At 38.8% G+C, this 144,179-nt stretch overlaps 1 protein-coding gene across 2 annotated transcripts; it reads left to right on the forward strand.

The window, feature by feature from the left end:
- The first annotated feature begins 23,625 nt into the window (after positions 1-23,625).
- On the forward strand, positions 23,626-120,787 carry MDFIC (MyoD family inhibitor domain containing). 2 transcript variants are annotated; one of them, XM_028104920.2, is made up of 5 exons: positions 23,626-23,634; positions 23,911-24,097; positions 42,234-42,356; positions 76,326-76,601; positions 108,392-111,102. In XM_028104920.2, the coding sequence occupies exons 2-5, from the start codon at positions 24,013-24,015 to the stop codon at positions 108,637-108,639; spliced, it is 732 nt and encodes a 243-aa protein (XP_027960721.1). In that variant the 5' UTR covers positions 23,626-23,634; positions 23,911-24,012; the 3' UTR covers positions 108,640-111,102. The 2 variants fall into 2 exon arrangements, with proteins under 2 accessions (XP_027960721.1, XP_087874466.1); XM_088018340.1 differs by lacking the exons at positions 23,626-23,634; positions 108,392-111,102 and adding an exon at positions 120,348-120,787 and having other exon boundaries at positions 23,867-24,097.
- Positions 120,788-144,179: the final 23,392 nt, after the last annotated feature.

Genomic DNA, 144,179 nt, shown 5'->3' on the forward strand with positions numbered 1-144,179 from the left:
ACCGAGCTCCATGCCAGGCTCCCTGCTCAGCGGGAAGCCTGCTTCTCCCTCTTCCTCCGCCTGCCTCTCCCCTTGCTTGTGCTCTCTCTCTTTGTCAAATAAATAAAATCTTTAAAAACAAGCAAACAAAAAAAACCTCTTCATATCCTTTGCCCATTTTTTAAACTTGTTGTTGTTTGTTGGTGTTTTTTTGTTTGTTGTTTTTCTATTGAGTTATTCTTTATGTATTTTGGATATTAATCCCTTACCAGATAGATGATTTGCAAATATTTTCTCCCATTTGGTATGTTAACCTTTAATTTTGTTGATGATTTTCTTTGCTGTGCAGAAGCTTTTCAGGCTGGTATAATCTCACTTATCTTTCCTCTTGTTGACTTTGCTTCTGGTGTCAAACCCAAAAAATCGTCACCAAGACTGATATCAAGGAGCTTACCCTGTATGTTTTTTTCTGTGAGTTTTATGGTTTCAGGCCTTACCTTGAAGTCTTTAATCCATTTTGTGTTAATGTTATGTATGGCATAAAACAATAGTCTGGTTTTATTCTTCTGCATGTGATTGTCTGGTTTTTCCAACACCATTTATTAGAGTCTTTCTTTTCTCTGTTGTATATTCTTGGCTCCTTTTGGCTCCTTTGCCATAGGTTAATTGATCAAATGTGCCGTTTATTTCTGGGTTCTCTATTCTTTTTCCATTGATCAATGAATCTGTTTTTATGCCAATACCATCCTGTTTTGATCACTATAACTTTTTTTTTAAAGATTTTATTTATTTGACAGAGAGAGAGACAGCGAGAGAGGGAACACAAGCAGGGGGAGTGGGAGAGGGAGAAGCAGGCTTCCTGCCGAGCAGGGAGCCCGATGCGGGGCTCGATCCCAGGACCCTGAGATCATGACCTGAGCTGAAGGCAGTCGCTTAACCAACTGAGCCATATAACTTTGTAATATAACTTGAGATCACAGAGCATGACACTTCTAGCTTTGTTCTTCAAGTTTTCTCTGGCTATTTGAGGTCTCTTATGGTTCCATATAAACTTTGGGATTGGTTGTTCTTTTTCTATGAAATATGCTGTTGGCTTTTTGAGATGGATTTTATTGAATGTGTAGATGACTTTTGGTAATAGGGACATTTTAACAGTATCTTTCTTCCAATTTAAGAGCATGGAATATTTCTGTTTATTTGAATCCTCTTCATTTTCTTTCATCAATATGTTATAGTTATCACTGTATGGGTCTTTCATCTCCTTGGTGAAATCTATTCTTAGGTTTGTTTTTTGTTTTTTTTTTTGATGCAATTATAAATGGTATTGTTACCTTAATTTTTCTTTCTGCTACTTCACTATTAGTGTATAGAAACACAACTGATTTTTTATATATGGATTTTGTATCCTGCAACTTTACTGAATTCATTGATGAGTTCTAATACTTTTTTTGTTTTGTTTTGCTGGAGTCTTTAGAGTTTTCTATATATAAAATTATGTTATCTGCAAATAGTGACAGTTTTACTTCTTCCTTTCCAATTTGGATGCCCTTTATTTCTTTTTCTCATCTAATTGCTGTGGCTAGGACTTCTAATACTATGTTGAATAAAAGTGGAGAGAGTAGGCATCCTTGTTTGTTCTTGTCCCTCTTTAAAATACTCATTCCCACAGATATTTTTTATACTTTTAATAATTTTAATAGCAATCTGGTCATGTTTAAGAAAAAGTTACTTCCCTCTGAATGGAAAATTTTGCATTTAAGGGAGTGCTTTCTTTCAAATGATATGACAGTTTTATTTTACAGTTAATACGGTATTAAATTTACTTACGAAATGAAACACATGCTACTAGGCATTTTGTATTAATCACGTGAGTACCTATTACTGAACACAATGACTACTGACTAAAGCAACATTATCTAGATTATGAAGTAACTTTGGTACACTGTACACAATTGGAGTCTCCTGGCTAGATGTCTTCGATTTCATGCTCATGTTAACACACTTCCTGAATGCGGAGGACTGTTTCTTTTGTTTTGTGCTATTGTGAAATTTGATTTCATTGTGCTAATGCAGCATAAAACACTCTACATTTCTAGAGAGCTCTTGGCATTTCTCAGCTACATAAAGTCATTCAGTTTATGGCCTTGTAACACTACCCAAGGTATTGAAAATCACACAACTCACAGATCTTACTGCCTTTTATTTGGTGACCAGCTGACCTTCAAAGATTCATCAGGAAAGGAAAGGACATGTGGCGTTCACATTATGAGTTTAGGTCAAGTTCTGGTTTCTTTCTTTTTTTTTAAAAGATTTCATTTATGGGCACCTGGGTGGCTCAGTTGGTTAAGTGACTGCCTTCGGCTCAGGTCATGATCCTGGAGTCCCGGAATCGAGTCCCACATCGGGCTTCCTGCTCAGCGGGGAGTCTGCTTCTCCCTCTGACCCTCTTCCCTCTCACGCTTTCTATCTCTCATTCTCTCTCTGAAATAAATAAATAAAATCTTTAAAAAAAAAGATTTCATTTATTTATTTGAGAGAGACAGACAGTGACAGAGATAGCGAGAAAGAGCACAAGCAGAGAGGAGCGGGAGAAGCAGGCTTCCCACCAAGCAGGGAGCCTGACACGGGGCTCTATCCCAGGACCCTGGGATCATGACCTGAGCCAAAGGCAGACGCTTAACCGACTGAGCCACCCAGGTGCCCCAAGTTCTGGTTTCTTGTAGTTGATGAAAAACTAGCCAGCTGTGATACTGTATGATTTATTAAATGGCCATAGGTGTAATTTAATTTACATTTTGCAGATTTGGGGGGCTTGAGAAGTTTATCCAAACTTCTACGTCTGTTACAGAAACTTTAAAAATGACAACTAGGGGCGCCTGTGTGGTGCAGTCAAACATCCGACTCAGGGTTTTGGCTCAGGTTATGATCTCATGGGAGGTGAGATCCAGCCCCATGTTGGGCTCTTCACTCAGCACAGAGTCTACTTGAGAGTCCCTCTCCCTCTGCCCCTCCTCCTTCTCTCTCTCTCTGTCTCTCTAAATAAATAAATCTTAAAAAAAAAAAACAGCTATGCAATGAGCACAATGAAAATATGTTCACTACAGCTAAAGTTGCTAATTCTTTTACCTATATTGACTGTATTCTGTATGAGCAGGAAGGATCTAGTTTTTAAAAAATTTACTTTTTTATTTGATCATATAACCTCCTGAAAACCTGGGTTTTCTATTAATTTCTACTACAAAATTTAGAAGTAGCATTTCATGAATGTAGAAAAGTAGTGTGTTTAAGTAAATAGCTTTTGAATATATAACTATATTTTTATAAAGATTTCGCTATGCATTCAATATGATGAACTCCTATTATGCAAATGTATTCTACTGTTAATATGCATTCACAGCATACCTGGATAATGGTTCCAAAGGAACTGTTATAAGATACACTCTGAATATATATGAAGAATAATAGACACATGTTATGGGTTCAATGTATACTAAGGGTCCAAAAGGCAAAATACATGGTTTTATTAATACTTATTCACTGAAATACTGATGAAACAAAGAGACATATTATGGTATAAGTCTGAATACATATTAAATATATACCACAAATTTAGGAAGCCTTTATGAGGCCTTTGATACTACACAGTAATGTGATGAGTGGTATTTTGTTACAGAACATTAGCTGATCTATAAACATAGAGAATGATTTAGACTGGATAAAATCGCTTACACTTGAATAAAATGAACCACTTAGAAATTTGCACCTATGATCTATTGATCAAAGTATAGATTTGGTGGGTCTGCTTCCCATAAGGAGGAATAAGCTTCTAACTGACTGGTCCTCATATTACAATGATCAATTTTGGAGAAAAGACTACAACAAACAAACAAAAAACCCTACCTGAAGATTATGGATAAAGATAATGGACAAAGGTTGAGGTATTTTGGAAGGAAGTTAATACTTCAATGAGTGAAAGAAATGGGATGGTTTGATTTCCTGGTTTATGCAAGCTTTGGACTAAAGGCAAAAAGTTGAAGTTCCAATAGAAAAACCATGATTTTTCTGGTCTAAGGAATCAGAAGACAGCTCAAGATGGCCATTGTCATACAAAAATGACAAAGTAACCCTGATAATTAAAGAGCTAGGGAAGAGGAAGCCCAGGTTCTGTGTATAAACTCTGCCCAAGTGTCTGAATTATGCTTAAGAACTGAAAAATTGAACTGAGATTTGAGATACCATAGTTGAGGCAGAGTTTTCAATTTGAAAATCAAATCAAGTTAATTACCTTCCAAGACAAAACAAAACAAACAAACAAACAAAAAAAACCCAACACTCTTCAAAGGAATGTAAAGGAATCCAGAGTCTCTGCAATATAACACTCAATATTTAGGATATAATCTGCAATTACTTGACATACAAAGAACCAGGAAAATGTGACATATTTTCAAGAAAAAGAATCCATAGAGGTTGTAATCATTTTCATTGTTGCATAGCAAATTATCACAAATTTAGCAGCATAAAAATATGTACACTTATTATTTCACAGTTCCCATGGGTCAGGAGTCCAAGCTCAGCTTAGTTGAATCCTGTGCTCAGAGTTACAAGGTGTCTGCTGGGCTGAGCTCTCATCTAGAAGTTCTACTGGAAGAATCTGCTTCCCAGCTCATTCAGGCTGTTGGCAGAATTCATTTCTTTGTATGGCTGAGGATCCCAACTTTTTTGCTGATGGTTGATAGGAGACCACTTTTAGATAATAGAGACTCCTGATAGTTCCTGGAGGCAATCTGTAGTTACTTGAGTTGTGGGATTTTCCTTAATGGCTTTTTAATTAAGAATTGATCAAATTAAAAGGAGGAAGAATATTAGATCTGGGATTTGAATTCTATCAATAATCTCATGAGTGAGCTGGGAAGCAAATCCTTCCTAATGGAGCCATGAGATGCCTGCATCCTTTTAAGAGACCTGGAGCCAGAGGAGCCAATTAAACTGTGCCCAATTTTCAAACTTACAGAAACTATTAAATAGTAAATGTTACTGTTTTTAATCCACTAAATTTGGAGGTAATTTGCAGCAATGGAGAAATAATACACATAAATATATACCGACTGTTTACTAGAAATGGGAGGATAAAAGTAGAAAGGGACATAGATTTTTCAATTCTGGATATTCATGAGCAGAAGGGATAGACTTGGGAAATCTGAGAGCTAGTGGTCTTAAAAATCACCTGCTGAACCCACTTTGTTTTTTACTCCTGTGCATAGTAAAGTTATGTAACTTGTCCAAAGACATAATATCATGGTTTAATTTGGAATTCACTACCAAAGTATTTTTATTGCCTAGTGATTTTCTCATGGCTCCTTCTACATATGTGTGTTTCTTAGCCATTTCTCACTGACAAAGTCTCCTAACTGACCCTAGCAATGTTGAATGCCTATAAGGAAAAGAATGAAGATGAACAGTGAATAAAGATAATAGCAAACAGATGCTATTCATCTACTGTACTAAGCAATGATCAATGTCCTCCACTGCAGGTCAGGTGAATAAACAATAAACAAAAACAATGAAAAGTGATGCTCAGTCAGATTTTAACAAAGTGGGGTGGACAGTTGAGAAATACACTCATGAATTAAGTTTACATAGCCAGTCAGGATTACTTCCATGAGCTGATGCTGATAAAGTGCTAAGCACAGTACCTGCTCTAGGTAAAAGCTCCTTAAATATTTGATATCATTATTTTAGAAATAACTAGTTTGTCTTTGTATTTTTATTAACATATATACAACACACAGATATAAATTTATGTATAGGTGACAAAAAATTATACATCTTGGCAGTGTATGTGTACACATTTTTTTTTTCCTTTCATCTCCTCTCAGTAAGATGACTTTCTGTATCCTCCCCATGCCCAGAATAACCCATGTTACCAACCTAAAGTTCATGCTTCTATATTTTTATGTATATACTATCATATTTAAATTTATATTATACCTACATCTACATTTGTATCTGCTTCATATCCCTATGCATATTATATCCCTATTGGTATCTATGTCAACCAAATACAGAAAAATACATGGTGAAAAATATTACACAGCTTCACGTACATGAATGGTAACCCTGGAGTTGTTTAACAACAGAAGCTAGGTTATATGTTACATTTGCATGTAAATGTATATTCATGTCTTTACTTGAGGGATTTTTTTTTTTTTTGGTTTGTGTTTTATATAATAGTATATCAAACATATTTGTTTGCATTTTGTTTTTGTAGTTCAACATTCTGGGAAATGTTTCATCTGAGCTTTAATTCTTTCTCTGTAATGGTCTTATACTAGTCTGCGACATGTATCATGGCATAATATATTCAATGACTCTTTTAATGATGATATTCACATTATTTCCAGTTCTTTTCCCTGAGCACAGCATTGCCATAAAGTAACATTGTACATGTATCCTTACCTACTGGAAATTATATTTCTATGGGATAGGTTCCTAGGAGTTGCCATGGTAGAGTGGTATAAGTAATTTTTCATTTTAAAGTTGTAGATTACTTTTTAGGGGAGGGGGGCGGGGGGATGGGTTAGCCTTGTGATGGGTATTAAAGAGGGCACGTTCTGCGTGGAGCACTGGGTGTTATGCACAAACAATGAATCATGGAACACTACATCAAAAACTAATGATGTATGGTGATTAACATAACAATAAAAAACTAAAAATAAATAAAGTTGCAGATTACTTCTTAAAGCAATTTTTTCTCCTGTTACCACAAGCATTCTAATTTGTAGTGTTGCCTAAAACAATGGATGTTGTTTCCCATCACCATATCCTATATATATATTCTAGTTATTCTGTCTTGGTATGAAGTTTCCTCTGTAGATATAGTTTCACCTATGTATTATATATGTAACTGCTTAGTTTCCTGCTAAGATTTATATTACTTTATTTTTTACATTTAAGTCCATCTGAAGTTCTTTGCCTTTGGTTTAAAATAAAATTATAACTTAATTTTCCAGAACGATAAATTGTTACATCAGCATCATTTGTTAAATTTCATTAAACTAAAAAATAGTAACACTGTTTGTCACATATACAAGTTATTTCTGTATCTGTTCCACTAATATCTTGGTTTATTTCCTTCAATACCATCTTGATTTGATTACTGTCACCATGTAGAAATTTCTGATAACTGGTAAGGCAAGTCCTCCCTCTGTGTTCTTATTTATCATATATTAGGAGAGGCATATAGTTATTCTCATGTATTTTTCCATATTAATTCTAAGATTACCCCAAAATAAAAAAACAAAAAAAAATGCAACTGAAATGAATTCTAATTGGAATAACATTAAATGTATAAATTACATTTAAGAGGAATGTCATTTTATAATATTAAAACTTCTCATCTAAGAACCACTCTTCTTGTTTGTTCAGATTTTCTTAAGCCTGTTGGTAGGATTTTACACTTTTCTTCATATAGGTCATAAGTCTTTCTTAAATTTATTTTAGTTGTTTCATGATTTTTATCACTATTGGGCAAGATAACAATCTCATTTCCATTTCTATTTTCTCATTGCCTAAGGAAAAGTTACTGGACTTGAAAAAATATACTTACTTCAGGGGCACCTGGGTGGCTCAATCTGTTAAATATGCAACTCTTGATTTCAGCTCAGGTCATGATCTGAGGGTCGTGAGATCCAGCCCTATATGGGGCTCAGTGCTTGGTGCAGAGTCTGCTTGAGATCCTCTCCCTCTCCATCCGCCCCTTCTCCTGCTCATGTGTTCTCTAAAATAAATAAATAAAATCTTTATTTTATATCCATCCATCCATTTTGATAGTTCCTATTTTTACTGATCTCATTCTAGGTATACAATTCAACTTTAGGAAAAAGAAAATTTTACCACCACTCCCCATCATGTTTATACTGATTGTTTAATTTTCTTTTGTGTTAAATTTGGTAGACTCTGAGGACAATATTAAATAATAACAGTATTTAATACCTTTTATTAAACTGGGTTTAGTGTTAGCTATCTAGTAATATTTGCTCTTGATTTTATTAAAGAGACTATTTAGTTTTCTCAATTCTTTCTACTTGATGTTTTTACAGGTAATGACTGAATTTTATCAATTTTTTGGCATTCTCTTTAAATTATTTGACATAGTAAGTTGACAGATTTCTCAATACAGAGTCATCCTTGCATTATTGGAATAAATATTGTTTTATCATGCATTATTCTTTTGCAATATGGTAGATTCTATTTGGTATGCCTTCATTTTAAATTTTAATGTATTTTAAGTAAGATTTATCTGTACAATTATTTGTTATTTACAAGGCTTGGGAGTTAATGTTATTTTAGCCTTACACAAGAGATAAAAAACTTTTGTACCTTCTTCAGTTTATAATCGTGTATTTGGCATTTAATTTGTCTATTCTTTGAAGGTTAAATGAAAGTCAGTGATGAACCTATGTAATTCTGGTGCTTTTTTCGATAGTACCTCTTTAGTCACTTTTCCAGTTTCTTCAGTGGTAACTGGTTTAATCCATTTTTTCACTTGTGTTAATTTTGGTAGTTCATATTTTTCTACAAAATCATCGTTTCTTAACTTAAAGGAATTGCATGCATGAAATCGTATATCCCGGTGTCTTTTAATTCTCATTTGGTGGGGGAGCTAACAGTGGTCTTTTTTTATTTTTTTAAATTTAAGCTTTGTTGAGATATAATTGACTTTTAAATTTTAAGATATTTGAAGTGTACACCGTGGTGATTTGATATGTGTATATGTCTTTACCTCCCCATCTAGTTAATTAACACCTTTCACCTTGAGAGAGAGTGTGTGTGTGTGTGTGCTTGTGTGTGTGTGTGTGTGTGTGTGTGTGTGTATTTGGTAGGAACAGTTAAGTTTGACTCTTCTAGCAAATTTCAATTATACAGTACAGTATTACCTGTAGTTCTCATATTTTACATTGGATCCTCACACTTTATACCTCAATGTTTATGTCCTTTCACCAACCTCTACCTATTGCCCCCACTCCCCAGCCCCTTGCAACCACTTTTCTACTGTTTCCATGAGTTCAACCTTTTTTTTTTTAATATTCCATTTATAAGTGATGCCATGCAGTATTTGTCTTTCTCTGGTTTATTTCACTTAACATAATGTCCTCACCGTCCATCCAAGTTGTCACAAATGGCAGGATTTTCTCCTTTTTTATGACCAAATAATATTCCATTTTATGTGATATATACATATATGTGTATATATCTATATCACCTTTTCTTCATTCATCCATTAATGGACAGAGGTTGCATTCGTGTTTTGGGTGATGGTTATATAGATATATGTAATTGTCAAAACTCTTATTTTATGACATATTACATCTTACATCTCAATTTTTTAAAAAAAAATCAGAATACCTGATGCTTTAGGGAGATAAAGGAATGCATGCACTTATCTATAAGTGTGATGGAAAAAATTCAGACACTAAGAGTAAGCACACATTTACCCTTTGGCTGAAGGATAACTCTGGTGTTTATTTGGATTGAGAAGCAAAGGAACAATGATTCTTTTTTCCTGGAACATCAGCCTAAGTGCTGGGCATTAAGTCAACTGCCAAGGTTTAAGCTCTAATTCCGAACAGTCTTCTGTTGTGCTTTTTGGATTGAGAAAGAATAATTTAGCAAGTTTTTTTTCTACCAGTTATTTATAGATGCATTACAAATGACCCCGAAACTTCATGGCTTATTACAACACCCATTATTAACTTATGGGTTCTGTGGGTAATGTATCTAGGAAGGCTTAGCTGGCTTCTCTGCTTCGGGGATCTGACAGGCTGAAATCAAGGTGTCTTCTAGGGATATGGTTTCACCTGAAGGCACCATGGGGGAGGAACTTCTTGTAAGGTCCTCATGGATTTTGTTAAGGTGCAATTTCCTGAGGGCCGTTGACTGAAGGCCACCCTCAGTTCCTTATCATAGGGCAGTGAGAAAGAGTGAGTGCCAGCAAGAGACAGAGAAAGTGCTCCCCAGTATGGAATTCTCAAGCTCTTGTAACTTAATTGTGGAAGATATATACCATCACTTTCCTCTTATTCAGCTCATTGCAAGCAAGTCACTAGGTCAGCCCACGTACAAGGAAAGGGATCACACAGGAAGTGAGGATCATTGAAGGTCAATTTAGAATGCTGCCTGCCTAGATCCTTAATAATGTGGTTAGCGTAGGAAATACTGAGTGTATGTTTTCTGGCCTTCAGTGTGCATGAATTATTTAATATTATTGAAGAATTTACATGATGCTAAAGAGAAAATATAATAGTCCTTAAATATACCTTCATAGTGTATAGTTATAAGTGCATAATATAAACATTGACAGGGGAATGAAGTAATTTTTCCATGTTATAGATTAAATTTGCATTAGAATTCATAAAGTTAAATACTAAAGGAAACATGACTTAAGTAACTATTTTAATTCAGTTTTCTTACTCAACCGGATCATTTTCATAAATATAAATTTGTGCATAGTACATTATAATAGTTTTTATAGTATAGTAGTTATAATTGATTGTATGGACAATTGATTACTTACTGGCTTGATATTTCAGTAACAGAACTCATCCTAAACAATGAAAATAATTATTTACCTTTAAAATTGGCTTCGTAAGAGAAAAGACCCAAATAGATAAAATCACGAATGATAGAGGAGAGATTACAACCAACACCACAGAAATACAATTATAAGAGAATACTATGAAAACCTATGTGCCAACAAACTGGACAACCTGGAAGAAATGGACAAATTCTGTAAAATTTACAAACTACCAAAACAGGAAGAAGTAGAAAATTTGAATCAGCAATAACCAGCAAAGAAATTGAATCCATAATCAAGAATCTCTGAACAAACAAAAGCCCTGGGCTGGATGGGTTCCTAGGGGAATTCTACCGGATATTTAAAGAAGAGCTAATACCTATTGTCTCAAACTGTTCTGAAAAATAAAAATAAAGGAAAACTTCCAAACTCATTCTATGAAGCCATCATTACCTTCATTCCAAAAACAAAGACCCCACTAAAAAGGAGAATTACAGGCCAATATCCCTGATGAACATGAATGCAAAAATTCTCAATAAAATACTAGCAAATTGAATTCAACAGTGTATTAAAAGAATTATTCACCACAGTTAAGTGGGATTTATTCTTGGGCTACAAGTTTGGTTCAATATTCACAAATCAAGCAATGTGATAAACCACACTAATAAAGGATTAGAACCATATAATTCTGTCAATAGATGCAGAAAAAGCATTTGACAAAACACAGCATCCTTTCCTGATAAAAACCCTCCACAAAGTAGAGATAGATGGAACATGCCTCAACATTATAAAGACCATATATGGAAGAACCACAGTTAATATCATCCTCAATGGGGAAAAGCTGAGAGCCTTTCCCCTGTGATCAGGAACAAGACAAGGATGTCCACTCTCACCATTACTATTTAACGTAGTAGTGGAAGTCCTAGCCTCAGCAATTAGACAACAAAAATCAATGTATCTGAATTGGCAAGGGAGAAGTCAAACTTTGACTATTTGCAGATGACACAATACTCTACACAGAAAACCTGAAAGGCTCCACCAAAACATTGCTAGAACTCATACATGAATTCAGGAAAGTCACAGGATATAAAATCAGTGTGCAGAAATCTGTTGCATTTCTATACACCAATAATGAAGCAGCAGAAAAAGAAATCAAGGGATCAATCTCATTTGCACCAAAAACAATAAGATACCTAGGAATAAACATAACTAGAGAAGTAAAAGATCTATATCTGAAAACTATAGAACACTTATGAGAGAAATTGAAGAGGACACAAAAGAAATGGAAAGCATTCCATGCTCATGGATTGGAAGAATAACATTGTTAAAATGTCTATACTACTCAAAGCCATCTATACATTTAATGCAAGCCCCATCAAAATACCACCAGCATTTTTCACAGAGCTGGAACAAACAATCCTAAAATTTGTGTGGAACCACAAAAGACCCCAAAAGCCAAGCAGTTCTGAAAAAGAAAAAAAAAATCATGATTCCAGATTTCAAGCTATATGATAAAGCTGTAATTGTCAAGACAGTACGGTACTGGCACAAAAACAGACACATAGATCACTGGAACAGAATAGAGAACCCAGAAATGGACCCAGAACTATACAGTCAACTAATCTTCGACAATACAGGAAAATATCCAATGGAAAAAAGACAGTCCCTTCAACAAATGGTGATGGGAAAAGTGGACGGCATGCAGAACAAAACTGGACCACTTTCTTACACCATACACAAAAATAAATTCAAAATGGATGAAAGACCTAAATGTGAGACAGGAAACCCAGCAAAATCCTAGAGGAGAGTATAGGTGGAAACCTCTTTGACCTCAGCCATAGCAACTTCTTATTTGACACATCACTACAAGCAAGGGAAACAAAAGCAAAAATGCAGTATTGGGACTTCATCAAGACAAAAAGCTTCTGCACAGCAAAGGAAACAATCAACAAAACTAAAAGGCAGCCTACAGAATGGGAGAAGATATTTGCAAATGACGTATCTGCTGATAAAGAGTATCGAAAATCTATAAAGAACTTAATCAAACTCAATACCCAAAAAAACAAATAATTCAGTTAAGAAATGGATAGAACACATGAATAGACACTTTCTCAAAAAAGATATCCAGGTGGCTAGCAGACACATGAAAAGATGCTCAACATCACTCATCAGGGAAATATAAACCAAAACCATGATGAGATACCATCACACATTTGACAAGATAGCTAAAATTAACAAAAGAAACAGGTGTTGGTGGGGATGTGGAGAAAGGGCAACCCTCTTGCACTGTTGGTGGGAATGCAAACTGGTGCAGGCACTCTGGAGAACAATATGGAGTTTCCTCAAAATGTTAAAAATAGAGCTACCCTACAATCCAGCAATTGCCCTGCTAGGTATTTACCCAAAGTATACAAAAATACAGATTTGAAGGGGTACATGCACCCCGATGTTTATAGCAGCATTATCAACAATAGCCAAACTTTGGAGAGAACCCAAATGTCCATCGACTGATGAAGAAGATGTGGGGTGTGTGTGTGTATAATGGAGTATTAGTCATCATTTGCAACAACGTATATGGAGCTAGAGTGTATTATGCTAAGTGAAATAAGTCAGTCATAGAAAGACAAATACCATATAATCTCATTTACATGTGATATTAAAGAAAGAAAACAGGTGAACATATAGGAAGAGGGAAAAGAAAAAGAGAGGGAAGTGAGCTATAAGTGACTCTTAACGATAAAGAATCAACAGGGTTGATGGAGGGAGGTGGGTGGGGGATGGGCTAGATGGGTGATGGGTATTAAGGAGGGCACTTGTTATGATGAGCACTGCGTGTTGTATTTAAGTGATGAATCACTGAATTCTGCTCCAGAAACCAATATTGCACTGTATGTTAACTACCTAAAATTTAAATAAAAAAATAATAAACCAGTACATTAAAAACATCATTCACTCTGAAAAAAAGTTGGCTTTCTAAAGTATTGATATTTTAAAATTTATCAAGTACAGTACTGTTATTATTATACACTTAAAATAGCTAGGGAAACAACATGGTTTGAAAATACTTCTGATGTAAAAAGAAACTATCTTGGGCGCCTGGGTGGCTCAGATGGTTACGTGTCTGCCTTCACCTCAGGTCATGATCCAAGGGTCCTGGGATCGAGTCCCGCGTCAGACTCACTGTCCCTTGGGGAGCCTGCTTCTCCCTCTGCCTCCCTCTCTCTCTGTCTGTCTCTCATGAATAAATAAATTTAAAAAAATCTTAAAAAATATATATATACTTTAATAATAAAAAAAGAAACTATCTTTTATTGAGTATTTTGAAATTACCATTGAGCTTCTACTGAATACACTAAACTACATGCACATAGACAGGTAAAAATTTTTATTAATTATAGTTAGCATCATCCATAATCCTAGAAGCAAGATTCTTACAAGTAGAGATTATTACTTCTTGGAGGAATTTTAACAAACAAAAAGAATGATGTTAAGCTTTTTAGAGAATAAAAAAAATGGTTTTCTTTCATTTCATCTCACTTAAAATGTACAATTTTTAATGTATCTGTTGCCCTGGGTCAAAGGCCACTAGGGAAATACTTCAAACTGTTGATTGTTTTATGACAGTTTTCATCTTTCTCTTGGATTAAGGTTTCAAATTCTCGGAAGTCTTCTTTCCCCCTTGGCCCATTGTCTACTCTGATTGGCTTGAGAGGCTAGGGGACAGATGTGGCCCCTCAAGAGCCATTGAGTGTTGGAAAGTATGACTTTAGCAGAGCCAGAGAAAGGAGTGATTTGTGTTTGTTATGCTAAACTAAAAATTGGAATCATAATTTAAGAATCTTAAGTAGCCTTGCTTTTAAAGTAGTTATGGTTACTTTGTGAGTTACATTCAGTTTTAGAAATGATTTTTTAAAAAGAATGCTAAGAAAATTCTAGACCTCCAAAAATTGATATTTTAGAAAAAAATAATCTAGGTGGTCCGAAGAAGTTACTTCCTTCTGGTTTTGAAGGTATTCACATCCTATATGAAACAGGTGTAGTGTCTGTAATGCTGAATGATCACAATGTCTGTCAGCTAGTATCTGAAAAGAGAGTGCCCTGGGTCTCAGTATAGACCAAATAGAATATTCCGAAGGTATTCTAGAAATTTTAAATGTCATGGTTTCATTTTGTAATGGTTGGTTTCAACTTTATCTTTCTTATCATCTTTGGAATTAATGATGGTTTTATGTGATTTAGAGATTTCCTTTTATTTTGAAGTAACTTTGTAATCATACCTTTATAAGCACCACTCCTTCTCTCTTGTTTAAAACATAACCTTTACTTGTTAGTAGACTTTTCCAAATACCCACTTCATTACAGAGAGACCCAGGAGAGATTCTCTGTTCTTTAGAGTTTAAAAAGCAAAGACTGGACGATAAAGAGAGAAATGACCCCAAGGAACTCTAACCAATGTCCTACTCTGGCAACGTCATGGGGCAACACCATTCTCTGGGTGGCATTGGTGGTGCCGTTTATGGTATAAATACAAATAAGACTTCCAAGCCATTTTTTTCCCCCTACCGCTATCAGATAGATTTTTGCCAGCACCACATAGCCAATAGCATTTTGGTCATACTTCAGATGGATTGATGTCTGATCACCTGGGGAAAGTTGAACGTTCTCATTATTAGAGAGTTAAAAAAAACTTAGTCTAAAACTAACCTAAAACTGTTAACTATACTGGAATTAAAATTTAAAAACTTAATAAAATTAAAAAAACTTAGCTTAGAAATCCCTCCAATAGAATTCTGAGACAAATTAAAAGTTTCTGGAATGTATGAATGAGGTGCTGATTTGGATTAGGCATACACTTCATAAGAAAAAGAAAACAGGTGTAGGGTTTGGAGTTCTCTGAATGCTCTCCCTTTACCTTCCTCCCCCTATTCCAATGGTTGAATCCTTCTCATCCAGGCTTTTCTCCAAACCCCTATCATTCTGGAAATTCTTCTCTCCACACAGGGTTTGGTGCCATCTCTTGTGCCCTATCACAGGACCCAGTTCCTACTTCTTAATATGATATAATCCAGGATGATATCTTCATTTCAAATACTTATTTATGTCTGCAAAGACCCTTTAACCAAATGATGTAACATCCACAGGTTCTGGGGATTCAGATGTAGAGCTATTTTTTAGAGGCCACCACTCGGCTGACCACAGTCTCTGTGAGAATGAGAAAAGAAAACATGCCTCGTATAGGTTGGCCGTTGTAACCAAGGTATTCTGGTGTTGCTGACCTTTAACACAGACAAGTTAGGGAATCATATCTGTAGGGATTTTAGATACCCTTCCCCCAATATATATGCCACAGCATCTTCATTTCTTCTGGTCTTTTTTTTTTTTTTAAGATTATTTATTTATTTGAGAGAGAGAGACAGAGATAGAGAGCACAAGCAGGGAGGAGAGGTAGGAGCAGACTCCCCGCTGAGCAGGGAGCCCGACATGGGCTGGATCCCAGGGCCCTGGGATCAGGACCTGAGCTGAAGGCAGACGCTTACCCGACTGAGCCACCCAGGTGTCCCTCCTCTGGTCGTTTTATTGCACGGCCTGATAATCTACCAAATACAAATTCAGGTGAGTCTATTACTGTTATTACTATTACTATTATTATTATTATTATTATTATTGGCAGGGGTAGTTGTCACTGTTTTGAACCTCTGAAAGACGTGAGTTAATGGGTACCTTGGTACAGGGCACAATATCATCACTTGTGCAAGTCCCCTTTCTTGTACATATGCTTGTTTGCATCTGTATGCTCTCTTTGATTCCTGTACACTCTTCCTTCGCTCCATAGATTACCACTGTAAGGTGTTTATGTAAGTCCTTTGCTTGTGCGTATTCTTATACGTTGTGTTGTTTTTTGTTCACATATTTTTAATCACTAATCGGTGCTGTGCTGAAATTACACCGTTTCTTGCTCTTTTCACTAAATACAGTGTTTTAGAGATCCTTTTTATTTTTACTTTTTTTTACTATCATGCACTTATAATCTTTTTCCTAATAGTTACACAATACCCTCTGCTCTGCATCTACCCCTTAACTTCCTGCCCTCCCAGGGATGGCTATGCAGGTTGATTCCAACTCCCTGCCACCAAAACAATGTGGCAATAAATAATCTATATCCCCTTATGGGCCTGGATACATTTTTGGGGTACTATGATCATAGGAACAGGACTGCTGCTCCTAGAATGAGGAAGACTATGAGTTACTTATATCTTTGTGTTTAATATATTAAATCTAATTCATTCCTTTAAACTTCGGTGCATTATTTGCTCAGAGACTAACGTTGGGAGCCCGGGGTAGCAGGAGAATAGTGTGGGACTCCAAGTGCCTGGGTGGGCAAGGACTGCTTAAGAAGGAGAGAGGAAAATGGGCACCTGGGTGGCTCAGTTGGTTAAGCGGCTGCCTTCGGCTCAGGTCATGATCCTGGAGTCCCGGGATCGAGTCCTGCGTCGGGCTCCCTGCTCGGCGGGGAGTCTGCTTCTCTCTCTGACCCTCTTCCCTCTTGTGCGCTCTATCTCTCATTCTCTCTCTCTCTCAGATAAATAAATAAAATATTAAAAAAAAAAGGAGAGAGGAAAATAATGGAAGGTGGGAGGAGAGTTAAGAAAATCTTGCGTTCTTCCCCACAGTTGATTAGAGGTCTCTGGATCGAGTAGTTTTTAAATGTCTTCGTCATGATCATCATGCAGTTGCAGGTTTAGCAGATCAGTGATCGTGTTCAGGGGCCTCTTGTATTCATTACTTTCCACAATGCCTTGTAGATGCGGGTTTGCTTTCTGTCTACAGAGAAAATGTCTCCTTACTGTCTATTGCATACGATATGCCCATTTTCATTTCGATCTTCACTCACGCTGTCCTTACCCGACATGTGCTACTGTGTGACTGAATGTCTCCCTCCTGTCCTTCAGAACACAAGCAGAAAAGCACAGTGACAGCGAGAAAATACCCCAAGGGCCAGAGCCCCAGGCCAGAGCAAGCAGCCAACTGAAAGGACAGTCACAGAGGACTTGGCGGCAAGGAAGGACAAGTCAAAATAATCCGGCAACAGGAGATCCTGTGCCCAGTTCTCGGGCCGTGTATTTACAACAGTAAATCTCAGGAATTTCTAACTAATTAGATCAGGTATGGCCTTTCTTCGCCATCACTTAGAAAGGATGAACTCATTGACGTGACTCAGCTGGATAACTGGAACAGGAAGCCTGGATGTCCAGAAACTTAGGCTCTGGGGCCAGCTCTGTAGTGAACCCACTCAACGACCTTTGCCAAGTCATTTAACTTCTGTGGGGCTTTCCCACTCCTGTGCCTTTGCATGCGTTACCCCTTCTATCTGGGATTCCCTGAGCTCCTTGACAGGCAAACTTTTACTCATCAGCGATACTCAGCTTGGTATCATCTTCTCTCTGAAACGTCCCCTGACTGTCCCCACCTACGCCTGAGAGGTGAGGTGCTGCTTTCTTCTTGCTCCTGTCCTACGGTTGTTGTGTCTGTGAGTGTCCCTTTGCCACCCTGCTGCCTGCCCCTACTCCTAGCATTCTACACTAGGAGCTCCTGGTGGAGGAGTTTGCCTCAGTTTTTGCATAGACGAAGTATGCAACGTATGGTTTGACATACAGTAAATACTCAGTATATGTTTGTTGAGCTCAATGAACTTTGTCTTTATATCCCTTTGCGTGTTAAATGAAGGAGTTGGGCAAGATGGTAGTTTTCAAATGTTTAAAACGTAGACAGACGGGTTTTCTCACTTAAGAAATTTTAAGGGAAGGACTGATACGTTAAGGAGAAAAAGAGGAAAACGCTCCATTTGAAGTAAGAATGGGATTCCAGAAACGTGTCCACTTGACCTCTCCTCTTCAAGAAAGCACTAGGAGGTGGAGAAATACAGTTAAAACAAATTGGCCTAGAATCACGGTTGCTCATTTCCCTTGCAGCTATAAAAATGTAATTCTGTGAAAGATAGTCTTCCACGCAGCAACAGTTTTTTATGTGAACGTTTTTTGGTGAAATTTTTCCTGAAATGTAAAAATACTGACCTGCTTCCCCAAGAAACAGAATGCAGCACTAATGTAACGGAATCTTCCTTAATGACTAGACCCTTGTTAAGAACATTCACCGTTTCACTGGGCTGAATTCACAAAGGCACTGTTATGACATGTTTATTTTCCTCTGTCTTCCCTATCTGTCATCTGCCATTTCTTCTGCTGTCATTTTTGCTGACCTAATAGCTCCCTTAGCTAATGTCTTTTTCTCAAAGCCCCTGCGCCCTAAATTTTTTGTGAGCTAAGACAATAGAAAATAAAGTTTGTTTAGAGGTGTGTGTTCACACACACACACAAAGAATTTGAGAAAGTCGATGGCCATTGTGTTGGCACGATGTGAAGGTCATGAAGATTATTTTTGGTATTTAGAGTCTTAGGGTTATTTCCTAGTTTCTATGTCCCTGGGTTTTGGGTTTGCTAAAGTCACACTTCCACGTAAATGAGGTAGGTATATATGTTTTCGAGAAAAACTAACCTTGGTACAATTTGGGATTGACTGAATGAGTGAACCTTAAATGATGTGAAGCATTTAAACCATTATTTTTTTTACAAAGCAAATGATAGAATATTTTTTAATATGAACCCCTAATGTATATTTATAAATGATATACAAGTGCTTTTGTACTAATGTGTTATGTACATTATAAAACATACTCAAAGATAGAAATTACAAGTAATAAAATAAAAACAAATACAAGTGCTCATATTAAAAAATTTTCTCATTGTTCTTTCACATTGCAGAGAATTCGCGTGTGCACCCCCGGGGAAGCATGCACAATGACACACCCGGCTTGTAGAACTCTGGTTAAGATTACTATGTGAGGATCGTTACTTTGACTTGAGCTATGCTAATCAGCCTCTTCCCAAGTGAAAATTAACTTAGCTGCTTTTGAAGACCTCAAATCAAAATTTTTAGCTCCTGAGTCTTAAATGTGGCCTAGCATTTAGTAGGTGCCCAATAAATGTTTGATGAATGTTGAATGAGGGGTGAAGATTAAGTAGTCCATAGGGATGCTTTATAAACTCATTTAATTAGTTCATTTTATCTGCTTAGCTCATGTCAGACTTCTTTGACATGTTCACATATTCTATCATCACTCATATGTATATCACTAGGCAGAAATGGCTGCAATACACATCGGGATTTCAGTGGTAGAGGGCTTTGAACCAGGGCTAGAGCATTTAATTGTAATGGAATGCTGGTCCCAGGGACAGTTTCCACCCATCCAGATCATTATTATAGTATGAGACGTGGCAAAACCTGGTTGAACGAAGACCATCATGTGATACCCATGGGCATCTGGGAGGGTGGGTGGGCACTGGCAGTCTTAGTAACTAAATAATGGTTCTCAAGCCAGGGAGAAAACAGTATTATGACCTTGGGAAGGCTGTGGTGAAAGGGAGAGGGGCCAGTGAGGACACACTTGTATTGAGTTTCAGGGCATAGCTGTGTCTTTGGCCTTCTGCCCTTATACTACATGTTCATCTTGGGCGCTCATAACTTCTAGCCAGTGAAGTACCATCTATGGGCTTATGTTCCCAACACCTATCCAACAACCTTCTGGATGCTTGCAATTAGCTGTCTGGCGGGTACCTCAGACACTACATGATCTACATGATTAATTCAGCAGCTTTTCCCGAACCTGCTTCTCCTAAATCTTTCCATCTCCACGGGTAGTATTACCACCCTCCACCTAGATGCAGAAAGCTGAAAGTCACCTTTCATTCCTCTAGCTCCCCACCTTTTGTCTCTATTTGGTTTCATTTCCACTGCCAGCATCATCCCTTGCCTCCTTATTGGACTCCCGAGCTCTAGTCTCGGTGCCTCCAAGCTGTTTTATGTATTATGCTGTTTTAAGGGAAACTTGGGTAATAAATTCTCCTCGTTCAAGGTTAGTAAGACCCCTGTTTTTCTCCTCAGCTCCATCCCCATCACTGTCCCCCCTTGCATTGGTTATCCTCTGACATTGAACGTCTTCAGTTCTTCAGAGATGCTTAGCTGCCTTCCACCGTCTGGGCTGCCACCCACATGGCTCCTTCTACCTGGAGCAGTCTGTTTCTCCTCTTTTCACTTTCTCCCTCTGGTCTTAACAGAGACATATTTGTTTCCAGGAACTTTCCCTTGGTTCCTAGACTAGACTGCATCTCCCAGCTAGGTTACGATCCTAGCATCCCAGAACTTCCCTTGTCATGTCCCTCAGCAACTCTGTTGTTAAGTGGTTGTGTAATCATAACTTCCTTCTAGACTGTGAACTCCATGGGCAGTGGTCCCATTTATCATCTTCATTGCTATGTCCCCAGAACCCACAGTGCCTTCTACCTCCATACATACTTGCTGAATCGAAGAATGAGAGAACGAGGGCATGGAGTGCTTCTCATGAGGAACCAAGCTAAGCAATTAGTCAGAATGAACAAATACAGCAAGGGACGGAGTAAATGGACAGCTTGGGGAACACTTAGGAGCCTGCACTTAATTTCTGGTCTATCAGATGCCACCTTTATACCTTCCAGAGGGAAAACCTGAGTTTATCTAAACAAGTGAAATAGTCTGCCCTATAGTCAGATAGGTCTGAGTTCTAAATTCTAGCAATGCAATCCTGGGAAATTAGTGGTGGAGCTGATGTAAAAATTCATCGAGAAAGTTTGTGTAAAGTACATGCATGGTTACCTGCATGGTATGTTGATGTGGCCCTTGTGATCTCGTCATTATGCCATGCTCAGTATAACCCCTCGAAATGCTTCTGCTGTCTAATAACAGTTAACAGTTTTGAGCACCTGTCCTCATATCTGACATTCTTCCAAATGCTATAGGAGAATTATCTTTTTATATTTTTAATTTCTATTTTAATTATTTTATAATTATTTTTATAATTATCTTACTAGCCCTTCTGAGACTCTGTGAAGAGTTTCTCTTATCATCCTTACTTACGAGGCAACCAAGGCAGAGTTTGACTAAGTTGGCCAAAGTCACATAGCTGAACAACATACAGCGTTTGGCCGTCATGGTGATTTTACAACACAGCCTCACATTTACTCCTATTTTTATTTGAATTTTACTTCTTCCCCATAAAAAAGTAAGATGTTTAAAATCAAGGAGTATTGATTGAATCACCTACTATGTGTGCAACATTAAGTACTCTGTGAAATTACCAAACACTTATCACTGACTATAACTTTCTAGAACAGTGGTATAACTTCTTGATATTCATGGACTTTACCATCTTTGTGAGGGGATCAAAAAAAAAAAAAAGAGTCAAGGAAATAGTAAGAAAGGGATAAAAGAGAATCTTTCAGAATAATTACTTCCTATGCTGTTCCTTTGATTGCAGATAGCACTGCAGTATGCAGTGATGCTTTGTAAATGTTCTTTCTTTAATGGTAATGCAGTGATGCTCAGAGCTGATCTGCTTCCATCAAGTAGATTCCAGAGTCCAGGCCCCTGTACAAGTTTTCAGGAAAATTAAGGCACTTTTATACACACCTTATCTGAAACCTCTACACTAACAATAAACAGAAGGAAAAAAATGTGTTAGTCATAGGTCATTAGGGAAAATGTCATTTGGTTTTTGGGGAGTATGGTCTGAATAACTCCCATCAGAAATTTGAAAGGCTGTGTTTTTCAGGTTTAATTGAAAGTAAGTTTGATTGCACTGACTCTAAAGTTAAGAAACAGGTCTTGTCAATCAATTCCAATTGGTTTTTTGAAGAAATGAGATTCTGGGGATATTATTGATAATACACCTAGAAAGATATATCCAGTGCACATTTTCTTCAATTTTGTAACATGGTTGTGATTCCTCTCTTGTTCTAGAGATTCAAAGAATGAGTTTGTTCTACCTTTTTACAAATGAATTCTGCATTTCACTTACAATGAATGAAAAAAAAGCACAAGTTATTTGAATGTATTATTAAAGTACTTTCTATCTGCAAATTACTTTGTACTTGTTATTCTAGGCTCATCAGATTAAGCTACAATCAGAACGTCTGAGAGTCCCTCGGCCTTTTACTTCCGACCACAAGTTTATCTCGCCACAGAAGCCATTCAGTGTGTATGTAGCAGGCCTGGCTTGGGGCCCTGGACCTCCTCAACCACGTCAGCCTGGATGCCTCCAGTTGATCCAAGCAAGTGCAACTGGTTTTACGGATCTAGGATCCTGTTTGACCAGAATAAAGGCTTGAAAAAGAGAATAAAGGTAACTTAAGAGGCACAGAGTAAGAATTTAAACACTCTGCTAAGTAAGGTTCACAGTTTCAAAACCACACTTTTGCTATTCCACCAGTAAAGTTCGAGAAATATTTGTACTTTTTATGGTTTTGCGTTGTCCACCCTAAAGGTTTCTCCTTCACTCATATAGTTCCCAGAGCTTCCAGTAGGTCTGGGACAGGATTGGGAAGAAAGGCTGGAAGAGAGGGGTTGGGGTGAGTCTAGGCAGGAAGATGCCCAGGCAGCCAGGGGACCAGCCAGCTCCCTCCTTTCGCCCAGCCCCTAGAAGAACCCCTTGCTCAGAGCCAGCCCATTCGGGCTTTGGCCTCCTGACCCAGACAGCTTGGGCCCAGAGGCAGCCCACGTTGCGCCGCCCCCAGGCTCGGGCCCCCCGCCAAGAGTTCAAGCCCGCCCGATCCGGATATGATGAAAAAGAGCAACAGAGGGAGAAGTGTTTCAGGAGTGAAGGGGTGGAGGACGGTGGGGGGCGGGGGGCGGGGGGGGAGAGGCAGAGGGGGCACAGTCCCCCTCGGAGGGGAACAGGCCGGACTGAGCTGGCTGGAAAGAGGGGGCGGAGAGCGCGGAGTGAGAGGAGCGGCCCCTGGCGCAGTTGCCGCCACTGCAGTGTCTGGGCTGAGCCCGAGGGAGGCGGGGAGGGACGCGCAGGGGCGGCCGCCACTGCTGGCGGGCCACTGGGGCGAGATGCGGCTGCTGCCGGAGCTTCGCTAACTTTCCAGGCGGAAGAGGAGGAGGAGGAGGAAGAAGGGGCTTTGAGAGAGTTGGGGGGGGGGGATGCCGAGGTAGGTGGTGGTCTGCCGGGTCAGGAGGAGGAGGGGTTTGGTCGCCTTCCCCAAGCTTCCAAATCTAGTCTCCCTTCCCCGTCCCCCTTCACTGCCTCCCGCCCACAACCGCCCCCCCCGCCCCCCACTGTCAACGTGCAGGGTAGCAGTTTTCCTCCCGGGTTTCAAATCAAAACTTCTCCGGGGTGGGGTTTGGGGAAGGGAAACGGAGGGGGAGGGAATGTCCCGCAGGGGTGGTGTGCTGGTCTCTAAAAACACTTTTTTTTTGTCTGCCAGAAGCAGTTCGTTCTCTGCACCCAACACCTAAGAGCCCTTCGTGGTTCTCCCCGGGGGCGGAGAGCTAGGCGGCAGCGCGGCGCTGGCTCCGTGGAGCGGCCCATGTCCGGCGCGGGTGAAGCCCTCTCTCCCGGGCCCCAGCGCGGGGCGGAGGCGGGCGGCGGCCGGCTGGGCGCCCCAGCCCAGGGTGAGTGCCTGCTTGCAAGTTGCGAGCCGCTTTGTCATTGTTGCATTTTTAAAAATTGTTCACACATTTACTGATTGGGGGAGGGGGGTGGAGGGTGGTGCGGTGAGGATGGATTCTCACCTTGTACTTGGGAACTTTTGCACAGTTAGTGTTACTCAAACAAGTTCTCCAGGACTCCAGCCCTAGATCAACAACCGGATAAGAGGGCGGTATCCGCTGGTCCTTCCACTCCCCCTTCCTTTGGCTGCGGGGAAACTGGATGGCAGGATTGCTTTTTTTCTTAAGCATATGCATTTTGGGGCCTAAGACTCAAATGTGTGGGATCCCTCCCTCCCCTGCTTCACTTCAGTTCTAGTGTCTTCATCAGATCCCGGTCTTCTGAACAAGCATGCACTGTCCGTTCATCTTTCTGATTCTTGGGGGCCACTCTGCGACTCAGTTGATGATCCAGGTTTCTGTGACCAATTGCTTTGGAATGGCTCACGCATATGTTTCAATAACTGTTTTGCTTTGAAATAAACATGCTTTTAAAGAAACACTTTCCAAGAATGAATTAGCTCCTTTGTGTTCTTCCAAAGTGTAAACACAGGGAACCTGTAAAGAAACTAATCTTGTTTGTGGGAAACATCCCTAACAAGCTTATAAACAAGTCAGGCAGTATCTTTTTTTCTCTTGAAGGTAACATACTTCAGGTTTTCAATGGCGACAGTGAACAATGGCCTTACTCTTCAGATGCATTTTCCTCTAAGGGTGGCTCCGATTCAAAAAGTTCTGGGACTGATACAAGCTAAATAATTTTTCAGGTCTCAGAAACCTACCTTATACTCTTGATTTTAAAAATATCTGATAGCTTTTCTTTTTCTTTGGCAATAATGTAGTGAGCTTTTTGGGGTTGTTTTTTGTTTGTTTGTTTTGTTTTTGTTGTAAGGCAGCAGAAATGGAAAAGAAGTTAATGTTGAATTCAGAAAAGGTGAAAGCAGAAAACATCCATGGCTAAATTAGAATGTTCTGGCATTCAGGGCTGTTAAATTGAATTATGTTTATCATTGCTTTTTGCTTCTAAACAGTGAGTCATTTTTTTTTTCTAAAGAGAAAATAGAGCGAATCAGAGAGCTTGAATGATCAACATATTTTCCCAGAAGCAGCCCACGTTCTGCACATGGTATTGCCAACATAGTCATTTTCCTGTTAGGCACGCCCTTCATAGTCTTAAGGACTCATTGATGTTTATATTCACATTTGAGCTGTTAATCACTATTGTTAAACAATGCTTATGTCAAAATGCACATCAAATATACTACAAAAGCAATTGATTTGATATAGTGATACCTACAGTGTCTAACTTTAATGCATCTTTAGAGTCAGAACTTGCAGTGGTACTGAATATACATGTGCAGATGCAATGCTGTAGAATACCACATGATCTGACACTAAGAAGTGGGCATCTAGAATGGTCTGAGCTGCAGTAGACTGCATACAACACATTATCAGTGTGGAGACTCTTGGGTTATATTGTACCTGAAAATTGACTTACCATCAGCAACATAGTTACATAGTGCTTTTTTATTAGTTGATCTTTGACTCACAACATCCTTTAAATAGGCGTTAAGTGTAATATAAAGTTAATTTTTAAAAAAGAAAGTCCGCAGGATCTTGTTATAATATCATGTCTCAAACAAGCAGACTTCATAAGGTGTATTGAAAGAAAAAAAAAATTGGAGCCAGTAGGTAGAATAAAAGCTTCAAGATGCCGCCTTCCATGCTTAAGTTGGTTTTATTGGTAAAGACATTAGTGAAGAGAGCAGCTTTGCTCCCGGAGCACCCTACTCTCAAGCTCTTGCTTGAGTTCTTTTATCGTCTTCCTTCTGTCCTTGGATTCTTTTACCATCCTTTCAGAAGAACAGTTTAATCATTCTCTGGTAAGTTGTGGCCGCTTAGTTAATGGAAACTTAATTTAAAATTTTTGTATATGAAAATCAGAAAAATGGAGTGTTCCATGAAAATTAGCAGAAAATACCTTTTCATGAGGGAAACGTATAAGGTCAAGTCTTCCTTTGTAAGCAAAGATACACAGATGACAAGAGAAAACCTATATGTATATTATTGGATTATGATGAGCTATCCATACTGCTAACTAAGGACCTACAATGTTAGAGTTAAAAGACATTTTAGGGGGTCTCTAGTGAACTCACCATCAACCCTAGAATACCTTTCTCCATTCTTTCAGATGGTTAGTTACACCCCAAGGTGTAGCTCGTTTTACTCAGCAGCATTCAGAGTTAGGAAGGTTTTTCTTATTAAAAGTATAGTTTTCTCTCCTCAAAATTTCTGCTCTTTTCCTGTGATTCTGCAAGGAAAATTATATTGCTTTGACAGCACTAAAAATATTTTCTGTGTATTTTGAAAATTGTTACAGAGTAAGGACATAAGCTCATATGCTCCACGCTCTAAGGGGGAGCCAGGAGCCAGGACAGGTGTCCGAAGGTAGGGAGCAGCAGGGGTTGCGGGCGGTGGAACGGCGCATGCGTCAGGAGGCAGTACGGCTCCACTCCAGCTCACGGTTGCCGCTGGGGCTCGTATCTTCCATATTTCAAGAGATACTGGAAATACAGATTTTTATGTATCATCTGTCCCTTTTGAAAAGTTGGCAATTGATTAAGTACAATGTTTGTACAGGCCAACAAAGCAACTACACTTTCAGGCTGGAAATGGCTTCTAGGCAGCTGATCTGTTATCTCGGTTACAGAAAATAAAACGTAAACATGCACTTATAACTCTTTCCCTATTTATGCAGAGTGCTTGCATAAATGTCTTCGTAGGTGAAGGATGATTTGGTCCAAACTTAATTTTGTCTTAAGAGAGCGTGGATCCTAATACATTGTATGTTAATTAATTGAATTTAAATTTAAAAAGAGTGGATCCTGTGTCTGTGGTTCATCAGATTGTCATTTATTTTTCTTTTTTGGATGAGACATCTTAAAATTCATTGTGTTATCAACATGGAATATGTAGGTACTTACCTTTTGGTGCAGTAGTTACTAGACTCCATGCAGTGGAAAGAGCTTTTTAATTAAGTGCTTCATTCATACATTTGTGACTTGTAACTAGAAGGATTTTTAGAAATAAAAAGCCTCACTTTTTAGAAAGGATGCCCAAAGAATTTAAGTGACTTGGCCAGGGTCTCACGCAGTCAGTAGAAATCAGGGTAGAATCACAAATTGCAGAATATATGTCATTGTGATAAATGTGGTTGAAGTAGAGAATCAATATAACTTTCCTACAGATGGATGAATTGAAGATAATAGGCTTTGGATACTGTGAATCACTTGAGCCTGTTCCAGTGGCTGCATCACCCCCCCACCCCCCCCCACGCACCCCATTGCATTTGCCAAGACTGAGACTGTTGGACTGTGAGTGCTGGAATATACTTTAATGTGATAATGTGTGATTTAATGCACTCTTCTCTCTTGGGAGAGTCCTCTGAGACTATTAGGCAGACTTTTCATAGCAGGATGCAAAATGCCAGTGAAGTTAATTAAAAATAATTTAAAATAGAAGCTAGGGAGAAAATCTTCAAGTTGAAATTACATAAGAAGAGCTTTGACTTAGAAGCTTAGCTGAGTTGTCAGGAGTTTATAGTGGCTAATCAGATTTCCTTTATGGGAAGCCTGTTTATTTCATTTTATACAATGTATGCTTGTAATACCCATATTCTTCTTGTATCATATTGTTTTATCCTTCTGATTAAGGGTGGCATTTCTCAAAGTGTGTCATCTTTGGATAGCTTCTATCTCTGGTTCCAGTCGGGAGTGATTGTGCTTCCAAGAGACATTTGGCAACATCTGGAGACATGTTTAGTAGATAGATGGGGAGTGGAGTGGGTCCTCCCAGGATCTAGTGGGTAGAAGCCAGGGATAATGCTAAATATCTTACAATGCACAGGACAGAACAGCCCCTTACAACAAAGAATTACCTGGCCTTAGAATGTCAGTAGTGTTGAGATGCTATCCTGATCTCTCAAGGCAATTGGCATTTTGGGCCTCACTCGACTTAAAGAATCCATCTCTGGGTGGGAGGCTCAAGAATCTGCATTTTTAACAGACTCCAGGTGCTCTTTATCTCTGGTTGAGAATCATTGTTTTAGAGTCTTTTATCTGTAGAAAGACAAGTTATCATAGATTTCTAAGAAGTCTCTTTTTTAGTAGAAAGGCTTCAGAAATCTTTAAAAAAGTCTCTTTTTTCAAGTTCCAAATTTTCCGTCCTATCACTCTATATTACTGCTCTTCAGCATTTTTATTACATACCCCAATTAATAAAAATAATGCTGAGTACTCGTCTTCAAAGAATTTTCTAAAATTTTGTGTACTATCATACAAACGTATTGTGAACATTAGAAAAATACATAAATAAGAGTTGTAAGCGGATGAGATAAAGATAAGTGAAATAGATAAATAATAAGGAAAAGAGTGCATAATTTGCACATTAGCTGTGTTTCTTTGTAAGTTGGAGTTTTGGAATCTCAATGATCCTTTCTCATAGAAACAGTGATCAATTGAACCTTGTTATGTGACAAGTACAGCGAGAAACAGAGGGAATGAAATTAGGGTCTCATAGAATGCTGGGGAATCCCATACATTCACCCATAACTATAATACAAGGTAGACTGATAGGTACTATAACAGATGTACAAAGAAAGTATGATGGCAGAACATGGGAGAGAGAAAGTCTCTCTAGCTGGGGCACTTGGAAAAACGTCAAGGAAAACTTGTGATTTGCGCTGGATGAAGAAGCGTGATGGTGGGACTCAGCTCTGTGGAGGTGGAAAGCGGAGCTTGGAGGGGATTACTACAGAATGCTAAGTCCTTCACTAAGCCCACTGTATGGTTTGTATGAAGAAACAAAGAGTGAGATAAGGTTGAGAAGATAAAGTGATTTTGAGGATGGGCCTAATTCTCCCCAGGGTGTTTGTATATCCCCTTTCTGGAGGCAGTGGTGAACCATTGAAAGTTCTTGAGAAGGTGAAAGACAGGACAAAATTGGTGTTTTTAGAAAAATAAATCTGGTGGCAGTGCAAAGGATGATGTTGGGGGGGTGGAGCAAGAGTGAAGGTAGTGATTTTACAGGAGGCTACGACAGTCATCTGACAAAAGCGGCCATAGGGCAGCACCAGTAGGAATGGAATTGAGAAAATGAGTTTAAGAACAATAGCAAAAGTAGGCTAGAGTTCTACCTAGCTGTGAGAGGTCCTTGAGGGCTTTGATTTTTACTTCTCATCTGTGAATCTTCTAAAGCACAGTGTCCAAATTTTATTGAATTCAACTGATACAGTTGGGCAACATATTTAATATGGGAGATGCTGGAAAGGTAAAAATTTAAGGTAGTACACGGGTTTGCCTTTTTAGCTTCAGTGGCAACAGAGGAGGAGCTGTTGAGTCCTCTTTTGATCATGTTGGTTCCTGGAACTTACCCCTTGCCATGATAGCCAGTAAGCCACCGAAAAGTAGGACTTATACCTGGAAGAGTGGCGAGTGGTAAGAGTTCACCACCAGGTAGTTGATGGATGGGCACAAGAGTGAGAGAGAGGACTGAGGAGCAGATTTGGAGGCATGGCCACACTTAGGGAGGAGAAGGAAAAGAATGCAGGAAGAGAGTCCATAAGGATTTGTCACAGAAGCATTAGAGGTTTAGTGGTTGTGGAAGATGAAAGAAGTGGTTTGGTAAGAGAGAAGCAAGGTGTATAGAGAGCTTCTGCTGGATGGGTAGACTCTTAGCATGCTTAGCACATGCTAATGGAAAGAAATCTAGGGGCTAGAGAGACTGAAGATGTAAGGGTATGGAGTACAGTGGTGGTGTGGGTGTGTGTAATTGCAAGAGTAAAATTCTGGGACCGAATGGGACAGAGACCAGTCTTAGGAAAGTAGAGAATGTTCCCTTTTCAGATGGGCATGGGAGAAAATGATGAGTGATAATTTAGAGAAAGTTTGATACGAAAAAGAGATCATGGGAGGCCTCCATCTTCTCAGCAAAGTAGATGGTAACATTTGCTGAGAGCAAGGCTGGGGGGCGGTTAGGATGAGTCGAGAAATTTGAGATGAGTGGAAAAGATTTCAAAGCATGAAGTATTCAAGAGGGATTCAATCCGGGGCAAACAAAAGGGCTGCTCAGTAACACTGAGGGCTTAACTAAGAATGCATGGCATGAATTTTTAGTGGACAAGGTCAGCATGGTTGATTGCCTTTCTCAGCAAGGAGCAGGAGGGAGCTTGGGAATAGAAGCTGATAGAATGAATTTTTGGAATTAGCATAGGGTTGGAGGTTGGCAGGGTAGAAGCAGTGGGGGACAGGGAGGAGGATTACACATGTGTGGGCAGAATATGTTTGTTCTAACTAAGCTTGTGTTCTAGGGTATGTGGGGCGCCAGAGAGATCAGAAGTGCAATTGGAGGGAGAAGGTTTCTGGCCAGCAAGAACCATGCCCGTTGGCCTTGTTTGGTCAGTTAACATATAAGGATTTTTTATTAAAACAAACAAACAAACATACGCACACACGCATGCGCGTGTGTGTATATATGTATGTATATATGTTTATATGTATGTATGTATAAATTGAATGATCTTCATAGGGCTAGTGGGGAAATTGGAATTTTTCGGTGTGTAAGAGCCTTTCCTGTTTTTTGAACCTTATTTCCTGGATCTTGTTGAGGTGATTTCATGGAAAGTTCTAATAGCTGTGTGCAATTATTTTACTAGCACTATATATATATATATATATTTATTTAATATATTTATTTATTTGACAGAGACAGTGAGAGAGGGAACGCAAGTAGGGGGAGTGGGGGAGGGAGAAGCAGACTCCCTGCTGAGCAGGGAGTCCGATGCGGGGCTCGATCCCAGGACCCTGGAATCATGACCTGAGCTGAAGGCAGCTGCTTAACGACTGAGCCACCCAGGCGCCCCTACTGGCATTATATTTTTTATAATAATAAAAGATTTGGGGAAATAAGCATAAATCAACATAATCTAAAGTTAAGCCATTTGCAAATGGAAAATTAGAACGATGCAATAAATAACAACAGAGGAGAACAATTCAACCAAATTGTCTTTCTGAGATAATGTAATTATTCTACTATATGTAAAGGCAAGGGATGTGATTTTTATGTTTCTATTTCCAAAGGCCTATCATCAATTTTTATTAAGGGAAGACAGATTCTGCCCTGGCTAGATTGTAGATGTTTGGATAGTTGAATGTTGGTGAGTCATTGGAGCAGATGAAGGACGCTTCAGTCCTTCCTGCTGACTTAACCTTACATGTGTTTGTGCACCAGTGTTTTTGGATGCTTCTCTCTTTTATCTTTGTGCCTGTCGCTTTTTCCCTTTCTGAAGTTTCTTAAACTTTTCATTTCTTTTCACATCAGCACACATATTCTGAAGAAGGAAAGCTTTTAACTTTGTTTTTGAAATCGAGTTGTATTCTAAAGACTCTAATCAGTTAGGGTTCACTAAGTAGGAGCTATGAACAGAGTTATTTTAACATTAATTTCGTTTGTGGTTTCTACTTGCAGTCCACTTCTGTTTTCAGATTCACACCCACATGATCTGAAGTACGATGATTCATATGCATGTGCTTTCATGCCTGAATTTTTTAGTAGTTTCAGGAGTCAGGTCTGAAGTTAACTGTCATGCCAGCACATAGATTTCATTATTGACACGTTTGAAGAGAAACCCTGTTAACAAATAGTTTTTTGTGTGCCTACTACGCACAAAGTCCTGTGAAGATTAAAAATGTGTCACACGGGCGCCTGGGTGGCTCAGTCGTTAAGCGTCTGCCTTCGGCTCAGGTCATGATCCCAGGGTCCTGGGATCGAGCCCCACATCGGGCTCCCTGCTCAGCAGGAAGCCTGCTTCTCCCTCTCCCACTCCCCCTGCTTGTGTTCCTGCTCTTGCTGTGTCTCTCTGTCAAATAAATAAATAAAATCTTCAAAAAAAAAAAAATTAAAAAAAAATGTGTCACGCATGCATTTTTGCCCACAAGGAATTTATAAAGTAGGTGAGAGAGAGAGGATGAGATATAAATGTGCCAAATTAAATTTTAATTCCTTGCGTAAGTATCAATTAAAAAATCCAGTAAGAACCATGTGACAGATGAGTTGATGGCCAGTTGCCAGCTGATGGGTGCAGTTCTCAAGCACACAAATTCAGAGGTTGAATGAGAAACTCAGAATGGCAAGAAGTCAGTTTTGTCTGTGTTGGACTGTTAGTGACCCCATCTGAAGAACACACATTTTGTAGGTCTTTTTGGTTTGCCTTATGCAGAGTTGAGCACTAAAAATAAAGCAGTTTGTGGTTGAGTAGGTGACAGGCCCTTGGCAGGCAGCTGGCCGAGTACAAAGGAACCGGCTTCCCCTCCAAGATACAGTCCTCCTACTCTTTTCCATGATGGATCAGCCCTTGGTCTTTGGGGCTCTATGAATGTGGACCTACTCTGTTCTTAGTTTTTCCATCACTTAAGCAACATGCATTTCCTGAGGAGTATTACTCTTTATTTCTCACCGAAATGCAAGATGAGATTATGGAGCATGGGAAAGGTGTAGGAGCTTACATTAAGATGTATACAATGTGAAAATAACTATTCCAACTTTTCATCAATATGTGAAATGAATTTAATTTTTCTTGAGCTAAGGAGTAACGTACCCAGTCTTTGTGTTGAAAGTATTTCCCGTTGGAGGAGACAAAGATTGGTGGCACTGGTAGTGGGCACAGGAAAAATCTATATCTGAGAGAAATTGGGAAGTTGTAACTAGCTGGGTCTCATAATTGATTATGTTGGCGCAGGGAAAAGAGAATTGAAAGGTGATTCTGTGAATACCACTGACCAAGACACGGACTACAGTTGGAGAAACAGTCAGGGACAGAAAAGAAGTGGTGATGAATTTTAAGAAATGTTGAGTTGGAGTTGCTAAAGATCTATTGATGTAGAGTTGAAACTTCAAATTTGTAGGTCAGGGCATGGGAACAGGCCTAGAATAATGGATCTAAAAGTTCTCCTGGAGGTGGTCATTTTAATGAGGTGGTCAAGTTAATAAGATGACGAAGATTGTGGAGCCAGAGTGGGTTGGTTGTCTTAAAGGAGAATCCAAAGAAGGCAGTGTCTCAAAGAAAAGCCAGGTTAGTGAATTCTATGGAGGCTTCTGGTTTGGGCCTTTAGGAGAATTACCAGAGAGGATACATCCCCTGACCTATGATCTGTGTCGATCATTCTGAAGTCCAAAAAATAAATTCAATACAGTTCTGATTCTCTTCTTTGTGGTTTTACTGCTATGTGAAATGCTCTTCTCCATCCTCTGTCACTTACTTATATTCCCACCTGATAGAACCGAGAGGTAACAGAAAAGTTTGTGTGTGTGTGTTCTAATAAAACTTCATTTATAAAGACAGGCAGTAAACAGGATTTGTCCCATAAGCCATAGTTTTTAATCCCTATTAGACAAGTGCTAGATAGCAGAAATGTTCTATAGCTTGCTCAGAAAAGTTTTTAGAATTGTGGCAGTTACAACAGTGATCATGGAAAAGAGACTAAAGATGGGTGTGTGACTTCATTTGAAAAAAGGGGAAGATGTCGGAGTCCTCAATTCCTTTTTTGTAATAGGCTTAGTCGATTGCCAAGTAAGAGAACTGCTGTAGTTATGGTCTCTCTGGATTCTCGCAGTCAGTAAGACAAAACTCTTTAATAAGAGCTTTCTAGACGAGATGAAGGAGACTATCCTGTCCATAAGGGTGGATGTAAAAAAAAAAAAAAGACACTGAAGGAATTGAGGGTGTTTAGCACAGAGAAGAGAAAGGCACAAGAGCATGAGATATTAGTTCTAAGACGAGACTGCCACATGGAAGGAAGATTAGGCTTGACTTCAACTGCAAAGAGCAAAATATGGTGAATCATTGAAAAATACAGGGAAGTAGATTTTAGCCACTTGTGAGGAAAATCTTTGAATTGTCAAAGCAGTCCCAAACTGGGCGAAGCGGTGTGCTGAGGCTGTGTCCCCGTCCCGGGAGTATTCATGCCTACGCTCCTCAGCTTGTTCTTGGGAATATTGGATGGTGAAGGTATTCATCTGAATTCAGGTTATCACGTTGGGCCGAGACCTCTAAAAGCTCAGCTAACTGCAAATTCCATGAGCCTGTGAGTGTTTGGTGTTAGCCTGAGTATACTTGGTTGAAAGAACACAATTGAACATCTATTTGAAGAGGCGGGAGTTTACTATGCCTTAGGGTAGGTCATCCTGAAACTGTATCTTTAGGACAAGGAACTGTAGGTTTAGATGTCAAAGGGAGGAGATAAAGGTGGCTGAAGTAATGTGTCCTGGTCGCCCGTATCAGCTTGCTGTCACCTCACCTCTCCCTGCTCCTTCTGCCATTTATTTTAGAGCCCTGATTTATTGAGATATTACCGGAACTAGAGCTGCATTTTGTACCTGTGCATTTGCTGCATAGTCATATTCAATTGTATATCGACCTGATTTCGGAATTGTTTTCCACTGTGTGATGTGTATAATCCACTCTGCCTACCCCCAGCGTGTGAACTAGTTGAGTCTGTCGTTTTTATCACTCTTGAATGTAAATGCACCATAAGCTTCTGAATGCATAAAAAGCCCTTTGAAGGAATGCATTTTAGATTTTGCTCAGAAGTCTTACTTTTCAAAATATCGCTAACAGTGAATCGATTCAATTGATTTAGGTGTTTATTTCTCTAAACTTCATAATGATCTGTGCTTATATAATAACTTTACTGTCTTTACAGTGTTATGAAATTTTGTGCATATGCTCATTTATCTGTTAAAAATGCTTTGGTTATCTTCATTTTTTTTGGACAATGAGATTTTAATACATTTGAGAGCATAAGGCAAAGCAGGTTGGTTTTGCTTTGCTTCTTGAAGGTCATTAGGCTTGAGGGGTTTGTTTGTTTGTGTTTGTTTGGTGAGTGAAGAAGTAAAATTCCAGAGCCTCCGGTCTTCCTGAAAGCTGCTTTATCTTTGGTTTTTAAAGGTTACATTTGGGAAGCATTTGTAGATTTCCACATTGTTCTGAGCCTCTGGGACAAACAGACCCAGATTTTTTACTTTTCTCAGAGATTCTCGTCTTGGATTACTTGAGATTTCATAAACCGGAACACACATAGATCATCTGAAATAATGCTGGTATTTTATTTTATTTTATTTTATTTTATTTTATTTTATTTTATTTTATTTTATTTTATTTTATTTTATTTTAAGATTTTATTTATTTATTTGACAGACAGATACATAGCGAGAGAGGGAACACAAGCAGGGGGAGTGGGAGAGGGAGAAGCAGGCTTCCCGCTGAGCAAGGAGCCCGATGTGGGGCTCGATCCCAGGACCATGGGATCATGACCTGAGCCGAAGGCAAACGCTTAATGACTGAGCCACCCAGGCGCCCCAATGCTGGTATTTTAATGGAAGAGTAAAAATTGTTTAAAGCAATTTTGTTTTCAGAAAAAGGAGGTCTGAATATAGATTGCATAGCAGTAAGAATATACATCTTACATAGATTATAAATGATCTGTCATAGATTATTATCAAATATTAAGTTGAATTGGATGAGATCTAACATGCAGAAGCCCCCAAATTCAAGTATAAAGAAGGAAACTTATATTCCTTTTCTGTATGAATATATGTGTATTTTACCCTAAGTTTTATGAGGTTTTATAAACATTTGTGCCAAGCACCATCATTTATATTAGTCTTTCATGAAGTAAGCAAATAAAGTATGGATAAAAAGTAGAAAATGTTTTTGATGGTTGGTTTGTGCATTTACAAATACCTCTGCCTAGTTCAGCAGAATATTTGAGGTGGCTTTTAAGAGTACATTTTAAAAGAAGATTAAAACATAATAATGGAAAATATAGGTACCTAGGAGATCTAAACATGGGGAAAAATCGAAATGTACAGAGAGACTGTAGGGTCAGATTCATTCAGTTTTGTCTGTAAATTTGGGTCAAAAAGAAAACATTTTTTAAAACATGTTCACCGTGCATCAGGAAAAAAAAAATTATAGCTTCTCAGAGAAAGCAATAGTTTTCCTTGTACTCTGTCTGGAAAACAGATTTCTTGCATGGTTTTTCACATAGGGATTATTGAATAGATTACTGCCCTCAACAGCTCCCATATGATAACTTTTTAAAAGATGCTTAATGTCCTAACAGTTAGTGAACTACTGATAGCAAATGTAGATGAGCCCTTATCATATACCAGAAACTCTGCTTCCCAGGCATGATTCCATTTCTTTCCCCATCCACCGTATGAGATAGATAACTGTTTCTAGTCCTGTTTTGACAAAACTAATTTGCCCAGGATCCATAGCATTAGTGGTTGGACCCAGGGGCCCTGATTTGAGATCCTCTGCTCTTAACCACTTCTAGTGCAAAGTACAATTTAGAGATGGTATTTCTGTCCCAGGGAACCTAAGGAGAGTGTTTTTTGTTCGTCAGGAAGGAATCAGATACATCTGGAATTTTACATGACAATATTGTCTCCATTTCTTGGAAGACCGTGGCACATACAGAACTTTATGTTTAAAAGCTCATTAGTAACTTTGACAAACTAATCATCCTCCTCATGCAGCATGACTCGATTCTTTTACTATTATGTGCTAATAGCATTTAGCTATTGAGATGGTATATTTGCTTGATTACAGACTGATGGAAAGAATATCCCTCTTCAGTAGTTGGAACTGCTGTCTTTTAGAAAGGTTTATGTTCATTGTTTGTGCCTACAATAGGCAGAACTGGGACTAGTTATAAATAACCTGATAGCAAATTTATGTTCAAAATAAAGAATAACTTACTAACGAACCTAAGTGACCAAGAATGGGCTGTGTTTCTTTGTGAGGTGTCATTCCTTGGAATTTTGAAGGGCTGAATGTTGTTAGTGGGTCTTTCTACACTGGCTGCAGTATGAAATTAGCTGAGCTCAAGATGCTTTCCGGCTCTGACTTTTATCCTATTTTCAACTTAATATCCATCTCTGAGACTCATTCTATATTCTCATCAGTAAAGAGCTAATGGGTCCTTTCTTAAAATATCGTTGATGATTCTGAAGATCAAATAAATATTATATATTAAAGTCCTTTGAAAATTGCTAATACTGTAATTGCAAAAATTAATTTACTTTTTCAACAAAAGGAAGTGTTGTTTCATTTTTAAAAACTTGTTTAACAACCATATACCAGCTGAGTAGCTGTTGTGTGGCATGCAACATAATATAATGGACATACATTATTATCTAATTTGCTTATTTTTAATGCTCTTAGATTTTTCTTCTGTTAATCACCGTTCAACTAGGTTATTCCCCAACTCTCTGAGATAAGTGAAATTCTCAAAGTTTTAAATTTGGATAATGTCAACTAGGTAAAATATTATAGAATTTTTGATTAAATGGAAATTCTATTTACCTGGTTCTTTCTCCTTCTTCTTCAGTAGGAGTGATTGAGATTAGAGAGAGATTGCGTCTCACCATCCGTACCTTTCTTTAGAAAAATAACAAAAAATAAAGTGTATTGATCCTGTAAGATAGTCATTTCTGTGTAGGACATATTGTATGTAAATTGATCACTTAGAATTATTATTTTCCTCTGAATCTTTTGTTAATTCATGCTTGTTATTTGAGAATTAACTCAAATCCAGTGCCTTACAAAGGCTTTTCTTTGATTTCCTCCACTCCATTCTGAACGCCCTTCAGTGTGTATATGAAGTTTTGGCTCTGTTGGTTAGCCCTTTTGTAGAGTCAGATTTACAGAATTTTAGAGTCGAAAGCCTCTGCAACCATCCAGCTCAATGCCCTCATTTCCGGTTGAAGAAAATGAGCCCCAGCCACACGGCTGGTCAGTTTGAGGCAGAATTACAACCCAGTGCAGGTTTTGTTACCTTCAGTTTTGTAGTTTCTTGTTTTGTGTGTATGTTGGGTCTTCCCAGCTAGAAGATTTTTTTTTGTCAGGGACTGAGGTTTTTGGTTGTTGCTGGGGTTCTCCCCACCACCCCAGCCAAAGATTCTTCTGTACTTCTGTGTTCAGAGTAACTAGAATTCTTGGGAAAACAGCCTTTTGGAAGTGGCTGCCAGAATAGGCAGTTATTCTCTGGTCTAGTGCTGTCTTTTTCAAGTGTCTTCAGTTTTTATTTTAGTTTCTAAAACATGCTTCTGTAGTCATCTATTAGTAGAATTGGTAAGTGTTATCTATAACTCGGGTTTTGTATTCTCATAGTTCTGGCACGGAGACAGAACTAAATACCTCTGTATGAGTGATGAGGTCAAATTGCATTTTCTCATTACTTGGAATCCTGTGATGAGGTGATGCAAAGCAAGGTGTGTATCTCCGTGTTGGATAGGCTCTCCTAAGTTTTCTGTAAATCGTGTAGAACAGAAGAACTTACAAGAATTGTGTAGAGCAGAATCCCTCATTCCTGGCTATCTGATGATGACAAAACTCCTCCCATACCCCCTGAACTGGGACCTCTGAGGTTGGGACCTGTGCATCTTGATGGTTAAGGAGCTCTGCAGTAGAGAACCACTGGCTTAGAAGAATGGCATTATTGAGCCGATGGAGGTCTCCTTTTAAGAGAAAAACTGTTAAGTTAGGGAGGAGTGCTGCTTGCATGTGTGAACAGAATTCTTGTGGGAAGGTACAGACTGATCTCATGCATCACTTGATTATCTATGGGATATCTCTTTGGGGACCACATACTAGTTGAATAGCAACTACAAACCTTTGTAAACCCAGCAAGGAAGTGATGAAACCAGGACTGTGGCCCTGCTTCTGCAGTTCAGAAGTAACACCATTAACCTATATTGATCCTAGAAATCTGCTATTAGAAACGGCCTGTTGGTCATCTTAATGAGTAGTGGCTGACCCAAGGTATTGAAAGTTGTAGTAAAGTTGGTTCTGTGGCTGGACATTGTGGTGCTCATCTTACAGTTGTCTACCAATTAACTCTTCCTCTGCCTCAGTGCATTTCTTCAGTGTCAGATGTAATTATGCACCGTTTATGAGGCCGCCATATAGGTATTCCATTAAATATTACAGATATGTTAATAAAATAATATAGATATGTTAGGAAGTTGTACAACACTCACGTGGTCACAGAAGTTTAGTTTATAGACATGGAGAGTTGACAAAAGTCAACTTAATTTTTATACTTTGAACTTTTTCTCAGCTTTGCTTTGGGCTGGGTGCTGTGGGTCATAGCAAAAAGCTGAGACCAACTTTTGGGCCAAGACATTTACTTTTCAAAGAAGGCAAAGTTGGAGAGACTGATGATTGTGATTTGAGAGTAATTACATTTTACTGATTATTTCTTGAATATAATAGGACAGAGAATGATAGTTTTTGTTTTTTAACTTGAGGAAGGTAGAATTTCACAGATAAGGAAACTTAAAAAAAAAAAAAAGTGAGACTGTTCCTTAATAAAATTTAAAGCAGAAGGAACTTTATGTTCCCCTTACTAGTGGGTCACTACTAGATGCGTGTGTGTATGGACCACATGACATTTTCATTTATTCAGTGGAGAGTCTAAAGGGCCTGTGTTGAGTACTTGAATATTGGACATGATTCAAATGTGAGTCAAGTGTGTCTAGAGGCTTTATTCATACCTATTTTCTTTTAGTCAGCAATGCTTCATAATGCCCTGGTTTCATGAATTAATTTTAATGGAATTAAACTTGAACAGCTCAAAATTATATAATTAATTTCATTCAGCTTCAATTAAAGTTACTAATTGAATCAAGCCTACTAGCATGACACCTGGCGGCAGTTAGCTACATAACAGTAGCTGCAAGTATGTGGGACTCTGCTGCTGAGCTAGTTTATGTATACTAGTGAGTTTTTATAAAAAGCTCTTCTGTTGATAATCTCAGAAAGGCCTTGAGTTGACTGTAACAGTGGAAAGATTCCTGGAGTTGTTTAAAAAAGTAAAGATTTTAATTGAAACTAACACCTCTCAGGAAGATTACATTTTCTCTTGGATAATGCTGAGTAAATGTTACATAAATCTTCTAGAACATATTGGTTTAGCATGCTTCTGATTTTATTTTACTGCTATCTGAATATGGTTTTGCTTTCTGAAAATACTTAGCATTGAAGACCCTGCTTTTTTTCAGAGACTTTAGCCTCTGGATTTAGTTTCCTAAGAGGGTGTCCATCTATTTTCATGTGTTGAAATGTGTTTCATGGCAGAACTTTTCAATTGTTGTGAAATCCCCATGGTACATGAGAAACTTTTGCATGTGCAGAAATTTTTTTCTTCCACTGGAAATGTTAACACAGTTGACTAACAACTTCTGTTTGAATCTCTTTCCTTTCCTTGCTTCCATGGCTTGACATCATCCAGCTTCTCGTCCTTCTCTTACTCCTTTCTAATTGTACAGACCCCTCTTGGTACTCTTATTTTAATGTATTAACTCTTTTGATGGGCCCGTTCATTTAAATGGCTTTAGCAGTCAAGTTTAGGAAGATCACTGTTTCCAGCTATAACTTGATTTATTTATGATTTGCAAATTCAAATGTGCAACACTAAACTCATCCACTAAACTGTAACGTCCATGAAGGCCTGAGCCGCATCTCACAATTCATTGCATCCTCATTGCCTAGCACAAAGCCTAAACATCTACTATGTACAAATAAATATTTTTTTAAACCAATAAATTATTCTCCTGGTCTCCAGGTTTTCCCAGTCAAATCCTTGACTGAGAGGGCTCTATCATCTCCAGTCCCATCTTCCCTGATTATCTGTGCAGAGCTCTAGTTACATTTTCACGTCTACCCCCTTTCTCCTCTTGTCATTCAGTTGATTAAACTCTGATTAAACTGCACTCTTCTCTCTTAGTTTCCCTTACTCTCTTCTCCCTCTTAGGTACATCCATACTCCATTGATTCTCAGTGGTGTTAAGTGCAATAATATTACCTAAGTGCCCCACACCCAAATTGAACTAGAATCTTTGGTGGTGGGGCCCAGGAATCTTTTTTTTTTTTTTTTTTTAAAGTCCCCCAAGTGAGTTAAAACACAGTCAGGATTGAGACACTGCTGTGCACGAATGTATTAATCTTCCTAATGCTTGGCCCTGATAAGGCATTTCATAAAGCTTCAGTGGCTACTTTGACTTATTTGTCTTGCCTTTAAATTGGGTCCAGATTTCTCACCTTCGCATTCAAATATCCATGCTATGTCCCTAATCAAACCTTTACAGTCTTATCTCCTAATGTCCCCCTTGAAGTATTTCACACTCCAGAGTATGGGAACCTTTGCTTGTGGAGTTTGCCCACGCCATTCTTCTACCGGGCATTGCCTTTCTCCCATCTCTGCTTTGAGAATTCCTGCGAATGTTTTAAAGACCATCCAACATGCACCTTTCTCTCTAGTGCTTTTCTTGAGCTCTGAATTGGGATGAGTTTCTTTTTCTTCCCTCAAACCTCTTCAGTGCTCTGGACCTCTTATGACATGGATTTTACCTTGTGTTACAGTTAGCTTTTTGTTTGAGTTATTATGTTCCTGGTAAGATGTTACTTTTCCTTACTGGCTTTCCCCCTGAGGACCCATAAACCCATGTATAAATCTCCCATCCTCAGTAGCCTCCCTTTCCGAGAATGTGTAAGTCGTTGCCTCTTTCCTGAGTTTCCACAGAGAGAACTTTGCACTTGCTTTCTACACCTTCTCACTTCTCAGTCGCTCCTCATTCAACTGCAGTCTGACTTTTAGCCCAGCCGTTCAGTGGGGTCTCTTCTCCTTTGGTGCTTCCCTTCCACGCCCACCCCCTACATGTACAGACTCACTTTCATCTTGTATGTGACCTTTGCACATGACTCTGTCATGGCAGACCACTTGGTGTGTTACGATGACTTAATAATCTTAACAGGTTATTTTTGTTGTATGCATGTCTGTTTCTTCTTCACATAGTAGGTGCTCAGTAAATCTGTTACTACTTCAGTAACCTATGCAACAGTCAGTAGAGATACTGCTCCCATTTTCTTAAGTTATGGCACACTTGGAAGCATTTGGGGAAAAGAAAACCCTTAAAATAAAAAAAATAGAGAAAAATATGTAACATTTAATAATAATATATCTTTTGTTTTATTTAGAAAAATGTGATAAAGAAAATACTGAGAGAAATATAGCTCAAGCTACCGATAGCTGCTTCACACATGGAGAGATGCAAGACCAGTCCATTTGGGGAAACTGTTCAGATGACGAACTCATCCGAAGTAAGTATTTTTAGAGAAAATCAGAGTGATTTGGGTATATGGCTATGATAATATGCTTTCAGTTAATTGTTCCATATAATTCTCCCAGAAATCAATAAATCAACAGAGTTTATCTGCAAGTATATTCATGAGTATTTTAAAATGTAGAGCTAGAATATAAGTAATACCGTCTGTCCATTTTCATCCTTTTTTTTTTTTTTAAAAGAAGAATTGACCTGTAAATTTTGGACTTTATTCTCATAGAGATATAGCTAAACTTAATTCCTTCTTTTTTTTTTTTAAGATTTTATTTACTCATTTGCGAGAGAGAGAGCACAAAGAGGGTCAGTGGGAAAGGGAGAAGCAGACTCCCCGCTGAGCAGGGAGCCCGACGTGGGGCTCGATCCCAGGACCTGTAGATCATGACCTGAGCCGAAGGCAGACACTTATCCATCTGAGCCACCCAGGTGCCCCTAAACTTAATTCCTTCTTGAGCATTGATGAAGTAGAAGTCAGACAATTCTGAGTGGACTGTGAAACTAAAAAGATAAAAGACAGAGCAAAAGGACAATAAACAGTACCTTGAAGGTTGATACCGTTCTGGTCCCTGTTCTTGTAGTCAAATGATTCCAAACTGTTGTTTTTTATTTTTTCATTTTTTCATTTTTTTGTTTTTTTACAATTAACATTTTTAGCACGACTTGGTTTCTTTTTATTCTCTTCGTCTCCCTGAAAGTGCTCTGTAGAATATATACAAAAGCTTTGGTATATTTTCATTTGACTGTGGGAATGCCTGGCAACAGCAGTGTCACTGGGGTGATTCTGGGGACGCCTGAGTGGCTCAGTCTGTAAGTGTCTGCCTTTGGCTCAGGTCATAATCCCAGGGTCCTGGGATCAAGCCCTACATCAGGCTCCCTGCTCCGCGGGAAGCCTGCTTCTCCATCTCCCACTCCCCCTGCTTGTGTTCCCTCTCTTGCTGTGTCTCTCTCTGTCAAATGAATAAATAAAAATCTTCAAAAAAAGAAAAACTGATTCTGCATCAGGTTCTATAGACCTGGAGCTTCCCCCAGTAGGTTCAAAGAATGAATTATTCTCTCTAGTAAGCATGTAAGTATAAAGATTATTGCTATACTGTTTGGTGAAGCTCCATCTTAGTTACAGAATTCATACCATTAAAGGGAAAGGATTTAAAATGAATTCTTCTCCCTATCGTTAAACTGGTTAAGTGGGCAGTGATAAAAGAAAAAAAAAGGTACTGTAAATTGCATGAAATCATTTCTTTTGAGATAAGGATGGTTCAGCCTGTACCATGGGACACGGGAGCATCTGGGAGCCACTGTCTAGTTTTACTAACACGCACTGAACGAACGCAGAGATGGAGCATTATGACCCCCTGTGGGAAGGCTGCTGGGAAAACGGATAGTCGAATGGATATCCAGAAGAGAAAGGCCAAAGACAGCAATGCTACGCCAGCCCAAAATGTACCTGGCAAGAATTTCCGAATATTTGCGGGTGACCTTGGACTCTGAATTCTGATTACAGATTTCAGAAACTGTATTTTTGTCTTCTTCCTGGTCACACTTTTCTAGGCAAAGGCGACTTTGTTGGGTCTCCAGAAAAATCTGATATCTGGATTTGCCAGAACGGAACGATTTAGGTCACCTTTAGACTCCACTCAAGTCTGGCTAGCACTTCAAGGTCCGACGCTCTGATAGCTTCTGCTGTTCCAGCTCCCTGACACCAGCCTCCCCAGAGCTGTCTGGATTTTCTTCTTTGGCCTTCCCCGTAGAGTAGGTGGTGGTCTCTGCATAATTCACCGCCTGTCTCTCTCAACCCCACTGTTAGGGAGGTGTGTTTTCCTCTTGGCATCTAGCATATTTTGGGGAGCCTGGTAAAATCTTTTGTAATAACAATAGGCCCTGGAAAGAAGGCCCTGGCTCAGAGTTGCATGGGGGAGGAAGGGAACATCTGTGGTGAGTCAGGCCCGGGCTGGCTCCCATTCCAGGAGTCCTGTGTGGTTCCCCGAGCACTGGGGAAGGGGCGGGCAGCTGGCTCTCATGGAATTGATTTTAGTGTTCCCACTGTAGTGCGAGGTTGGCTGGATGCAGGGATCATCAGAAAAATGAGCCTGGCCGGGGTGTGGGAACATTTTCAAATGCACAGCCCACTCTTTTTCCGAGCTTCCATGGGACGGCTCAGCTGCATAAGCAAGAAGTGGAAGACAGTGAGTCTGTTTAATAGGACTTTCTTTCTCTATCTGTTCTAGAGCATGGTTAGAAGGCTGGCAGCTAACATCTATGTTGTCCCGGATGCCTGCTGCTTTCTTTGTTGGACATTTAAGGTGTAATTTATAGGGGACTGTTAGCTGTCAGAGTGATGAGGCTGTTTTTACTTTTCTGAGAATAACTGAGCTCTGGAAAGTCAAGGGAGTGGTTGCTTTGGAAATTGTATTCTAATTAAAGGGTGTATTCTCAGGCCTCATAAACGAGATCCAAGCTGAGAATAATTTCCAAATTATTCTGTGAACTTTAACCCTGACCTCAGTGGACCACCCACTTGTGGTTCACACTTGGTTCATGCTCCACACCGAAGTTCCAGCTTTGTGTGCCTGCCCTGGTCCTTGTAGAAAACATTGCAGGTGGCAGGCCTCAGGTACAGTGCTCTCAGGGCCTGGATTTCAAATTGGTTGCCCTTGAGTTGCTAACTTATTACAGAGAATCCTTTCTGGAAGTTATAAATAAAAGGGAAGAAATCCATATGGAATCAAACATTTCGAATAAATAGGCCACACACAATCTGGTCAGGGAATGTGCATTGTGACTCTCTTTCTTATGAAATTTGAATTAAAAAGACAATTCCAACTACTTAGTTTTAAAAAAAAATCAGATCAGTAAAGAATTAAAAATGTAATGGAGGTTTTTGAGGAAATTTTATGATTGGGAGGTTTTATTTTTTCATCTTACGAATTTTCTTTTTACAGTTTAAAAGGGGTTCATATTCTGAGGAAATGCTTTGGTATATAACTTCTGGAATGAGGCTTAAATTTTAGAGTTTATAAGAGTATCTTTTTATGGGAACACCAGTTAAGACTTTGGCTCTTCCCGTTAGATGAGCCTATATGATTCGGTATATAATTTGGAGCGCTGCCTTGTTTTTATAATCACTATTCCTCTGAATTGGTCAAATAAATGTGGCAGGGAAGTGACACCCTCAATTAATATTAATTTTTCTATTTAACCTATAATATGCATAAACTGATAACAGGCAATAGGCACCATTTCATGTTTTAATTAGACTAGAAAAGAAGTAGAAGTACCATTTTGATCTTAGTCTTTGGGGGGATTTCTAAGGTAGGAAAGTGTGTGTGTGTGTGTGTGTGTGTGTGTGTGTGTGTGTGTGTGTGTTCCTATGTTTATACTCAGATATGTATAGTGTTTTCCTTTAATTTAGGTCAAACTCTATTCTAATTATTTCTATAGAGAGAGAGCTTACATTTTTCTTTGTTCTTCTTTCCGAAGTGCCTCAGGTCTCTCTCGCAGATTTTTCTAGGTCTTTCTGAAAATTCTTATTACTTAACTTTATCCTTGGACATTGCTTTTACATAAACGTCTCGTAATTCTAAATGTCATTACTTAACTCCAGAAACTTTCCTTAGCTCCCCTTCTGAAATAAATTTCCCATTAAATTAAACTATTTTGTTCAGCTAATTCTCTCCTTTGTGATTTTGTAGAATTCCCATGATCTGAAGCAAAGTTAGAATGCTCCACTTAAATGGTAATCCTCATTCTATTTAACCCATTTATTCATTCTGAAGAGTTTTTAGCTCTCATACTAGTAAGCACTTAATTGGTAGTAGACTGCAGTCCTCTTCTCTAATTCACACTTGTCTCCTCTTTATGGAGCTAATGCTTCCTGGCTTCCTGCTGTTTCACTTGCCCTGCTGCTGGAAACCTTCCTTTTGGTATCCTTGGAGTTTCCTCTCAACATCACCAGGCTTGGTTCTGAGGAGCTCTATTCCTTCTCTTCCAAGACTTTGCCAGCTTACCTCTGATCACTCCTTAGTGAATATTACTTTATCATTTGAAGGAATGTCTCCTTTATGTCAAATACTGAAAAAAGGCAGAGACTCAGGCATACTGTTTATATACTGAGAACATTTCTTATTTGATGATAAGGAAAGAGCATGAGAGATTTGGATTTAAATTTCTAAAGTAGTTCTCATGTTTGAGTGCACATTATAGTTAATATTATTACTATTATTCTTTTAGAATTCCGTTTATATAAAAGAGGACATAAACAAGCCCCAGAAATAAGTATCGCCCAGTAAGACTGGGGGTGGGGAATGTAGCTTTCGTGTTATGTTTCTTAGGTGATCTGGAATTCTCTCTCAATAGTGCATGCTGACTCATTCTGGGATCCCATATTGGGAGTAAATCTTTGTGACTTCGTCTTGCTCAGTATCTTTTCCTCCATTTGTCTCTCAGAAAAATTCTCTTTTTTAAAAAATTTGCTGACCAAATGGTTATGTGGCTACTGTTGAGATGCTTTGATTATTGCTGTAGAGAAGAATCGTTAACCATCCCGTTATTCCAAAATCCAACTCATGATTTGGTTTCAGGTCATAAGTTATTTTTTGATGGTTACCTGTGTTTATCTCATTGGCCAATGACCATGATTAGGCTGCATTCTCGAATGGAACTCAAGTTTACTGACACACTTCTTCCTTAGGGCGCATTATTCCAAGCTCATCTGGGTTTTGGTCAAGATACTAGAGAGAACCATTGCCCATTGTTTTTGGTTTGAGCAACTTAAGCTCAGGGTCCTGGAAGCTGACTCTCCGGTTCGGATCCTGGATACATCATTATTGCTGGTGTTGGGCAAGTTAAACTCTGTGATCAAATTTGTCATTTTAAAATGGAGGTGCCTGGGTGGCTCAGACGGTTAAGCATCTGCCTTCGGCTCGGGTCATGGTCCCAAGGTCCTGGAATCAAGCCCCGCATCGGGCTCCCTGCTGAGCGGGGAGCCTGCTTCTCCCTCTCCCCCTGCTTGTACTTTCTCTCTCCTGTCAAATAAATAAAATCTTATAAAATAAAATAAATAAAAATAAAATGGAGGTGCTAATTCTTTATACCTTATTGGGTTATTTTAAGGATTATATGAGAAAATATGTTGTATGCTTAATTAGCACAGAGCTGTATGTGTAAACATTGAATGAATTTATTGGTTCTCATTATTATTATCCTTGGGCACAGGTATCAGTTACAAAGCTTTGTTTTTTGTTTTGAGGTTTGCATTTTCTTTTGATTCGTGATTCCAGTGGGTTACATGTCCAGACATACTGGGTACATAGACCATGTCTTCCTGAGATCGTTGATATTTATGTCACAACAGTAGCCAGCACACTGGATGCCACATGGTTTATGCTTAATAAATGCATAAGAAGCACATAGAATTAATGAGATTCTTTACCCATCTTGCTTGTATTATTTCAGACTTTAAGGTCTCTCATGAACATTCTAAATCAATACATTCTTCCTTTTATTCCTTCTAACCCGCTACTTACTCCCAAGCCATACATGATTCATTCATGTCAAGTTCCAAATATTTATAGATGACTCTAAGGATATTAAAGCAGTCAAGTCATAGGTTTGACTGCTCTTGGCTGATAAGTCCTTCAGAAGAGTTCTCAGGGAACTATGGCAGTGTTCTGAATAACATTCATTATCTGTAGAGGTGGGTAGAACTGGCACTTTATGTAGGACCTTTTTTGGTTTCCTATTTCTTATTTTTCTTGCCTAGCTAATAAGAAAAGAGTCTGAGACACTTTAGTTTCTTTCCTTCCTTCCTTCATCCCTCCTTCCCTTGTTACTCCCAGCCTTCCCACCCTCCTTCCTTCTCCTGTCTTTCTCGGCCTTTCTAAATTAGTTTTTAAAGGCTTTGTGTTCTATAAAGTGCAATGTATGTTGTTGCTGTTGTTGTTCTTACTATTCCTATGAATATTCTAATTTATTACTTCACCCTTCACCCTTATCCTATACCATGACTTGTTTCATTTCCAGTCTATCTCCTGCTGCCCTTTTGTCAAAGATTTTCAATCTCTTTCTGATATCCTTAAAATCTTTTGGTCTTTACTGGGGGAGATGAGATGGTATTGAAGTATAGGCGGTGGATGGGGTTCAGTGAGGGAACCAGATTTATTCCTTTCCCATTTGGGAGCTTCTCTGAGCCTTGGGGAGGTGCTGAGGCCGGGGAACTATCTCAGAGATCACCCTGAAAATGCTAACCACTGAAGAAATAACATGTAAAGATCAAGACCATAAATGCTGCGGTCTAGATAATTTTAGTTCTCAAACCTCCCAACTTCCTGGAGCTGAACACTGTGTGAATTTACACATAAATTATTTTTTGTAGAGTATGTTATTCATGGATAACTTTCAGGATTAGGAGTCAAAATATAACTTCTAAAGCTGAATAAGAAATCAATTAAGATGGAGTGTTACAGTGTGCTGACCCTTTGTTATATTGGTGGTACAGTGATGAACAGTGCAAGTGTGGTCCCTGTGTTCAGAGTTTATAGACTTGAAATAAGGTGTATTTCTGAGTGCTATGATGGGAAAGGGCAGGCTGCTGTATTTTCACATTTGAGAAACACAAAGTCTCATGTTGGGGAGAGGTCAGAGAAGGCTTTCCAGAGGGAGTGATGTCTACGGTAATGCCTAAAGGAGCTAGCCAACTCAGGCAGAGCATGGGAGTGGATGGAGCCATAGTGTTCCAAGCCAAAAGAACAGCATACTTAGAGGTCTAGAGGTAAGAGGTCAGCTTGAGGAGAGTTATAGAAGTTTTGTATAAGCTGAGATGGAAAATGTTTGATGAGAGGAACAGAGAGGTGAGAGGCAAAGAATCTATTAACAGAGGCTTAAGGGAAGATGGAAGGTATTGAAGGGAATAGTGACTTGGGTAGGTTTATGTTTTTATTTGCCTATATTTTAGGATGATTACTGATGCAATAGTTGGAATATAAATAAGAATGGGAAACCGAAAATATTAGACCAGCTGGGAGACTGTTGTTATTAATCCAACTGAGAAAGATACGTCTTGGATGGGGTCATGGCAGGTGGGACCCAGCTTTCTGTGGCGTACAGTCAGTAAGACATATGGGGTGAGAGAAAAGCAGGTGCTGGGAATGAGGCCAGGAGTTTTAGTTTGGACAAATGATAGTTTTGAAAGGACGGCATGGCAGAGGATTTAAGGACATTGTCCAAAGAGGGTTTGAAATGCTGGGCTGTGGATGTCCAGTGGGTTGAGAAGGAAGTAAAAACAAGAAAGGTCTAACAAATAAGAAGAATAGCCAGAGAGGCTAACAATCCCTAAAGGTTTCTATTCCTGAAGAAACAGAACATGTATCGATGGAGTAAGTGAACAGGAGAAGTGGAAAGAGAAGATGAATTGTGAAAATGGGAAGTAAGAATTTAAAATTTTTTAAGTGGAACGGTTCCTGATAAGGACAAGGCGCAAGGTGCGGTTGCAAGGATAGACAACTGAAATAGTTTCTCCCAAACCCAGAGTGCCAGATTTGGAAGAAATTTTGGAGGTTTCATAAAAATTGCCCTGTTCAGTAGGTGGGGAAACAAATCCAGACGTTTGTTCCAATCAGCATGACCAATAAGAGGCAAAGCTGGGACTTATCTCTGTTTGTCTCAATCATCTGAATTCCTCGTCGAAACTTAATAGTTGAGGAGAAGCCAGCGAGTTGGTTTTCTCTGGTTCTTTCTGCTTTGCCCTAAGATTAGTTACCTGTTGTGGAGGAATGGAAGAGTAGTTTGATATCCTTTGATATCCTCTAAGCTGGGGACTCTGAAATGAATGAAAAATAGTGCACGTTGTTTGGAGCTGCTGGTTTGCCTCATTGAAAGATTTGGAAAGGTCTTCTCCATCTAGTCCAGTAACACACAAAATTGGGATTTTTAAAAAAGATATATGTGTAACTGTCTCTTATATAAATGTGTGTATGTATATCTATGATTTGTATCAAATCATGTGTGTATTTTTTTTTCCTTAATAGAAGTTGTCTCCACAATAGTTAGTTTTAGGGAGCTATGTGAAATTGAGTGAGGATGTACTGGTGAAGAGGACTTCCACTTAACATTCTGTATACCTTCCTCTGTATTGTTGATATTTTCCCCCCTTGGGGTGAATTATTTTATTATATTAAAAGCAACAGTATTAAAAAAAAAAAAATTCTCCCACATAGCTAACAATGCCAGGGTAAGGGCCCAGCTTCCCAAAGCTACATTAGAGCCCAGTTACCTGTCAGGAATGCTTCAAGTCACAGATAAGCCAGGAGATTCAGATTCCTTCAGGTTCTGCAGGAGGCAGGACCAGCTAAATAAATCGGTAGGTGGAGTATGTGTGGAGTATAGTGCAAAATGAGAATTCCGGTCCCCTTATTCAAAAAGTGTGAATTTCAAGATGGCAGCGGTAGAGCATTGAACCCGCTCAGGGTCCTTCTGCGAGTGGGGCTCTGTGCCGTTGCACACACAGGTCCCATGGCTACGAAGCCGGGCCTGGCTGGAGGCACCGAGGGTGTGGGGATTTAGTTCTGGTAAGCAAAAAGGAATACTCTATACCCATTTTAGAATTTGTTTTTTCAGTGAGGCTCTGAAATTCTAGAATGAGGAAGTTTTTCTGGGCTGGGCAGATCCTGCCTTTGTCACAAGTATGAGTAGCTCGTGCAGGTATGTGGGACAGTTGCTGTGTAACAGACTCTTGAAGGCAGTGGTTGCTGGCAGTGGTTGCCAGCTTTTATCCAGGCACAGAAGGACTGAGACCTGCTTCCGGCTTTAGCTTTATCCATGGCTCAGTAGTGAAGGAGAAGGGTTGGTGGAAATTCCTCTCCACTCCTTCCAGGAGCTCCATTTCCCCTCCATCTTAGCACAGCTGGGAGTCAGTACGGTGACTTGCCCTGTGTTTCTTCCTTCAGTGAGTCTTTCAGGACTCGGTGGTAAATCCATGCCCCACCATTTTCCATCGGAAGCTGGATTCTTCCCAAATCCTTGGGTTCTGCAGTAAGACACCCAGAAGTCAGGGAAATATCTTTTAAAACTCCCCGATGCTGGTATTAGAGGGTAAAATTGCATTAAGTGAGCTAGAGAAGGGAGCGGGTGGAGAAATTTGTTCTGCATTGGAACATAACCTAATTAAATACATTTTCCCTGGTTCTTGAGAATTTAGACTGGGAAATTTAAGGAAAAAAAAAGATTCCCACCATCTCAAATTGTCATAAATAATTGATTCATACTAGTGTGATCTTTAAGATTTTATTTATTTATTTTTAGCGAGCATAAGCAAGGGGAGGAGCGGGGGGGGGGGCGGGGAGGAAGTAGAGGAAAGGGAAAGAATCTCAAGCGGACTCTGCACTGAGGGCAGAGCTGACGTGGAGCTCGATCTCACAACCCTGGGGTCATGACCTGGGCTGAAACCAAGAGTCAGAGGCTTAACTGACTGAACCACCCACGTGCCCCCAGGCCAGTGTGATTTTTTTTTTAATTTTTTTAAAGATTTTATTTATTTGACAGAGAGAGACACAGCAAGAGAGGGAATACAAGCAGGGGGAGTGGGAGAGGGAGAAGCAGTTTTCCTGCGGAGCAGGGAGCCTGATGCGGGGCTCGATCCCAGGACCCTGGGATCATGACCTAAGCCGAAGGCAGATGCTAAATGACTGAGCCACCCAGGTCCCCCCATGCCAGTGTGATTTAATAAGACCATACATGTCATTGGATGTTGCCCATCTTTCCTTGTCTTAATGAAAAAGATAATGCTGTATCATCAACATAGAGGCCCATCTTTGCAGGGTATCTTCTCCATGTTTGTTCAGCATTGCAGAGGTGCTGTCATAATCACAAAGGTGAGTGAAAAGTATCCAGCAGCCGTGAGAAAAACACATCCAAAGAATGGTGTGATCGTGTGCAATTAGCATTTTCCTACTCTACCTCGTGAGTTAGGTTCTTCTTACTGCACTTCTCCCATATCCAGTAAAATTTTTAAAAGAGATTTATTTATTTATTAGAGAGCATGCGAGCAGGGGTAGAGTCAGAGGGAGTGGGATAGAGAGTCTCAAGGTGACTCGCTGCTGAGCATGGAGCCCTACCGGAAGGTGGGGGGAGAGGGAGCTCAGTCTCACTTTCCTGAGATCATGACCTGAGACAAAATCAAGAGTTGTCCACTCAATCTACTGAGCCACCCAGGCGCCCCTCCAGTAAATTTTTTAAAGTCTTATCAGATAGCTCTGAATACGAATACTTACTACTGGAAAAGTAAAATTAAACCCATGTTCTTACCTATTTAGGTTTTTAATATTTTTCATTTTAGCCAATTTCAGGCAGTTGATTTTTGGTCTGGCTTTACGTTGTTAAAAGAAACAGAGCACATGGCCTTCAGTATTTTCCAGGTAGATATATATAATTTGCCTTTTTAATTTCTTCCAGGTTATACCGCAGTGAAATACATGTGTGTAATATTTAGAACATTTTAAATATATATCAGAAGATCTTTTTTAGAGGAGATTGAATAATACTAATGCTGTAAAGTCCAAATTTGTTTGGACAGATTGACGTCAGGGTAAAAAAAAATCTCAGTTTATGTAAACATTAAATCTAAGCCTCACTGCCTCTCCAATGCCTGGAAGGTTGGCGTGAGGGGTGTTGGTGGTCGCTGACACTCCGAGTCACATAGCAGAGTCTCCCATGAGTCACCGCGTGGAGCAGTGTTGAGTGGGATGGTGCTGGCTGCTCATACATCCTTCTTCACCTGCCGGCATGACCTCTTCCATCCCTAACAGGGTCTGGTTTGTCCTCCAAGTCAAGGCTGCTTTTAATTTCCTTGAACTTTAGAGCTGCTTTTAATTTCTTTGAAATCACACTGGTGCTTGACTTCTTTAACTCAAAAGGACCTTCTATCTGTTTCACTGGAGCCACCTTACAAACCTAGACACACCTTGGACCTTGTTCCTGCCAAGGTCTCTTTTCTAAGACTTTGAAATCAGAAATTCACTTTCTCATTTCTGTCCGTTCTTTACCTTAATTATGCCTAATCGCTTAACTATGTTCTTTTCCTTAACTTCATCTTCCTTTTTGTCTTTGTTTTTTTCCTGGGAAGATCCAAATGATCTTTCATTATCTCCCTCAACTCTATGACCTGGTGTACTATTGGCCATGATGAGGTAACAGACAACAGGGTCAGTCTTCTCCGTTCAGATTCCAGGGGCTGGGAACTCCTAGATAAAAGCTGTTATATGCAGTAGGATTAGCTTTAGTTTGACTACATGTTCTTCGATCTCAATTGAGACCTCTCTGCTCCTCAGCTGTACTTAAATTTCTACTTGATTTTTGCTTTTGGTCCAGTCTTGCCTTTTGATTTTGTGACACTTTTCTGGAGACTCAGATTGTATTCTAATATATCTGTCTCTGTCACTGAGGCATTTTAGGTTATATTTTAGCACCAGCCCCTGGTATTCAAACCCAGTTCTGGTCTACCCGGCTGATCCTTAGTCTACCTTGATAATAGAGGTTAAATGCAGCTGAAACCATCTCTTAATACTGATAGGTCCGTTTACCCAGTGGCTTCCTGTCAGTCCTCTTTCCTTTCTGTAGTGTTTGAGAGGACAGGTTTCCTGCTGGAAATCCCTCCCTCTGCCTCCCAAGTTATACTGGTTTTCTTTCTGTCCTCCAGATGCCCTGAGTTCCTTTGTGTCTCTGAGTTTTTGCACCCTGGGTCACCATCATGTCCCGCCCCCCACCCCCCACCTCCTTGCACCCCAGACTTAATTGTCACTTCCGAAGAGAGCCTTCTCTGTCTCTTCCCTGTTTCTCCAAGCACCTTTCCTTTCAGTTGTTGTCACAGTCTGTAACTTGGTTCTGCTATGACATGGCTACGATCTGCTGGCTTTAGGTTGCACTCCCAGCAACTAGCACCGGTGCAGGACCACAGTGGACTTTCCCGAAGCTATTTTGGATGCCTGTGGGAATAAAAGAAATTCGGCTTTTTCCTCCATGCCTTCCTTTTACGTAGTTTTGGTGTAGCCAAAATAGATTCCTTGTTCTTCCCTATGCGCGTCCAGTCCTCTCCTTCTCCCGTGCCTCCCTCAGGTTACCCCACATCTCCAGCTGCATGAGCAAGGCCTGCTGTGATTTCTCCCTCGTCGGGCTTGCAGAGTGGGTTTGTCTTCATCTCTCCTAAAGGACTTGTTAATTTTGAAATTGTCCTGCCGTGTGGATGGCCCTCTTCCTTGTCACTGAACTGAAGGCTCCTTAAAGGCAGAATTGGCGGCTCCTTCAGCTTTGTAGCCCTCCCAGCATATAGCCCAGGGCCGTGCACAGAGTTTGTTCCCACTACTGTCATGTTAATTGTTGAATAAATGAAAATCTGTACCTTTTGACTACATTTAGCTTCTCGGTAGGAGACTGACAGCTTTGAATTGGTTAAGCTATAGTAATTTGTCTTAAAATGTGGATTGACTATCTTTCCCTCTCTTAAGGAGCTAATTTTCTCAGTCTACAGTTCATGCATATCAAAGGAATGCTTTTTATTAGTAATATTAACAATGTTATTACTTAGAGCTTTTTACAGTTAATGAAATTTTTCATATTCATGATCTCACTTGGCCTATTGGCAACTTTATCAGGCAGGTGGAATAATAAGTATTATTGCCTCTCGATGAGACTGGGCTCAGAAGTGTCAAGCAGTGTACCTAGGGCCACACAGCTCATCTCCTGATTATCTAGCCTTGATTCTCAGATGGGGGATGGAGTAGGGGAATGGTCGGGACTTTGTGGTGTTCATGGTGCCCCAGAGGTTACATTCAAGTCACAGGGGAGGTGATAGTTTTCCCAGATTATTGCCATTCTGTCACTATTAATGATGTGACTGTATCCTGCCTTTGTGTTGGATCATAAAAGAGTTAGGAAAATTTGAATGTACTATGTTCCTTTGGAATTTTATCTTTGTTGTGGTAAATTCAAGACAATTGCTGGGCTTACTATATACTTGACATCTTAGAAAAAAGGCTTCTTTAGTTTTTGAGAACTATTTCCTCATTGCCTCCGTGAGAACGGACTTGTTCTCATTCCAAGAGATAGGCAGAGAGTCTTGACATCTGCTCTTCTTTGCGGCGTGAGGATATTCATTTTCCTTCTGCACCAAGAAGAAATCACAATAATTGAAGCTGGAGCTACAGGGGCAGGAATATGATGCTATATAGCCCTATCCCCTTGTTCAAAGCAATGGTTCCCAACTCTTTACATTATCTTAAAAACATACTGATGCCCAGGCCCCACTCCCACACCAGTGAGCCTTGAATCAGATGTGAGTAGGGCCTGGACGACTTTAATTTCTGAGAGCTTCACAGTTAATTTTGAGGTATGGTTCAGACTTAGAGCTGATAAGATTTTCAATTGAATATATTGCCCTAGAACAAAAAGAGCTTGTAAAGTAAATTGAACAGTTTTTTATTTGAATATTTAAATTTTTTTTTTTTTTTTTTTTTTTTTGGAAAGTGGTTTCTTACAGTTGTGATTGATTGATGACCCGTAGGGACTGATAGCCTTGGTGGCCTAGCTGGGAGAACCCAAGGTACTGGCCTCTTGTTTTAGCCCGTAGTCCTTCTGGGAAGTTGTTTTTTGGAGAGATGTTTACATTGTTCAGAAAGTGTTTCATGCTTTTAGTTTCACTATGCAGCACTTTAAGTTTTATGATATTGGAAAAGAACTATTATAATTTGCACTTGTGGCCTCGTGAAGTGGCGTGATGGGGTTGGAGAGCGCATTGAAAGGACTTTAAGATCGAAAACTTGATGCTGCCATGAGGGATTATTTGATTATCTTTAGAATCTTAATGTATTAACCCAAGATCAAGGTTTATGTTATGTAAGAGTTGGATTTCTTAAGGTTGAAAACCCTTTTGCCTGTTTTTCCGAGGAATTACAAATGCCTGCTTTCATCTTCTCTTGACACTCTGTCCCGAATGGGAATAAGCTATCTCTTTCAGTTAAAAATCTGTGCAATAAGCAGCCTTCCAATCAAGTGTTTGTAGATACAGTGGAAAGGGTATCTCCTTAACTGTTATAGCTAAGAGTTTGTTCTCGGAGTAAAGCAAAGTCCCTTATAATAGAGATACAGTTTACCTAAGAGTCATATTAATAAGTAAAAAAAAAAAAGATCAGCTTTTTGAATAATATATGAATTCATATGATATCAGTGGTATCTGGGCATTTGGGACAATACATAATTAGTTTCAGTTCCTTTAGAGAGGGAGATGTGGATGTTAAAATAAATTGCTGATGAAGCACATACTTTGGAGAACAGTGTATTTCAAAACTTTGTGCAATATCAGCTATTTCTTTCAGTGGTATGGAAATATAGCATAAGACGGAGAAGATTTATTAGGGGCAGTTTTACACCATTCTTACTGTATAAAAGTTCATAGTTTGCTCATTTGGAACTAGTTACTAAAAGAAGAATAACAGCAAATATTTATAGGCCTGCTGGGAACACATTAGTTCCGTGCAACCTTGGCACCATTGTTTGTCACCGGTAAACCAGTCATAATCATTTGCTTGTATAAGAATAGTCAGTATCACAATAGTTCAGCATTTAAAAGAGCTTGGTCATTTCATTATTAAGAGTTACCCTTTTACAAAACTGTGAATAATGGGCCTACCCCAGAAAATTCAGCGCTCACAGAGTGAGAAGACTTGGAACTGTGGGATAAATACATTCTGAGGCAAGAAGGGAGGGAGGGAGTTTGGAATAAATCGTTTTTTATTAAGTAAAAGGGAAGAAATGGACTCCATGGAAGGAGCTGTTTTGCGACAAGGAAAAATACTCCAAACAAAACTGTTCTGGGCAATCGTGTCTCCTCATTCTCACCTTGAGGGGGTTCCTTCAAAGGTTTCAGTTTTACCATGGAAACTAATTAATGAGGCACCAACATACATCATATATGCGGGATACGTAGTATGAGTCCCTCTGCAAGCATGGTTTACCCTCTGCTCCTAAGGGTTGGAGACACACAAACAAAATACTGTACCTTTTGCACAACTCTTTGAAGTTTGTACTCTGATTTCGGTACAGTTATTGTCGTTGTCTTAAATACGTTCAAAAGTTTTCTTCCTGAGAAATGGGGCCCATTACTTAACCAAGGATTCATCCCCTTGCTCATCACCTTTCTCAGGTTTGCTTCTTTTGATGAACATCACGTTCATGAGCAATTCCTTGTCTCCATGAAGCCTAAAGAAAATGAGGGGTTTGTTAGAACACTCACTGGGGAGAAGCCTTTAATTTGGTTTGTTTTTCTGATGACACCTACGGTGTTAAAGTAAAAATATTTAAGTGGAACAGTTCACCGAGTGCGTACTTAATGTGCAAAAAGCATGAATGTGTGGGAGTGTTCATTTTCTGCATTTAATTTTTTCTTTCTTTTTTTTTTCTTACTAAAAGCAAACAAACAAAAGCCCAACCACTACTTCTTCGACCGAAAAAAAACAAAATGGGATAACTAAGCTCACAGAGTCAGAATCTACAGCTCTGGCAGGCCGAGTAGGTGCGATTATAGCTTGGTCAGTAATAATGACAGATTTTAGTGTCCATTTTAGTGTATGAAACACTAAATTACAATGAATTGAAAAGATGGCTGGTTTATAGTCCTAGGATAGCATTTCTGGGAGGTAAGGATGACGTTAAATCATTTGGGGATGGTTTCAGTTGTTTCTCTTTTAATTGCAGGTACAGTGTTGTTTTTACTTCTTTGCATGTTAATACAAATGGGAAAATATTTGTGGATGGTCTGTTTGGGAGAGAAACTCATTATGATGTCTATCTCCACCTTTAACTGATCCCTATTTTTTTTTTTGTTCTGTTGTTTGTTTTTGGCACACAATATTAGAATTCAGCCCCTTGGAAAATGTCGTAAAGAAGTTTCATGATTCAGATAATTTTTTTCTATAAGTCTGCATGCAGGCTGCTTCAGCTAGAGAGTTGCCAGTCAGTCGGGCCTGATGCAATCCGCTCTAGCCCGCCTTGCAAACTCAGTGCTGGACTCTCTCATGCTGTTAATGATTATGTATGAAGACTTGGGAAGAACTGGAGGTGTCACCGACGACAGATACAAACATAACATGGTGTTTTTTTCAAGCAGGGGAAGGTACACATGTGGCAAGCTAATTAGATTGACTTCCATATTCCAAATAGATAATGTATTTGGAGCAAAAGTGAAAATGAAATAATGGCCCAAAGCTTGACTTGTCAGCTAGCTCTGTGTTTGACAGGAGGGAGGCTGCTGGTCAGATGTTGTAAAGGGGCCAGTGTGCAACAGCAGTGCTTAGAGAGAGGCAGTGTGTGGTTAGAGAAGGTAGGATGTGGAGTCCTAGGATTCAGATTCTGATTCTGCCTAAAACTCATTAGCTTTGCGGTGTTGGACCAAGTCACTTCATGTTTTGCTTCTTCAGAATGTGAATGGAGGGGAGGTACTGTCTTCTGTCAGTACCTCATGAGGTCAGTGAGGAGGCAACCGTGAAAACCTAAGTGGAAATACTTCATTAACTCTTAAGTTTGTACGTGGAATTTGTTCTACATTGTGATAAGAATCACTAGTACCTGGGTTAGAGGAAGAAGTGCTGGACCATTTTGAGTTATGCTTTGTAAAGAATGGAGCGAGCCTCTTCCTTAATCCCATTTTCGGGCGGATCCAGAGATACTAAGCAAAGAACCAGGAAAGAAAGTAGAGTGTGAGTCTCTGGATTCTATCTTTGGTTATCCAGGAATTAGCAGGGGAGGGTCAGGTACACACAGCATGGCCTCTTTTTATGATCCTAAAAAAAAATACAACCTAAAACACATCGTCAGAGTCGCCTACAAAAATGTAAGGACATGAGCCACTGCACTGAAGATGCCTCTCTTTATTTTAAAATGCATTTTCAGTTTTAAATGTAGTGAAATATCTCAGTCAAAACAAAAGATTATTTTTTTTAGAAAATGGAGATACTGTTTTTCCCTCGATACCTGGTAATATCCCACTGTGTTAGTGTTTTCAGGTTAAAACAATGCTTCTACCTCAGTACCAGTCAGTAGCAATTCACTGGTTTGTGGACTTAGGTGCTTAATCAACAGGATTCTGATTTTTCTTAGCATTAAATTAGCTGCTTTAAAAATGAGAGTTAAAAAAGAATATTGAAAACACCCATGTACCAACCAAGCTCAGACTTAACAGGTGTTAACATTTTGTCACATTTTCTTGAGATATTTTTTTTTTTTTTTTTTGTGATGGTTTTTAAAAATCATGTTTGGTTCAACATGACAGATTGAACATATATATTCCATTCTCTTTGGAAATCCCACTGAAATGATAGTAAATTAATGATAATTTTACAAAGACATAAATTTAAGGAAAGCAAGAACAGACAAGGAAATGACAGGAAGGAAATATCCCCCTCTGATAACCATCAGTTTGTTCTCTGTAGTAAAGTGTCTATTTCTTGTTAAACATTTTCTGAAAGACAGAAAGTAGATGGAGAAATAAGAACTGGCTTCGTAGCACAGACTAGCGAAAACCTGAGTGTTGGCATGACCCGATACAGCACTGCCCCTCAAAAGGTTCATGATCGGAGGCACGAAGGCTCTTGGAATCGAGGATGAAATTGGGAGCGCAGAAGTGTGCCAGTTAGAAGTTTGCTTACAGATGATTAAGACCATTCGGTCTTTTCCACCCCTTGAGTCGAAGTAACCATATTATTCCCACTCTGACCTTCACAAGACTCAAGAGAGGGATGCTCTGGAGAATTTAAACCAGGGAGACTCCAGACCCTGAGTGGCTGGTACAACAGAGCACAGGAGTGAGGGACAGACTGACCACGGGGTGCTAAGTGCAAATCAGCTGCTTGAATGATGAGTTGCAGATACAATCTCAGCCTCCTTTCCCCTTAAGATTGATGGTCATAAACCAGTTATCACCATATAGAGAAAATACTGATTTTCATACTCTCTTTTGGTCACTGGTTTTCCAAGTTGGACCAAAAAAATGGAAGAGATTTAATTTTACCCCCTGCTGGTTACCATTGTCGCTAGTAGCAGCCCCGAGCTCCTGACACCCCGGCTAAGTGAACCTTGTTAAGTTAGTAATTGTTGGCTGAAGGTGGAGAGCAAAGCACTCAATCCCAACTGTCACTCCCTCTGGTTAACCTTGCTCCCATTGAATGGTTCTATTCCCATTGAATGGTATCATACCTTCCACTCTCTGATAATTCTTTCTGTAAAAAAAGATGACATGTGAATAATTATATTGATAGATATTCTCTAGAGGACTTAGATTTTGAATGTTAAGTCCTTAACAATGTGGGTGCTTACGTTCATATTTTCCGGTTTGTTTTCTGTATATCATATGCCGTATTTACACTGTTTTTCTACATGTTGAAAATGAATCATGGGCCTATATATTCTTATAATATTAAAGTTAGGGAACGTCCCTTAGAGATCAGTGTGTTCAATCTCTGTGTGTTTTTTGTTTTGTTTCAGCTGACAAATTGAAGCATGAAGAGGGGTAAACAATTCATCCAAAGTGACCCAAGTAGTTAGTGGCAGAAGCAGGGCTAAAATTGTTGAAAATGGGCTTTGATTATCAATGAGAATATATAGTTACCACTTGTAATCTGTAAACTATAATGTAGGATTTGAAAGGCTATATATTTTTTCTTTTTTAAAAAATTTTTAAATTCCAGTTCATTTATGTACATGGTAATAATGGTTTCAGTTGTGCAACATAGTGATTCAGTGCTTCCATACATCACTTGGTGCTCATCACAAGTACCCTTCTTCATCCCCATCGCTTATTTCCCCCATCTCCCCCAGCCCCCCCCTCTGATAACCATCAGTTTGTTCTGTGTAGTTAAGTGTCTATTTCTTGATTTGCCTTCCTCTCTTTTTTTTCCTCTTTGCTCATTTGTTTTGTTTCTTAAACTCCACATATGAGTGAAATTATATGGTGTTTGTCTTTGAAAGGCATTATTAATGGAAAATAATTGTTAGAAATTCATAGGAATTTTTAAGACCCCAGGTAGATAAACTTATTCCACTGACTGTCCAGTTGCCCATTTTGTTCTCCCCTAAGAGTTTGCCTTCATGATAAAAATTTGCTCTTGGTCAGCCTTCTACCTATCTCTGGCTCCTGTATTAGAATTCAGATTCTCCAGTGCTGCACGCAAGCCAGGAGATAGGAGAATCACTGGAGGAGATTGTTTTTTGAACCCACACAAGATATTACTAAAGGATGTGTGTTACTCAGGTAAGCCCTATGGAGTTGGAAAAAGGTTGAGAGCTACTGCTAGAGAATTGTATTTTGAGTAAAGGAGTCGGATTTGGGAAATTGGAATAAAATAGGAAGATAAGTATAAATCACAGTGATAGTCTCTTATCTAAAATCTGAGCAGATTCCTAAGAATAGTAGCAAGATTCTTTCACAACCATTCATTTTGCTATTAAAGAACATCAGATAATTCCTGCTAGTCTCTCTAGCCCCAGAACAATTTCAGTATAAATAGATTTGTACATTTCAGAGAAATGGATGTATGTGTTTCTTTCTTGGAAAGTAATTAAAGGATAAGATTTTTATAAATGTTTCCTAATATTCCAAATTGTGGTTGTATTTTACATTTATATACAGTTGATGGCCCCTTTTTGTAACTTCCTAAGAAGTCTTTTATTGGGAGTATCTTGATTCACGGTAAAGTATGTAAGTCAACTTCCGGTCAGTTTTACTGAGAGTGGTCTTATAAGTGAATAATTTATTATAGTAATGGCTTATAGGGTAAAGCAGCACAATATCTGGAAGAATATTGCCAGGAATTGTTGATGGAAGCACATTCTGTGATTTTTCTAATGTATTTGTTAATGTTTATCATTTGAATTAGGCAGTAAGTATATGGTCCAAAGGACTGTGGGAGTATTATCTAGCCACACTGGCTTAACATCGGCTCAGCACATGCTCCAAGCCCTGTTCTGCTTCAGAACTTTGCACGTGTTGTTAGGCTGGCCTGGAACTCTTATTACTCCTCTTGGCAAGGCGTCTTCCCCTTCAGGTCTTTGTTGAGATGCCGTTTAAGTATTTGGTAAAAGAAAGCATAACACATAAAACATAATTTTATATATAATGGGCACTTCCACCCACTCTTTGTCTTCAAGTGTTAAGATCTCTTGGTGGTGGTTTTTACCAGCTCCAGTTATTATTTATGGGTTTTTATCTACTGTTGGAAGGCAGAGCAACATTCTTCTAAATGTTAATGAAATTAATATGAGGTCTGTGGTGACAAGTAAATTTAGACGTTCTCATTTTTCCCATTTCATCTGAAACACAACTAATATCTGGCATTATAAATAACACAGTGTGCGTGGGCTAGTTGTTATAGGGCTATAGGGTTGGCGTCTGGGTTAAGTAGAAGTCAAATTACATCAGGGAGGTATGGGAAAAGGCAATTATTGTGCTTACGTTTTCCTTACTTTTCTAGATAAGAAATATGCACTTATTCAGTTTTACTTAAATAATTGAAATTAGGAACTGTAGGATGAACATTATTGTTTCTGTCATTCCTTCATTCGTTTTGCTAAGTGAGCACTGTTCCCAGGTGCTGCAGCAGGTTGTCAGAAGTGCTTGGCACTTGAATGTAGCACTTAGTAAATGCTCATTAAGTGACTATATGAACAAATGAATGGATGGCAGGTTTCTTTCTACAGAGAAGCATACATACAGTTTGGTAGAGAGGGCAGACCTTTCAATAAGTGTTGTTTTGTGGGGAGAGAAGAAGGGAGCTTTAGTTTTAGCAGGTGACCCAGTGTCCACCAATGAAACCTGAGGGACATCTCCTGGAGGAAAGGATTTTTTTTTTTTTTAATATATTCTTAAAGAGACAGAGCACGTTTTTTTTCCAAGGGCTGTCATCATCTCTGAGTGTGATGTCTGGAGGAGTTTTAGAGAGTCTTGTAACTATGAGAATAGTCAGATGGGAAAGTTGACATGCCAAGGATGGCAGTGAAAATATAGAACCTAGGAAATTAATAATAGTAGAGCTACCCTATCTTTGGATTTCTTGTTAGGCAAGATAATAAATATCTGTAAGCTTTGTGAGGGCAAGTTGTTTGTACATTTTGTAATCCCTCATGCCTGGAACAGTGCCTGGCACTATAGTATATGCTTAACGAATACTTTATAATATATTTAAGTTAGTTTGTCACCAAAGGTACCTTGATGTATTTAGTGGGGTTTAATGGCAAAATCAGAGGAAGAAATGTTTTTATAAATGGACTCAATTGTGTTAATCTTTAAATGTGGTTAATGAATTTGTTCCTCTGTATGGAAGCCATTTACTGGGGCTTATGTTTGGGGTAACATTTTATTCCCATAAATGTTAAAAATCATCTTGATACACTGATGAAGATAAGAATCTAAAATTCACATTCTCCAAATCAGTCTCCAAAAATTTAAAGTAGCCCTGTAAGGGGGTGGGTAGTGGGGGTGAGATTTCATCTTCAGAGAAGACAAGATGAGAAGGAGAAAATCATGTTATTTTTCCCTATTTGTTTACATATTAAACCTTTCCATTATGTTTAAGCTGTGATCTGTTGTTCACATGTAAGAAAGAATTTAAAATTCATATATACTTCCCACTACTTCTTTAGGGAAGAAGGTCTCCAGGATCTCCTGCAGGGGTTGGATATGATCATTGGGACCATCCCAGCCTTAGAGTCACTTCTGAGAACTTTGCTTGGACTCCTAAATCTTTAAATTATGTCAGAGAGAGCATCGTCTATAATGAGAACTGTTCTTAGAACTAAAACACAAAGGTTTCCTCGTCTCGGACCATATCTTAGAGGAATTTATTGAAGAGTGAAAAGCTATCCCAATAACAAATACTCACCAGTGAACTTTGAGGGTTATGACCTATATTAAAGCTCAGGGGAATAACAGTGGAATTTACTTTTTTTCTGATTTACCTTGTATAAGCTACCAGAAATAAATTTCTTTTTTAAACGTTCAGTTAGCAGCACATCGTTTCCTCTACCTGATTCCCTCTCTTCAAATTGGAACTTCATTTGCATTTCCACTGCTCTAACCTCAAAGAGATACTACATCAGGTTGGATTTACTTTTATTAAAGGGTGGGGGGAGCTTTTAGATTTATAATTTGATACTGACTTTAATGCTGTTTTCAAGAAGGTCACTTAAGTAGTATTTTTGATACATTTGCCTACACACTGTATGATATCTGTAACTGAATCTTTAATTCCCTTGTTATAGCAGAGAGAATTTCTTGAATCCTTGCTGTAGCTCCACCATCCTTATATTATGCTTTTACAGCAATTCCCTAGACTCATGAAGGTGAAGGATGAAGTTTATAATGGTATTGAATACCAAACTGTTGCTTGATTTATTCAGGAAGGTTGTTATATACTGGGATCAAGTGACAGCTTAAAAGCTAGTATAATTCATCATCATCAGTTAATTTTCACTGGGTGTCCACTGGGTGCTGAACATTGTACCAGGTTCCTTGTCAGCAGGTATGTGCCTGATAAGGTTGATGGAACTCTAAGAAAGGCGGAATCTTGTCTTTAAGGTACTCACTATATAATCAAAGGCAAGTCAGTAAATGCCTGGTGTTAAGCTCTGTGTACAAAACATGTGCAACTAAAAGTACTTTATTTTTTGAAGGGTTCTTGTTAGTAAATTGAGGTCCTGCTCTCATGAATAGCCATAGTGACACCAGAAGAAAGTGGGTGATGTTGGATGGATCAAGGTTAGGTGTCTGCTATGGTCCAGCCCTTGCTTGACCCCCACACATTTACTTGTGTGTACACACAGATACTATTTGTTTCCGTGCGTATGATTTCACAATATTCTTAATGAGATCCAATTATCCTTTGAACAAACATATGTGTACCCCGCCTCTCCCTAATGAGAGACAAATTAAAGTCACATTTAGATGATGCATCTAGAGCTGGTGTCATGTCATTGTTCTACAGATCTCTGGGTGATGTTTATTCCTCCTTTGAGATGGTTCAGAAATGTGACCTCAGTCAAATTTGGAGTTAGCTCCTCATGATCTTGCAACTTATGTTTTACAACATCTCTGGCTGTATGATGGTGAAGGGAGCATAGGATAGCTGCAGTGTCAACTCTCAAGTATGGTACTGGTCTGGGGGTATATAGCCATATACCCCTGGTTAGGGATAGTACAGAAGCATCTGTTGAGTTTCTCCCTTGACCTTGGCCTGGGCAGTGGATGTGCTCATGCCAGGATTCTCTGCTAAGATTTCCCTTGTTGGGTGTCCTTCATGGCGGTAACTGAGAAGGGCTTCAGGGAGGATTCCCTCATGGGGGCCTTAGCAGTTCTCTTCTTGTTGTTAACAAGGACTTAGATTCAGGGATTGCCTTAGGGTGGAACTGTCATAAGCCTTTATTTGCTAAGCTTAGAGATTTTACTAGCAATTTAATTTCTTTAACATCTTTGTTCATTGCTTATCGGTACCTTTCTTGGGAGGTAGTGGGGGAAGAGTTCATGTTCTGGTAACTGGCATCAAAAGTTGTGTTGCATAATGATCTTTGACTCTGGGCCCTTGACTTGCCACTTCTGTTTTCGAGCTCTGGACTCCCTCTGTCTCCACGTAGTAGCTTGCTGTCGCTAGCATTACTTCTGTGGGTGGTGAGGCTTGGCCCCAGCGGCTGCTCCTTCCCCAGACTGTATCCCTTGTGAATGAGTTCTGGGAACTACTTATTGATGGGCAGTGAGTGCGGGAGGCATCTGACAGAGTTTGCAGTTTCAGGCTTCCCAGTTCTCGCTCTCCTCCCTCTTCCATCGTTCAGCACTTCATGTTTACCTAATCACACTGAATTTTGACTGAACACGTAATCTGGCTGCTGAAATTCAGTTGCCGTATCTGACAGTCTGAACTTCAGTGGTCTCAGCTCTCTGGCTCCTGGGGCCGCTGCTTAGAGTTGTATGCCTGTGAATTGCACAAAGGCAAGTGGAGGCCAAAACCCTGCCCTTGCTCTAATTGCCGAGACGTGTCTCAGGCAAGGAAGGCTTGTGACATTGGTCTGTGTAGAGGGGAGCACCTTTTTGGATTTACACACTAGCAAGTTTATTTGTGTGTTGCTAGCTTTGTCTGTGTTGCTTGCAGAGAAGAATAGCTCTCTCTCTCTCTCTCTCTTTTTCCCCCAGTTGGCTTTTACCATGGCCAGGTAGAATGGGTTTGTTGTTTTCTTATAGCAGCTATGGAAAGCCATAAGAAGTCCAGTATACCAAAATATGAGTAGTTCTCTGCAGCGTACCGCAAAGCTCCAGCCTCAGTACGCACATACTCCGTGTCCCAAGAACTGATGGCACCTTATTTTAACCCCTTTGCCCCCAGTTCATAGTGACTGCTGATTTTGTACGGTAGAATGTATTGATACCCATCCTCCCCATTCTTGGCTTTACTTAGGTGATTGCACATTTTAACAGCCTATTCTCTTTTTAATTTTTTATGTTCAGTTAGCCACTGTATAGTATGTCATTAGTTTCAGTGATGTAAGTGTTCAGTGATTCATTAGTTGCCTATAACACCCAGTATTCATCACAACACATGCCCTCCTTAATACCCATCGCCCTGTTCACCGTCCCTCACCTCCGTCCCCTCTGAAACCCTCAGTTTGGTTCCCGGGGTCCACCGTCTCTCATGGTTCATCTCTCTCTCTCTGATTCCCCCCACCTTCCGTTTTCCCTCCCTGCCCCTATGGTCCTCCATGCTATTGCTTATGTTCCACACATGAGTGAAACCATATGATATCTGTCTTTCTCTGCTTGACTGACTTCACTTAGCATAATCCCCTCCAGTTCCGTCCATGTCGATGCAGATGGTGGGTATTCATCCTTTCTGATGGCTGAGTAATATTCCATTGTATATATGAACTGCATCTTCTTTATCCATTCATCCGTTGAAGGACGTCTCAGCTCCTTCCACAGTTTGACTACTGTGGACATGGTAACAGCCTACTCTTGATGCGGTTTTTATATTTTATCAGAGTTCTTGGTTTCGAGATTTTTTTTTTTTTAACTTGTATCCTTGCTTGACTGGAGGGCCCTTATCCCATGGGGGGAGAGCTAAAGGCACCCCAAAGCAGGGATGGGTCTAGGGCCTGTGTCAGAAAGCAGTTCTGCATCTATCCAAGTGTGTCAGTGTGTATCTTAAGTTGAAACCTAAGAGTGCTGTGTGTTTCTAGTTGTTGCTGTCTCATACTTGCTGCTGTTCTGAGAATCCTGGGGAAACCTATTTGTTCAAATTTAACAGAATGAGAGTAGGATTTTTCAGGCTTCTGCTTGCCCACCCACTAATTGGTTTTGTAAAATCAAAAAAATGCCTTTTATAACTTAAAAAAAAAAGAAAAAGAAAACAGGTAAAATTTCAGTATGTAAAACAGATTTTTGGAAGATTGTGACTTTGTGCTGTTTTTATTCATATGTTTTCTGTCATCCAAAAATACTGCTTAGCTTATTTATTTTCTATAAAATATAAGTACATATGCATTTATTTAGATATGTATTATACAGTTATAAATAATTATAAGCAGAGGTCACTTTATCAGTTGAATCAAGTGATGGAAATACCTATTGAGTCCGAGAACAAGGGGATACCATAGCAAACAGAGATCCTGTCTTCATGATGGGATTATATCAGAAGACAATATGATCTTTTAATATATAAATAAAGCTTGTAGATAATAATTCCATAAGGAAGCCTGCTAACTTAAACTGAAAAATATTCTGTTCTCAAATGTAGGAGTGGTGGGCTCCTATTATCCATATAAGTTAACTAGAAACTGTGATGTGCACGAGCGGGCATAAAGTCAGGCTGAATTTGTCATTCATTTGGGAATAGAAACCAAGCATTCAAGAAAAGCTACACTTGGAGGGAATATAATACAAATTTTGTGTTGTTCATTGGTTTACTGCTTGGGGCTTTTCAGAAAAACGTGCAAATCTTAAAAGAAAATGCTGATTATTTTCCTTCGTAATCCTTATGTTTTAGTATATTTTTCAATCAAGTTATTTTTCTGAAAAATGAAAGATGATGTTTGTGCTCCTTTTTCTGAAACCTGTTTATTTCTAAAAAGGTTTTGCGTTGACTTATAGGGAGGAACAGAAACCCCTAGTAACAGAATAAAAAATAAAAGCCAAATAGTAATCAGAAAGAAATGACAGGAAAATTTTGTAGGGAAGAGAAAAACAATGGTATGAAACTGGGAAGTGTTAAACCTGTCCATACCCGTGAGGGTCTGTCACTTGTTTCTCATTTTACCAGTGAAGGTCCTAATGCCCAGGGAGATGAAGTAACTCTCTAAAGCTCACAGAACAGGGAAATACTGACTCGAGAATTCAAACCCTAGTGGGTCGTGCTCAAAGCCGATGCCCTTCCCTCCATCTGCTGATGCTGGTGTCTTTTGGAGGAAAATGTTAGCAATTGTGCACAAATTCCTCCCAATATAAAGGTGACCAACTTATCCCGATTCACCTGGGACTGTCCTCGTTTTAAAACTAAAAGTTCTGCATCCCAGCACCTCCCTTAGTCCTGATCAAATGAGATGGTTGGTCACTCTACTAGATCTCCTGCCAGCTGTGGTGACGATACAAATTGTCTTCGAACAGCAGAGTAATACCGGGTCCTTTTCCTACAGAACTGCATGATGCACGATTATCCCTCAGTAATAATCAGCTTCTGCATTGTAAGGCTTATCTGCTGTCTTCTAAGATTAACCACAGGCTGTGGATTTGGCAGTGGTCTTTCTACTGCTACTAATGTATTGTTGCTTTCTTTCTAGTGAAATGTGGTATCTTTTGAGTCATGTGTGCTAGGGGTAGTTCACATGTAAGTATCTCTAATGTGCATCCTTGTTCATAGGACTTGATAGAAGCTATTAGGGTTTTGTAACAGTGAGTCCCAGCGTTACTCCATGGGCTAAATAAAAGTTTATTTCTTATGGAACAGTATAGGATGAGCATTCCAGGTCAGTGAGAGGCTCTCCTCTTCCCTGCTCCCCCTGCAGATTTCTTCTATTTGGTTTCTCCAGCATGCCTAAGATACTTCCCTCTGCTGTGGTCAAAGCTGGGTTGCTGGCAAGTGCGAGAAAGAAAGTATAGAGGACACACCCCAGGCTGAGGCCTAGGCCTGGAAGTGGCAGAAATAATTTCTGCTCTCATTCTTTCAGAGTGAACATGGAAACGTGGCTGAACTTGAACCGCCAGAAAGACTGGGGAAATGGTTAGCCAAGAGCCAGGACAATGGGGAGCATGGATTTGGGGAGAAGCTAGTAGTCCTCCCGCTTTCAGGCTCTGCTGAAATATGTCTAAGTACTTTCTTAATGTTCTTTACCAGATGAAGAAAATGATTGATTCTCCAAACAACTTCTCAAGTTTTGTCCTTTTGTTTAGGAAGAAGCATTTGCAACCCCTGCCACTGATTACTGATGAATTACTGTTAAAAATGCTTCCATCATAAGACAGTCTCCTCCATCCTGTGCATTCCAAGTCATGTAGGTAGACAGAGTTTGATTGGGATTCTTAAAGTGATCAATGTTACCAAAAGGTCACAGTTTCAAAATAGATTTCACCGTGTTAATATATACATTAAATAAAATGAAGATGTAATAGGTGATGAAAGAGTTCAGAGACTCAAGAGATAAATAAAAATTTTCGGATATGCCCTTGGAAGGGAACTGAAGAAACAGGTAGGAAACACCAGGGGCTCCCAGACTGTGGAAGTGTTAGGGTACAGGGTCTCTCTAGGGTACACTCAGAAAGGCTTGCATCAAGCTGAGGAACAGAGTTGGCCATTAGCACATTTATTTTACTTGATTTTAGCTAAATTTACATTAGAACAAATAAATATAGTTTTATCATATTATGCATCTTGAAGTGATTTTTAAAGCTATTGTATCTATATGCATGTTATATGTATTTATAATAAAACCCTGTGCTTTCCATATATATAATCTCTACCTATAGGTGCATGTTCTAAGTATAATAAAACACTATTTTATTTATATATAATCTCCACCATTTGTGTGTGTGTGTGTGCACATGTGCATGTTTGTCTCTGTCTCAGGGTGACCACAGGGTAGCATAGTACTGCACACCCAGTAAAAGCTTCGTTAACTGTCTCTGGGAAGAGTAAGTTCGGTTCATACTAAGTCATCCCCCGGCAGTATTCTATTTTGATAATTTTGTTACAATTTTAAATTCTAAGCATTTAATTTTCTTTGTATGTGTACCACCACCATTTAGATTGGGTACATGGTAGGATAATTCTTTTGTAATTTTATTAAATCTGATTTGTGAAAGAGACCAGGGACTAGAGATGACTTGCACCTGCTAACAGATTATAGGCTGTAAGAAAATGTTGCTTTATATTGTCACTCCAGCAGCTGCAGTTTCAAGTGTGGTTATTACTGGCTACAATATCATCCAGTTTTTTGTTTTTTTTTTTATTAAAAGAAGTTCATGCTATTGACTCATTACTTCCGTATTTATTATTCTTATTGAAAATCACTAGATTTAATTCTGTTGGTTTCCTTCCTGATTGAAAACATTTGAACCCAGAAAGCACAGTATTTCTTAAGACATTTGTAACTATTCATCACGGATATGAAAATTACAGTCATGCAGCATTGTGTGAGCAGTGATTTCCAAGAAAAAAAAATTCTTTACACATATGGTAAGCGGGTGACCAATGCTATCCAGGTTTGAAGATGCTGAATGTTCATATAACTGGTATTTGAAATTTTGATGTGTATTGCATTTGTTACTGAATATCAAGAATACATTTTTTTTTGCTCACAGAGAGTAAGTTTAAAATGGGGTCTTTTGTAGAAGCACCCATCCTGTTTAGAATGATATAACAGACGCTGAATGTTCACATATCAAACAAAATGCCAGCTTTCTGTAGAAAAAAGGTGTCAAAAAGTTTCTTTGTACCTTTAACGCATGTGATTATGTAGTACAAAATGCAGAGTTTGTAAAATTTCTTGAATATACAGGCAAAAAAATGAATAATTCAAAACAACTCATAAGTTCTCCATTCTATTGTCCCTTTATAACGCAGGCAGAAGATAGCGGTGCGCTCCCAATAGAGCTGAATTTGCACAAGTTACACCTCTGAAAATGCCAGATGGTCTATGGTCTACTTTTGAGAGCTGTCACATATGTAAAGATTTGAAAAAAGAAAGACAGCTGAATGAGAGCAGTGGATCATTAAAGGGAGAGTGAGGGTCCCTAGGCATCACTTGTGTTTTAAGAAGCATTGTGTCGTTCCCATATTAGTGTGCTTTTTTTTTTTTAAAGCCATACACAACTTTTACGCAGTAAGGAAAAGAAATCTGTTTAAAGCCAAGTAGTTGGGGTTTAATCAGTCAGATGTTTTTGTTCTTCATTTGAGAATAAAATCATGTTTCTGACTTGGTTTTACTTATAATTTTCCTGTAAGATTCAAGTCACACCCATGAAAAATTCTCAGTGACGTTAAAATAAATTGTTAAGATAGCTAATCTATCTAGGGTTTATCCAGTTTTAATTTGACTTACATACTGCGTGTATCTGACCAAATCATAAAACTAAGAAATTGTGTTAATGTTAAAAATCTGGCATAAAGAGATAATACTCGGTTGTTACCTGACCATAATACAAACTATAGGAAAAATAATTGGGTGACAGTGAAACAAAAATGAATGTACTATCATTTTTCTGCCAACAGAAATAGATATCATTTTGAAGATTGAAATGTAGATAAATCATTAAGGATATGTTTGAATACCACTCCAGCCATACCCGGTAATTTGCAAATAGTCAATTTTGATAGTAGAAAAAGGTCAGATCTGTCAGTTTAAGAATTTCGTGGCAAGACGTAGTTGTCTTTTACCACCTTTATTTTTAGTTATTGAGAATGTTTATGACATGGTAATTTTAAATTTATCTTGGATTATGGACTATGACAGGACATTTTTGGTTGACAAGAAGCTCCTTAGCATCGGTCAGTTGGACATTTCAATTTAACCAAGCTCTCAGATTGCTTGAAATATTCTTCAGAGAAAAAGTCGCCCAAAATATTCCATTTATTTGGCGAGATTACTGGTAAGTGCTCTGAAAAGAACACCAAATTAGGTTTAACTGTCTTCTTTGGCATCCCTTTAAATACATATGCATAACTATCTATGTTCAATAGCAGTCATTAGGATGTCATTCTAGTTGATACAAGAAGCTATGGGAGCAGCAGATTAATCTCTAGATCAAATGATTGCACACCCATAATAGATCTCCTCTTGCAGATGTCTTGTCCATTTTTGTTACAAGAAGGTCATATACAGCTGTTAAACAGAGATGTAACTTTTTTTTTTCCATCAAGAGTTAAGGACAAAACCAAAATATTTTTGATATATTTTCACACCATTACTTTGTCGTATTCCCCAATATTTAATTTTTAGGTAATCATTCTCTTTTATCACTGAAGAACCGAAAAACTGTACGAGGAGTTCATAGGTTAGTTTAATAGATATTAATGGTAACAGATTTGGTAGGAAAAGATGCTTTTGTTTGTTAAGAAATGAATTCTTTTTTCTTGAAATATGCACAATCATGGGTAGAATGTTTTGATATGTTAAGATGTTTTTCTTCAAGAGACATAAGATATGTGAACAAGAATGGAAGTAAACAATGTGTGCTAAAGACCTACTCAAATGCAAACTGTCGTCTTTGTCAAAAATATATACCGTTTTGGCTAATGCCCAGATCACAGATAATCAGGCCCTTTTTAGACATTGTCAATACCATGTATAATTGTTAAGCGTTGCATGCAATACTTTTTCTAAATTGAGTTCTTAGTATTCAGATTTAATTTACATTCATAACTGTTCATAATCATAAATGGAAAAGAAGACTAATTAGAACAGCAGTTTTTGATTTTGAAATTCCAGGAAATTATAAAATAGTAAAATTTTGGCAACGAGTGGTTTTTGTTTTTATAAGAGTTGTTTTTGCTGAAGTGCTGTGATTGATAGCTTTGTTTAGGGGCTACTCAATCAATGTAAATGTTGATTTTAATAATCTCATTACTTAACCAGTGTAAACAAATAACATTTGGGGGAAAGAGGAGTCGGGGCTCTTCAGCTGCAAAAACTAGAATCCATTTTGGCTAATTTAAATGGAAAAAAAATTTATTAGTGATGTAGTTTTGGAATAGTGTTGAGGTTTGGTGGGGTGGGGTGCAGAGCCAATGGCCCAGAAAGAATTCTTGAGATGGTCTTTGGTGCAAAAAGGTGGTTTTATTAACGCATGGGGACACGACCCATGGGCAGAAAGTGCTGCTGCACCAGGGTTGTGATGAGGGCTGGCTGATTACATACTTGGGAGGTGGGGGTAGGGGAAAAGGGAAGTTTTCAAAAGAACTTTCATACGCTGAAGAGGACGTTAAGATACTGGAGGCCATGCCATTGTCAAGGTTTTTTTCCCGTCTAGTAAGGCATTAATAGTAAGACAGTTGGGAGCTTCCTGGAGGAATGTGACACATACCCCACCCAGTAGTTGGGGTGGGATGGGGGAGGGATGTTGCAGGGTGTCAGCTTCTGCTTCGTCCTCAGCACAAGGAGGTGTGCTGCTCCCTCCTCATTAGCACACACACCCTCCCAGGAGTTACACAGTCAAGATCATTCCCATCCATTCCGTGGGGCTTCTCTGTTGAAAATCCCACTGCTGTGCCATCAGCCCATGGTCTGCTAGGGAGTGGATATCAGACGCTGCATCCCACAGCCAAGACCAGTAAACGTCTTCTGTACTGTTTGTGCTCAGAGTTACCTCCCTGGTGTGGCTGTGGTCTTGCTTTGGCCACTGCTGTATGTAAGTCATCCTTGTGCTTGGTAGGACTTAGGTCACAAACCTGTCCCCTAGCTGCAGAGCAGTCAAGGAATGGGATAGAGGAATTGACCAAAACTCTGTGAGGGTGTCCAGAAATGCCAGGCAGCACAAATGATGAATAGTCATCCTGCTTTTTTTTTTATGATTCATTGTCCAAAGAATCTAATTTGTCCCTCCTTAGTATCATGGTATTAGGTCTCATATTCTTTTAAAAGATTTTATTTATTTATTTGAGAGAGAGCATGCCTGCAAGAGAGCAGGAGCAGGGGGAGGGACAGAGGGAGAAGCAGACTCCCCACTGAGCAGGGAGCCCCAGGGGCTGATCTCAGGACTTTGGGATCAAGACCTGAGCTGAAACCAAGAGACAGATGCTTAACCGACTGCGCCACCAGGTGCCCCTCTTATATTTTTTTTCAATCTGAAATGTTTTGCTTTTCACATACAGGCATTTAATGCATCCGTAATTTATCTCTATAAGGTATATATGCACTTAGATGTGCAAACACATACATATTTGGAGCTCTCTCTATTTTTCCCCTGGTTATTTGTGCCTGGACCCACAGCACATGGCTTTAGTGCCTGGAATTTCTTGATAGGACTGTATATGTAGTAAGTCAAGTGCTGCAACCCTCTTTTACTTCCTTAAAATTGCTTTAGTGATTCTTGGTTACTTTTCCTTATAAATTTTTGGATCAGTTTCTCAAGTTCTGTGTAAAAGCCTGTCGGAAATTTTATGGGAATTACACTAAATAAATAAATTGGGGAGGATTAATATTCACTCTACATTTAGTAGGTTTCTTTTATGTCCTTCAGTACTGTTCTGTGATTTTTTTTGCCATAAAATCTCTGCCCATTTTTCTTCCTAGCTTAATTCTTAGATACTTATGGGAGGTTTTGGGGGGCTTTTTTTTCTTTTTTCTTTATTTTTTTGATCTTGTAAAGAGTTCATTTTTTCTTGTATATTTGCTGTTTGGTTACTGTTGGCATAGAGGAAGTTTGTTGATTTTAATGTGGTTGATCTTGAATATATCTTGTTAAATTCTTAGTGTTTCACAGGGTTTGTAGTCTCATAAATTTCCCCTAGAACATTCCAATTAGGTATGCATCTCAAAAATATTTTTTTTCAGACCTATTATTTCTTTTTCATGTTCTGTTCCTTTCACCAGTACCTCCAGTGTCATGTCAAATAAGAGGGGTGAATTTGGGCCACTTTTTCTTGGTCCTAACCTAAATGGGAGCATTTCTAAAGTGCTGACATTTAATTTCGGCAGATGTGTTTTATCAGATTAAGGAAGCTCTCTTCTATTCCCAACCAACTTATTCCCAATAAATGGCTTATTTTTATGTCAAATTAAAAAATAAATATGGAAAAGTTTTCTCCAGGACTTAAAAGGAAATTGAAGGGGTGCCTGACTGGCTCAGTTGGAAGAACATGTGACTCTTGATCTCAGGGTCATGAGTTGGAGCCCCACACTAGCTGTAGAGATTACTTAAATAAATAAAACTGTTTAAAAAAATTAAAATGAAATTGAAAAGAAAACAACTATATATTTCTATGTTGTCCAGTTTTGATACTTGGAGTCATTGTTTTTTTCCTTTTATCTCAAAAGATAATTAAACATTTTATCCCGTTATCTGGGGATGTTGAGATAATACCATGTTTCTAGCACCCAAAAGAGGGACCCGGTACATAGAAAAACAAACACTTGCTGTTGAATGAGTGTGGAATAACTTTTTCAGATTTCCAATTTAAATTTTCTTAAAAAACAAAGCAGTCTTTCCCACTGTTTTCATATGCCTTGTATAAAGTCACTTTTGGTGACCCTGTCCCACTTCCCTTTTTTTTACTAACTATGTTTTCTCTGTATCCATGTTTATTAATATTTTCCTTTTTTCTTTCTCTCCATTTTGTAGAACCATGGGTAAAGCCCAGGAAAAAAAAAAAAAGTCTGTTCCTGAATATATTTTGATGATTTTCAAATATTTCTTTTTTTAACTGGATCAACTTTTCCTGTTGTTTAGCTCAACCCCAGCGCTTGCCTCAGCTTCCAACGTGCTCACAGGAACCAAGTGAGGAAGAAACCAGCAAGATAAAGAATGGCCACACAAGCCTGAGCAATGGAAATGGAATTCACCACGGGGCCAAACATGTATCTGCAGATAATCGAAGACTTTCAGCACCTGTTTCTCACAAAATGCATAGAAAAATTCAGTCCAGCTTGTCTGTAAACAGCGATATCAGTAAGAAGAGTAAAGTAAATGCTGTCTTTTCCCAAAAGACAGGCTCTTCACCTGAAGGTGAGTTGGAGATACATGCTTATTTTATTTGACCAGATGTAAAATCATAGTCACCAATAACTACTTGATCAAGCAAACGTGAATGAAGAATCTTGCTTATCTTTCAGACAAACAGGAGTTTTGGTAAAATACAACCTCTCCAAAGGGAAACACAAGCTAGGAAAGGAAGTGCCGGCAGCTGACATCCTGCTTTAGATTATTGCCTTCTAGAGTGAGGAGTCATTACTTTAAATAGAACCGATATACTTACTGTTTTTAATACCATGTTTAAAAATATGGATGCAACGTGCTGGTGGTGGATGCATGTATTTTCTCTATCCCTGGTTCATTATGTTATTCTGTGGTTCAGAGAGAAGATCGCCTGCTTGTATGTTTGTCTTGCAAATGAGTTCTTAAATATGCAACACTAAAATGAGAAAAAGATTTGGTGATTGTCATATTCTTGCCAGAGAGGGGGCCAGGTGATCTCTGTTGCTTCACTGGCTCGCATCTTCCGGCCAGCTGTGCTGCCACTCTCACCCCTCATTCCCTGCCTGCCCACCCCCCCCCACCCCCCCGCCCCAGCTCACTGTGCTCTGGCCTTTAGCTTCTCCCATGGAGGTACAGGGGTATTCTCTGACCTCTCAGGAGCTAGTTACTATGTCTTCAGTTCGGCTTCATCCTGCCCTTGGCCAGGTTAAAGTCAAGTTAAATACTCTGAACCTGAGAAAGGTTTTCTTTATTACAGCACAAACTCATCTGATGACAATGGGTTTATAACCCACAGACTCCTTTTATAAAAATAGCTTGCCATATTATATATTTTTTTATTTTTTATTCTATTTTACTTTTTTTAAAAGATTTTATTTATTTGACAGAGAAACACAGCGAGAGAGGGAACACAAGCAGGGGGAGTAGGAGAGGGAGAAGCAGGCTTCCCAGGACGCTGGGATCATGACCTGAGCCGAAGGCAGAAGCTTAACGACTGTGCCACCCAGGTGCTCCTATGTATTTTTTTAAAAAAGAATAGTCTCCCTACCATGTATAAGGTCCCAGATGTCTGCCAGCCTATCCATGTTCCTCCGTCCTTCCTCTTTGCTCTCCTTTAGCAGTTCTTGGGATCCAAAAATTCAAATCTGTTTTCTAAATATAGATGTAGATAGATCTTTCCCCCTGCTGGTTCAGGTATATCTGATTTTTTTTTTCTTGTTCCCCTTACCTTTCAATTTTAATTACCATGAAATCTTAAGTAAGGCAAATTCTGTCAGTGCTTCTTTGAAGTTGGCTATGCTTATTCATAGAGATAAATTGAGTTGTAAATAGGAAATTGTATTGAGAGTTACCAGTAATGAGTGGGAGAAAGGATATTATATTTTGGCTACAGGTGTCTCAAACTCAACTGAGGTAAAGTGTTAGGTTGATCAAATGGTATGATAATAAATGGTCTGCATAGTTCTAGGTCAGTGACACTACTTTCCAAACTAATTAGATTGAAAGGGACATGATTGACACTTTAAAATGAGTTTGACATGTAAGCTGTATGGTCATCTCTGAAGCAGAGGTAGGCTGTTAACTAAACTGGCTCTCCAAGGAGTTGGGAAGGCAATGCAATTTTCTTTAGAGTATCTTTGCTTCTAGGTGATTGGGTGAAATAATTGAAATCTACTTGTTTTATACATTTGAATTTACTTATTACAGCCTTAACCTCTTATTTGCCATTTAATATTTTCTTATTTTAAAGAATGGTCTCTCAGTCCAACCGGAAAGGTGCATATCAGCCCAACTTGAAATATCTTATGGAATTTTTAGAAAAATTTTCGTTATTTTCTTATTTTTAATACCATGTCTGAAATTACTTCTGATGGAAGAATGCAGTTTTTTTTTGTTTGTTTTGTTTTGTTTTTTTGCCTTTTGAGATTTTTATTTATTTATTGGAGGGAGAGAGTGTGAGTTGGGGGAGGGGGGAGAGGGTGTGTCATAACCAGGCTCCATGTCCAGCACGGAGCCTGACACGGGGCTCAATCCCACGACCCCGAGACCATGACCTGAGCTGAAATCAAGAGTCAGCCGCTTAACCAAGAGAGCCACCCAGGCGCCCCAGGAATGCAGCTTCCTAAGTAACTTACAAAGGAAGAGGAAAATCAGTAGTGTTGAAAGAGTTCTAGTCTCCCCCTCTGTCTCCGTCTCTCTCATTCAGTCCTGTGAGTGTGCGACGGGGATAAGGATTAAGGATAATCCTGCTCTTTATCACAAAATCTTTCCCAGATTCGGCTGGGGGTATGAGTCATATGAAACACAAACGAAGAGGTCTAAATATATTGTAGAGTGTCCTCTCCAGAACTTGGCTGTGAGGCTATAAAACTTAGCCGATTGTATGTTCCTGGTGTTGTGATTGCTCAAATCCAGATGAAAATTTCCTTGTCGCAGTTCATATAATGTCTCCGAATTAGGTATCCTCATGCTTTTTGATGCTATTTAAAGTTGAGCCCTGAATTTCAGTTTTGAAGTTAGGTTTCTTCTCTGACAGTGGTGCTGTAGCTAAACAAAAAGGGACAGACGGGGCAGATAGCAAGTGGAAGAACCAACGTTGTGAGCGTGGCCAGCAAGCTCGCTGGGTGACTCGGGTTTCTCTGGGGCTGCTTTCTCTATAAAATTGTTTGGAGGAGAAATCTTCCAAGTTAGCTTGTGTTCCCGGATTCTGTATACTGTCCTCACAGCAAAACTGCTCCGTTGCACGGCGTGTTTCTTGCTCGACAGAATACGGGATTCCAGGCTGAGCAGAACTGTAATACTTGCTGAGTGGGACAGGGCAAGGGCAGGGATGGATTTGATGCACAGGGATGGCATCTGGATTTCAGGAGGTCTGTAGGTCACAATGGTCTGTAGGTCTTGGTCAGGCTTGATTTAGGACATGAATAAAAATGGATAAAAATTATTCAAAAAATAAGGAGGGGCTTAATAGTTTTCTCGGTTTTGTTTCTTTGTTTTTCATTTTCTTCAGTCTTTATTGTCTATGTCTGTTCCTCTCACAGTAAAATGAGCAAATGAATAGCAAGGTCATATTCACCCTAAACCTCAAATCAGCTAACCACAGTTTGACAGTGTGTGTTTTTTCTGGACAACCGGCGCTTGTGGTTATTTTTGTGTTGCACATAAATAAGAATGACAAGTGGAGGGGCATTTTTCTGGCTCAGATGATGGAATTAAATATTTAACTATTTTCATTTTGCTTAAGAGAAGTAGGGGCCTCTTTGCTGACCAAGTTTGGAAAAACCCTAAGATGGGGGCCCCTTGCTCACACAGAGCTAAAGACTGACTACACCCCTTAATTGAGTCTGTGTGTTGGCAAGATCTTTTAAGCTCTAACTGGGGGTTGGGCACGGCCTGAGTGCAAGTAGAAATGCACACCGTCAGCTCTCTTTTTAAGGTATGTTGATTTGTGAGTTAGTTCATTCTGTGTTCCTGCTGCACTCACATGATCTCATTGTACCCTCCTGATAGCAGTGTAAGTCCATCAACTCTGTGTAATTATCTCATTGTAAATGAGGAAACTGAGGCACAGACAGGTCAGGTGAACCCACTGACATCAGCTGGTATGTGGTAGAAATGAGATTCAACCCCAGACAGTCTGGTTCCACAGTCTATGCTGGTAAGCCCTGGTATTTTGCCTCACTAGAGTTCCCTAAGGTAAAGGTAATCACTGGTCATTCCAACACTGCATCTTAGTGTTGACCGGGTTACCTGGGAAGGTTAGGCAGGGATCTTCATATGCATTTGTCTTCTAGAAGCCTTTTCTACTAAAACTTTAAAAAGAATTTGCACACTTTTGCCCTATTCTTGTTTTCCTTTCCTACCAGACTGTAAATTCCTGAAGAGGCTGGACTCAGATGAGTCCGTTTTGTTTAATTTAGTGTTGTGCCCAGCACAGTAGCTTCATAGGGTTTCCTGCCAGTTAATAAGTGATAGTGTTTTTATTTCACACACCTTTATCCTACTCTTCCTTCAAACTAGCACTGGAAAATAAAATGTGTACTCATATTCATTAAAAAACGTTATTTTAAAAATTTCCTTTTATGCAATACCCATGTTGGAAAATACTGTGCTTTTTATTTAAAGATTATTAAATAGGTAGATTTCTACTTGTTTTGTATAATTAAATATTTTCATACAACTTTTTCTGATTGCATCACCCAGGTGGAGAGTTTTAAGACTAAATGTTTAAGATTCTTGAACTTTGAAATATAGTATAATTTAGTATCATATAATATTCAAATTGCCAAGGGTTTTCATTAGACGCGAAACACTTTTCTTATCGTAGGAACTGTAAATCCTAACATTTCAGGTGTGCCAGTTACAGCTGTATATTTGTGTAAAAATTTTCAACAAAGATGTTTTTAAAACAGACTTTATACCTTTTGGGTTAATGTGCCATCATTTGTACATCTCTAGCTCCAGAAGCTCATTGAGCATAAATGTTGAATCCGACAGCCTAGAGCCTTGTGGATAGAGCAGTACCTAGAATCTTTTTTTTTTTTTTTTTTTTTTTTAAGATTTTATTTACTAGAGAGCACAAGCAAGGGGAAGGTTACAGAGGGAGAAGCAGACTCCCGGCTGAGCAGAGAGCCCAATGCGGGGCTGGTTCCCAGGATCATGACCTGAGCTGAAGGCAGACACTTAACTGAGCCACCCAGGCGCCCTGGATCCGTCTCATTTGTAATCACACAGATGCTGTGTGGCCTAGTGATTAGAGCACAGACGCTGGAACCAGTCTGCTTGGGTTCAAATGTTGACTTTAGCACTGTCCTGTGATGCGTCCTTGGGTAGGCTTTATGTCTCAGTGTCTTAAACGTAAAATGGGGATGTTATTCGTACCTACTTAATAGGATTGTTGTAAAGAGGAGTTGCTATGGAATACCTTGGAGTTAGAACAGCAGTCTGGCCCAGATGAAGTATTTGATAATGATGACAGTGACAGCAGTGACACTTAACCCCTGCGAGTTCCTTAAGAATGTTAACTTCCTCGAGAAGGCAGTACCTGGATGGAGGCTCAGTAGCTAGTGAGGGTGGAGGGACACATTTAAGGCTGAAGGGTGTTACGAATTACTGTGTTTCGTTCAGAGAACCATCCGTATTTCACTGTTGTCAAAGCTGAATTAGGACAAATAAGAATGGAAATGTGACAAAGGGCAAATCCACAGCACTCCTCGGATGTTCTGTTCCCCTGAAGCTTTAAGAAGGACACCATTTTATATCCTGTGTGCATTTCTTTAAAAAAAAAAAAATTCTTTTCATAATGCAGAAATTCCATGGTTGCAATTTTTTTTAAAACCAGAGGCTTTCTTACCTGTTCAGTATGGCTACCCAGTAAGCACCCACCCACAGACTACCTTTACCATCCTTTTGTATGTTAGAAATTACTGTCGCCATATGTGACATGAATTACTTTAGACTTGTTGCGCTAGGATGCTACCAAGCTCTAGGAAGCCTTTGGATGGACCTAAGCCCAGTCTTCGAATTTTACTGGTTCTCTCTGCTTCCCTTTCTTCTATTTTGTTGGCTTTCTACCTTTTTAGACTCCGCCTCCTCCCCTTTTCCGGTGTATTTCCCCTTGTATTATTTGTAGTGTAGTATTTTTCACTATATACAGGAGAGGGACAGGGCATGGCAGTGTCAGTAGGAGCAGAGGCATGCTGGGAGAGTCTGGGTGGGGGCACACAGCCTCCAAAGGGGATTTAGCATAACTGAGCATGACAGTGTGAAAAGCTCACGAGGTGATCAGACAGATCCTGCCCCCCCCCTTCCTTGACTTCCCCTACCCTCCTCACCATCTGCAAACCTTGATGTCACTCGGTGTGTTTGAAAGTATGCCTTTACTGCAGTCATTTCTAGTTCAGTTAGTTGGGAAAATGAATAGAAATTAAGTGGCACAACTAAATGCCCTTGCTGCTTCTCTCCCCTCAGCCTGGAATGTTCTCATAATTTTCTTTGCCTTTTTGACCTGTGCACATTTTTTTCAGAACTCAACTTGGGGATCATCTACTGATGCCCAGTTTTGAGCTAACTGGCCCTCTTCCGTGTCCCCATAGCACCTTCCATGTACACAGTGATACTGAAGTTTATCTGTCTTCCTGCACTAAAACCTAATCTTACCGAAGGCAAAGCCTCTGTCTTACTCTTCTCATTTCTAGCAGAGCCTGGAGTCTGGCTTGTAATAAGTATTCAGTCAATGCTGAAGCAAGTAAGGAGTATAAACCTGAGAACACAGGTACTTGTTCTTTAACATTCAACAGCCATTGTGGTTGGAACCTCAGACTGGCTGAAATCCTCAAGGGAGAGAATGTGGAGCCATAGGAGTGCAAATATCTGAGGTCAGAGAGAGGCGAAAAGAAACTCCACTGAGGCAGGACGGGAACTCAGAACTTTTGCCTCTCAACCCCCATTGTTTTGTCCTCATTCCTTGAGGTTTTCAGTCAACACCACGTTCCCAAATCCTAAAACCAGGAAAAAAAAAAAAAAAAAAGGTAAAATTGAAACTGAATTGTTCATTCTCAGTTACATAATATTATAAAATCTTACTCATTTTCCCCCATAAAAATGTCAGTTTTGCCTGTAATTATAGAAATACAAGTACTTTAGTGGACGAATAATAGGATTTTATGATATGACCATAGTGTCATAATCTGAGCTTCCAGAAACAAACTTTCTGTGGCTTTGGCAAGCTATGTTGCCGCATTCCTCAAAATACTTAATTTGCTTGGATGATGTTTTGTTTGGTGCTGTTTTCTCAGGCACAGTGCCTTCCATTCCAATGTCAAAATGATCGTGTGGGAGAAAGGTTTAGAATTCTGCTTTCCGAGGCAGTATTTACCAGTCCGGTGGCAAACAGGCTTTTAGTAAATTTTACTGCTCAACTAACAAACTAAATGGAAGAACAGTAATACAGGGAGATGGGTGTGTGAGGAAAGAACGCCTGACCCAAGCTGACGGTGTCAAAGAATAAATCATTCCGCACATATAAATCATTTTTACTCACTTGAGATATTTAATCAGCTGTTTTTTAAAAAAATTCAACCCATTATCTATCCAAAGTATTTATAAATGGTAAGTGTGTCTTTGGGACCAAATGCAAATATTTAAACACACTTCCTTTAGAGTTTAGGAAAATAGGTTAACTCTATAATTTATGTGCTGGAGTAAATTATTCTCATACCCATCAGTCTGATGAGCACAGAAAAGATTTTATAAGGTCCTGAAATACATACAATTTAACATTTGAAACACCTCAGATGGCTTTAAAAAGAGCTGACGGCTTTGCAGGCCAGGTGAAAGGAGAGAGAGAAGCCATCAGCTAGGTATGGATTTCACCTCCTTTACCTTGGGCTTTTGTAGACAAGTGGCTTAGACCACTGCCCAAACAATTTAAATTAACTTAGCATTCGCTCAGGAGGTGGGTGGGGAGGAAATAAAACAATGGACATACAGACAGATTGGCCAGGAAGCTCTGGGGTGTGGGGTGGCAGAGGGAAGAGACTACTTAGAAACCCAGCTTCAGAATAATAGGCTAAATGGAAAAATTGAATACATCTCACAACCCTATTAATACACCATCGTTTTAATTTTTGCATTCGTAGTGAAAAGTTTCGGTGGTGTTTTAATATGTGAGACAGCACTAAGTAGCTACAGCAGACAGGCTGCTCTAGGATGAAACTTTATTTTCAACCCTGTGACTTGTGCTGAATGTGAGCAATGAGAACCTGAGATTTTCTTCAGGGTTTCAGGATTAAGTGCTGGGTCCCAGCCCAGGGTTAAAAGTGAATAGAACTGAACTGCAGTCAGACAGACATCCATCCTGATCGGGACTGTCCTTAATTTTCTAGTTCAATTAGTTGAGAAAATGAATAGAAATTAGGAAATCATGAATAGCTCAGTGTAGTTTGAGGAGGACCAGGAGTTGAGTTTTAGACCTGGTCGCTTTCAAATGATGATATATAATCCAAGAGCGTTTGGAAATACAGGTTTGGAACTTGGGAGGCATTAGAACCAAGTATGCTAATTTATATTCTCATCGAGAGAATATTTGAAACTGAATTTGGATGAGTTTTCTCAAGAGATTTAAGAGAAACGATCAGACGGCTGAAAACTAAGTGACTCAGGGATCACTGGAGGCCAGCCAGCTCGGTGGGCTGGGCATGGGAGTTCAGCTTGCGTGCTTAGGAGACAATCCCATGGAAAGTTCAGACTTTTCTCCACAGGTGATGTCCAATAGACTAATTCAGAGTGAGGCCAAGACCCTGCTAAGATAACCTACGGGAGAGGTCAGAGGCAAAGAGAGGACGACGATTATCTTGCTGAGGGGAAAAAAAAAAAATTGGAAAGGGTAGTGTCATGGAAAGAATGTTTTAGGAAAAGGACTGCACCGGATAATTGACAGGTTCAGCAGGATGAATACTGAAATAATTCTGTTGGAGTTCATTGTGGATGTCATTTGGTGACCTAATTTAGAGCCATTTTCACGGAGAAGCCCGAACGACGTGGGTTGTGGAATGTTGAGGAAACTCACGTTGAGGATAACAATAGTTCTGGAAAGGCTAAAGTCCAGAGTGGAAGTGTGGCTCCAGGAAGGTTGTTGCGTTAGGTGTTCTTCCGTTTTAAGATGGGAAAGCTTTGAATGTGTTACGTTTCGATGGAAAGGATCTAGGAGAGAGGAAAAGTTTGAATATATAAAAAGGTAATAACTAACTTCTTGAAAAGCCGGCATATAGGTTCTTCAGAGTTCAGCTCTTGAGTTCAGCGATACTGAATTGTGTGGTTGTATATTCATTACCAAAGAAGAGAATTGAGCCACCAGAGAAGCATTTACTGAATTGTTAACCTAGATGACTCTACTCTGTTGTGTGGTTGATTAATCTTAGAAGCCTTCTGAGTAACTTCTGTGGAATGACTGCATATGAGGAAATTAACTTCAAGTGATTAAAAGCCCATCTCAAGCGCCCACTCCTACCTCATTCCAGGAACACTAATTGGCATTTGAATGGAAGCCATCAACAGGGTGGGCAGTTAGGATTCTGAATTCCACATTTCTGGAATTTTGGACCACAAGTTGTTGGATGTTTAGAGCTTCTTATACTTTAGAATTGAATTTAAATCATAGCTTATGTATGTATATATATATACATATATATATACACACACATAAGCTTATGTATATATACACATACATAAGCTATGATTTAAATTATGTATGTATATATATACACACATATATACACATACATAAGCTATGTGTGTAGTATAAGAAAGGAAATAACATCAAGTAAAAAAAAGCAGTTAAAGAGTTCATTACAAGAGAAGTATAGGAACGATAAGTAAGGAAACTACTGTATAATCCAAGAAATAGAAGACAGGTTAATATTAAAATACATTTAAAGTAAATTTATCTTTTAATATGGCCTACTCTTGACTGAATTAGTGTTGCAAGCAAAAGCTTGAAAAGGTTAAGACCTAACCTATAATAAATTGGAATATTGATTATGATGGTCTCTTACACAGTGATTCATTTTTGGTTCATGGGCTTGAGAATCTGACAAAAAATGTGATTCTTTTCCTCAAGTTCTTAAGAAAGATGGTAATGGAATCCTGTTACCTCCTGTGTTGTTCCTAGAAGTAAAGACATTGGGCACCTTCAGACCTCTTACTCTAAGATCAAATGTCTCTAAGACATTTGAATAGTGAGGGGGGATGCTGAGAAGCTAGTGTAAGGATTTTGAACAGATGAAGGACATGATCTAAGTTACCATTCTTAAGCATCACCTGCGTCTGGGGCTGAGAGTCCACTATAGGCACATGAGGGCCAAAGATGGAAGCCTGCTGTGTGCCTCTTGCAGGAAGTCAGATGGAAGATGGCTGGGTTGGATCAGGGCAGCAGCAGTGGAGGTGGGGAGATGTTACACAGGAATGTATTTTGAAGGCAGGGTAAGATTTACTGAATGAGATTTCAGTGTGAGAGACAAAATTGAAGGATGATTCCCAAGTTTTTTGGTCGAAACAGTCTAAAGTAATGAGTTGTCATTAATGGAGATGAGAAGGCTACCGGAAGAACGGGGTTTTGTTGGTGGAGGAAGGTAAGGATTGTGGTCATGGACGTGGATCTGGGATACCCTTTATTTAAGTGGTGATGTGAAAGGAGGAGTCTGGAATTCAGAGGAATGGTCTGCAGCCTGAGATATATTTTATGAGTCCTCAAGGTATAGAATGTTCGGTGGAGGGCACTCCCTAGGGCTGGGGTTCTCCATCCTGGCACCTGAGTATTTGGAGTAAGAGCTTCTGGGCCAAAGGAGTAGGAAGTAAATTACCACTCTCTGGGCTTTGTCCCCAGAGATCCTAATTCATTTGGAATGCGATAGGGGTGGCTAAGTTATCAGTCTCCTTTAGAAGCTCCCCACAGGATTTCAGTATGCATGCAGAGTTAAGAACCACTGCTCGGGATGCAGGAGCCCTGGACTACTCCTACAGAGAGGTCAGAAAAGGAAGAGGAACCATTTAAAAAAAAAAGATGAGTAACTGGTGATGGAGAAGGCACCATGAAAGAGGGACAGCTTGGAAACCAAGTGAACAAAGTGTTTCAAGAGTCAAACACAACTGAGAAATCCAAAAGGATGAGCAAGAGGTAACCCTTGACATTGTCCTGTGAAGGTCATTGGTTACCTTCGTACTTTTGGTGTTGTGATGGGGACAAAAGTCTCACTGAAGCTGGTTCAAAGGAGAAGAATTAAAGATGGCAAGTCTAGGCTACTCTGGTTCAAGGAATTTTGCTGAAGGGGAATGTTTTTAGAAATGGGAGATACTGTGTTACTCGTAATGAGTTACTTAAGGTGAGAGCAGGATGTCCTGGAGTAGGAGAGAGAGGAGGAGATGTTACAAAATGCCTTAGGTTGTAGTTATTGATATCTGTATCTGTATTATATCCTTCACCGGGTTTAGAGTGTTAAAGCAGCCATACTTTAAAGGTGATCTTAGAAAGTGCCTCCTATATATCAGCACTTTAATACATACAGCAGGCCCTATACATTTATTTAGCTGGATATCCCTCAGATGGCCAGTAGGATTTGGCATGGACTTATAGTTTTGGAAACCTTCCATTTTAAGAAAATATTTTATCATTGGGAATGATGTTAATTATGATAAAAGTTTCCCTTCATTTTAGAGGGATTTCAAAAAATTATTTCATAGTTACAATAATAGCACTAGACACTGCGTAATACTACAATTCTCAAAGGAGGAAGTTTTTGGGAAAAGATACAGAATGTGCAGGATGTTTTGAATCTTCTGACAAAAAGTGGCTGATGACTCATGAGTCTCTTGCAGTTTGTGAAATATACAGAGGGAAAAGAGGACCAAAGTATTGCTCATTGGATATAATTTTTGTCTTCACATATCGGAGGTGACCAGTTAAAGCAAAACTTTATCTCAGATGCTCACGATAAATCAAGACATTTTGTATTTCACTTTAGCCTAAAATTAAGCTATAGTATTTATGTTGTAAAAAAAAAAAATCAGTTTCTGAGGTTTGAAGAATAAATTTAAGTAAGCTAATGAACTGAAGATAATACTGATGTGTAATCCATACCTTAATTTATATCCAAATATGTGGTCTGCCTACTGACGATCTGGAAAAATGTTGTTTAACTGGGTTATATTCATCTTCCTTTGACTTCAACTAAAACCGTTTTTGATACTCTACTGTGTATTTTTTGTTTTGGTGCTTTCATAAATTTTCTGGGTTTTTTTGCCCATTTTACTATGTTCTTTCAGTTCTTTCCTTTGTTTGCCCCCACCATCATCTCTTTACACTCAAAAGATCTATTGTTTCACTGGCTAAATACACACTAAAATGTTTAAGAATAGAGAATTGTAATTTTGGGGGGAAATTAATTTGGAACATGTTAAAAAAAGAAGATGCCAAAGGAACAGGAACAAAAGGGTGTCCTTCATCTCTAGGAATAGGTCTGTTTTGTCCCTAGGGAAGCTTCTATCTTTGCAGATCTGGCCTGCAAGCCAAGTTTTGGCTCATTTTGGTTGTTACTCCAAAGTATACCTTCCATATCTCTTGTCCATCTGCCTGTCTTTCTCATCCCCCCCTCCAGTCTGTCTCTCCCCTCATTTTTCTCTTTTTCTTACTTTCTCTCCCTCCTGACTCAGAAATTTTGCATGATTTCATTGAACAATTTATTGCAATTTAGAGGAACCCAAATGACAGCGATTCATGACATTTTCAATAGTGATGATTTAATATTTTCCAATAAGTTTATTCTTAGCTTGCATGTTTGTGAGTATGGGTACATGGAGATTTTCAGGACTATTTCTTCGAAGCTAAGACCCAAGATTTTTTAAACAGTGATTTCTTTCTCTAGATTAAATTAAACTCTCGTGATATTTGAGTTGATTTCTTTCTCTAGATTGAATTAAATTCTCGTGATATTTGAGTCGATGTCTTTCAGAATACATAGTTGCTTCACTGTTGGAGGTAGGTAGGGTCATTTGAGAATGTAATTTTAAAAAATCAATTGAAGTAACAGAAATGTATACAGTTTCTCTTGGAAATGTTTTCACTAATTTTAATACCAATATATAGTGTTAAATTAGTACAGTTTTTGAGGACCTTTTATAATTAATTTGTATAACTCTCAGTGTAGTATAAAAGGGATAGAAGGGGAGCTGGTGGTATGCATTTGCCTTATTTCTGAAAAATTCTCACAAGGTAAAATTTTTTCTTATATAGAAGGTTTAAGTTGAATACACTAGGAAGCTTTCTGAAAGATTCACTTAGGATCCTCCAGTTGAGGGGTTCTTAGCTTTGGGAATGGTCCATGACTTTGAGAGGAAAAACAACAACTTCATTTCCTTATCTTCTATACGTGGTATCTAGCATTTCCTTCAGTTATAAATGGAAATAATAAACTTCAGTAGCATGAGTAGTACCTCTGACTTTGTCACCGATATTTTCATATCCTGTTACCATTGTTGCAGAAATCCTGAAATGTTGTGTATGCTAATCACTACTGTAAAATTGTTATTGATGTGTGAGAAAAAGCACATACTTATATTTTTATTCTACCTCGACTTTTAATAACTTTTTCAACATAATTGGTTTCATTTGAAATCATTTTTACTTTACACATTCAAAAATATTTTGTCTGTGACACGCAAAAAAACCACAGTACCTGCTCTACCCTGCTTTGCTATATCCGAAGCATTCTTTGTAGTGTAATTTCCTTTGTAACCTTACATTTCTGGGTGTAGTTTTCATAATGCAGGGAACACGGATTTTTTAATAGTTTTTTTTTTCTCATATGAAATTGAAATAAGCTTTATAAAAGACATATCCAAATTTCCACCTTAAGAAACTGTCAAATAGTAAATTCCCAAGTAACCGTTCTCACATTTACCTTTTCGTGCATACTTTTGTAAAATTACTTTTAACCACAGTATAGTCGGCAATATCAGGCTACAGAAGCATGGAGAAAATTATTTCTGTGGTTTTGCGTGCCATAGTTTGGGTAATCTTAACTCTTCATAAAAATACAGGAGAAAACAGACGAAATATGTCAAAAGTCAACAACGTGGTGAAAATTTTGTTTCCGGGGTCTTAGGCAACTCTTCCTAAGGGATTAGTGTGGCTTCAGGCCCTCTTCCCAGCACAGGACCCTGGTAGTTTGTACTGACTTCCCTACTTCTCGTACATTCAACCGAAGTGAAAATGGAAGGTGGTGGAAGTTGGCTCAGGTACGTAGAGGAGGCAATTAGAAGAATAAAATGGAATAATTAGAAAACAGTTTGCTCAGGGAAATTAATGACATTCCTTTCTCTGAAAGGGAAGGTATTCATACAAATAGTTGTCTCCTCAAAGATTGAGAAATCCAGGAATTGGGGGGGAAATGTGAAGATAATTGAAAGAAAAGAGCACAATGGATTAATATACTAGTTTTCCAAAGACTATTAAACCTGCCTAAATTTCTACTCTGAGTTCTCTTGGGAAATCAAATGGGAAGAACTGGACCTCTTGGGGAATAATATCCCCATAACATAACATAATTTAAAGTTGACACTAGAAGCTGAAGTTTATTTTTTTTTTCCCCTAATAATTATGCTCAGGGAAGGATGCAGAAATTGCATTTTGGAATGACAGAAGAGTAGTTATTTTAGAAAGAACTTTTCAACATCTGTGGGTAGATAGCTCCTGGAAAATGTGTTCTGTGGAGTGACAGGAGAAGATGAAGTAAAACCCAAAGTAATGTCTGTGTCAGGCCATACAAATGAATTTCATGAAGTCAACAGGTATTTAAGGATCTGCCCTGTGCCCAGGCCTGTGTAAGGAGTCTACAGAGCAGTCCTATTTTTTAATCTAGTGCTTTTGATAAATTGGTTACTTCTGCCTGAAAATATACTTTTTAAAAAATATGCACATACTGGCTCTTGAACACCGGTTGACCCCATTATATATATCTGGCCTCCCAAATATTGTCTTCTTTATTGATACTTGGATCCCTTGCTGAACCTCTTAACTTGCTTGAGACCCTGTCCTCCCGGCATACCTGCCTTTCAGAACCAAAATCTAGACTTTTTCAACTTCTCTCCATACTAGGGAGCTGAGCACTACTAAGGAAACCTGGCCCTCCGTAAAAATCACCATCATGACCCATGTGTGGTCTTGGGTCTCCACTGGATTTCCAGAATCCCTCAGCAAACCTTTGGTGTGCCCCTCATTCATTCAACAAATCATTAGCGAGCTTGCTCAGGGGCAGGCACCCTTTTGGGGGCCTGAGACATTGCAGTGAACTACACAGACCTGCTGTATTTTCCACAATGGCCGTTCTATTCGGTTGCCACTCTTTAAATGAAACTCTCAGAAGCTTTCCCTCACTCTCCAGGGGGAGAAGATGCTTTCTCTGCATAGATTTCTTAAAAAGATATCTGCATTTGCCATCTCTACTTCCTCATTTTTCAATTACTCCTTCCCACTGCTGTTCACTTTCATCCCAATCACATCATTGAAATTTCTCTGGCTAAGCACAGTCTTTGACACAATCTCCTTGAAATCTTTTTCTTTCTTGCTTCCATGTCACCTCCCTTTCCTGGAGTTTCTTCGTCCTTGGTAAATCCTCAGTTTTTCTCAGTCCTTTTCTCAAATGATGTCATTCTCCCTGGACAACTTAATAATTTTATTCACTGTAAGAATTTCAGCTACGTGTGACTTCCTACCCTGGATCTATCTGTCTCTTAAGCTCTAGGCCAGTGTCTCCAGCCACCTCTTGGACATTTCCATTTGAGTATCTTCAGACTTACCATGTCTTTTTTTTTTTTTTTTTAAGTAGGTTCCTTTGAGTACTTTCCATGGCCAGCATGGAGCCCAGTGTGGGGCTTGAACTCACCACCCTAAGACAAAGATCCGAGCTACCCAGTTGCCTCCCCAAAGTATTTTAAACCACACTTTCTTCCCATGTTTCTTTCTTGGTAAATGGCTCCAGAAACCAGGGAGTCATACTTGACTATTCTCCAATCATTGCCTCATCCATTGTCTTAACAACTCCTACTAATCCGAGGACCCCCATTATATTCCTTAAAGTCACCTTACCTGATCTTCCTGACACCATATTATTATCACTGATGCTGCTCCTGCCTCCTCCTTTCCAAAATGGAAAATTGAAGGCTTTCTCCTTGGTTTTCCCTGCCCTATCAGTGTTGAGCCACTTGGCATTTCTAAAACTATCTTGTTCTTGCCTGTGTACCTTCAAATAACCTCCCCACTAGCTGGAGCCACCTTTACCCTAACACATACCATGGGACCACCTGCTCCTGGGGCTTAGCCAACTTGGGGCCAACACATATTCAGCATTAACTAGCTTTCCATTGTCCTTTGAATATCAGTGAAGCCAAGAAAAGACCATGAGCTAGACTTTCATAGAAACTTAGTGCCTGGAAAGAATTTGGATATCATTTTCTCCTTCATTATGTGCATATAGACAGTGAAATGATGTGTTCAAGGTCATCTAGCCAATTAGTGACAGAGTCAAGACTTAGAAAATACGTTTTTGTGCCCCCAAGAATGTCATTTCCTTGTTGCTAGAAGCCTCACCAAAACCAGACAAATAGACAACCACTACAGACACTTGTGGCATTTCTTCCAGTCGTTCTGGCATTTGCTGGCCTGAATGGCCACCCTCGGTAATGAGCTGTGACTCGGAAACCTCAGCCGGGGGGGGGGGGGGGGGACGGGGGACGGGGAAGGGGGTGGGGGCAGCTGATGAAGTGTAGAGCAGAGAAAGGCAGCGCCATAAGAGGCGTTTTATTTTTTATCATCTTTTCTACCATTTATAATAACAAGGCTACAGAATTTTTACTGGATGAGAGAACCAGGTGTGTCAGTATTAGAGTACTTGTAAACAACATGTTCATGGATTTTCTTGGCTCCGAAATTGTTTGTACACTAAATTAAGGTGCAGGTATTTATACCTTATAATTTCAATGTCATGCTGTCCTGTTCATCTGAGGCTTAAAAACAAAACAAAACCCAAATGGTATTAATAGATAACATGGGTGGAGAGGGAGGGATGTGGAAAGAGTAACAATGCCATCATTGATTCACAAATTAATTCCATAAATAACAGGATTTACCTCCTGTGCACTACTTTGAAATGTGCTTTGGTGTCTCATTTCACTTGGCTTGTGCCTCTTCATCTTGCCTGGAGTGTCTGTCAGACTGCTGTGCCTCTTCGGTTGGGGCCTGGCTCTTCTATCAGGACCGGGGAGCATGTCCTGGGCCTTCTCAAGGCAAGGCTATTTGTGTCTGTGGGAGGCCCGTCCCCCTGGCTGGAGTTGCAGTTCTGCCTCCATAGGAGCTTGCAGCAACAGGAACTGCCAGGGTCTCTCAGCCCTTGGGATTGCAGAGGTGCAAGTGCTTGGAGAATGAGGGTGCCTGATCCCAGCCCTGTGAACACTGTCAGCTTCTCTTTTTGTGTGTGTTTGTTCCCATAAGATCTTGTGTCACAAGAAACCTGGCCCATCCTGTGTGTTCAGTTACAGGCTAATAACCGGTGACTAAGCATCTGATAGAGGGAGTTCTTGTTCAAGCTGGCAATGTCAGATTCTGAACTTACCTCCTCCCATGGACAACCCAAATGTACAGCTACATATGGAACCATTTCTTCTGAAAAGAACCTGAAAACTAGCTGTGGGAATCCTTCACATAGGGCAAAGAAAAAACCCACATCCAGAGCAAGCAGGAGAGGCTGAGAAGCTGTCCTGCCATAAAGCTCACTATGGCACAGTGATTCACAAGTAGGAGGGAACTCAAAACGTGAAGCTTCTCCCTGAAGAGCAAAGGGTTTGAACCCCACATTCAGCACCCTAACCTTTAAGACTACACTGATAGGGATCCAGGCCCCCTTGGTTTACAAAGCTAGATGTTTGGGGGCTCATCTAAGACCAAAAAAGACTATGTTGAACTGAGGAAAGGCTATTAATGGGCTTGTGCTCTTGGACCCCCATGCCTCAGTATAGAGGCAGCTAATTGAGAGGTTAGACCTAAACCTTAAGATAAGCAAATACTTTTTAACATAACCAAGTGTTAGGGTGAGGGGCAGGCATCTAATTTAATACACATCTAGGGGTCGTCGAGGTACTCTGAGGACTGAAGCTGGCAGGTACCACCTTAGGGAGGTTGCTTTCCCTCTGCATCCCTCCAACTAACCCACTCTAATCCTCTCCAGAAACCTCACAGTGGGGGCACTATCTTTGTCGTCTAGAATGCCAGTGTCTTTGGGAGAAGATGAGCTAATACCTGTGTCTGGTTGCCCAGGGACATCACTTGATTGTCTAGCTCTGGTGGACAGCAGGCAGGGCCTGTGTTCCTGGGTCCCACAGAGGAGAGACTGTTCATGGCCAGCTGCCACTCCTAGGGCATTGGACAGATAGCAGACTGAAACATACCCCTAGTTTTCTACAAGAGAGGCCTATTTGCTTAACATGAGCTTTGACTTTGGGCAGGCTTCAGGTGGGGCATATATCTAGGGACCTACTGATAGGCACTCCATGGGCCTGTGGATGCTTTCTTTAAGCTCTCCTTCTGCCTTGTTCCAGATTATGAGTATCCTCCCAAAAGGAACCTGTATACCCATCTGCTGCCCTGATTTTTGTAACTGCCACCCAGTGGACTCCTCTAGATTGTCTAGCCTGGGAAGGCAGTGGCCTTCATACTTGTAGTCCTACAGGATTACATATGTTTGCATACTTTAAAAACTGCTATTGCGGTGGGGGGAGGGGTCTGTCTTCTAAACAGAATCTAGGTGCTGACTGAGATCCTTCCTTTTGGAACATTGATAAGTTTTAGTACACTCTTCAACCACTGGGAGCCACTAAAAATAAAGTAGGCTGTTGGACAATCACAAAGGTTTGAGAGACAACCAAGAGCTAGGATAGGGTTGAACAATAAAATTTATCTGCTATACAAAGCCACTCTACTCCTTCACACTGGGCAAGGTGGCTGTTTTATCTAATGCATAAAAGCCAACATAGAGAGTCAAGAAAAAGGAATAAAGAATATGTTTTAAAAGAAAGAACGAGACAAAACCCAAGAAAAAGTTTACCTGACAAAGAGTTCAAAATAATCGTTTTAAAGAAGTTCACCAAACTTGGGAGAAGAAAGAAATGTAAGTTTCAGAACTGAAGAATACAAAACCAAACCGAAAAATATGCTAGAAGGATTCAACAACAGACTATTTGAAGCAGAAGAAAGGATCAGTGAACTCAAAAACAGGGCAGTGGAACTCACCTCATCAGAGCAGCAGAAAGAAAAAAATATGGATAAGATAGCTTAAGGAAGTTATATGACATCGAGTGGGCCAACATTCACCTTGAAGGTATCACAGAAGGAGAAAAGAGGGAAAGGGGCAAAAAAGTTATTTGAAGAAGTAATGGGTGAGAATTTTCCTAACCTGGTGAAGAAAACAGACATCCAGGTACAGGAGGCTGAGAGATTTCCAAATATAATGAACCCAAAGAGACACACACCAAAACACATTATAATTAATATGTCAAAGGTTAAAGAGGAGAGAGTCTTAAAAGCAGGAAGAGAAAAACAACCTATGTACGAGGGAACCCCAATAGACTATCCTCAGATTTTTCAGCAGAACCTTTTTGGGACAGAAGGGAGTGGCATGATATATTTCAAGTGCTGAAAGAAAAAAACCTCACAACCAAGAACACTCTCCAGCATAGTTTTCATTCTGGATTTCAGGAGAGAGAAAGCATTTTCAGACAGACAAAAGCTAAGTCTGCCTTACAGTAAATGTTAAAGGGACTTCACTCAACTGAGGTTAAAGGGTACTAATTAGTAACAGAAACACATATGAAAGTATAAATCTCAGTGGTAAAGGTAAATATATAGTAAAACTCAGAATAATGTTGTAAACATGGCAGATTAATCACTTATAAAGGTAGTATGAAGGTTAGAAAAGTAGTAAAAATAACTAAAGCTACAATAAGTAGTTAAGATAAAAAGATGTAAAATGTGACATGAAAAAAGAGGGGGAAAGTAAAAATATAGAGTTTAGAATGCATGTACCTCTGAAACAAATAATACATTGGATGTTAAAAAAAATAGTAGGAAGGGAAAAATGAAGGGGGGGAAATCGGAGTGGGAGATGAATCATGAGAGACTATGGATTCTGAGAAACAAACTGAGGGTTCTAGAGAGGAGGGGGGTAGGGGGATGGGTTAGCCTGGTGATGGGTATTAAAGAGGGCACGTATTGAAGAATGGAGTATATTGTGTGTTATATGCAAACAATGAATCATGGAACACTACATCAAAAACTAATGATGTATGGTGATTAACATAATAAAATAAAAAAAAGTTATAGATTTAAAATAGACTGTTAGAAATGTCATTATATATAAGCCTCTTACTAACCACAAAGCAAAAACCTATAGCAGATACATCCACAAAATATAAAAGAGATTAATCTTATACCACTACAGAAAATCTTAAGTTACAAAGGAAGAAACAGAAGAGCTACAAAACAGCCAAAAAACCAATTTACAAATGGCAGTAAGTACATGCCAATCAATAATAACTTTAAATGTAAATGGACTAAATTCTTCTATTAAATGGGTTAAATGAAAACACAAGATTCATCTATGTGCTCCCTACAATAGACTCACTTCAGATGTAAAGTCACACAGACTGAAAGTGAAGGGACGGTAAAAGATCTTCCATGCAAATTGAAACCAAAAGAAAGCTGGAATGGGTGTATTTAGATCAGGCAAAATAGACTTTAAAACAAAGACTATAAAAAGAGACGAGATAATCACATACTGATAAAGGGGGCAATCCAACAAAAGGATATAACATTTTAAGTATTTACCCACATAGAAACACCTAAATATGTAAAGCAAATATTTACCGACCCAAAAGAAGAAATAGCAATACACTAACAGTACTAATAGGACTTTAATACCCCACTTTCATCAATAGATAGGTCATCCAGACAGAAAAATCAATAAGGAAACATTATCCTTAAGCAGCTCATTAGACCAGATGGACTTAATATACACAGAACATTACACCCAAAAGTAACAGAATACACATTCTTCACAAGTGTACATGGAATTTTCTCCAGGATAGAGCATGTTAGGCCACAAAATAAGACTAAATCAACTCAAGAAGACTGAAATCATATTAAGCATTTCTTCCAACCACATTTGTCTTTAATTAGAAATCAATTACAAGAAAAATGGAAAATTTACAAATATGTGGAAATTAAACAGTCTACTGAACAACCAGTGGGTCAAAGGAGAAATCAAAAAATGCCGAGACAATGAAAGTGCAATATAGCAAAAATAATGGATATAGCAAAAGCAGCTCTACCAGGGAAGTTCATAATGATAACAACCTACCTCAAGAAATAAGAAAAATCTAAAACAACCTAACATTATACCTCAAGGCATTAGGAAAACAAATGAAGACCAAAGTTGGTAGAAGGAAGAAACAGCAAAGATCAAGTGTAAGTAAATGAAATAGAGGCTTAAAAGACAATAAAAATGATCAATGAAACCAGGAGTTGTTTCTTTGAAAAGATAAGCAAAATTGGTAAACCTTTAAATTCACACACAAAAAAGCAGACTCAAAATCATAAATGAAAGAGGAGACATTACAACTGATATCCCAGAAATACAAAAGATTTTAAGACACTACTATGAACAATTTATTCCAACCAATTTGACAACCTGGAAGAAATAAATTCCCAGAAACATAAACCTACCAAGAGTGAATCATAATAAAAAAGAAAATATGGACAGACTGATTACTAGTAAGGAGATTGAATCAGTAATCAAAAATCACCCAACACACCAAAGTCAGGACCAGATGACTTCACTGGTGAATTTTACCAAACATTTATAGTAATATCCATCCTTCTCAAACTCTTCCAAAAACATAGAAGAGGAAGAAACACTTCCAAACTCATTTTATAAGACCAACATTACCCTGATACAAAAACAACACAAGGATGCTACAAGAAAGAAAATTACAAGCCAGTTTCCCTGATGAACATACATGCAAATATCCTCAACAAAATATTAGCAAACGAAATTCAGCAGTTCATTTAAAAGACATACATTATGATCAAATACGATTTATTCCAGGGATGCAAGAATGGTTCAATATCTGCAAATCAATGTATACACCATGTTAATAAAATGAAAAATAAAAATTATATGATCAATAGATGCAGAAAAACTATGATAAAATTCCACACAAATTTATGATTAAAAATCTCAATTGTGTATGGAGGGAATATATCTTTAATATAACAAAAACCATATTAGACCAGCCCACAGCTAACATCATACTCAAAGGTAAAAAGCTTGAAAGCTTTTCCTCTAAGATCAGGAGTAAGACAGGGATGCCCACTCTTACCATTGTTATTCAACATAGTATTAGAAATTCTGACCCAAGCGATTAGGCAGGAAAAATAAATAGAAGACCTGCAAATTGGAAAGGAAGAAGTAAAACTATCACTATTTGCAGATGACATAATATGTATAGAAAACCCTAAATACTCCTACAAAAAACTGTTTAGACCTAATCAACCAATTCAGTGAAGTTGCAGGATCCAACATCAGTAAGAAAAATCTGTGGCATTTCTATATACTAATAGAATGTCAGAAAGAGAAATTAAGAAAACAATCCCATTTACATTTGCATCAAAGAATACCCAGGAATAAATTTAACCTAGGAGGTAAAAGACTCGTATCCTGAAAACTACCAGACATTCGTGCAAGAAACTGAAGATAAGACAAATATGTATGAAAATATTCTGTGCTCATGCACTGGAAGAATATTGTTAAAATGTCCATACTACCTAAAACAATCAACAGGTTCAATGAAATCCCTATCAAAATGGTAAGGGCATTAATAGAAATAGAACAATCCTAAAGTTTATTTGGAATTACAAAAGACTCTGAATAGCCAAGGCAATTTTGAGAAATAACGACAAAGCTAGAGGCATCACACTGTCTGATTTTTATCTATATTACGAAGCTGTAGTAATCATAGCATGATGGTATTGGCATAAAAACAAACACATGGATCAATGGAACAGAATAGAGAGCCCAGAAATAAACCCATGCATATACGGTCAATTAATTTTTGACAGTGAGCCAAGAAATATGCAATGAGTAAAAGTCTCTTCAGTAAATGATACTGGGAAAACTAGACAACCATGTGCAAAAGAATGAAACTGAACCAGTATTGTATACCATACACAAAAGTTAACTCAAAATAGATTAAAGACTATAAGACCTGAAACCATAAAACTCAGAAGAAAATATAGGCAGTAAGCTACTCCTTGATTTCTACTCTGCTGGCAATTTTTTAGACTTGGTACCAAAAGCAAACCTAGAATAAACAAGTATGACTACGTCAAACTAAAAGGCTTCTGTGCAGTAAAGGAATCCATCAACAAAACAGAATCACAAGCTATTGAATGGGAGAGAATATTTGTAAAACATATCAAATGAGGGGTTAATATCCAAAATACAGAGAGAATTCATACAACTCAACAGCACAAAAAACCAATCTGATTTAAAATGGGCAGAAGATTTCAATAGATATTTTTCCAAATGTGATATACAGATGGCCAACATGTCCCATGAAAAGGTGCTTAACACCACTAATCAACAGGGAAATGCAAATCAACATCACAATGAAATACCACCTCACACTTGTCAGATTGGCTAGTATCAACAAGACACGAAATAACAAGCGTTGAGGTTGTGGAGAAAAGAGACCCTTTGTGCACTGTTAGGAATGTAAATTGGTATAGCTACTATTGAAAACAGTATGGAAGTTGTTCAAAAATTAAAAATGGAACCATCAGGGTGCCTGGGTGGCTCAGTCAGTTAGGTGTCTGCCTTCAGCTCAGGTCATGATCCTGGCGTCCTGGGATTAAGCCCTGCATCAGGCTCCCTGCTCAGTGGGGAGTCTGCTTCTCCCTCTCGCTCTCTTTCTCTCTCATAAATAAATCTAAAAAAATATTAAAAAAAAAAAAAGGAACTGCTATATGACTCTGTAACTCTAGTGCTGAAAAGACTAGTTCTAAAAGGCATATCCACCCCCATATTCACTGGAGCATTACTTATAATAGCCAAGATATGGAAATAATGTTTCTTAATGGATGATTGGATAAAGATGTGATCAATACATATATTTAAAATATATAATTTTATATATATATATATATATATATATATATATATATATATATATATATATATAGTGTGTGTGTGTGTGTGTGTTCATTATCCGGCCATAAAAAAAAGAGGGAAATCTTGCCTTTGCAGCAACATGGATAGACCTTAAGGGCATTATGCTAACTGTGTAAGTTAGAGAAAGACAAATACCCTAGGATCACACTTACGTGTGGCATCTAAAAACAGATAACTGAGTTTGTAGGTAAAAGAACAGATTAGATTGATGATGGCCTGAGGCAGTGGGTGGAGGTGGGTGAAATGGAGGAAGGAGTCCAAAAGCAACAAGTGTCCACTTATGAAATAAATAAGTCATAGGGATGTAATGTATAGCATGGTGACTATAGTTAACATATTGCCTACTTGAAAGTTGCCAAGAGAGTAGATCTTAGAAGTTTTCCTGAGAAAACTATGGTGACAGATAGTAACTAGATATATTGTGGTGATCATTTCACGGTGCAAACACATTGAATCATGTACGCCTGAAACTAATGTTACATGTTAATTATACCTCTATAAATATCAATACATAACAAGCATCTGATATGACAAGGGTCTTGTTATTTCACTGTCATCATCACCACCACCTTCTGCAGGGTCACCCCCACTGGGCACTATTTGGCTTAAAAAAAAGAAAAAGCTGATTTCTGAATGTACCCTGTACAGTATTTAGACGAGCACGAATAAGAAGAGGAGAAACTGAAATGCGAATTGTGAAAGAGACACAGTTGTGAAAAATGGGAAAAACGTTAAGGTTTGGGGAGAGATTTCTTAGATCATTTTTGTACAGTTTTGAGAATGTAAATCCTAGTTTTAATGAAAAAATATATTTTTTCCTAGCCATATATGGCATTGTGACCAACTAAGCAGACCGTTAGACATATTCTTTCTAGGAAAGTGCTCCTAAGATCTAAAGTGGATTTTCTTATCCAAAAGTTACATTCAACTTTATTAATTAAACCTTTTGGATTAGAGGTTTTCCAACTGGCTGATTGAATAAAGTCAACATTGACTAAGTTCAGGTAAAGTATAGCATTTCTCTGTTTATGCCTTCCAGCTTCCGGAGAAAAATAAATGAATATAATTTAAATGTGGAAAAAGATTATTTTAAGTCATCTGCTGCAGCCAAGCATAAGATTTCCTAATTTTTTCCTATGGCCGATTTCTGCCTGCTTCACTCTTCTGCAGATTCTGTCTCTTGCAGTTGCCTTTTTGGGTCTCCCTTTTCAAGTGTTTCAACTATGACCCGAGCCTTTTTAAACTTCCTTCGGTTAAAATGGAATGGCCCGATTTTGGTGTGGTGATCAGAGTGAATGAAATATTGGTAGGTAAAGAGGTGTGGCCTCCCTAGAATAAATCTTCCGTTATCTTCGCTGCTATGACAGTAACAGTACTTACTTAGTAAGTACTTCCACGATAAATCCCTTCTTGAGCACTTGTAGGCACTGTCCCTTTTAATCCTCATCGCAACCCTCTGAGGACAGTTCTGTCATTACCAGCTATCCAGTTTGGCATCTAGTTAAGGTAATGTAAATGTTATTTGCACCATTTTTTTTTTTTTTAGCTTTTCTTTACCCTCTGCTCACTAACTGTACATGTGAAATATTTTAAATAAATACCTCTACTAACTGAGTGTTTACTCCTCTTCAGATTTCTTTGTACAGCTCCTGGGGTGGGGGAGCGGCGGGGAAAGGGGGTTCTGGTATATAAGCTATGTTCCTAGACTTAGTAAGATGCAGCTCTTTAGAAAGGACTCCTTGACTCAGTGCTACAGTTAAGTCATGACTAACAATTACTGGATCAAATCTCTCAGAGTTTGGAATATTTAATGAATCAACCACGGAGCAGGCAGCAGGATAAACGAGGAAGAGAAGCAAAAAAAAAAAAAAAATCTGTGCTATTCACTTAACTAATTTAAAATGCAAATGCACTTCTCATAGGTGCAGGATGGAATCCAGAATTTGGACAGGTGGGAGGAAAATCAAGGAGTCCCTTTGTGGGATGTGGGAGAACAGTTTTTTTTTCCAAGGTTCTTTTGAATTTGCTGAGAGGAAAGATAATAGTAAATACAATTGTTCAGTTTTCCTAAGTGTGGTCTTCTTTGTAGTGCAGTGGAAAATACAGCTCTTCTCTCCTTTTACCTCCTGACCTAACTCACTTTCTTCCCCACTAGGAAAATGTTGACTGTGTTCTGGCTGAGATGCATGGCCTCACGGGGCCAGCAGTGTGCCAGAGAGTTCTGTGTAGGAGGGACACTTCGGGCCAATTTATGCAGGCAGCAGGTCATTCTAGGGCTGTAGGCCAGAATGCTGTGTGTCCTCTGGCTTGGAGACACAGGGCTACTTGGAGCTGAGCTACCGTGCTCTACTAGTAAATATTTCCTGCCCCTGCGAACACTTGAGGAGCACTCCCTGGAGATGTCTGTGTCTCATCCCTCACAGCTGGCTTTTCACAGAGGCCAGATACTTAGCTATCCTGGCTGTGACTCAGGATTACTAAAACCCACTTCTAGCCTGATTTTGATTTTGCATTGAGAAACAACGGTTGCAGTGAAGCAGCATCTGGGAAGAATGCCTCCGCCCAATTAGGCATCCTCTGTACAATGAGTCCCTTTGTACCCCCACCGGGCAGATGTGAGCCTTAGCAGCCAAAGATATGGGAACACCTGTGGGTTCTCTGTAGCTTTGGTCGTAAAATCAGGTTTGATCTCTGTGCAATTTCCTAAATTACTAATTAAGCATAATTGACTGCTCATATTTTTATCTACAATTGCTTTTTGTCTGTTAAAAATGGTAACAAATCTCTTTTTCTCTGTATATAGTTTACTTGTTGGGGACCTGATTAAGAAAGTAGTTTCAAGCATGTAAGTCATAGGAAACGTTATTAGAGATTAGTTGAGATAAAACACATACAAGTCTGCGTGCACTCAGAAATGGTTTGTGGGTTATTCTCAGAATTCGTTGCTCTGCACTTCCCAGTACTCTGCTGTGTGGGGTCTTTGTTCCAAGAAATTCAGAGCACCTGTCATACCACATCTTAAAAAAAAAAAGAAAACTAAGGAAATGTAAGAGACTCCTTTAGAATAGAGCTGAGTTTACTGTGCAAATAGATTTCTGATGGCTCTTACTCAGGGGTCCATTCACTGTAACTGCTTCCCTCGTATTTTCTTAGCATTTTGGGCCACATATGATTGGTCTAATCAATTTGGGATCATTTCATTATTAAACTAATGTGTTCTTTTTTAAAAAAATATTTTATTTATTTATTTATTTATTTGAGAGAGAGCATGAGAGGGGAGAGGGTCAGAGGGAGAAGCAGGCTCCCCACTCAGCGGGGAGCCAGATGTGGGGCTCGATCCCCGGACTCCGGGATCATGACCTGAGCAGAAGGCAGACGCTTAACCCGAGCCACCCAGGTGCCCTCTAAACTAATGTGTTTTTATGAAAATGAGTCTCCAGTCTCATTTTAAACAGAACCAAGCCCCTTGGACCGGTCACAGATGTTTCCACCAGTCATCTAAGATGTTGGTTATGTAGGTTTCAGGTGTTACCTTCACTGCATGGGACAGCTAGACACTTTCCAGATAGACCAGCTGCATGGGCTTAACACTGATGACCTTTCATAGGACTCAAAAGATTTTGTTTGGGTTTATTGTCTGCAGTCATTCATAACAGTTTTGGTTTCTTTTAATCAAACGTTGTGCTAAAGCTTTCTTTTTATGACTCTTGCAAGGTACTTGGCTGCTGGTGTGTTCCTTTGTTTTCCTAAACTTACAGTAGCTGTCAGTCTTGTGCTGAGCTCCCCTCTCAATAGTACGCTGAATTGTGCAATTCTTGCTTGGCCCAGTCTGAGACAGGCATTCTTCCCAGAACCTAGTTGGCTTCTCAGAGGTTAAATACTTTTGGCAAAAACTGCAAATATGACTGAATAAAACCATAAAAATGAAAAACCTCCAGAACAGGGGGAAAAAGAATTATTTCTGACTGTGAACTACATCGATGCAGAGGACTCCTCTTCTTTAGTCTTCTTAGTTTGCTAATACTTCTAATCCTCTCTCTGCTTCACATAAAACCAACATCGTAATGCTGTTTATGATTGTTGATCCCCCTGGAGGGGGTGGGGTGTCAGTGGTAGAAACTGTCAGCTCTTTGGTCTTACTTTAACCTTTTCACTACCTCAGGTCACCATTTGATCCAACTGCTCTTTCTAGAGCACCACTAAAAAGAAAAATAAATTGATTTGAGAGAATTTAGGGATCTTCTTGTTGTTGTCATACCTAGGTAGTTCTTTACTTACAAAGGACAGAGACTGTATCTGCAGTCCATGTCTCTGGAGATGCACCTTGTTTATTATCATGGTAATCTCTAAACTGCATTTTGGTTTGTGGCTTTTTTTAGGTGTCCTTGAATAGACTGGTTTTTCAGAGTAGCCCAAAGTGGTTTTCTAGTCAATTAGGTAGAACCTGTGTTTTAAGAGGATGTCCTTTTTGTGTATGTTTAAGTTTTAGTATTTACATAAAGAACTTACTCTTTTGAGACCTGTGTCATTACCATGTTTGACCAGAATTCCTATGTCATCTGCTCACTGCTTTTGTTCATGTATGTATAGACCTTAACTTTTATGCTTTAAATTGACAGATTGTTTCTTTTGAGACATCTCTCTTGGCTGCCTACTTTCTTCTATTTCCACAATGTGACCGGCCGCTTATCAGTTCTCCAACTCATAAACTTTGCTCTTGTTGAGGGTTAACCTTTACTATCAACTCTTCATTAAAAGTGAAATTCAGAATCATCTTTAGAAAGGAAAGGAACATGAATCAAGGCTAAAAACAGATCAAGACAAATCAGAAAGTTTTGGATTTATAACTGATCTTCCCCCAAGGAAGATGAACCAAGTGCTCTACCCCCGCGGTCAGCACAGCATGCTGGATTAGAGCCTGGCCCATCCAGGCGAAGTGCATGGCTTCTCACTCTGACTTTGCTGCTGGCCTCTAGGACTTGGGGCGAATTTTCTAAAATTTCTCTAAGTCTATATTGGTAAAACGGGGATCATACCAGTACTGCTTCTTGAAAATATTATTAGAATTAAGGGAATTCATATTTGAAAAGAGCCTTAAACAGAGTTTAGTACAAAGTAAGTATCGAAAATAGTTTTTAAAAAATGGAATAGTGTGGGCGCCTGGCTGGCTCAGATGGTTAAGCATCTACCTTTGGCTCAGGTCATGGTCCTGGGATCTAGTCCCACATCAGGCTCCCTGCTCAGTGGGGAGTCTGCTTCTCCTTCTACCCCTCCCCCCCGCTTGTGTGCGCACACGTGCTCTCTCTCTCTCGCAAAAATAAAATATTTTTAAAAAAATAGCGATGAAAACACCTTCTCTCCTAAGATAACATATTTCTTAATTCTGAAAACAGCCAATAAATAATTTTCCTTCATTAACACTAGGCTTCCCATTCTATGAAAAACAACCACTCATAGCTATTATAGAAATCACATTTTGGAAAAAAAAAATCACATTGTGTTATAGAAGATAGGCTAGAAAGGAGTGTTCGATCTATTGACAGGTAAGAACTTGTCTTTTTCATTTTGTTTACTAAAAATAGTTTAATGGACTTAAATTAATCTGTGAATCTTGTTGGCTAAAAGTAGGAGTTTGGACAGATCCTACTCTGGGTTTAGGGCTTCTCATTTCTGTATGACAACTGTCGCTATTCTAAAATCTGGAAGAGCTTTTTTTTTTTTTTTTAAGATTTTATTTCTTTGTTTGATAGAGAGAGACACACTGAGAGAGGGAACACAAGCAGGGAGAGTGCGAGAGGGAGAAGCAGGCTTCCCGCGGAGCAGGGAGCCCGATGTAGGGCTCGATCCCAGGACCCCGGGATCATGACCTGAGCCGAAGGCAGACACTTAACGACTGAGCCACCCAGGCGCCCCTGGAAGAGCTTTTAATTTCCAATGAATAGCTAGGTCCTCTGAGTGGGGATGAGCTGTTTAGTTTGGAACGTCACTCCTGTCCCTTTTTATCTTGAGGACTGTTGATGTCTTAACAATCACATTCAGTCTCTCCCCTCCTGATTATTGGTTTCTTCTTCCTTTCTGTGTATAGTAGGCATGGCTGGGCTCCCTTCTTCTGAATCAGACATTAAAACTTTGTATTTCATTCTGCTACCAAATCCTGTTAATGCCTCCTCAGCCATGTAATCAATCATGGACCTCTAGCTAACTGCAAGATTTGATTTGGATTTCTTTTTATTACTTTAAACTCTCAAGTTCTAAAAATTAACTCATCTGTCTCTTGTTATTTTAACCTAAGAAAAGCCACATATTGAGAGCAAACAGTCATTTTTGAGAAAGGACTGGTATCTTGAATATATGAAGAACTTCTACAAATCAGTAAGAAAAAAAAAACATAACTAGAAAAATAAGGGGGAAACATGAATGTCCTAAACACCTGTTTCAAAGAAGAAGAAACACGAAAAGATGCCTAGACTTACTAGTGAAGACATAAATGCAAAGTAAAACCACCATGAGATGCCCTTTCACACTCAACTAACCGGCATTTATGAAAGTAGGACAGTCTCCAAGATTGGTGAGGTTGTGGATATTGAGCATTCTCCAACTTGGTTGGGGGCTGAGGGGAGTAAAATTTGGAGCAATGGCTTTGGAAACAAGTTTGCATATCCTGTGAGCCAACAGTTCTAGTGACCTAGCATGTTAGCTCTAGGATACTTGCACAAAACTGTTCCAAACATTACTGTTTGGAATAGCAAAAATACTGGAAATGACTAATATATTCATAAATAGTATGGATAAGTTAATTATGGTACATTTAATCAACTGGGATACCTACACCTGGAAAATAAGTGAACTTAGCAACATGAATCATTGAGGATAAATTAAAAGTGTTGAGCAAAAAAATGCTACTCACAGGAATTCCTAAGGTACCCTTTTCCTTTCTGATAGGTTACTGAGGGATGTTTCCACATTCACTGTTGTGAAAAGTAAGGGAAAGATTCAGTCAAAATTCAAGACATTGATTATATTTTGGGAGAGGAAGCTTTGCTTAGGAAGGGACCAAAGGAGCCTTCAAAGATGTAAGCTTCTCCTTCCAAGGCTGGGTGGGATGGCCACTTTCCCCCCTTGAAACTGATAGATCCAATACAAATAGTTCTGAGTATGATGTGTTCTATGATTAATATATAAAGAATCTTATGTTCAAGAAGATTCTTAGGGCTTTAAGAGTACTCAGTTAAAGGTTCTTCAACGTCAAGTGAGTTTTTGTAGATTCCCCTTTCAGCGTTGAAATAGAAGCATTCCCTAGTGAAGTAGAAAGTTAAGGTCACAAGTGTTAGAACTAGGTAATACTCGCCTCTCTGTGAAGGCATATTGAACAGAACTGGCTTTCTGGCAGGTAACTCTATTTTCTTCATATGATAATAAATCTAGCTCTTTGTAACAGGATCTTTATAACAATTACCTTACAAACCATGATGACAATATAACCCTGGAAAAGCTCAGTAATATACTGAATGTATCATACTGAATGTTTTTTCCTTCCAGTTTTGGAGCAGGTGGGTGGAGCCGTCAAGTGTCTGTTTCTAAAGGACTTCAGTGTCACAGAAGTGTTGAGCCTGTGTGATGGAGAGCTGTAGGATATGGGGAACGTGGGTAAGGGGCACAGAGAAGTGGAACCTAGGACTAAGGCCACTGCACAGTGTGTGGGAACAACCTAAAATCTCACCCGTGTGCACACACCTGTACACACACAACCACCACCTTTTCAGTTGGTTGGTTGGTTGTTTCCTAAATGCAATATCCACTTCTATAAGATTGCTCTTCTAAAACGTTTCTTTGCGAGCTTCCAGCCCACAGGAAGACTTATAAGACTGCATGTCATGGGGTTCTGGATTAGTTGGTTCAATTCTTATCATTCAGTCCATTGAGGATTTCTCTATTTGTGTTCTTCCCCCCCCCCCCACGATGGGGGTCTCTTCCCAACTGAAAATGCAGATTGCTGTGTCCACTGTATCTTGGCCTGCTTGTTCTGTGAATTCCTCACCCTCTGCAATATCGTCCTGAGCCAGGCCCCCTGTGGCACCTGCGCCTCCGAAGCCTGTTGCTGTTGCTGTGGAGACGAAATGGGGGAGGACTGTAACTGCCCCTGTGACACGGATTGTGGCATCGTGGATGCCTGCTGTGAATCATCGGACTGTTTGGAAATCTGTATGGAATGCTGTGGAATTTGTTTTCCGTCGTAGGTATTTATCTTCTGTTTGTGTTAAAACTGGAGTGTTTAAAATTTTTCTTTGAGGGGGGCGGAAAAGCACATGGTAAGAGTCTCATGAAGCAACCCAGGATTTGCACTGTTAACTCATTATTTCAAGAAATCTCTGGAAGCCTGTTTCTCTCTAACTGAATCTACGTGGTTTAATATGTGAAATTTTAACTACTTCTAAACTTACTAAGTTACAATGACTGAGGGACATTTTGAAACCCCCCCCCAAAAAAAGAAAAAAAAAAAAAAACACCTAAATGTCTCCTCCTTTTTATGCATGTTTCTGTCTCTTAAGCATTCTTAGGAGCCTCTTGCTCCAAATGTATTATTTCTCTGTGGGTATTTAAACCAGACAATTTAGTTTTGATGTCTATCTGTTCATGGTTCAAAGTAAGCATCCCTTCTTTTAAAGTGAACTTTGGGAAGCAAAACCACACCGTAGTTGGGTACCCAGTGTTCAGTTCCGTGCTGGAGTCTCCCTTTCTCCCCTTGTTCATCAGACATTGAGCACCTACTGTGTGTAATGGCCTGCTCAGATGCAGAGAGACGTATGCCATTGAACTCCCATCCAGAGGAGTATACAGTTTAGCAGAGGAAAGAGACCTGTCAAGTACAAACCCCATTCCTCAAGGCATACTGAAGTGAGGTTTATGGGGGCAGGGGGGAGAGGGAGAGAGAGACTAAAAAGGCTCTAGGAATACACAGAAAAGAATAGCTCTTGCCTACTGGAATATGCACAAAGCTTCAAGGAGAAGGTAGTATATGAGGAGGCTTTTAGGATGAGTGATCCATCTATAGCTTAGATGAATTAGATTTAGTGAGAGCAAGCTTTAGGTGGGGAGCCTGAACTGTGTGTGCCCTTAAGCCATTAAAAGAAAAATGCCTTAAGTATGTATCTTCTTTAGTTGCAGGAATACAGGGGTTTGTTTTGTTTTTTTTTTTTTTTGGTTAAAGACTATAAAATTTAAGTTAATTAAAAATATGCAATTTTTTACACATCATTTGAATGTTATAAGTTTTTGATAAGAATATAATGCTTTATTAAAATAGCTCTATTTTATAAAGAATATGGAATACTTTTGACAAATGCATTTAAATTAGGTGATTTTTTTAACTATTAAAATCTCAGTATTATGATTTTGATTTATTCAGAAACGTTTGGGGGGATTTTATTAGGAGCTTTCAGTCTTTTGTAGGAGGCGGAGGTTGTTTGTTTTGCTTCGTAACTGATGTTTTATAAACATGGCTCATCTTAATGTAAACCCTTCCTTCCAATGCAGTGGGACATCCACTTCTGTGACCAGATTTCAGTATTGCAATTTTATGTTAAATTAAACCAACACTGCAGGTTATCAAGATGCTGCAAGTGTAAAGAAATAGTCTCATAATCAACTTAAGTATATAGTTAGTAAGACATAGACACTTTGTGTAGCCCAGATGAAAGTTGGAGTAAATTTCCCTACTATGTGCTCTCCTACTAAGTCTGATCTTGCCAGAATTGTAGTTTGGTTTGATTTAATGTAATTCCTTGTAGAAATTCTGGAAGGATACTTTTGGATTAATAGTTACTTTTAGTTCTTCCAGATGAAATTCAAATTGATAGTGAAAACAAATTCATATTTTTAGGAAGCCTTTGGCAAACCTAGCCTTTTAAGAAAGGTTTTAAACCTAAAGCATAGGAATGTCACCTCTGGTTTTTCCTCTGAGATAAAACCTAGCTTCTACTTCCGTCATTACTTTTAAAGGACTTGGAAAAAAAAAAGCAAACTCCCGAATCCCCTTTTCAGTGCTTTGTGCGTGTACACACACACACCCTTTAAATTGTCGGGTTTAAATAGAATTATAGGAAACCGCTGTCTTTCTCTTGTCTAAAGAGTGTCTTTGTTACATTAAATATAAGAACATCTTTGTACTATTTCATAGTAACCAGAATCTGAATATTTACCTATACCCAAAGTTAACTTATGCGTATCTATTAGGATAGAGGAATAGCATCTGTGTATTGACATATAAAGCCTTTAATGACCTGGAATTGTTAAGATGTGTCACTTTTTATCATGCAAGATTTTTCAACCAAGTGGTCTGTCTAATATTTAAATATATTCTGCCACTATTTGCAATGAAAATATTAGCACTTTTAAAATAATGTTTCTCCATAACAGAGAATATTAATTGAATTTTTTTTTCATATTTATATTCACAGTACTTTTCCTCTGTTGTCTACTCTAGTCATTACATAAAGTATCTTGTATGATTTTAAAAAATGAAAAAAACCAAAGTAGGAAAATGTGAAAATAGTTTCAGTATATGTCAGAATTTCTGTATGTAAAATGTTTTTGTTGAATTACATGGCCATGATGACTAAGTGCTATAGTTTACAGTTATAGATTTGGTCTCTTTTTAAATGTGGAAACTTTACCTTTAATATTTTTAAACTGGACCTGTATTATCCTGAATACATTATTTTGAAATAAAAAAATGTTCTCTATTGTGCTTTAGCTTATTTTCTACCCAACTGATACATTGGTATTTGAATGAATTTGACGGTCATTTAAAACTTGAGGCTTTTTTATCTTGTTACTTCCCTTTCTGAATATTTCCTAATTTCCTTATGTAAATCACATGACTCATGCCCCTAAGTGAACTATGAAAGATTCAGATACGTTTATACTGCAAATCATAGTATAGGATTTTAAAACATAGTCTTAACTAAAGGGTTTTTAGAAGTTGGGAGATAATTCCAAAGGAAGGAAATGGAAACAAAGGTAATTCTGTTTTTAATATATATACTGAGATTAAACACACAAAAAAAATCTATGAACTCGGGTATTAGATTTAATGAATTTCATCCAAAAGTTCAATCATCAGAAGTATTTTCATCTCGGGTTTTTAGTGGTGCAATTTTTACACCGACAAACAATAACTTGACATAGTTAGTAGCCTTTTGCAAAGGAATAAAAGCGTGTTGAGCAGGGAACCAAAAGATCTCATTATAGGATGAAGCCAAGCCATATTAAAGCTTGTGCACTAGTAATGTTTTATAGTTAGTATTTAACCCCTCCAAAATCACTTTAGTTAGACGGCTTTTTATTTAGGAATATAATTTTATTTTTATATTCTTACAGTCTATCAACTATATCCTTTTTCCTCACCTAAAGTAGTCAGGATTTCTCTGAACAGTTCAAGGAGTAACCAAGGCAACCTTATGTAATAATTTTCCATTCTTTATCCATACAACCTCTATCAGTGCCCTAGATTCTCATGTTATAAATGTCAAAGTCACTGCCTAACATAAATAAGACTGGAGTCCTGAGTCTGTGGCTTGCCTTCTGGAATTCCAGTTTAAATGCTTAGATTTACCCAACCACCTAATGAATAAGTTTATTTATTAATGAGATTATTTTTCAAATTATTCAAGACCTTTATGCTCTTTCCAACTACTTGTGATTTGTAGGCCTGCAGGTTTATTACATCTAATCTGACAGGCAAGATAAAATTTCATCAAATACTACACTATCCATTTTTCTTTTCCTTTTACACTAATGTAGTAAAGCATACCTTTTTTTTTTTTTTATAGATTTTACTTATTTATTTGACAGAGAGTGCGCACACCAGCAGTGGGGAGGGGCAGAGGGAGAAGCAGATACCCCACCGAGCAGGGAACCCGATGTGAGGCTCGATCCCAGGACCCCGGGATCATGACCTGAGCCAAAGGCAGATGCTTAACGACGGAGCCACCCAGGCACCCCTAAATCATACTATTTTTGTTTTAAATAGTGGTTAAGATAGTGATAGGGCTTACTCCACACTTACTGTTTACATTTTTTGATCAAGCGTTGTTTTTTTTTAAAGATTTTATTTATTTAATAGAGAGAGAGAGAGCGTGAGAGGGAACACAAGCAGGGGGAGTGGGAGAGGGAGAAGCAGGCTTCTGGCTGAGCAGGGGGGAGCCTGATGCGGGGCTCGATCCCAGCACCCTGGGATCATGACCTGAGCCGAAGGCAGTTGCTTAACCAACTGAGCCACCCAGGCGCCCCTTGATCAAGCGTTTTTACGAGGGAGTCAGTCCCTTTAACCTTTCCTCTCCATGCCCCACTATCACCAATAAATTTCCAGTGTGCCCATTTTCTCAAGGTACCTCAGTGGAGTCGGGACCGTCCCTCTTGTAGTTTCAACCTAGGTAAGCAGTTTGGCACCTCTCATGAGAAACTGTTAGTGTTTACTTGCTTATTTAATATTAGAGATTTTGTGGAAGGGGGTATGGAGATGGGAGAACATTACGACGCAGCCCTAAAGTGGAGGGTGGCTTTTGCAAAAATGATCAGTGGTGACTAAATCCAAAATTCCCAACAATGACTGCTCCCTCGACCGTAAAAGGGCTATGAATCAAAATACACTGTAAACGTTCAAATTTTAATGGACTCAATATAGCTTCTAAGCTGCCAAGTGTCAACATGAGTAGTTTCCTGCCTTCATACTGAACTGTGGCCACTAGTTCTGGTTCCATTGTTTGTCTGTTATTTATGCCCTCGAGCCCTCACCTCAGTGCTTGCTAAAACAGAGTGCTGCATTCAGTTGTGAGGTGACCGGGAAGAAATCACGGTAGATAACCATCCTTTGACACATTACCGACATGGGGTATAGGTAACATGTGTTAAAGACAAAGTATAGCTTTGCAATTAAGTGCTCACTTCCAGGCAGGGCTTTGTGTGAGGTTCGGTGGAGAATGTAATTATTAGGAAAATAGTAAAAAGCAAATTCAAACAAATTCTAAGTTTAGCTTGAAAAATTGAAAAGGTTCTTAAGTTCTGTCTGATGCATAAAGGGGTAGAAGCAAAAGAATTACGTTCCAAAGCCAAGAAAGAGGGTGTATAAAAGCAGCTGATCCACTTGACATAGTTCATAGCCTTTTGCAAAGGAATAAAAGCCTGTTGAGCAGGGAACCAAAAGATCTCATTATAGGATGAAGCCAAGCCATATTAAAGCTTGTGCACTAGTAACTATGTCTAAAAACAGCCTGCTGTTTTATATTGAACCAATACATTTCTTAACTTGGTAGGTTGCAGTGTAAAGATGTACAGAGCCTGTCTGCTGGATGCTATGCCAATTACAGATGTGGCGGAGTGGTGTCAAACACCTACAAATAGTTAGGATCTCAAGCAATCTTAGAGTGAAACAAAAGAAGTTTTAAAATGTCATCTCAAAACCTAGAAAGCGCAGTTCGTCATGTGTGTCTGACTCTTAGAGTCTTGAGATCACCTTTATTATATAATTTGATGTGGACATCATATGATCCCTCAATCAGAATGCACAATTCTTTCAAGGACATGAATAGTGCCTGAGAGATAAGGAGAATATCTTTTAAAAGTAACACCTTCAGATGACAAGGCATCTGTGATCAGCTCTGCAGGAAGGGCGTTTTATTGGTGTTGAGGCGAAGGAGGAGGGAAATACCCACGAATACATATTCTATTAGATTTTCTTAGATCATCAGAAAGAATAATTGGGCATATTTACACAATTACATTTTAGTAAACTGTGATGCCAGCTTAATGAGAATACATATCCTGGTAAAAGTACATTAAATGGCAATCCAAAAGCAATTTGGCTGCTGAGGACATTATTTTTTTTTATCTAATTATTCACAAATTAATGAATAAAATTAAATTCCAATCACTGAAGAAAATGAAGCAGTGGTGAGAATCAGAACTACAGATTAGTTAAAGCAAAGATATGCAATGCATAACAGAATTAAAGCATTTCTTTTACTCAAACTCGGGTGCTTAAAAAAGAACAAATCCATCATCTTGAAATTTGACTTGTAGCTTGACATTAAAAATAATATGAGTAGAATTTTCAGTGGGGTAAGCACAAAACTAGTTCAAGTTGTGTCACTCTCAATTACTGTACTCAGGTGGTGTGCCCATTAAAATTCCCACTTGTGGGTTCCGCTCACTATGCAAATGGGGTCATTACCTGGAGAATTTAATTGGTTATGACACTGGGAGTAGGACTTTTCCTTTCAAAATAAACCCACTTACACACATTTTCACTAGAAATATGATTGTTATATATACTTTGGATTGTTTTGCTCTATCAATATTTACTAAAATTAGACTCCCTTTGCTTACGTATTCCTCCTTATGAGTAATTCACAGTGGATCCAAATTACTTTGTGGATATGGTTTTCTTTGTCTGTGACACTACTTAGAATGACTCTTTTGTAAATCAAATTGCTTCTCACAATATCAGATGAGTCTCTGTATTGGTCACCCCACCCCTCATGTGGGTGGGTCCATCTCCAGTAAAGGTTTTTATCTTTCCATAGTACACATCTTATCTTTCATCAGCATTCTAAATATTTGATTTGAGGGGATTCTTCCCCTTTTCACCTTTTTCTGTCACTTTAAAGAAATGTACAGTTAAAGACTTAACCTGCCCTCTTGGATGTATAACACACATACTGTTTATGTCATACAGAACGTATAATAATACATATGGCCGAGGAACCGAATCTGTACCACTTGCAAGGCCCTTACGTTCACTGAGGAGTCTGGGCGGAGGACAGAAGTTATTTCTCAGAATTGGTTCCAGAGACACACTTCCACCAAGAGCCACTAGACGACTGAGTTTATTTATTTATATATAAGATTTTTATGTGTAAGTAATCTCCACACCCAATGTGGGGCTCCACCACCACCAACTCACCACCCCGAGATCAAGAGTTGCATGCTCCACCGACTGGGCCAGCCAGGCGCCCACAGACCACTGAATTTAAAGAGAACAAACAGCAAGTAGGTGTGAGAAGTGCAGCTCTTCACCCACCAACCATCTCTTCTCATTGACTGTGGCGATTTCAACTGGAGAAAACCTGAGTTTATAGCTACCTACTAAGGATATTAATAATGGCCAGAATTTACAACAAACCCTGAAATGACAGCATGGTTTCGTGGATGTAATATTAAACTGGGCATCCAGGAATTTAGTTCCCAGAGTGAACTTGAAGTAGGAACAGGATTGTTGTAAGTATTGATAGAATCTCAGGGAACCACTAACAGTTCCCTGAAAGCAAGCAGTCCAAATTTTTATCACCGCACCAAGTTGCAAAAGCCAAGATTTTATCACTGACTTATCTGGACCTAAAGAGAAGATTTTTTCCTTTAATGTAAAAAAGAATATTCTAAAACAAGAGAAAAAATAATTCCAAAGATGATAGAAGCAGAAATAGTACACATTCATAACTGGACCACTGGGCAGGATTTTTAACATCTGTAACTATGGGAAATTTCCCATAGAATAACAAATATGGATCCAAGTCTCTGACATTAATTTTTCTATGATATTTCTAATTGTGCCCAGAGGATAAGAAGGAGTTGGCGCATCCAATAAATATAATCATTTACATGCACGGAGCTCCCTTTGAAGTTAATAGGACCTATGGAAAGGAGAGTTATGCACCACGAAAATGGAGTTCAGTGTGAACCTAGCTCTTGTTAACATGCAGCGATATTGCCAACACATTTGGATTTTCTTACTGCTTATCTTTTCTTTGTATGTGCTGTTTAAGTTGGAGTTGAGTGAAGTGCTCCATGTGTAGAGGAAAGATAGTCAAGAGAGGGGATGTGATGATTGCAAGCATGTACTCGGGGACCAGCTTTATAAGATGGTATCCAAAAGTGATAGGGCCTGACATTTGTAGAACTTGTTTAACTTTTCAGAAGGAAGCCATTTCTACTTTCCCATTTGATCTTCACAACTCTGTGATTCATCGAGGATATGCGTTTTTCCTTCCATTTTGCAGATGAAACAACGGATTGCTTAAGTTCATTTTCTAAAGTAGTTCCCTTAGACCTAGGAAACCTGATGTCTAGTCCCAGATCTTGCTATTACAACCATATTTTGCTTAAGAAATTTTACATATAATTTAATATAATAGATTCAACACAACTGCTCTGCTTGAATCTGGCTTGAAGACATGGGGATCTGAAATCTCACCAGCCTTGTTTCCTGTCTCCCATCTTTGTCACCTTGAGTGGGTCTTAGCATGGGCTCCCAGGGAGACTGAAAATCATAGCTACTGTATTACTTAACTCTCAATACATGTATTGACCCAAAGTCCGTCAGTCCACAGTATTTCACTATCTTGTGCCTACTTATCAAGGCTGTCTTGTTTTTTGGTGTTTTTTTGTTTTGTTTTGTTTTTTCTAGATAGATAAGGAATCAAGAGTTAGATGTTCTTCATGAATCGTTTGCTGGTCATTCTCCATTTGTCTCTCTAGGTCTGTTCTCTGTCTCTGCCTCTGTGCCAGGCTCCCTTGCTTTCCGGTTTCTAGTTGGCTTTGGCTGATGGCAAGCACTGATGGAAAATCAGAAGGTGGGAGGGGAGAGAGGTCAAGGTGTTAATTCCTACCCCACTCCCTGGCCCCCTTCCTGCCAGGTAATGACCTTTACAACTCCATTCCCCAACACAGAGTGCCGCATTGTGGTCATCCTCTTCTATAGCGGCAGCCCCCTGCTTTTGCCCCTTCAGGCATGAGGAAGTAACAGCTCCCCCTGTTGCTAGTTTCTGGCACTTCAAACTCCCCTGTTGCTTACCTTACAACTGATTCTTCCTCTGTGAACAGTCCCTTTTATTAAGTGCTCTTTAATTAAGGCCTTTGAGTGAGCCATCTGTTTTCTGCCAGTACTCTGATGAGGTAGTAAGAGTGAGTTTGTGTGTGTGCAAATGCACATGTTGTCCGAATCCAATCTTGTCATCATGTGTTTCTCAGATTTGTCAAAATAATGTAAACTCTGGTGGTTTCTTCGATGTTTGTCTCTTTAGCATGGACAGTCAAATCTAGTACTGTAAGAACTACACTAGATATTCCAGAAATTAACTTAGCAATTTCAGGTTCAATGATTACCCATCTTCATGCTAACATCTAACACTGTAACAAGCTGGCAGTGGAAGAGGGAAAGAAACAGGGTATTATTACCATGAGTGATTGAATATTTATGATTGAGTTTATAGAACTCTAGGATCCCTAAAGATGATGAGGTTTAACTTTGTTCCACACAACCTGAAATGACTCAACATCATTATCAACGTAAGCAGACCCACAATTAGCCAGGAAATCAGTCCCTCCAGAAAAGCCTTATTTAGAGACTCCATATGAATGTAAACAAAGATAATAAAACACTAATTTGATATCTGTATGCCTTCAGCATCAGGTACTGTTAAGCTAAAGTAGATCCAACCTCAGCCTTAGTTTTCCAGTTCAACCCTAGGTTGGTAAATGACGTTTTAATTGGTACCTCAAATATTCAGCCAATTAGTTAAGGAGCATTTACTGGTCACCTGTGTGTCCCAGACGCTGTGCTGTGAGTATTGACTGCAAGGTGTCCATTAATGAGTTCTCAGAGAATGCACATTAAATTGATAGAATTCAAGAGTTAAGAGACAGGCGGAATTGCTGCGAGAGTAGAGAAGTAGGAGTGACTAAGGCTCCCTGGAAGAGCCAGGAAGCTCTCCTGGAGGAGGGATTATTCAAACCAAGATTAGAGAAAGAATAAATAGTTATCTGTTCATTCTCAAGTTGCAATAATATTAAAAGGATAGAGTACAGGTGAGGGCAAGAACAACTGAGTCCAACAAGGTAACACCATAAATGCTTTGCGGAAGCTTTCTGAACTCAGACTTGTAGGCAACACGAAACTTTCTGAGGACTGTAATCAAGGAAACGGGATCAAATTCATATTTTGATGTAATTTTATTGGGGCAGCGGTATGAATGAGAGATTAGAGGGGACTGAAGATGAACTGAGGCAGTTAAAAGACCGTGTATTCATTTATTCATTCATGTATTAATTTAACAAGCAGTATATAAATGAATACCTCTTACCTGCCAGGAACTCCAGGTTCACACACAAAAGATGGTTGAGGGCCTGAACTAAGGCACTGACTGTAGGAACAGATGGGGGTGGGGGAGGGACTGAATTGAATACATTTCTGGAAGAGAACTGAAAGACTATCCTAGGAGAATGGACATGCTCCATGTGCCCAGTGCTTGCATACAAAAACCAACTGCATGAATGTTATACAAAAGTCAAGTTCACAGAAGTTTTCTAAAGTCCATTAAAGACCACCAATGTCATGTTTTCACTCAGTGAGATAATGGGCCTGAAAGTGCTTATCAACAGTGTCACCAATATTAGGAAACTTATTCAGAATTCCATTTAGGGTTTACGTGGTGGGAATGGTAGCATACCTGGTGTTCTGGTGGGGAGCCAGTGAGAAAAATACCGTATGTAGCCGCGGGTTGCAGGGAGGAAGTATGAGGAAAACAGGCGTAAGGAGACATGGACAAAGGATCTCTGGAGTTCCTGGCAGGTAAGAGGTATTCATTTATATACTGCTTGTTAAATTAATACATGAATGAATAAATGAATACGTGTGTGTGTGTGTGTGTGTGTGTGTGTGTGTGTGTATGGCATGAATAACAACACGCACAATCAGACATGTATTTCCACAACACACTGGATGATGATTATAAGCACAACTTAAAGAGAGGACAATTTCCATTTGACTATACACACAGTGGTTTGATCATTTTTAGCTAAACTGATCTAACTATCCAGTTACTGATTCCTAACTGTTGCTTAAATGAGTCATTCTTTAATTGCCCTAATGAGTAAGTCTACTTCCCATCATAAGTCTTAGGTAATGCATGACCCAAATCTCTTTGGTGGGCCTCCAGCAGCTCTAAAATTAGTGAGTAAATCTTCCAAAGTTATATTTTTGCCAGTCTTTGTCTTTTTGCACAATCTGATTCAAATTTTCAACTGGGCAGTTTCCAAGTTTTGTGTTAGTCTGGGAGGGTGTTTACTGGCCCCCAGAGGTTGCCTAATTTGTCTTAAGTTCTGTGCATCACACATTATGTCTCCTCAGTTCTAAAAAAAAAAAAAAAAAAAAAAGACCCAAACCTGCTTTAACTATTTTATTCTTCATAAAAAAACAAAAATAGTGAAAGGATCATAGAATTAGACTATTTTCTTAAAAAATAATTACGTTAAAATGTAAATATTTAAACTCACATTGCAAATACTAATTAAATTTCAAGGAGGTCTTTAAAATACAGGTGCTTACTAATAATAGGGAGAAGGGAGCCACAAGGGCAAAAGGAAGCCACTTGGGTTCGAGCTGGTTCTGGAAGGGAAGGCCGACACAGCTGCCCAGACAGTAGTGGGATTTGCATCTGGCAACGAGACTCTAAAACACGAACCAAGGGTTTCTATCTGTTCATCAGAATATTTATTAATTGTTGAAAGTGTGGAGGACAAGGCAACGGGAATCCAAACCATAGTATTAACACTGATATTTGCCAGATTCTTAAAATGTTGTCTATTCCAATTCCTTGGGTGTTTCTGTTTTCAGAGATCATGCCATAGAATAGAAGGAGTCATGTGCTGATGCTTTTCATGGATCATCAAAGTCAGAGTTGTCATTCATTTGGGTTACATTTTCCTTTAAACAAAACTTTAGGTTCTTTGGCCTAAAATATGATAAATTACACTGCAGTGTCTGTGTGATACATATAATTAAGCAGCAGCTATCCCAAAACATCTATTTTTAAACTATTTTGGTATATAATGTTGGTATTGTCATCATTATTTTTTATATTTTTAAAGATTTTATTTATTTATTTGACAGACACACAGCGAGAGGGAACACTAGCAGGGGGAGCGGGAGAAGCAGGCTTCCCGCCGAGCAGGGAGCCTGACGTGGGACTCGATCCCAGGACCCCGGGACCATGACCTGAGCCGAAGGCAGACGCTTAACAACTGAGCCACCCAGGCGCCCCAATCATTTCTTCTTTAAAGAAGAGCATCTGCCTGGGACAACCGACTATTTCCATAGGGGGAAAAGCTAATATTTAAGAAGAGTAAACACTTTACTTGTATGCTTTCTTAACTTTCAACAAGTATATGATTTTGTATCCTATCAAAGCATCGAAATGCCCGCACATCTTTGTGATGAAAAAGTTCTATTCTTTCTGTGCGCACTAAAATATTCCCATTATTTGGAAGTTGGTAGATTGTCTTCAAAAAGTTTTTCTGAATGAAAAAACATGGTGGGATAATACATTGCATAATTACATTCCAAGTTTGCATGAATAAAGTATTCCACTTGTGAGTTTTACAACCAGAAGTAGCACTGTGGTTGTCATATATCACAGTACACACAATTTGATTGTTACAGAGTAGACATCTGCCAGAAACATTTCAGTTTAGCATGATGAATTTACCTTAGCCCTGTCAAGAATCGCATTACAATGCCAAAGTATTGCTTTGAATGTATGTTGAAAAACAGAAATAAATTTATTGAGGTAGGGTTTCAAATCCCCTCAGAATCCTGTCGTTACTGGTACTGTGGCTAGGCACCTGTGAGCTCAGGTTACTCCATGGGGGATTTGCCAAGAGTGAATGTCACTCAATCGGAACAGCTCAAGAAAAGGTATTGTTGACAGTGAGTGATACAAGGAGTGTATCAGCGTCACAACAAGGATTCCAGCACACTCCATTTATAAAAAAAAAGTATAAGGATATTTAAAATATAATCCCTTTCTAAGCCATTTAAACATACTCATATGGGAAGTTGTTTATCTGTAGCCACTTCTCTGCTTAATGGTAAACTTCTCTGCAAGATTGAACTAAACTCTAACAGAAATCATACTTGCCTCAAGATACTTAATATTAGCCATCGTTCATTTAAATAGTAGAATCTGCACTTTCCTTGTGTGTGAGGTACAAGATAGGCAGGCAGCAGCAGATGCCAACAATTGGCAGATTATTCCAAAACCATTCAAGAACTCTTAACAAGTTCACATCCAGTCTCTTTGGGAGCCAAGGTAGACCATAGTCTCCTCTGCTGCCTGCTTCACAAATACCAGGTGGAATTTTACTCTTATTTTCTTGGAAGGCTTGCGAATTCTACCAAGAATTTGCTGCACACTCTGGAAAGATTTTACGGTATAGACATGGCCACATGATGGGCTTCTTATGTCCTTAGCAACTTTTAAAGTTTAAGATGCAGAATAAAGACTACTGCTTTGATAATACCAAAGGGCCGCATCCACAGAGGCAAGACTGTGTGCAAGGTTCACAGTTTAACTACCATAAAATTTAGCTGCTGCTTTCATCTGAGAAATGTGGCAGATAAAAGCAGTTTCAATATTGCACCATTGCATTAATGTAGATGCAGCACAGATATATGAAATTTCTTCCTCTCAACACCATGCTCTAAAAAAGTAGTTAAAGTATTATGTTTGCATGATTTGACATGTAGTCTGAGAAATATATGAAATGTTATATTTTTAAAGGACTTGGCTTATGAGAAGTCATACTTGAGGGAGTGTGGAATCAATTCACAGGGATAGTTTATGGTCTAGGAACTCTTACCAACTAATGGGAGAAACTGGTGTGTGAGTGTGGGTGTGGGTGTGTGTGTGTGTGTATACAAACCCCCCATGTATATGACAGAGAAATATTAATAACTTATACTTAAATTCATAAAGGGAGAATAAAAATCATACAGTCTCTAAGTTTATAGTTGCAATGTGTCAATAGTATTTACTTAGTCCAGAAAGTGTGTTTATATCATTTTCCACTTTTCCTTTTCTATCTTCTGATTGCTTTCAGTTCAGCTAGAAATACAAATTTCTATCACATTCAGGTAAGCCAAGTATTAAAAAAAGTAAGATCTAAGTATAAAAAGATCCCAGAAAAGAATGCATTTCTAGGGTGTGTCTGTGTGTGTGTGTGTGTGTGTGTGTGTGTGTGTGTGTGTCCTTGTTTGATGTAATGACTTAAATATCCTGGAAGAATGTCCAGAACAACTGATTTGAAGAAGGGTTAATGATACTTCTCTAGTAAAATCTGACTATAATATAGACATGAAAAGAGAGGAGAAATGTTTAAGAGGAGAAACCCATGGCAAAATAGCCCAGATAAACACAAGACCTGATAGAGAATAGATATATAAAATTATAATCTCCTAAGAAAGTATGAAGAGACTATTGGCAATGTATCAAAAAAAAAAAAAACGATTCATAAGACTACCAAATTGTGGTACAACAGAATATTCTATTTCTATGTCTACAGGATAGTGAAAAAGAACACTGCATTCATAGGGAAAATTTCCTTTTATTAGAACTATGGGAAATCCTTTTCCATAGGAATTCAGAAACTTCAGACATCCTAACAGATCTGGTATCTCTCCAGCATATCTTCTATATTAAAATCAAAAAAAGTTTTCTCATCTTTTCTACTTGCCTGCCATAGCTTAACAAGGGGAATTAACACTATAAATCAAATCTATCTCCTCTGAAGTTACTTATGTGATGAAGCATGTCCAGTTTTTTATTTTTGAGAGTTTCAGAGTGTTTGGCAGGCAGATACCACTGCTCCTGGGGCTCCCTCTCCGGCTTTTAGATCAGGTAAAACAGGAAACACTCGGAAACTGATGCCCCACATTCTTTCTGAGATAGAAGCCTGGAGCGTGGAGATTCTCGGAAGGCAAATTTCAGTTTGTAAAATATTTTCCAAACAGAAATGATCATTTAAATTGCGTCACATTACTTTGCACATTATGGTGCCTTTATGTATGCAATAACTTAAAGAATAATTTGTAATATTAAATTAATCTGGAGAGTACAGCGGTTGGTATAAACAACAGTACTTAGGAAACTGAGCACCGATAACCTGTGGGATTTTTTTTTTTTTTTTTTTTGGAAACTAGAGTAACATCCCTGAACCTGAGCATCTGTCTCTATCGTCGGTAGGTCTCCTCTCTCTGCATTCTACCTGCACAGCTTTTTCTTCTCATGACTCTGGCCTTCCTCTTACATTCCAACTCTATTTTCATTCATCACTCTTCACCTTCTTCTCCCTGATTTCCTGTTGGTAGACGTCTCCTCCTAAGTCCATCATCTTCGCTTCCCTGTGCTTTTCCTTAACGTCTAATTCTCTCTTGATGTTCTCAGTACTTCAGTTAAATTTGGTGCATGTAAGTGGCCACTTTTTCTGCGCACTGGGAGGAGAAGATAAATCGGAGTCAGCTCCTGCATTTCCGGAGCACACAGCAGAAAGAGGGAAATAAAGATGGCAACAAAGTGTGAAAATGCATGGTCAGAAGACAGAAATGTGAACATGGTAGGGGACTGCACAAGACTGAGGCTTGACAGGAACAAGAATTCTGTTGAAAGTATTCTTTTGAGCCAGTACTTGAAAGGTGATTTCAAGTTTCCCAAGCCACCAAAGAGAGGAGAAGGGCAGTCGAGCAGAAGGAGCAGCAAGCATCCACAAAGAGCTGAAGCTGTGAAGAGCATGGGGTGGCCTAACACCAGAGCCTGTTCAACGTGGCTCAACAATGACTTCAACAGGAGGGACAGGGTGGCAGATGAGACCAGAAATAGAAGTTGTGGTCAAGGGGAGTTCTTATGCCAGGCCACATAATCCAGATTTTATTCGATGTGCTGTCACTTAAAGCAAGAATGTAGTTTCAGATTTGTGTTTGAGAGAGGTCATCTGGGCAAAGAGAATGGAAGACACTGGAAAGGACAGAGACAGAAGGGAGAAAGTGAAACCAGCTACGAAGCTGTTGTTACAGAGAGATCCATGACTGTCCCTCCCTAAGGCTACCAAGTCAGGAACACCAAAGTTACGGAACATCTACATTTTATACCCAAAAGACTTCTAGAATTTATGGGCATTCTCTAAGGAGTCATGCCTTATAAATCCATCGATTCTGAGTTTATTTACTATAGTCATCCTTTAGTCAGGGACTCCCTACTGGAAGAATTCTGTGGAGAGGGTCTCTTTCATCTACCAAATATTATTAGTTTATATACACACATATATATCCATCCAATTGGCAAGGAGATAAGATCAGTTCACTTTTCCATATTTCCTTTCTCCCAGTGGTGCTCCCCACCCCCAGGGAGACATGAACGGATCATGAGCCAACCACTTGAGTACTTCTCTCTTCAGTAGCCTATTCTCTGTCCCACCCATCTCTAACTCAGGTACCTAGCATCCTTCTCTTCCAACAGAGAAGTAATCATTTTTTATTAGTTGGTATGTATCCTTCCAGAATTTTCTTTAAATATTTACATACTTATCTGTGTATGTTGGGCTCAAATATGTGTGTGGTATGTGTGTATATTCAGAATACATAATTGCTTTTGATTTTTTTTTCTCCTTAGCATGCCTTGGTGATCTTTCCATCTCATATCGTAGAGATTTCAACTTTCTAACAATTTCAACAGCTGTGAAGTGTCTGAGATTTTACTCTATTTGCAAGTTGAAAGCTAGCCTGCCACAGTTTCATGGATGCTGGCAGATGACATGAGACTCTTGGGTTAGTGACAAAGAAGTTTTATACTAACAGAAATAGCAGTATCAGGGGTATTAGCATTTATACCGAATTCCTAAGCTCCAGTTCCCACAGGGTAACATAAAGAAGGACAAGCAATGGCTGCATATGCAGTTGAGTGACCTAAGCTTAGAGAACCCAAATCGTTACTAACTGGCAGTCAGCAGACAGGCTTTACTTCGGCTCTTGAGGAAGATACTATATTTATTATACTGGAGAGTAAACATGGTCTTTGCCCCAGAGGAGGTAATAGCGCCATCTTCCAAGGCTATTCATTAGACAAACATTATTGCAAGATATGCAGAAATGTAAGAGGCGCCATGGAGGACTATCTCCCAGCAAACAAGGGTATACAATTTCATAGTATGAACGTCATTCAACCATTCTCCTGTTAATGATCGTTAATGGTTAAGGTAGAACAAGTTCTGCTTTCTCAGTTATGTTCTCAGAGTCATTTACTGAATGAACCAAACTTTTAAAGTCATTGACAAACTGTTCATTTATTTTTTATTTTATCTGATGTGAACTCATTTTCTGAAGTTTGATTTTGTTGGTTATCTTCTATAGTGATAGCTTTTCTCATATGTTTTGAATGCTTATTCTGTCCTTTCCTCTTGAGTGCATTTTTAATTTTGTTCCTCTCTCAATTCCAGGTTTCCCTTTCTACTGTCTAGGACTTTTTGAGTTGTTCCATCTGGCCTCACCTTGTCAGAACCAGGTCTTAAGTTGATGACTAGTGACTCTGGACTGAGGACATTTCAGATCGATTCATTGAGCCAGTATCTGGGTTGGGTTCAGGCTTGGCTTCAAATCTGAGTCTCCTCCCTCCTGGCTCTCAAGGTGTATTCATTCCATCATTTAAACCACACTATCCTTAGGGATCCAAAGCAACTATTTTCATTCTCCTTTCAAAGGACAAGGGGGATATGGAGCAAGGAGTCGGAAAAAATATCCCAGACCTTTGTTTTAAGAACTGAGGCTGATGAATAGTCATTACATCACAGTAAATGAACTTCCTGCTACCCTGACGGGGTCGGGGTCTGGAACCCAACGAGCTCACAGCTGCAGCTTCACTTACTACTTTGTGCACCTGTTGCAGAAGTCTATTCAACAGAGGCATTTAGCTTGTTTTGGGCTAATATATGTATACACACACACACACACACACGCGCACGCACACACATACACACGATTTCATTATATTTCGCCTCTTTTGCTAAAAAAAATGTATTTTGTTTTCCACATTGCTATGTATTTCAAGCAAAGGAGGACTTCAAAGGATGAACTTAAAATGCCACCTTGACTGGATGCAAAGATCACATAAGCTGATTTGTACAACTCAAACAGCAAAAAAACAATCTGACAAAAAAAATGGGCAGAGAACCTGAACAGACATTTTCCCAAAGAAGATCTACAAATGGCCAACAGGTCCATGAAAAGACACTCAATTTCACTATTCATCAGAGAAATGCAAGTTAAAACCACGAGAGATCACTGCACACCAGTCAGAACAGCTAGAATGGAAAAGACAAAAAATAACGAGTGTTAGCAAAGGATGTGGAGAAAAGGGAGCCTCTGTGTGCTGGTGGTGGGAATGCAAACTGGTACAGCCATTATGGAAAGCAGTATGGAGGTTTCTCAAAAAATTAATAATAGAACTATCATAAGATCCAGCAATTCCACTTCTGAGTATCCGAAAGAAATGAAAACACTAACTCGAAAATATATCTATACCTCCATGTTCATTGCATTACTTACAAAATCTAAGACATGGGAACAACCTAAGTGTTCATTGATTGAAGAATGCATAAAGAAAATGTGGGACACACACACAGGAATATTAATTAGCCATAAAAAAAAAAAACAACAAGGAAATTCTACCATTTGTAACAACACAGATGGACCTTGAGGGTATTATGCTAAGTGAAATAAGCCAGAGAGAGAAAGACAAATACCATATGATCTCACTTATATGTGGGATTAAAAAACACCAAATCTCAACCCCCCCCCAAAAAAAAGCTGGAACTCACAGATACAGAGAATAGACTGGTGGTGGCCTGTGGCAAGGGACTGGGGGTAGGCAAGACAGGTGAAGGTGGTGAAAAGGTACAAACTTGTAGTTAAAAAGGAAAAAGCTGATTTATACAGAATTATGGAAATGAGTATGTTGTTAGTCTTTCACAAGGTTATACATTGATACCTAATGTTTAGGATTAGTTGAGCTGAATTTAAATCAATGGAGTCCTATTAGGAGAGCAACTTATTGATATTATTTCCAACTTCAGAACTTTCTTCCATGCCCCAATAATCTGATTACCGGTATAAGCCATATTTACTTACCATATATAAAAAATGCTACTGTCAGGTCTACCAAGTCACAATTATGCAGAATCTAGACCCAACTCTTTAGGAGGTGGGACAATGGAGGCAGGAGGGTAGGGAGCCAGTATGCTAAATTTTTGAAGAGTATCAGTTCTATAAATATTAAAAATTGAACCAGAATCTTTTTCTTCAGCTCGACTGTAACCATCCATGGATCCCAAATATAAACATTAAAAAAAATAACATTTGAATAAAGCTCAGAATCCAGGGAAAGCTTCGTATCATTCAGAAGTCTGAAAAATGTCTAAAGAAAATGATTTGTCTTTTAAGAAATACGGTAACTCAGGGCGCCTGGGTGGCTCAGTTGGTTAAGCGACTGCATTCGGCTCAGGTCATGATCCTGGAGTCCCGGGATCGAGTCCCGCATCGGGCTCCCTGCTCGGCGGGGAGTCTGCTTCTCCCTCTGACCCTCTTCCCTCTCGTGCTATCTCTCATTCTCTCTCTCTCAAATAAATAAATAAAATCTTTAAAAAAAAAAAGAAATACGGTAACTCAAAATACGGTAACACAGCCTTTAATTTTCTATTGTTATTTATAAATGGTGTAAAACCTATTTTTTTTAAAAAAGGGTTTCAAACTTTGAATAAATTGTTAGGCACAATTAGTGAAGGACAATGCAATCAGACCCTGAAGGACTTTTTCTCTAATATTGTGTACTTTTCACTTAGATTGTCACTTACCTAGTGCCAATGTGAATTAAAATAAGGAATATATATATTTAAAAACAGCAGACCTACATATTCATATGGGGAAAAATTAGATAAACATAAAAAAATGCATCCTTTAACTAAGACTTTCTTAGAAAAAGACCTAGAATCTATTCCTAGCCTAGTTTTTGTTGTTGTTGTTGTTGTTCTATAGATATATATAAATAATGACCTTTGAGAAGATTTATTGAAAAGTTTTTTTTTTTCCCCACCTGATTCTAGAAAGAAATACCGGAATTGTAAGATATAGAACTTGTCTTGCTTCTTCACATCAGTTATATTTACATGAATGACGGTGTCCCTTGAAATGTACTTCCATACTGATATCGAACAAATTTTTTTTTCTGAATCTCTCTAGAACCTTGTAGTATATGGAAGTTTAAAACGAAACTTTTGGAATTCTTTGACCACGAAAATTTCCAGAAACAGTTTTGAGAACATAAGATTTTTAACTATTTTGTTTTGCTAAGAAGAGACATTTTAAAAAACTCTGCTAGTTAATATCATCAAAAGATTTTAACACACAAAATTAATCAAAGGCATAGTGTCAGAATAAGTTAATAGTTTTTCCAAGAAATAATGGTTGGCAGCTTTATAACAAAACAAATAGTTATTACTTACATTACTTGTTTTGAATTGAACCCATGAATACTTTATTGTTGACTTATTATTCAAAAAGTATTTATTGAGAGCTGACTATATACTAGGTTCTGTTCTAAATGCTGAAGGATAGCAGTGAACAAAATGAAGTCCCTACTTTCAAAAAGATTGCATTCCTGGGGGAAGAAATTTAAAAATGGACAAGTAAACATATCAGCTGGTGATGTTATGTCAGATGGAGAAAAATAAAGCAGAGTAAATGGAGTAAGGAGTGCCAGAGTGGGACAGATGATTATTTTATATGAAACAGGCAAAGAAAACCTCTTTAAAAGGGTGAAATTTGTTCAGAGATCTGAAGCAAGTCTGGGAATAAATCACGCTGCTATCTGGCAGAGGAAGAAGCAAGTGCAAAGGCCCTGGGGCAGATGAATGCTTAATGTGTTAGAGAAACAGCACATGACTGAAGCAAAGTGAGGTGCGGAAAGATTACTTAGGAAAAGATATTAGAAAGTTCATGGGTGGCCAGATTATACAGGGATTGTTAAGCATTTAAGCTTTAACTTTAAGTGAGATCAGTAGCAAATGGAGAATTTTGAACAAAAGAGTAACACGATCTACCTCAAGTTTTTCATTTTTTTTTTTTAGAATAGTTTCAGGTTTACTGAGAAGTTGCAGAGACAGCAGTAAGAATTCCCATTTGTGTGTCACTCAGTTTCCCCCATTGTTAACACCTTACATGACATCTTTGTCAAAAGTAAATAACCAACATTGGTGCATTACTGTTAGGCACATTCCAGACTTATTTGGATTTCATCAGTTTCTCCATCAATGTCCTTTATCTGTTCCATGACCCAGTCCATGCTTTGAGTTACTTTAGGTTGTCATCATGGCTTCACAGTCTCATCTGGCCTATGATTGTTTCTCCATTTTCCTTTCTGTCTCATGATGTTGACAGTCTTGAGGAGTAGTGGCCAAGTTATCCTGCACAATGTCCCCCACTCTGGGTTTGTCTGATGTTGAGCTCACGATTAGACTGAAGTTTGGGGGTTTTGGCAAGAACACCACAGAGGTGAAGTGCCTATCCAGTCATGTCATATCAGTTCTTAGGATATCTTCATGACCTTTATGATATTAACATTCATCACTTAATTATGGTAGTATTCACCACATTTCCCCCTTAAAGTTACTCTTTTTTCCTTCCTAGACTCTGCTTTGGAAGAATGATTTAATGTTTTAAAAGGGTCATTTGATTATTATTTTGGGAATAGAGTAGGTACAAGGAGACAGCTGGGAGGCTGACGCTGTAAACAAGGGGAGAGCGCCATGTTGATTACAGTGTACTTTTCTGGAATGAACCCCCACGTAAAGTAAAAGAAGGTGCCATTTTCACTTGAGAATATCTTTCAGGAAGCAGTAATAATTATTAATACTGAATCTCAACCCTTAGACACAAGGCTTTTATTTTTTTTTTTTAAAGATTTATTTATTTATTTATTTGAGAGAGAGAGAATGAGAGATAGAGAGCATGAGAGGGAAGAGGGTCAGAGGGAGAAGCAGACTCCCCGCCGAGCAGGGAGCCCGATGTGGGACTCGATCCCGGGACTCCAGGATCATGACCTGAGCCGAAGGCAGTCACTTAACCAACTGAGCCACCCAGGCGCCCGACACAAGGCTTTTAAAATAAACTTTGACAAAATTGGACGAACACTTCTGGAGGCAGCAATGATGGTCTTGAGGAAAAACGTGCGTGGTTGAGTCATAAGCTGAACAAACCACTTCGTTTCCTGGTACATTTTTTTTTTTTTTTTTTTACATGAAGGAATTACTAATAGACAAACTGGTTATTCAGACTTGGGTACCTGGCGAGCATTATCTTGAAAAAGGACAAAGGAGGTCTCTCACTTCAAGGAATACTGCTGCCGGCATTTGTTGCCAATAACATTTAAGTGTTCAAGTGAAAATTAGAGTTTTTGAAAATTTGTACTTTTTTTAAAAAAGACAAGATTTAAAAAAATCTTTTTTTAAATTATGAAATCAGCCAAGATATCAATCAATGTGATTTTAAAAATATTTTAGAAGGAAAATGTCAACATTCATAAGATCTGTATAGCTCAAGGAACCAAGTTTTCCAAAGACCAAGGAATGATGTTAAAAAACCATGTATGGGTAAAAGACCCCATGCAAAGTGTTAGGTAGGCCAACGGATTTTAATGCAACAGTACAAAAAGTTTATTGACATGCCTCAGATTTGTGTGTGTGCCTGATCAAAAAAGAATATCTATGATTATTTGAAAAGGTTATTATAATAATAATACTCCTTTTTCATCAACATATCCCTGTAAGCCTGAATTTTCTTCCTATATTTCAGCCAAAAAACCATGTTGCGACAGATTGAATACAAAAGTTGACATTAGACTCTGGGTCTTTTCTATTATGCCAGACATGAAGGAGAGCAGCAAAAATGTAAATTAATGAAAATTTTTCCTGATTTTTTTCCTGGAAAATATTATTTTTCACAAAAACATGCCATTTGTGTTAATATATGAAGAGTTTATTAATGCTATTTTTGAATGAATATACAGATTTTTTAAAATGCCTTGGTTTTCATTGCCAATATAGAAACTATTGACAGATATAACCAATACAAATAAAACTTTTTTTGGAATTCACACTAGTTTTTAAGAGAGTAAAGGATCCTGAAAGTAAACATTTGAGAATGGTTTCTCAAAATAAATAAATAAATAAATAAATAAATAAATAGTTCTGTTCAGATCATACATTTTATATAAATCTTTAGTGACTCCCAGTTTAAAAGCAATGGAAGAAATCATTAAAAGGAAGAGCAACTAATGTGAATTTCCAAAAACTTAAATGACTACTACTCAGAAACACAAAAACACATTAAGCAAATGGCTAACTGGGCAAATTGTTACAACAAATATTTACAAGCAAAGTTTCACTATCTTTTATTTAAGAATATATTGCTTTTCTTTTTTTTTTTTTTTCAGCCAATCCTCAATAGGATAATATATTCTGGCACTCCCTTCTTCCTTCCCTCCCTCCCTCCAGAAAATATACTAATACTTAACAGTGGTTGTCCCTAATTAGTGAGATTAGAATCCTTTTAATAATTTCTTTTTTTAATAATCTGCATTTCCAAACTCTCTTACTTTTTATGCCAGGGGAAAAAAATCCTAACAATGTTTAAAGGCCAGATATTTTAAAATCATTTTAAAACCAATGATGCATTTATATTGAAATTCTGTATTATGCAAAACCAAAAATCATTCATCCTGAATCTTTAAAGTTATTTGAGTAAAACAGTTATCATTGCTTAAATGTATTAGTATGTGGTTTGCTTATGGCCATTAATAATTATATTTTGATGCTTCCCTCAAGCACATAGCACTTTTTTAACAATTAAATACAGAAGTGTCAAAAACAGAATTCTAATTGTAGGTGAATTTATAAATGTCTTTATTAGTGGTTCTAATTTGAAAAAAATAGATTTGATAAAAGAAAAATGAAAGATATTGGTTTAAATATGTTTGGGTAATAAATACTGATTTAAAGTTTTCTTATCTCACCAGTCCCTTATTATGAAGACAACTTAAGAATTGTTACTATCTGGACATGATTTGAAGTTCTGGCCCAATACTTTGAATTGTAGAATAAAGTAAGTTTAGTTCATTGTGTTTTCATTCTATTCACTTTTATTTCACTACAAGATGATTAATAACAAAGGACATTTTGAACTCATTTTTAAATTTTATCTTCTTACTGACATGTTAGCATTGCAACATTCCCATAATTTTTAACAATTTAAATCTGAAAAGTTAAAAATGAAAAAGTAAAATATCCTATTTTATGTCTTTTCTGCAATGAAGTCTGATTGTAACATCCTTGCTCTCAAACCGTCAAATCTGCCAGAACTTTCTGTAGTAGCTTTAGAAATGTTGGTTTGCGTACAATTTTCATTTTAAAAGTTTCTCCTATAAAAACAGCAGCTAACTGAATCCAACCAAACTTACCCAAGTTCACCCTCTCTCTTCCCCCAGTGGTGTGTACGTATTCTAAAAACTGTGCTTTCAGAGAATTAAAGTGAATGAGTTGGCACTCTTCACTGACATGCCTAAGTTCTCTGGCATTCTGAGAAATTCAAGGGTGAGTTTACTAATGGTACCCTCAGTTCTCCATTTCCCTGACCGGCTCCAAAGCCTAAAAGGTATTTGTACTTCTAGTGATTGTGCCCAACCTTGTGAGAGTTGTCTCTAGGAAGTTTTAGGTTACACTCAATAGCCAACAGACTACTGTTAGGTGATTAAATTTACTATAATTGCTTTTCCTTGTGACTTACCCACTACCTAGTGCTTCCGTATTTTCATTCTTACTAGGCAGCAGACATTCCATTTTTATTGTAGCTCTCTAGTTGTAAACCAGGAGAAATTCCTCTCCATTAGAACTTCTCTTAATGCTGAAAAATCTCACCTCAATCTCTCCCTTTTATTTCCCCATTGTTCATCCATTTCTCTCTTGCTTTTTGGCTTCTTTCACTCGTTTGCACAGGATTCATCTCTTCATCTGTGAAGGCTGCCGCCAAATGGATCACTAGTAGGTCAGAAGTCCCAAGCTTCCTGTAGGTTGCTCTTCAGCTTTCGTAGCTAAGCCCATTGAGCAGATGTTCCTATTTGTGGTTGAGCTAGGGAGGCAACACTGTGGAAAAGAATTACTTAGGTAGTAGCTCAACCCTCGATGGTTATTCTCTCTCTTCAAAGTAAAAATCTTGAGGCCATGGAGGCAAAGTTGTTCTTTCTCCTTTTATCTGACAGTCTGGTTTCATCCATTTGTCTACCCTTGTAGAGTTATTGAAGAGGCCTCATTTTCATGTTTATTTCTTCCAAATGGAATAAAACTTTCTGTATGCCTTCATTCAACTTTGCTCCTCCATACATTTTTATTTTAATCAAAAGCTTTCTTGGAGTGAGTGAGGGCCACCTACGGAGCTAGTTTATGTCTTTAAAAGCTTTGTTTATTACCCAGAGTGATATAGCCTATCATAGGGGATTCATTTTGGTTCAAGGACACATTATTGTCTTGATTGGGCTCATACATCAAAGGCAAGAATTAAAGCGTTCTGATGAAAACTTCCCACCTGACACACAGGTGGCTAAAAGTATGTGCTAGCCTTTCTTGGGTCCTTTTGTCACCTTTCTTAGCTTTCTTGTTTTGAAACATGATAATAGTAGTATTTGAGTTTTCTGGGGATTTTTGTTCTATATTGCATGCTGTGAAAGGATTTTTCTAGGTTCTGCTTCTGGGCTCCCTCTGATCTTGTGATGTTAAACGCACTGCTGTCTTCCCTCGGCATTACTCTCATCATTTTCTTCTCCACTTGTCCCACTTCTGTCCTGTGTATGTGGGAGGGGGCTGTACAGAAGATGTGAGAGGAAATTGAGTAGAATGGCAGAGTCGGGGGATGTCAGGGAATCACACTGCTGAAAAAAAGACCTCCACAACTTCTAAAAGAAAAAAGGATAGGCTGTACTGGTCTTTGCATTTTTTTTTTTTTTTTCAGCATAACCACAAAAGTTAAACTTTTTTTCCAATGAAGGCTTTAAAAAAGAGACACTGTCCCTTATCTTTGAGTTTTGATATCATCTAGCTCCCAGAGCTAGGTCCCAAATTCATGAAAATTCATGGTTTGTTTTCTAAACAGTAGAGAATGATTTATGCAACACAAATCCCATATTTTCTTGTAGGACCAGTGTCATTCTGACCTTGAAGAACTGTGTGAATTGTAATGAAAATAAATACTTCAATAAAGCATGGCATCATATCTTGATTCATTTTGCATTGTGTGTGTTTAAGGAAACACTAGAACTTCCTTCTGATAGGTTTAATACCTTGGGAGATATGTTGACTTTTGCTTTCTCTCTTGCCCCAGGGTCATGTTTGGAAATTCCACTCAGTATTAGAACCAGATTTAGTCAGTCAACAACAACAAAGAGAAAGAATGTTGGGGTTTTTTTGGACTACATGTCACTTTTTAAATATTTTCCTTATGCCAGTCATTTTGGTGAGAAATATGTACGCAGATGAACACAAAGGGGAGCAATATATTGACAAACATATTGGAGAAAAATTTAATATGGATCAAATTTCTTGCACATAAGATCTTTCTTGTATTACATTCTGCTATTCAGGGCTGCAGTTTAATCTTTCTTTGATATTATTTCCTGGAATGATTGGCTGGGATTATATAATTAAAACAATCTGCGTGTGCTAGCATAAATTTGATTGTTCTAGACGTTAGAACTAAATTTAATACTAAACATGATTAAGCTTTGATGGTAAGAAAAAAAATTCAAGCTTTGGGAGGCTATCTACTTCATATTTCATAATCATCAGAAGTATTTATTTTTTTAAAAGATTTTATTTTTATTTATTTGACAGAGACAGACCCAGCGAGAGAGGGAACACAAGCAGGGGGAGTGGGAGAGGGAGAAGCAGGCTTCCCGCGGAGCAGGGAGCCTGATGCGGGGCTCGATCCCAGGACCCCGGGATCATGACCTGAGCCGAAGGCAGGTGCTTAACCGACTGAGCCACCCAGGCGCTCCATCAGAAGTATTTTATATTCACTAAAGGACTTAGCATAGTTTCTGGCACATAGGAGACAGATACAGATATCAATATAATTCTGTTAAATATAATACATGAAGAAATATGCCAGGCAAATTAAGTAGCTAACAACTGTTTTGAGAAATTTTTATTCTCAGAGAAACAATATGTAAAAACAACCACGAAGTAGACAACGAAGATACCTGGAAAATAAACAGCAAACCCTAAAACGACATTAACTGCTCTCTCAGCTCCATAGTGAAATATACATGCATTTATGAGTAATAACGGGTATGTTGCTAAAATATCAACTTTTTTTTTCATTCGGTAATGCACAGTGTGATAGATTTGTTTTTAAAACTTCAGAGGGCAATTCACTTATTAACATATTCGCATGCTAGTACTGTCTGTATAAAGGAAACCTTTTGACATAACACATTGTTTTACTCTGTCCCTGTCTCTCCCTCTGTATCTCCAGGTCCTGCTGGCATATGATAATTGGCTCAAACAAGACCCTTCTTTAGTTTCATTCATTCGTTCATTCATCCATCCATCCACTCATTCATTGTCTCTTATCCATACCCCCCACTCCCATCTGCCCCACTCATTCATCTTAATATATGCACAAATATATATACACATATGCATGTGGTGTGTGTGCATATATTCTGTTAAATGTGTCAAGATTTCTTGCATATAGTTTTTAATTTTAGTAAATGATATTGCACATTGGATTATTTTTTTCCTCTTTTTAGTCAGATCAAGATTTTGGGATCCATCCATGCTGCTTTATGCATATCTCACCCATTGCTCTGGCATATAGTTCCTGCTATCATACTAAATATTGGTGATATAGTAGTGGGTAAATTACTTAAGCTAAGCTTTAATTTCTTCATCTGTGAAATGGGGATGATACATCTACCTCATGAAATTGTGTAAAAAATACATGAAAAATGTATGACAGTTATCTAGCACATAAATTCCCAGAGAATAAGAACACTCAATATATCTCAAGTAGCTCACATGGCTTGGCAAAATGGGTGCAGAATGGTGGGAAAACATGGGGTAATACAGAAGATGAAAATGGAGAATTAAAAGGACCAGATCATGAACATTTTTTTCTACAATATGGAAAGAAATTTGTACTTTTGTACTTTAAATTTTTGCCCAGAATTCCCTTAGCATCACCTGAGATTGAGAATTCACATTCACAGAACCTACCGACAGAGATTTGTCCTGTCCGTGTGGCTTAAACAAATTTTTCTAATGCAATAGAGTTGATAATATGTTTTTACTATGTGCCATGTTGACTTTTGCCCTTGAAATTAGAGGTGGGGAAGGGACATCATTCCTAGATCTGAGTTTTAAAATCTTAAAACTGAGGAGCAGAAAAGTACTTAAAGCCCTTTGTTTAAATATAAGGTGAATAAACCTTTGAATTTGGAGATGGTGGAAATTGGGTCAGCCCTGTATCAACCATCTGTCTGAGCCTCAGCTGAGGCTATTACTGTCCTCTGTTGGTTCTATCCATCTTTAAAGAAGAAGGAAAATGACCAACTCATCTTGCCCCTCACCTTCAGTCTCTGGGGAAAAAGAACTACAGTCCAGTAGGCTCTCGGCCCTTTTCTTCTATAAACAAAAAATAAAACCTTGGCATCTCTTTCCTAACAAGCTATTCAGAGGATCATGCTTATTCAGACATGTTAAAATTTGAGGACTTGTTGACATTGGGGAGCCATCAAAAGGTACATATATTTTAGAACTATGATGTCCAATACTGTAGCCACCAGCCACATTCAGCTGTTTGAATTTAGCTTCATTAAGATTAAATATAATTAAAAATTCAATTGCACTAGCCACACATTACCTGCCCGATAGTCTTATGTATCTAAGCTGCTACTATAGTGGACCATCCAGACACAGAACTTCCCATCACTGCAGACAGTATCACTGAGAACAATGTTTTGGAAAGCTCATTCCAGGGACAAGCATGGAGGATGCATTAGAAAGGAATGCTGTAGTCCAGTGAGAAGAACATGTTTGGAGTGCTGACAAGGGCCTCCAAAAATAGGAATAGTAAAGATAGAGAAGATAGGATGGACATGAAAGGCTTTGTTTTTCTAACTAATTCTTTGAAAATGTATTTATAAATATCTTTTTCCTGAAATTCTCCTTCCTTAAGAAAAATGAATAAAATTTCAATTATACTGCCAACGGGACTTTTTAAAAACTCTCAGTAAGTATTGTCAAATTGCTTTACAGAAACACGGTACCCATTTAACCTCCCACCAATACCCTATTGACAATCAGTGTCATCATTGAAAACAACTTTTCCAATTGGATTATAGCAACATGGAATCTCCTCTGTAAAAACTTACTTTTCCGGGTTTGTCTAGCTTTCAAATCATTACATTTTTTATACACCATGGTATTAATCATCATACAGTCAAAACTATTTACTTTTTTTCCTCCTAAAATATTTGTACATTTAATGATCCTTCTTTAGATGCTAGATTATACACTGTAGACCTTTGAAGTGTTCTGCAGATCAATGAAAATTGTGTTTATGAGAATCTTAGGTAGGATCTAGTGGGGAACTCTTGGGAAACTTAGAGTAATACAAGAATGAGATGTACTTTAAGTGATAGACATGCGGGGGGAAGCAACAATTTATACAAGAGATATTTTGAAAGAATCATTAATGCCTTTCAAAGATTGCCTACATATATGAGAGAAGGAACCATGAATCAGAAAGGCTGGCTTTAACCCAGAATGACTGACAAACTCCTAGATTCATGATCAAGGAAATTAAACAGGTGGTGACAAGTTTTAGAAACAGTGATTTGGGGAAATGGACACGTGACCAAGTGGTAACTGGCAGTTATTTAGAGGCAAAGAATTAGGGCCCAGGCAAGAGGTAGGAACCAGCAATATGGCTTTAGTTTCAGAAGAGAAAGTAAGTACTTGAACTAAAAAAATGGAGGAACTCTCTGAAGATGTTTAAAGAGAAAGGGAACCAAATCTTCAAGTTTGAGCGATTCCCTTCCTGCCTTCTGAAACCCACCCTGTTTTATGTACACTGGGCTACGAGTCAAGCTAGGGAGCAGATAGTGATAATGTATCACAAAACTCTTTCCCTTCATGGGTAATCAGCTTTTATGAAAGTTATGCGGCTCTTTTCTCTATACTGCCATAGCCTCCTAGTAGGTCACCTTGCCCCACTCCCAGTCTAATCTCAACGCAGAAGTTCTACATCCTCTGTGCCAATAACATAACCCCTCTACTTAAAACCCTGCGTAAAATTCAACATTCTTCCCAAGATGGCCTCCAGGCCCAACCTGATTGCATGGTCTGCTCACCTCACTTGCTTTCTGACCTCCTCTGGCTACTTACAGCTCCCCCACTCACTTTTGCCTTTCAAGCCACACTAACTGAACTCCTTGCTGTTTCTCAACATGCCATGCATGCTCACAACTCAGGACTTTGGCTCTATCTGTTCCTTTTGTCTGGAGGAAGAAACACATCCCCGCACCGCGCCCCGCCCCGCCCCGCCCCGCCCCATCCCGGGCCAATGGTCTCACAGAGTTTTCGAGTCTTTGCTTACATTTCAATGAATCCTACCCTGACTATTCTCTCTATATCCTCCTTGAGTAAACTCCAAACTTCAGTCCCTTACACTATTTCTTCTTTTTATCCAGTGCATATCCCCTTCTAACATACTATCTAATTTACTATGGTTATTGTCCATTTTTCTTTCTCTAGCATGCAAGCTCCACCAAGGCATCTGAAGCACCTGAGCTCAAAGTCTGGCCCATAGGTCTTCAATAAATATTTGAACTATTTCTTTCCTCCAAACTGATGAACTTCAGTACTTTTCTCCATTTCCTGCTAAGTAACTTTGTCATTTTGATCAGATCTCAGTACCATGCTCTTAAGAATTCTATTTTTAGCTTGTTTTCCACCCCCTCAAAGTCATCTGATTGAAGCAGTGGTCTCGATGCTAGATATTATCATTTTGCATTTGCATTTTATATAATCCTCTGGCCTGCTTGTCTCAATGACATGTGTCAGGGAAATGGTGCTTACCAGCCACTCACACCTGTCTTGTTGATGTTTGATGGCTTGGCTTATTTTGTCTAGTTCACTTCATAATTCCTTGAGAAATTTGGCAGAGCCTTTCCCAATGGTGTGAAAGCATTTTCTACGGGCTTGCTGATGGTGTGACTATTTCCCTCTGGTGTTATAGCTTTCGAGTGGCTGAAAATAAAAGACTGAATTATTCCTGTACCTGGCAGCCTTTACTGCTGCACTTCATCAGTTCAATCATACTAAATCATTAATTTAGGTTCCTTCCATGCCTACACAAGCATGGTGAAAAGGAATCTGCAAAAATGCCACAAAATCGCAAGTGCCTTCTTGATTGCATCCCTGGCATTTGTACAGAGCAGAAAACTTCTCTAGCAAATTCTCTTCAATTTTCCCATTAAAAAAAAAAAAAAAAAGCCTGTCTCCCTAAATTTGAAAATGGCAACAAAATCACTTCAGGAAAAAAAAAAAAAAGAAAAACATTATAGAAAGATCTCGCGTTGTCATCTTCTGCCTCTGGCATTTTCATAGAATCGTTGGACAAAGAAAGCCTCAAGGACAATTCTAGAACTCCTCTTTTCTCCTCAGATCCAGATCACTGTGCTTCCTCGTCTTTCTAGAAATGCCGTGTACTAGCTTTCCCTCATTATCTTGTTCTACTCATCCTCCTGAAAATAGCATATTCTGTGATACTGAATTTTGAACGTGAGAGCTCAAGAGATTATTTGTCTAATTCTTGCACCATTTGGAATAGAGAGACTGGTGACGAGACATGAGATTCCTTATCCAGTGCTTTTTCCATACTCTATTTCCATAGCTTCTTTCTTTCTTTCTTTTTTTTTTTTTTTTAAACATGAAGACCTACAGTAAGGGAGAAAAAATTCTGGTTCAGACTGGTTGCTGTCAGGTGGATAAAAAATTATTTTCTTCAGTTTACAGATAAGGCAACTGAGATGTAGAGAGTTTATAAAACTCTTCCAATGTTGCAGTTAAATTGTTACTGGAATTCATACTGCTCGATTCCTCAAGCCCTCCAATTTATAATGACATAAACAAAACTATTTAACATTAAGCATAATTGCAACTCATCTCAATTAATCTTCTACTCAAATGAATTGTTATTTATAAATATTTACAGATTTTTTGGCACTGGTGATAGCCTAAGGGTTGTATTACATATTTTGGAGGAATACCTATTCTTCAAAGTATAGGCACTGTAATTTTTGGTTGCTCATGAAATATTTATTAATGCTAATGCTAATAAAAATAATGCCATGGTGATTATGCTCTTCAGTCATTAATGCCCTGAAAGAAGTAATTTGCAAATTGGTACACTGTCACTCAAAGTATTAATTTACCACATGTGGGTAACAAATTACTTCTGGAATCAGGCTAGGCACAATTGTGAAGGCTCTCTGAAGTGTACCCCTCCCCCCGCCCCAGCATTCACATTCAATCAGTTGCCAAATCTTGTAGAGCTATTTCCACAATGTCTCACATATATTTCCTATTCCCTCCATTATTACCACTGTTACCACCTGAGTTCAGGTCTTCCTGACTCTTGTTTAGAGAACTGCATTAGTATAGCAATTGGTTATTTTGCTATCATTCCACCTCTACCCCAAACTGTCCTAATACAGTGGCCAGATAAGCCTTCTCCAAACACAGTGACTTGAAAAATCACCCCGGAGAAGAAATCAACAATACAGCCAACCAACAACTGGGATTCAAAAGTCATCAAGAGACAGCTAGAGCTTTTCTTAAACTGAACCAGAGTTCCAAACGGACCAGTTCTATGCTTTATATAAGCACAGGCTAAATTACCTTGGCCAATGCTTGTATCACCCTTCACTGGTTCCTAAATGAAATTCAAACTCTGGGCCTGCCCTTGCACACCTGTGTGTGTGCACACACAGAATGGTCATGTACACACACACACAGTTTCTCAACTTTAATGCCCTTTGGAAACTTCCACATAACTTCAAACATACTGATTCTAAGTAATTGATAAGGAGTGGTATGTGGGCATTGGGATTTTACAAAACTCCCTAGATGATTCTAATATGCACTTGGAAGCTAAGAACTTTTTCTTTAAACATATAAAAAGAGGCAATTTACTGTAAAACGGAAAATATCTCCCAAGAGTCAGCAGACCAGTGCTCACTTCTGGATTTTGCCTTGAACAAAAGATCTCCAACACATCAACTGCAATTACAGTAAATCTCATTTCCTCATCTGTAAATGCACCATGAAGGAGAAGGGCCAGGCTAATACATTTAACTAGCATTAACGTGGCGCTTACTATGTACTTGACTCTGTACTGGAAGCTGAGAATTTAGCATTGAACAAAAAAACCAAAGTCTCTGTTCTAATTGACTTTACAAGGCCTAAGAGACTGTTAAAAAATAAACAAAATAATTATAGATTGCCATAAAAACTAGAAAATAAGTGATATTATGAGACAAAAACTTAGGGTGGGTATGGGCACTATAGTAAAAAAAAAAACAAAAACAAACAGTCAGAAGTCTTTCATTGTCAGATTTTAGATAATCCTGACCTCAATTTTGTAAAGAATCAACAAGGTAGAGCACACCAATAAAGGGAAACTGTAGACTCCTGAAGGGCATCATATTCAACATGTAACATCGTACAGACTGAAATTTTTCTTTGGCAGCATTAAGTAAGATCCTGCTTCATTGTTGCCCCACTTTTAACACCCATGTTTTGATGAAATAGATAAAATCTACTCTTTCAGGCCCTTTGAAGGTAACAAAAAATTGGTTTAGGATGACTGAACTCAAACAATAGTTTTACTGTACAATGGGGCTGTAAGAAAAATACTCCTTTACCAGGGTTTGAGGAAAACTGAGTTCATTGTTCCTACAGCACAGTTTCTGAGCAAACACAGATTTCTCAACCTTCTAAGTTGTCCAGATATTAGTAATCCTTGGTTGTTTGTCCACATTGGCATTGCTGAGATGCCACTTTCTTTTCCTGGGGCCATCTTTGTCTGCTCTCTTATGGTGGGAATTCTAAGGACCCCACTTAGGGCCGAGAGAGAGGCATCATTGGGGACAATTCCTAGTGTTAGGGTGTCTTGTGCTTTATAAGATATTCATGAATTAGACAATCTGGATCCTTGTTAACAAGTCCAAATGGAATAAGAATCATGAGCCAAGATTCTGAGCCAAGTGAGTCTGGAACCATGATTTGCTTGCCATCTGGAAGAATCCCACAAGTCAAGGAGCAAGCAGATTGAGGCTGAAAGTGGAGATGCTTCTCAGAGTCTAAGGAAATGCCTAGGCAGTGAACACTTTTACTTTCTATCCAAAGTGGTCCAATTTCATTTTAAGTACTAACTTTTTTTGATGCCATTGTTAGGATTTGATTTTTCCGACACTCTAAATTTTTTTCCCCCTCTGGTTAATTTCTCTGCCACAATAATAGAATAATAAACTGCAACTAGCATTTATAGAAGACTTGTCACCTGTCTGGCACTAGGCTAAGACCTTAACCCTGTGGCCTCTGCTCGCCTCCCTCTAATCTGAAGGCTAAGCTGTACTAGGACTTTAAAAAGGCTCTTTATAACCAACTGCTCTGGCAGAGAAATAATATCCAGAGAGAGCAGGTGCATTCTTCAATGCATTCCGTTTTTGGAAGACTAACAGCCCTCCTGCTCTCAGGGTTTCGCCTGAAGAATCTCCTGTCTCTGATTATGCAGCATTCCCTATGGGGGTTACACAGTCTCAGCGTTGTCAAACATTATGGGCAGGAAAACAGCAAGCTTAGGCTGATTAGTTCTGCTACCCTGAAGCCAGATAGCAGGGTCAGGGACTGGCACTGAGGGGTGTGATGCAGCCGAGTTCTGGGAGCTGGCGTCTGAGAAGTCAGGAGAGCGCAGTACTGGTGCTGAAAGCCCTACAGACCATGTGTGGCCTTCCCACATGGAGCAGGAACTGAGGTCAACCTACTCTACCTGACGGGTCCCTCACGGGTTATTGCACACTCATTCCTCCTTCCTGTTGTTTCTTGGGGGTCCCCTCCTCCAGCTGGAGAAGTCTGAGAAGACCTGGTCCATGGGGGATCCAGGCACCAAATCTCTGAACCCCTCATGCTGCCACTTTTCTCCACATACTGAGGAGCAGCCAAGTCACGGCAACCCTAACACCTGTTTGCTTGGTTGATTCACCATGTGAACAGCCTTTTAAGTTCACAGGTGTCATCGTTTTAACTATCTGGGCAGTATTCATTATAACTGTATAGGGGCCCAAAACAGGAGACCAAAGGTGGAGGATGTGTGGGCAGCCCCACTAAAAAATGAATGCAAAATAGTAGCACTTTCCTCCAGGGCAGTCATGGTTCCAAGAGCTTTCGATATAACAACTCATTCCACCTTTTTAGTAAGCTTATGAAGTAGGTTTCTAGTATTAATCTAATTTGACAAATGTAGAAACTGAGGCATGAAGAAGATGAAGCAACTACCTAGGTCACAAAGCCACTTAGGGCAGAAGCAGGACTTGAACCTAGGAAATTTGGCTCTACCAGTTCTGTCCCTAACTCTCTACAAAAAGTCGTATATAAATTTAAGTTATGAATTTCACTTCATGTTTATATAGAGTATTTCATGAGGTGGATGAGGTGAAGTCTTTCACACAGCCTGCCACTTAGACACAAGATTAATGTGTTGAGGCTTCATCAGGGTCAACTACCATGCTGT

This window comes from Eumetopias jubatus, unplaced genomic scaffold, assembly GCF_037043125.1.
Source record: "Eumetopias jubatus isolate StellerSeaLion01/CBP00866 unplaced genomic scaffold, mEumJub1_p1.0 scaffold_14, whole genome shotgun sequence".
Taxonomy (NCBI): domain Eukaryota; kingdom Metazoa; phylum Chordata; class Mammalia; order Carnivora; family Otariidae; genus Eumetopias; species Eumetopias jubatus.

Coding starts and splice junctions, on each gene's coding strand:
- MDFIC (XM_028104920.2), top strand. CDS start 24,013: ATGTCCGGCGCGGGTGAAGCCCTCTCTCCCGGGCCCCAGCGCGGGGCG. Junction 24,098..42,233: donor GCTGGGCGCCCCAGCCCAGG/GTGAGTGCCTGC, acceptor TGTTTTATTTAG/AAAAATGTGATAAAGAAAAT. Junction 42,357..76,325: donor AGATGACGAACTCATCCGAA/GTAAGTATTTTT, acceptor CCTGTTGTTTAG/CTCAACCCCAGCGCTTGCCT.